General features: G+C 35.3%; 7 protein-coding genes and 4 pseudogenes across 8 annotated transcripts; 5 read left to right on the top strand and 6 right to left on the bottom strand.

The window, feature by feature from the left end:
* Window positions 1-4,198: 4,198 nt before the first annotated feature.
* Window positions 4,199-5,672, bottom strand: LOC120170798 (probable WRKY transcription factor 65). The gene is made up of 4 exons (XM_039178667.1): window positions 5,392-5,672; window positions 5,140-5,292; window positions 4,432-5,013; window positions 4,199-4,372 (listed from the first exon to the last, which is right to left on the bottom strand). Exons 1-3 carry the CDS (start codon window positions 5,505-5,507, stop codon window positions 4,473-4,475), a joined length of 810 nt encoding a protein of 269 aa, XP_039034598.1. The 5' UTR covers window positions 5,508-5,672; the 3' UTR covers window positions 4,199-4,372; window positions 4,432-4,472.
* Window positions 5,673-39,244: 33,572 nt separating this feature from the next.
* LOC120170819 (cellulose synthase A catalytic subunit 8 [UDP-forming]-like) lies at window positions 39,245-46,402 on the top strand. Its single transcript, XM_039178681.1, has 6 exons — window positions 39,245-39,387; window positions 39,491-39,757; window positions 39,901-40,251; window positions 45,375-45,849; window positions 45,944-46,196; window positions 46,272-46,402. The coding sequence occupies exons 1-6, from the start codon at window positions 39,245-39,247 to the stop codon at window positions 46,400-46,402; spliced, it is 1,620 nt and encodes a 539-aa protein (XP_039034612.1).
* A 325-nt stretch (window positions 46,403-46,727) lies between these two features.
* Window positions 46,728-47,704, top strand: LOC120170818 (cellulose synthase A catalytic subunit 8 [UDP-forming]-like). The gene is made up of 2 exons (XM_039178680.1): window positions 46,728-47,093; window positions 47,174-47,704. The coding sequence occupies exons 1-2, from the start codon at window positions 46,728-46,730 to the stop codon at window positions 47,702-47,704; spliced, it is 897 nt and encodes a 298-aa protein (XP_039034611.1).
* Window positions 47,705-48,363: 659 nt separating this feature from the next.
* On the top strand, window positions 48,364-59,333 carry LOC120170803 (annotated as a pseudogene).
* On the bottom strand, window positions 50,088-52,701 carry LOC120170802 (annotated as a pseudogene).
* A 3,240-nt stretch (window positions 59,334-62,573) lies between the features above and the next one.
* LOC120170817 lies at window positions 62,574-69,663 on the bottom strand (annotated as a pseudogene).
* Window positions 69,664-74,969: 5,306 nt separating this feature from the next.
* Window positions 74,970-81,999, top strand: LOC120170816 (annotated as a pseudogene).
* A 161-nt stretch (window positions 82,000-82,160) lies between these two features.
* On the bottom strand, window positions 82,161-85,221 carry LOC120170848 (nucleobase-ascorbate transporter 2-like). Its single transcript, XM_039178698.1, has 13 exons — window positions 84,888-85,221; window positions 84,706-84,803; window positions 84,431-84,607; window positions 84,244-84,344; window positions 84,065-84,140; window positions 83,903-83,962; window positions 83,584-83,768; window positions 83,403-83,499; window positions 83,180-83,325; window positions 83,011-83,102; window positions 82,853-82,930; window positions 82,579-82,739; window positions 82,161-82,480 (listed from the first exon to the last, which is right to left on the bottom strand). Exons 1-13 carry the CDS (start codon window positions 84,976-84,978, stop codon window positions 82,268-82,270), a joined length of 1,575 nt encoding a protein of 524 aa, XP_039034629.1. The 5' UTR covers window positions 84,979-85,221; the 3' UTR covers window positions 82,161-82,267.
* Window positions 85,222-86,288: 1,067 nt separating this feature from the next.
* On the bottom strand, window positions 86,289-89,050 carry LOC120170863. Its single transcript, XM_039178710.1, has 8 exons — window positions 88,535-89,050; window positions 88,362-88,422; window positions 88,094-88,287; window positions 87,376-87,577; window positions 87,094-87,225; window positions 86,908-86,999; window positions 86,701-86,819; window positions 86,289-86,555 (listed from the first exon to the last, which is right to left on the bottom strand). Exons 1-8 carry the CDS (start codon window positions 88,931-88,933, stop codon window positions 86,489-86,491), a joined length of 1,266 nt encoding a protein of 421 aa, XP_039034641.1. The 5' UTR covers window positions 88,934-89,050; the 3' UTR covers window positions 86,289-86,488.
* An 8,789-nt stretch (window positions 89,051-97,839) lies between these two features.
* On the top strand, window positions 97,840-99,976 carry LOC120170815 (two-component response regulator ARR14-like). Its single transcript, XM_039178679.1, has 5 exons — window positions 97,840-97,951; window positions 98,591-98,890; window positions 99,002-99,078; window positions 99,195-99,425; window positions 99,510-99,976. The coding sequence occupies exons 1-5, from the start codon at window positions 97,840-97,842 to the stop codon at window positions 99,654-99,656; spliced, it is 867 nt and encodes a 288-aa protein (XP_039034610.1). The 3' UTR covers window positions 99,657-99,976.
* A 63-nt stretch (window positions 99,977-100,039) lies between these two features.
* Window positions 100,040-102,730, bottom strand: LOC120170862. Of its 2 annotated transcripts, none has more exons than XM_039178709.1 (4): window positions 101,823-102,730; window positions 101,602-101,709; window positions 100,573-101,517; window positions 100,040-100,481 (listed from the first exon to the last, which is right to left on the bottom strand). In XM_039178709.1, exons 1-4 carry the CDS (start codon window positions 102,405-102,407, stop codon window positions 100,443-100,445), a joined length of 1,677 nt encoding a protein of 558 aa, XP_039034640.1. In that variant the 5' UTR covers window positions 102,408-102,730; the 3' UTR covers window positions 100,040-100,442. The 2 variants fall into 2 exon arrangements, with proteins under 2 accessions (XP_039034640.1, XP_039034639.1); XM_039178708.1 differs by having other exon boundaries at window positions 100,573-101,633; window positions 101,676-101,709.
* Window positions 102,731-140,126: the final 37,396 nt, after the last annotated feature.

Raw genomic sequence — 140,126 nt, 5'->3', positions numbered from 1 at the left:
TGCTACAAAGAATTTCAGATATAACAATAAATTATTGTGTTAATATTGCTTCTCCATTCACAAACGAATTGAGATTTGCTTTCGTTATGAAGAAGCAAACGAAATTGACCTAGAAAAACAAACAAGATAAACAAAAAATTAATATTACATAATGTATATCATCAATGATCAATCCCATGTCACTTGAAATTAAGGACAAATATAGGATTTTTAAGTTATGAGGTGAATTTAGAGTTTTGTGGGGGGTTTAAGAGAGCTATGTGTTTTAATCCATTTTTTCAGAGAGTTTAAGTCTTAGGAAGTGTTATTAAATCCTTCTTAACCTTTAAAGCAAGTTAGTAACTCAAGTGGTTGATTCTTTTCTAGTGAGAGAAGTTGGAGAAAGTTCCAAAGCTAGAGGGAAGGAAAAGCTTGTGCTTGGGTGACTTTGAGGTGTCTTCCATCAGCTTAGAATCAAAGGTTACACACTTCTAACTCAACTCTACCACATGTAGATCATTAGGTGTGTTTTGGTAGGTTGCATGAGTTATGACACATGTCCATGTAGGTTTCATCTTTTGATGTTTCAACATGTTAAAAAACCCTTTTCCCTTTAATCATACATAAGACCTAAATAAAAAATGGGAACCTCAGTAGGATGTTTGGGGTATAAAGTTAGTATTTTCATGCCCAGAACAAGGCATTTCTAAGTAGGAGTATCGGTGCTAGAAGAACAATATTGATATTGTTCTTCAGCCAAGGTAAAAATAGGAGAGTTTTAGGAAGGGAGTATCGATACTGTAAGATCGGTTTCGATACCCACAGGGTGGTATCGATACGGGGCACAAATCAGATTCTAGTATCCGTTTTTGGTATCAGTACTTAAGGAAGTATTGATACTCCTAGTAGGCGCATCGATACTGAGGTATTTTTCAAAACATCAAACTTAATTTTAGTATCGATACTTGGGCCAGTATCAATACCCCATAACCAAAGTATCGATACTCAACCAGGAGTATCGATATTGCCTTTTCCCCATCATAATACAATAGTCAGCCGATATCGATACCAGAAGGTGGGCATCGATACTTAGGGGCAAGTATCCATACTGAAAGGGTAATATCGGCACCAACAGATAGTTTTGAATAAATAATTCAATGAGTAAGGAATTAGACTTGAGGGGCCCAATAACATTATAATATCACCAGATAAAACTACAAGCGAGAACAATAATTAATATCATAACAACTAGAAGCAATAACAATCAGGATTACATAAAACTAGCCTTGCTTGACACTCTTCAACTTCAGGTTCTTGACATAGTTTATTCACTCTTTATCTTTAGTTTGTAATGTTTCAATCTCTCATAAACTTCAGGTTCTTGACAAAGATTTTTTTATCTTTACTTTCTTGCAGTACAAAAAGCGCAAGATTTCATAATATAATAAATATTATGCTACGAGAAAATCTATCCAAGACCACACTCTTCAACTTTTGCCGGCAAAATCTTTGTATCGGTTCAATGTTGTCAACAAAAATTGAAGAGACATACTTTGCTCTGCTTCGTTTCCCCGAACTTGATCAACTGATTTTAAATTTGTTTCGGGTTTTTTCTACAAGAGTCAAGATGCCAGTAATTCCTATCGTTGGACCCAATGACGTTTGGTATTCCGGATGCCTCCTATCATTTCTTCAAACATGGATGGAGGGAATGTCTCCTATCATTTATTCTGACATTGGTGCAGGTGCTAATTCTTCAACTGGTCTCATGTGCTGCCGAGGTGTTACTCAACATATATATTATATTTGTAATCCCGTCAACCAATTGTGGATACAGATTCCCGCACCAATGATGATCATGGGTCTGACCCTGAAGTTGTTCTGGTTTCCCAACCAAAGTCAGAGTTATTTAGGTTGATTTGTAAGGTTAAAATGAATGTCGGTTATAGGATCTAGTTGTATTCATAAACAGAAAGGATAAAGATTATGGAGGGTAGCATGGAATATCTATTCTCCGAAAGATCGAATATTACCGAAATCTGATATAATTTTCAATGAGAGGGTGTACTGGCTTAAAGACATAGGCATCATTTTTTTTGACCTTCTATCTGAAACATGGAATATACATTTGCCCTTATCTTGACCAACGCTGGGCAAGGTGGATGGGATGTTATGCTGGAGCAGGGGACATTACGTTTGAAAACAATGGTAGGACACTGTGAGAGGCGTTGAACTTGGAAAAAATAGAAGCAATAATTTTAGATATTTTGATGCGAGAGGAATACTCTTCCTATCATTCCCTTGTTGACAAACGGGCGAAATTAAATTTGTAGGACAAAATTTAAAATGCTTAGGGGAAAGACCTGATCTGGTTTTAGAAACTAGGTATGTAATCTACAGTAATAATCTCATACAACGAGAAGAAATATACCATATGGGTTTATGGTTTTAGGATTAGATATGTTTTGGACTACTTATTGAAAGTGACTCTAAACTTCTTGTTGAACGACTTTCTTATCCTTCTCCAAATTTTTTTCTACGAAATTCGAAATATCTTGGATCTCTTTGTTGGTTTTGTTGAGTTTTATTGGGTTTTAAATCTGGAAGCTGCTTGGTATTATTTTTGTTTGGTTTGTACTGCGTTGCTGATCGCCCAAGGGGCTTATTACTATTTGCATTTTTCTAGAGCTTTCAATGGATATTGGTGGTTTGGTTTTTCATCCTTAGTTTCTTGTAGAACAAGAAGTCTAAGAAATATTCATATGATGATGATAACTATCATGCTATGTTAGAAATTCGACAAGTCTAACTCATTCACTATAGAAGATTTAGATATAAAATTAATATTATACTAACTCTTCCAATTTGGTTAGTCTTTTGTTTTATAAATTTTTAAAGCACAATAATACTTGGGAGGCAAAGTCACCTATATACCATTCAGGCGACATAATTGACCATATATTAAAACTAACCCAAATGGACTAATAACTTTTATTAATAAAAAATACAATTACATATTTACCGTACTATTTTTCTCTTTTCTAACTTTAATCTTTTTTTCTCTAACTCTTAGCTCTCTTTTTTACCTCACACTTTTGCACTCTTTTTTTTCATCTCACCGCTATTTATATATTATAATGATCATCGGATTGCTGTCCCATATCAATATCTTAGTCATTAACCCATACAAATATCTATTTTTTATAAATAATTATAGATAAAATATTAAATATTTAAAAATATCTAGATTATTTTATAGGTATTACTACATATCTACTATTTATATATTATTTTAGAATATTCTCGAGATATATAGTCTTAAATGATATTTATAGTTTTTAGAATCTAGTATAATGAATTCCAAGACACACTAAATTCAAAATCTAAATAATATTTTACATTGAAAGATAATAGGCAATAGAACCATATATGGCTGCTAATAAGCTATAAAGAACATCATCTCTCAGAAAGCTTCATCTTCTGCAAATTCCCACAAATCCCAAATCTATAGATAATGAGATATTACACTATTGTTTTTCACCTCCATTTTGTTTTACTTTGGTTCCATTATGTTGTTTTTGAAGGCTTCATCATTGTTAACACATCATTAATGGTGGCCTTAATTCTCTAAGCTGCCATTTGTCTTAATTAAGCATCCCTACGCAATAATCCATGACAAGCTTAATTAATTAATTATAATTTTAAATTTCACTGATAAAACGTGTGAGCCGTTTTAGTTTAAAATTATCTCAAAACTAACAACCGCTGCTATGTGCTGACTGCTGACAAAACTTTAAATTATTTTATTTGAAAACTTTATTTAATAGCAATTATTAACCAATTATTATAAAAACAACTAAAATATTTTAATCCTTTGATAATATCAACTTGGGTCCTTCAATCCCTCAACTACTCCTTTTATTTTTATTATTTTATATATCATATTATAATATAAAAATTTATATAAAATATATTTTTAGCGAATTTAGTAAGGAGATGAAGTTTTCTATAATATATTATAATAATACTACAAATTTTAAAGTAATATATATATATATATATATATATATATATATGAATTTTGGTTGACTTGTTTATCTATTTATACTATTTTAATTTTTTTGATTAAATATCAACTCGGCTGAAAAAAAAACAAATTATATAAAAGTAATAATATACTAATAAGTTTAAGAAAAGAATCAAGAAATGCTGGTGAGGTGAGTAAAAATTGATGAATTTTCAATTAACTCCCTAAAACAAATGACAAATGTTGGTGAACATGAAAGATAATAGAGTTTGTAATTTCGGATATTTTATTATTCATTTACTACACCGAAATCAAGGCAAATTCATTACTGGGAAAATAAATAAGAAATTCGAAATGTAAGAGATTCTTTAAAAAAAAAATTATTTTTTGTCTCGCCGTCCAAAGGGTACCGGACGGCAGTGGAACCAACTACTCCGCCACTTGTTAGTTTTTAATTATCCACGTGTCAGCAGATCCCAACTTGCGGTCCCACATTCCGTTGGTGCCGAAACACAAACGAGCACTCCGGCAACTCGCCCAGATCGGCGAACAACGACTCGTCCTCTTCTCTCATTGGGAAAATCACCGCCGCTTCATCCGCCTCTCCGTTATCCCTTTCCGCAAATAGGGTGCTCTCTAAAACCGTCGACGACGTCGTTTCCATCTTCCCAAACAAAGCAAATTCATCCCCCGTCGTAAGAATCGAATCGTCCTTCAAACCAGGGAAGCTATCTTCCATCCCGGATTCCGGCTCAGTATCCGGATGCGACGTAGACGGCTCCTGCTTTACAACTGCCGTACATTTAGCTGGCGTCTCTGCTGCTTCCGCAGCCTCTGCCGCCGCCGCAGCAGCTTGTTTAGCGGCGGGCTTATTATTTCTAGAAGCGGGCCAAGGGTGATTATGCTCACAAGAGTATGTGATCACTAACATTGTAGGATCTACGCGGCTCGTCTCGACTTGTTTCCTCGCCGGACATCCCTTTGAGCTACTACACCGGTAATAACCCCTGCCGGCCGGTGCCGCAATGATCAAAAACAAAAGCATCAATCAAAACGATTGATGATTATAATACATAACACTAAACAACGTACTGGCCTGGTTGTATATCCTAAAATGATGTAGTATTAATTACCTGGGATAAGGTGAGCCTTTGATGGGCTTTTGGCCGTACTTCCTCCATGCCCAAGAATCCGACGGTGGAGCACTACTCTCACCTTTAAGACGGGAACTTTCAACATCCTTGATTGGTATCGACACCACCCTTTTCTGCATGGGTCTTTTAGTACTGTAAACAGTTAACAAAACCCCATCAATTCAACACCCAAAAAAACAAACGAACTCTACAGAATTTTGATGCTTTTTCAGAGGGATAGAACAAACTTACCCTTTCCGAGGGGAGGTAAGTTTCATATGGTTGAAACTGGGAGAAGGAGGAGATTCCGGTTCAGATGAAACGCTGTCGTTTTCTTCTGATCGTCGTTGAATCTTGCTGTTAACCATGGTTTCCGATGATTCAGAAGAGTTTTTATGGTGATGCTGATTGATTAAGCAAATGAGACAGAGAGAGAGCTAGGTCGAGGAAGAAGAAGAAGAAGAAACAAAAAAAGAGTGGTCCTTTTAAAAATAAGCTAGGGGCGGCATGTTGTTGACAGATCGATTGGAGTTTTAGACGCCTTTTCTTGTATTTGTTTATGCAGGTCGTGCAAGCAAATGTGATATAAAATCCTAGAACTTATCTTTATTCAAAGCTTTATTTGAAAATGACCCAGTTTTTAACTACGGATTTCTTTCTTCTGCAATCATTCTTTACATATTTTCTTAATACTATCGAATATAAGGTTTATTATCAAGCAATTTTATCGTATTGTTTATATTTTTTAATATAATAAGTAATTTAAACATTAAATATCACTTTAAATATGAAATGAAATATATTTAGAACATTGTTCCAAAATATTATAAAATTTAATATGTTCGAATTTAAATTTAAATAAATTTATATACATGTCGTAAAGTTGTTCAAAGTTCGAATTCAGTTCACATAAAAATGATATTTTATTTATTATTGGACCGCGTTGTGGTTTCTCTTAATTATTATTAGTTATAAATTAATATTTATTAATGAATGAAAGCACACGAGTTTTCCCACCCTACTTCCTCACTATTATAGTCTCCTTTTTTTTTTTCAATTAATAGATCTTTTTAGAAGACTGATTTATTTTAATTAAGATTATTTTTATTTTTATAAAAGAAAAGTACCTAAAATCAAATTCGGGACTTAATATTAATTAAAAGTTAAAACTGAAACGATTATTCATTATTAATATATTATAAATTTAATCGATCAAGCTCTCGACTTTTATAACTATGGAATGAGAATTAAATAAAGGATTTTGATGTTATTATTTTTTCTGATAATTAATTTTAGTCGAACAAAATAGTATTTTATTTGGAATCTCCGTCTCCAATTTTCATATAAATATACATTTCGGAAACTTAAAGATAAATTTTAGTTAATGTATGGACTGTGATTACTCTTTTTTAGAAAAAAAAATGTAAATCCAAGCTTATGTCACACACTCTAACCTTGAAATAATTGTCGACAAACTTCATATTAAAAATGTGAATAATTATTATATTTTTCTTCTTCAAATTAATAAATTTATTTATTTATCTATTGTAAGCATTGAATGAGTAAATAAATAAATAAATGATTTATTAGCCGCCGCATTTTTATATTAAACTGTACCCCGCTTCTCATTCTCTACGGGTTAAATAATTGACCAATTAAAATTTAGACCGGTTATATTATATTATTTAACCGAAAATATTATCAAGCACAATAACATATTAGGTAGCGCTTATATAATGTAATAGGTAGCGCTTATATAATAAAATAGGCATTTAACCGGAAATATTATCAAGTACAATAACAAAGTAGGTAGCGCTTATATAATGTAATATGTAGCGCTTATATTGACATATTTTCTTATAAAACCGGTAAATTTAAACCGGTTACATTATAAATTGACCTATTACATTATGTATATCGGTTTCGATGTTTTCGGGATCGATACAATTTTAAATGTATCGACACTTTATGCGTGCAACTCGTTTGTGCTTTATTTTGGAAAAAAGTATCGACACATATTTAAAGAGTGTCGATACATAATGTAGACCTATTTGCTAATTAACCGGTATATTTTAACCGGTTACATTGTAAATTTACCTGTTACATAATAATTATCGATTTCGATGTTTCGAGGATCGATACTTTTTACAAATGTATCGACACTTTATGCGTACACCTCGTTTGCCATTCATTTTGGAAAAAATGTATCGACACAAATTAAAAAAGTGTCGATACTTTATGTTGACCTATTCTCTCATGAACCCGGTATATTTCTACCAGTTGCATTGGAAATTTACCTATTACATTATAATTATCGGTCTCTTTGATTTTGGGATCGATACTTGTTATAAATGTATCGACACAAAATCTAATAGTGTCGATACTTTATGTTAACCTGTTTTATAATTAAACGGTATATGTATACTGGTTACATTGTCAATTTATCTATTACATTATAATTATTTGTCATTAAAATAGTCTAATTTTACCACCTACATTGTAATTTTACCTATTACTTTAAAGTTATTGAATTCTGTAGTTATTGTACATACCTGAATATGTCCTGCAAATTTAATGTTGTACCCACCCTTCAACTACCACCACTACCAATACCACATCCTATTGAAAGCACCACTGAAACATATTGTTCAATGAACCTTTACTTACATACATCTCCATCAACTCCTATCGGGACCACTGAAATTGCACAATAAAATTTTTGTCATGGATCATACTGATGCAGACAATGTTAAGCCAACCGATGAATGCCATAAAGTACATAATGTTGATGAATCTGACATATTGGTTGGTAAGCTCTTCTCTTAACGTGATCAAGCTTGGTACTTTTACAAGGAATTCGCACGGGAACATGGGTTTAGTGCACGTCGGGGAACAACACGGCTTGACATGGAAGGGAATGTGAAGACACAAGAATTTTGTTATTCCAAAGAAGAGTTTCGAGTATCAAAAGTCAATATTGTTGATCGTCAACGTGCTCATACGCCAATCACAAGAACATGATGCAAGGCATGAATCGTAGTTACAACAATAAATACAAACGATCAGTGGGTTATAAGTAAGTCTTATCAGAAGCATAATCATGCATTGTGCACACCTGCTATGACACCATTTATGCGTTCTAATAGAGCTGAAAGTAAGGCTGATATCGATGAGGCAACAACATTGAAAGAGGTCGGTGTTGGCACGTCACAAGTAATGAACTATTTAATACAACAGGCATGAGGTTATCATAATGTTGGATTTACACATAAAGACCTCTACAATGCACTTCAAAGAGGCAAAGCAAAGGAAATCATCGATGGGGATGTGAATGCGCTTATTGCTTACTTTGATTATAAGAAACATGATGATCCCAAGTTTTTTGTGACATACTCGGTAGACGAATCAGGGGCGTTGCATAATCTTATTTGGTCGGATTCTACATCGAGATCAGATTACATATGCTTCGGTGATGTAATTACGTTCGACACAACGTACAAAGATAATTTGTATGGTCGACCAATTATGCCTATTGTCGGTGTCAATCATCACCATAACACAATTGTGTTTGCTACTGCCATAATCGCTGACGAGACGTAAATTGATACTTACTAGAAGTACATATATCCACCCTTTGGTCGCTTTCCACCCATTGACTTCATTTTTCCTTCATATATCAGTTTACGCAAATCAAATCAAATACTTGTATACAAAAATCGATAACCACTCTTGTGGTAAAACGGTTGGTCTTCAATAGAATTTGAATGACCACTACAACAAGTGTCGTCACATTTATACAACCTAAAAAATTATTTTCTACCTATAATATTATATACATGTATCCATATTTATTTTCTACCTATAATATTATATAATATAATCGGTCCCAAAACCTCCTTAGTTCCTTCAAATGAATGGGAATACTCAATACTCCAAGTATCGACACATTTATACAATCTATAATATCATTTTCTACCTATAATATTAAATAAAAGTATAGGTATTTATCATCTACCTATAAGATCACTTTCTACATGTAATCGGTCCCAAATGCTTCTTTACTTCGAAAACCCTAAACAACAACTCATAAAAACCCTAATTACTGTAATAATAAAAAACTAAGGTTTCAACAACGTACCTTTCGATTTGAAATACAGCAACAAACAAACAAACTTCAACATAAAAACGCCTTCTGAAATGCAGCAACAATTACGCTTCGATTTCAAAAACTCTATCTATTTTCAGAGAAAATTTTGCTATGCCTTTATATTTACACCGGATATGTTATTTATATTTAATCGATACAATTACCTAAGTGTCGATCCTTTTATGTGAAGTGTCGATACTTTCGATAGGATATTTACCTATTTCTTTTAAAGTGTCGATACTTTTTTACGCGTACTTATTAAAGTACCGACACTTTCAACATAACCGGTAGCGCTTTACCGGTTTTGTCATATTTTTACCTATTATATTGTTATGGATCGATACATTTTCATAAAGTATCGACACTTTTTAGTCTCTATAATTTATTCTCTTTGAAATTACGAAAGTGTCGATACTTATATTAATTTATCGACACTTTCAATATATCCGGTAGCTTTTTACCGGTTTTATCATTTCGAGACCTGTTTTTTCATACTATTACCTGTTATATTGATATGGATCGATACATTTGTATAAAGTATCGACACTTTTTAGGCGCTATAACTTCTTCTCTTTTAAATATAAAAAGTGTCGATAATTATATTAATTTATCGACACTTTCAATATATCCGTTAGCTTTTTACCGATTTTATCATTTCGAGACCTATTTTTTCATATTATTACCTGTTATATTGATATGGATCGATACATTTGTATAAAGTATCGACACTTTTTAAGCGCTATAACTTCTTCTCTTTTAAATATCAAAAGTGTCGATACTTATATTAATTTATCGATACTTTCAATATATCCGGTAGCTTTTTACCGGTTTTATCATTTCGAGACCTGTTTGTCATATTATTACTGTTATATTGCTATGGATCGATATATTTGTATAAAGTATCGACACTTTTTAGGCGCTATAACTTCTTCTCTTTTAAATTATAAAATTGTCGATACTTATATTAATTTATTGACACTTTCAATATATCCGGTAGCGGTTTACCGGTTTTATCATAATGACACCGGTTTTGTCATATTATTACATGTTATATTGCTATGGATCGATACATTTGTATAAAGTATCGACACTTTATAGGCGCTATAACTTCTTCTCTTTTAAATTACAAAAGTGTCGATACTTATATTAATTTATTTACACTTTCAATATATCCGGTAGCAGTTTACCGGTTTTATCATAATGACACCGGTTTTATCATATTTTTACCTGTTATATTGCTATGGATTGATACATTTTTCATTTGTATCGACACAAACGAACAAGCTAAGTTTGCCGGTTGCCAAATTTTTTAATATTTTCTTCATGATTTCCACCTACAACATTGTTATTACTCGATATTTCAGGTAGCGCTAAACCGAATTTGTTAAATATATTATAATGTATCCGGTAACGCCATATATTAGCACGCCTTTCCTGAAGTTCTGCTGTGCGGCGCTTAAAAAACGGCGTGACCGATTAAACAAGTGACCGGTTAAAATTTAGACCGGTTATATTATATCATTTAACTGGAAATATTATCAAGCACAATAACATATTAGGCAGCGCTTATATAATGTAATAGGTAGCGCTAATATAATAAAATAGGTATTTAACCGGAAATATTATCAAGTACAATAACAAATTAGGTAACGCTTATATAATGTAATAGGTAGCGCTTATATTGACCTATTTTCTCATAAAACTGGTAAATTTAAACCGGTTACATTATAAATTGACCTATTATATTATGTATATCAGTTTTGATGTTTTCGGGATCGATACAATTTTAAATGTATCGACACTTTATGCATGCAACTCGTTTGTGCTTTATTTTGGAAAAAAGTATCGACATATATTTAAAGAGTGTCAATACATAATGTAGACTATTTGCTAATAACGGTATATTTTAACCGGTTACATTGTAAATTTACTGTTACATAATAATTATCGATTTGATGTTTCGAGGATCGATACTTTTTACAAATGTATCGACACTTTATGCGTACACCTCGTTTGCCATTCATTTTGGAAAAAAATGTATCGACACAAATTAAAAAAGTGTTGATACTTTATGTTGACCTATTCTCATGAACCCGATATATTTATACGGTTACATTGGAAATTTACCTATTATTATAATTATCCGTCTCTTTGATTTGGGATCGATACTTGTTATAAATGTATCGACACAAAATCTAATAGTGTCGATACTTATATTAACCTGTTTATAATTAAACGGTATATGTATACTGGTTACATTGTCAATTTACCTATTACATTATAATTATTTGTCATCAAAATAGTCTAATTTTACCACCTACATTGTAATTTTACCTATTACTTTAAAGTTATTGAATTCTGTAGTTATTGTACATACCTGAATATGTCCTGCAAATTTAATGTTGTACACACCCTTCAACTACCACCACTACTAATACCACATCCTATTGAAAGCACCACTGAAACATGTTGTTCAATGAACCTTTACTTACATACATCTCCATCAACTCCAGTTGGGGCCACTGAAATTGCACAACAAAATTTTTGCCATGGAACATACTGATTCAGACAATGTTAAGCCAACCGAGGAATGCCATAAAGTACATAATGTTGATGAATCTGACATATTGGTTGGTAAGCTCTTCTCTTCACGTGATCAAGCTTGGTACTTTTACAAGGAATTCGCACGGGAACATGGGTTTAGTGCACGTCGGGGAACAACACGGCTTGACATGGAAGGGAATGTGAAGACACAATAATTTTGTTGTTCCAAATAAGGGTTTCGAGTATCAAAAGTCAATACCATTGATCGTCAACGTGCTCATACGCCAATCACAAGAACAGGATGCAAGGCTAGTTACAGCAACAAATACAAACGATCAGTGGGTTATAAGTAAGTCTTATCAGAAACATAATCATGCATTGTGCACACCTGCTATGACACCATTTATGCGTTCTAATTGAGCTGTAAGTAAGGCTAATATCGATGAGGCAACAACATTGAAAGAGGTCAGTGTTGGCACGTCACAAGTAATGAACTATTTAACACAGTAGGCATGGGGCTATCATAATGTTGGATTTACACATAAAGACCTCTACAATGCACTTCAAAGAGGCAAAGCAAAGGAAATCATCGATGGGGATATGAATGCACTTATTGCTTACTTTGATTATAAGAAACATGATGATCCCGAGTTTTTTGTGACATACTCGGTAGACGAATCAGGGGTGTTGCATAATCTTATTTGGTCGGATTCTACATCGAGATCAGATTATATATGCTTCGGTGATGTAATTGCGTTCGACACAACGTACAAAGATAATTTGTATGGTCGACCAATTATGCCTATTGTCGGTGTCAATCATCACCATAACACAATTGTGTTTGCTACTGCCATAATCGCTGACGAGACGTAAATTGATACTTACTAGAAGTACATATATCCACCCTTTGGTTGCTTTCCACCAATTGACTTCATTTTTCCTTCATATATTAGTTTACGCAAATCAAATCAAATACTTGTATACAAAAATCGATAACCACTCTTGTGGTAAAACGGTTGGTCTTCAATAGAATTTAAATGGCCACTACAACAAGTGTCGGCACATTTATACAACCTAAAAATCATTTTCTACCTATAATTATATACATGTATCCATATTATTTTCTACCTACAATATTATATAATATAATCGGTCCCAAAACCTCCCTATTTCCTTCAAACGAATGGGAACACTCAATACTCCAAGTATCGACATTGTTATACAACCTATAATATCATTTTCTACCTATAATATTAAATAAAAGTATCGATATTTATCATCTACTTTGAAGATCACTTTCTACATGTAATCGGTCTCAAATGCTTCTTTACTTCGAAAACCCCAAACAACAACACATAAAAACCCTAATTACTGTAATAATAAAAAACTAGGGTTTCAACAACGTACCTTTCGATTTGAAATGTAGCAACAAACAAACAAACTCAACGTAGAAACGCCTTCGAAAGCAGCAACAATTACGCTTCGATTTCAAAAACTCTATCTATTTTCAGAGGAAATTTAGCTATGTCTTATATTTACACCGGATATGTTATTTATTTAATCGATACAATTACCTAAGTGTCGATACTTTTATGTGAAATGTCGATACTTTCGATAGGATATTTACCTATTTCTTTTAAAGTGTCGATACTTTTTTACGCGTACTTATTAAAGTACCGAACTTTCACATAACCGATAGCGCTTTACCGGTTTGTTATTTCGATACCAGTTTTGTCATATTTTACCTATTATATTGTTATGATCGTACATTCATAAAGTATCGACACTTTTTAGGCGCTATATGTATTCTCTTTTAAATTACGAAAGTGTCGATACTATATTAATTTATCGACACTTTCAATATTCCGTAGCTTTTACCGGTTTATCATTCGAGACCTGTTTTGTCATATTATTACCTGTTATATTGCTATATCGATATATTTGTATAAAATATCGCACTTTTTAGGCGCTATAACTTCTTCTCTTTTAAATAAAAAGTGTCGATAATATATTAATTTATCGACACTTTCAATATATCCGTAGCTTTTTACCGATTTTATCATTTCGAGACCTGTTTTGTCATATTATTACCTGTTATATTGATAGGATCGATACATTTGTATAAAGTATCGGCACTTTTTAGGTGCTATAACTTCTTCTCTTTTAAATATCAAAAGTGTCGATACTTTATTAATTATCGACACTTTCAATATATCCGATAACTTTTTACCGGTTTTATCATTTCAAGACTTGTTTTGTCATATATTACCTATATTTGCTATGGATCGTATATTTGTATAAAGTATCGACACTTTTAGGCGCTATAACTTATTCTCTTTAAATTACAAAGTGTTGATACTTATATTATTTATCGACACTTTCAATATATCCGGTAGCGGTTTATCGGTTTTTATCATAATGACACCGGTTTTGTCATATTATTACCTGTATATTGCTAGAATGCGATACTTTGAAAGTATATACACTTTATAGGCGCTATATCTTCTTCTCTTTTAAATTACAAAAGTGTCGATACTTATATTAATTTATCGACACTTTCAATATATCAGGTAGCGGTTTACCGGTTTTATCATAATGACACCGGTTTTATCATATTTTTACCTGTTATATTGATATGGATCGATACATTTTTCATTTGTATCGACACAAAACGACAAGCTAAGTTTGCCGGTTGCCAAATTTTTTAATATTTCTTCATGATTTCCACCTATAACATTGTTATTACTCGATATTTCAGGTAGCGCTAAACCGAATTTGTTAAATATATTATAATGTATCCGGTAACGCCATATATTAACCGTATATTAACCCGCCTTTCGTGAGACAATTAGATTCTCCCTTGGACGATTTTCAATTTTTCTGTGTTGATGGCAGTGGTGATGGTCCGACTTCTACCCTATCATTTTTAGTTAATTTTATTATATTTACTATAATAATACTTTTAGTCCTTTATCTAATAAAGGGTATTATAACTATCGATGTTTTTGGACTCTCGGTGTAAGTTTTCTTCTTTGTTTTTCTGAATACATGGTTGTTGGTTTCTCGTGGCATGATTCGTTTGTTTGTTTGTACAAGACGTTTGTTGATTATCGTATATATGTGCATGTAAGGGTTACTGTTAAGAGGAGATCAATTTGTCCGTTGGTCTTTTTTGTTCTTCTTCAAGTTTATCTACTCCATGTTTGTTACTCAGAGCCGTTTGTGCGTTCAATTTATGTACATCGTTGCCTCACTTGTTAATGATTTTATTTATATGTTATTTTTAAGCGATCATTGTTATATTTTATTTTTGATAATTTCAACTGCATTTGTTTAATCTATAATTGACAAGATTTTGTTGATACGATTTTCGATAATTAAATATCTGTGTATTTTCAATAAAAAAAAATGTACACATCTCTGACTTCCCACCACGGCATCTCTCATTCCCACCTCCTCCAGCTCTCAATAAAAAGAAAATTAGCTAAAAAAATGGGAAAAATATATTCTGATCAATGATATTTGATTATTCTAATTTAATTACTAAATTTTATGTTTAAATATTTAAAAAACAATAATATGAAATATTTAATGAAGAAGCTGTATAATTTTTTTGTGATTATATCTAAATCGACGTAATTAATCTCTATTCAATCTATCAAATAGATAGGTGAAAGAAACTTATAGTTACAGAAATAAGTAAAATAATTAATAAAATTAATCTCTATTTAAATTATTAAATGAATAGACGAAGAATACTCCTATTTTATAATAAAATAAAAATAAAAGTTGAATAAAACTTACATAAACCCAGCCTTCATATACTTGTTAGGCACGACATGGACGACTTTTGACATGAATATATATTGATAAGGATGTAAATATATTTTAGTAGAACTCGTATGACATATGGTAAATATTATAATGTTTTTCTTTTGAACAAACATGAATTGTCCGTTTAGTTCAGTTAGTAGAATGCAAGACTTTTAACATTGTGATCGTGGGATCGAGTCCCACTGAGAGTAATTTATAAAGGAGGTCTTCCACGGAAGCTGCTCTCAACCTGGTGTTGGGGCAACCTACTACTCTATCTCTCCTTTATCTCGTTACATATGAGAATATGATCAGCTAATTTTTTTTAACAAACAAGATTGTTGTAAGATTAATAGTTTAATTATTTGTTAATAATTAATGATATAGGGATAATTACAACATGGATTGGAATGGAGTGCACGTGATTACACTTTTTCCCCCAGATCCATGTAAAGTGGGAAACAGAATTGCTTGGATCAAGTTGGATAAAGTTTGCTTTTATTAAGTTGCAAATCACACACTTCCCTATTCCTAAACTAAAATAAACTCCTTATGATTAAAATATATCAATACTTATATAATAGTTAAAATGATGACTAAAATTATAAATTAATGTTCGTGCTTATCGCCGAATGTCGGTTCATTATTTTTTCTTTTTATTTTATTATATTGTATATTTATTTTTTCTTATTTTTTCTTTTAATAATTATTATTTGACATATCTTTATTTCATATTTTTCTATTCCTTTATGGTAAGTTTTCGGTTGTTTGGTTGTTATTTTCATTTATATTTTACAGGTTTGATTTGACATCGTCATGATTGATCAAGATGTCGCTCACATATTATTTGTTATCATGTTGATCTCCTACTTTGAACCATCGGATTGGATTGGATACGTGATTTAAATTCGTGGATAATATTTAACGTCTTTTAATTCTCATTTGCGATTTGCAAGTGTCTTTCAATAGCTTCATCCCCTTTTGTGGTTTGTTTACCGATGTGGTAAGATCTGTTCGTATATACCTTTTATCTGAGTTTATTTGGTTATGTTATTTTTAACATTTTCCTTTTATGATCATTGTGATCTTAAAATGGCTAGTTTTCTCATGTTTAGAAAAATATTTTTATTATTGTGTTTAGTTTATGATTTTGTGGTTGTAACCTTCATAGTAATTTGAATATTTTCCATTTTTAATAAATTGATTTACTTGAGTCTATAGAGATTTAATTGATCTGATATTTTAATATGAACTTTAGAGTTAAACCTACACTAAACTTAACCTTACTCCACACAATTTTTGTTTTTATTTGAAAAAAATGAGGACATGTTTGAAATATATACATAGATAGATAGCATTAAAGCAATTGTTAGGTATGGCTCATATATACATAAAGAGAGAGGTTTTGTTTCGAAGGTATATACTGATGAGAATGCTGCTGATATTCACCAAGCCAGTTACGACAGACAAGTTCAAGCATTGCTTGGACTTGTTGAATGTTTCGAGTTGTTAAAGAAGTAAGGTAACCCAACCCACATTGAAGTTTCCAAGAGGCAGGATATTCGCCAATGTGGAGATTTGTTAGGTATGGCTCATAAATATACCGGTAAAGAGGACAGGGTTAATTATGTAATTATGTACCAGGTTTTTTTATTATAAATAGATATGTAACCTAAACCTATGAGACATTGAATAAAACTTCTAGCGTCGTCTAGGCACCGATGACGTAAGCACATTGTCGAACCTCGTTAAAATTCTTGTGTTCTTTCGTTTCTTTACCCGATTCTTCAACAATTGGTATAAGATGTCAGGAGTAAATTCGAAGTGCGAAATTCGATGGTCAGGGTAACTTTGGATGGAAAACGAGGGTGAAGGATCTGTTGGCACAGCAAGGGATCCTGAAGGCTTTGCGACCTACAAAGCCGACATCGATGGAGGAGGAAGATTGGGAAGAATTACAACAGCGAGCGGTATTAACCATACGATTATGCTTGGCAGACGAGGTCATGTATCACGTCATGCATCTGTCGTCTCTAGACGAAAGTTGGAAAGTCAGTTTATGTCTAAATCCTTAACGACAAAACTGTATCTAAAGCAGCGGCTGTATGGGCTAAAGATGCAGGACGATCATGATTTGGCGCAACATGTGAATGTCTTCAATCAAATCATTTCTGATTTGGCTCGGCTTGATGTGAAAATTGAGGATGAAGACAGAGCGATGATTTTGTTGTGTTGTTACCTCCCTCTTACGAACACATGGTGACTCTTACATATGGGAAAGAGACTATGGTTGTTGAGAAGATTACTGCAGCCTTGTTGGCTCACAACCAGCGGAATCAGAATGCAGGGGAAATTTCTCAAGCCGATAACTTATATGTCAAGGGTAATCGAGACCATGGACGGAAGCCAGAGAAGGCAGGGTCTGACAAGCAAAATTACAGATCCAAATCTAGGGATAAGAAGACAGTTCATTGTTACAAGTGCAAGGAGGCGGGACATATGAAGCGAGACTGTCCGAAGTTGAAAAAATAGACTGATGAGAAGCGTGATGATTCATCCAAGTCTGTGAATGTGATCGAGGATGACAACTCTGATTGCAGTGAGGGTGATATGTTCTCTATTTCAACGACTCAATTGACGAATATTTAGATTCTTGATTCTGGATGTTCTTATCACATCACGCCAAATAGGGAATGGTTTTCGACATACAGGTCGATTAATTCTAGTTCTATTTATTTGTGTGATGATCAATGTTGCAATATTGTTGGTATTGGTGATGTCAGAATTAAGATGTATGATGGCTCTGTTCGGACGTTGAGTGGTGTTCGACATATCCCAGATTTGAAGAAGAATTTGATTTCTTTGGGCACTTTGCACAAGAATGGTTTTATCCCTAAGGCTGATGAGGATAGGGAAACCATTCAGATTGTTAAAGGAGCTTTGATTGTGATGAAATGAAGGATGGCTATAGGGAATATTTACAGATTGTTAGGGGGTACCGTTGTAGGTGGAGTTTATTCTGTTGAGTCTTGTGATGATACTACAAAACTGTGGCATATGCGTCTTGCTCATCTTAGTGAACGTGGTATGGCAGAATTACACAAAAGAAATTTGTTGCATGGTGTCAAAAGTTGTAAGCTTGAATTTTGCAAGTATTATGTTTTTGGTAAACAGAATAAAGTCCGTTTCAAGACTGCAAAGCACACAACTCAAGGGATTCTTGATTATGTGCATTCTGATGTATGGGGGCCTTCTATGACATCGTCTTTGGGTGGATCTAGGTATTATGTTACTTTTATTGATGATTTTTCACGGAAAGTTTGGGTGTATTTTTTGAAACAGAAGTCTGATGTTTTTGAGAAGTTCAAGCTGTGGAAAGCTGAGGTAGAAAACCAAACAGGACGAAAAATCAATTATTTACGATCTGACAATGGTATAGAGTACACAAATTCATAATTTATACACTTCTGTAAGGAGCATGGGATTGAGAGACATTTTACAGTGCGCAAGACACCATAACAAATGGTGTTGCGGAAGGAAACATGTCGTTGAATGAAAGAGCCAGATGTTTACGGTTGAATGCGGCTTCCCAAACACTTCTGGGCTGAGGCTGTTAACATGGCGTGTTATCAGATCGCCAAGGGCATCATTGGCTGGGAAAGTTACAGAAGAGGGTGGACTAGTCATGATGTTAGTTTTGATCAATTACGGATTTTTGGTTGTCCTGCTTATGTGCTTGTACCTGCTGATGAGAGATCCAAACTTGATGCAAAATTGAAGTAGTGCATTTTTCTGGGTTACAAGAAAGGTGTCAAAGGATTCAAGTTTTGGGATCCAATTGCGAAGAAAATTATGATCAATAGAGATGTTGTTTTTGATGAACAGTCCATGTTGCAGCATAAGAAAGACACGACAATGGTGGATTTCGAGCAGTTTCCAGTTGAGAAATTAGAAACTTCTCAACCGAATTCTGGTGGTTCCGCTACGGATGATTTGCAGGATTATAGTCTCGCCAGAGACAGGGTGAGACAGACGGATATAAAGCCCCCAAACATATTGGGTTTTAAAAACTTGGTCTCTTTTGCACTTACTACTAGCAGTGATGATCCGTTTTTCATGATGCCGTTACTAGTCAGGAAACGACAAGTTGATGCTGCCATGGTTGAGGAGATGGAGTCTTTGAATCACAATCGTACATGGGAGTTGGTTCGCCTTCATGAGGGTAAGAGGCCGATTGGTTGCAAATGGGTGTATAAGAAGAAACCAATAGTAACAGAAAAAGAGGGGGAGAAGTTCAAGGCTCGTTTGGTAGCAAAGGGTTTTTCACAGCAGAAAGGAGTTGATTATGATGAAGTTTTTTCTTCTGTGGTTAGGCATACTTCAATCCGAGCAGTACGTGCATTGGTGGCTAGTTGGGATTTGCATTTAGAGCAGATGGATGTTAAAACTGCCTTTTTTCATGGTGATTTAGAGGAGCAGATCTACATGCGGCAGCCTGAAGGTTTCACTCAACCTGAAAATGAGCATTTAGTTTACAAATTGAAGAAATCTTTATACAAGTTGAAACAGTCTCCGAGACAGTGGTATAAACGGTTTGACTCCTATATGATCAAGATTGGCTACAACCGATGTGAGTATGATTATTGTGTCTATGTTAAGAGCCTTGATGATGGTTCTTTATGTTTTCTGTTACTTTATGTTGATGATATGTTAATTGCTGTGAAGAACATGGATGATGTTATCGGTTTGAAAACTTTATTGAGTCAGGAATTTGATATGAAAGATTTATGTGCTGCAAAGAAAATTCTTGGAATGGAAATTTGTAGGGACATAGACTCAAGGAAATTGTGGCTATCTCAACGGGATTATGTTGAGAAAATGCTAGAAATGTTTGCGATGAGCAGTGCAAAACTAGTGAGCACTCAATTGGTGAATCACTTTAAACTCTCATCAGAACAGTGCCCTAAGACAGATAAGGAAGCTGAATATATAGCAAAGGTTTCGTATTCTAATGATGTTGGCTGCTTGATGTATGCAATGGTATGTACTCGTCCTGATTTAGCTCATGTTATTAGTCAAATTTGTAAGTACATGTCTAAACCTGGTAAGCAACATTGGGAAGCAATCAAGTGGATCTTTTGGTACTTAAAGGGTAATGTGGGACATGGAATTATTTTTGGTAGTCAGCGGGATAATCCTTTGGTTATAGGATATGTGGATTCAGACTATGCAAGTGACTTGGATAAGAGGAGATCTACGAAAGGTATGTGTTTACTCTTGGTGGAGGGCATATTTGTTGGAAGTCTGTTCAATCTGTTGTTGCACTATCTACAACTGAAGCTGAATACATGGTAGCGACTGAAGCTGCAAAAGAAGCTTTATGGCTTACTGGTTTAGTGAAGGAGTTAGGTGTTCAGCAAGGTGGAGTTCAGTTGCTTTGTGACAATCAAAGTGCTATTCACTTGGCTAAGAATTAGGTGTATCGTGCTAGAACAAAATATTGATGTAAGGTTCCACAAGATCAGAGAGTTGGTGCATCTGGAGAGGTTTGTTCAGAAGGTACATATGATGAGAATGTCGCTGATATGTTCACAAATAGTTATGACAGACAAGTTCAAGCATTGCTTGGACTTGTTGAATGTTCGAGTGTTAAAGAAGTAAGGTAACCCAACCCACATTGAAGTTCCAAGAGGCAGGATATTCACCAAGGTGGAGATTGTTAGGTATGACTCATAAATATACCGGTAAAGAGGACAAGGTTAGTATTATGTACCACGTTTTTTTTATTATAAATAGAGATGTGACTTAAACCTATGAGACATTAAATAAAACTTCTAGCGCTGTCTAGGCACTAAGGACGTAAGCACATTACCGAACCTCGTTAAAATTCTTGTGTTCTTTCGTTTTCTTTACCCGATTCTTCAACAACAATTATTTTAAAAATATAGAAGATAATATATTATTATCTTAAATAAGGTCAACGATTTTTGCTAAATTTTAATCTAATTGACCTCATCATCCACAAAACTTAATTCTACTCACGTTTAGAGAATTTCAACTTGACTTGAACTTAAATTTCAAAATAAAAATTAATCTTATAAAATTAGATCAAATTAAAACTTGTTAAATCCGATATAATTATAATATTTAAACATAAATTATAAAATGTATTTAGGATCTGTTTGTTTCACAGTAATTGGTTTTTCAGAAATGTTTCCTTATTTTTCGGTTGTTGTGACGAAAAACAAATAGTCAATGTAATTCATTTTCTTAGTCAACTGATTTATAGAAAATGACTTATCATCTGATTTTTCGTAAGTCATTTTACGAACTTTTCACTTCAAAGCATAAACACTCAAAATATATTGTTTTATATATTTAATACTATATTATTTTAGTATCATTTTAATAAAAATATTAAGTATTAAATTATATTTATTGATAATTTTAATAATATTATTAATATTATTATAATTATATTATTATAATATATAATATTATACTTTTATTTTAATAATATAATGAATTATTAATAAAATCAATATTATTTATTAATTTCAAAAATAATATTATTGAATTGTTGAACATTTAATATATACTCCTTAAAATATAATATATTCTTATTTTAATATTATAATTTTCAAATTTTAACAATATTATTTTAATAAAAAATTAATATAATTAATAATATATTATCTTATTTTAATAATTTATTACTATAATTTATAATAATTTTATTTTAATCATATTTTTATTTATAAAATTGTAGATATAATATTTTAATAATAATATGACATAATAATATTAAATAATATATTTTAATATTTAAAAATTATTATTATTTGTTAATAAATAATATTATTTACTGTATTTGATGTTTATAATAGATTTTTTAAAAATAATTATCAATTAATAAAAAATGAATTACACAACATCATTTAAACATCATAAAATAATTTTAAAAAAATAATTTTAAAAAATATAATTCATGTTATAAAATTTATTTTACGAAACTTATTTTTCGTCCCCCAAAACAAACCCTTAAACAGACTGAGAAAATATTTTCTAGAAAATGAATTACGTGAAACAAATACGAGAAAATATTTTTCAAAAAACGAATTATATGAAATAAACACATAATTTCGAGAAAAACCAATTCCGTAATTAATTTTACGGCAAACAAACAAACCTTTAAACACAATACCTCTCGCAAGCATCGTACGATAACATTATCCCTAGCCTAAGCGCCTACCTTTTTAGATTTTTTTTAGCTTCAATTGTTGAGTTGTCTAGATGCTTTGACATCAATAACGTCACGAATTTAAAAACATTTATTAAAAATAAATATATATGTATTAATCAAAATTATATAAAATGAATATAAATAAAAGTTAAAAATAGACATATTTAATAAAATAAATAATTAATATAAAAAAATTTAGATTTTAAAAATATATATATAACAATCTTAACTGGACATATATCCGCCACTGATGTGTCTACCATCTATGAAATGCACCCAGCTCTTACCATACTGTGTACTCCCATGTCCTATAGTAATAAACATTAAAGATCATACAATTTTCATCTTCCCTATCACATCAATTTAATATAATATTTGACGGTCAAGATGCACACAACATTATTTTGTTGATATTTGAGCTTCCATCAGCTTTCGTTCTTGTCAAATTATTTTACTTTTTTAAGATATTTGTTGATGTTGTGGGGAATGGTCAGAGGTTGAACTACCTACCGGGTTGAAATTATGTTCCGCAACTCAAATTTTATCTTTAAAATTATATTTTATTATATTTTTGACATTTAGAAAATATTTTGATTCAGTTTTAACTATTGCAATATATATTATTTTATTTTAACTTTTTTTTTGTTATAAAAAGTTTACATATAACAAACATCGTAATTGTCAAATAAATATTTTTTTATTCAAATGAAATAAATTAAAACGTAGTATATAGACGAAATGATCGATCTACATGAACTTAGAAATTTCTATGTTATTTTGTGTTGATCTTGATCTAAGGAAACACAAGTAAAAAAAGGGTTTGGTAGTAAAAACTAATATGTATTAAATATAAAAATGACAAAGAATAAAAAGTAAATATTTGAAAATAATAATGATGAAAAATAGCTTCAAGTTTCGCTTTACCTCATTTCATTTCAATCATCGATAGAGATTTCACTATGAGATTCATGCCAGTTACAGTCTACAAGACCTAACCCTTATAACTTACTTTTCTTTCCGGTAAACCAATATTCCCAAGTCATTCTTCGGAATTCATTACTTGATTAGACTAACCACAACTATTGCCATTAGCACCAATACAACTTTAAGCACTGGAAAAGCCCTCATTCAAGTTATGTTGTCTCAATGAGAATCGAACTCAATCTCAATTTCCCTTGGAGAACCGCCGCTAAGTGTGTCATAAGAAGTCGAATTTGCTACCGGTCGACTCTTCCTCTCAACTATAAATCAGAACAACATTCAAACTAACAAGCTCTTTTTGAAATGAAAGTGTTGAGATTTTTAAAGGAGATATCGATTATCAATTCAAGTTTGCAGAAAATTAAGAAAGATATTCGAAGACATTAAGTGTTTTTCAATTCTCACCAAATGAATTGACAAACAATGACTCAATTAAGAAAGTAAAAATTTAAAATAAAAGTTGAAAGAAAAATATAAAACAAACCCGAAAAAACTTTTATAAAATAAAAGAAAAATGAAAATATAGTACATGTTCAAGCAATACCCGATGTGTATTTATAGTCTTCTAAAACCTTAAAGATGGAATAAATAAGTTCAAAATAAAAAAAATAATCCAAAATAAATCCTAAAGATAATAATATCTAAAATAAATAATTCCTAAAGTATTTTGAATTCTAAATAATTTTAAAGATAATATTGTGTCAGTCCTCTAGAAGCTGCTGACTAGACTACCTTCTAAAAGTTGTCACTGATTGGATCATCCGAATCTGCCGCATCGTAGAAGTTTCATATCCCCACGTCATGCCATGTCTCCGGCCACGATAGAATAATAAGAAAATGCAAAATGCGCCCCTCTTGTGTTGGTTTTGAAAAATAGTTTCCCGCACATAAATAAGTGAAACATAATTAAATCAGCAGTAATAAATTGATAACATGAGAAAATTAACAAGTAAATATCTTCAATTTAAAACAATCATCAACATGAAACAAAGGTGTTTAAGTGCGTTAATTGTCAAATGATTTAGAATCTTTAAAACATATATTACCTTATAATCACCTCAGTTTAATAAAAAAATTACGTGAAACTCAAAGTATATATTACATAGAGAGGATTTGACATACTAAGTTATCAAAATACAATTGAAACAATTCACAGTTAAAATGTTTTTCTAGTAGACCAAAATTTAAAATTTCTTAGACAAGTTTCATGAGATCAAATTGAAATACAATCAATCTCTTCAAATCAAAGGGACCCTAAAACAAATTTTAACATATTGAATAATTTATCTGTATAGTATTGAGAACCAAATACATCATTCAATATAGTCAATTTGTTAGAATTAATATATTCACATAGGTTAATATGACTTTTTTTTTCATAATATAATCATGCGTTCGTGTGTTAAACTGTTTCATTTTATGTTCATGTCATGTCTTATCATTTAAAAATATAATTCATGAAGCATGGTTTCAACACTTATAGCTCATACCTTATGAACTCCAATATCTCACGATCATCTTTAACATAGAGAATTATCATTCCATTGTTGTATTTTTCTAGTTTAAAAAGAAATCAATATTTAAAAATGTACTACAATTTTATCATTCCATTGTTGTCCAGTGGTTAGAATATCTAGCTTGCACCTTCTGGTTCATTTCCCGGCAATGGAAACAGTCTTTTCTTCTGTTTGTTATTGCATTATTTATCTTTTTTTTTTTCCATTTTCAACCTTTCATGGCATTAATCATGTAGGTCTAGATTGCTGCTACCCAGAAAACAATTTCAGGTTCCTTCATGGCATTAAAAATGGAAATATTGGGAAACTAGCAAGATAGTTAAAAACAAAAACATTAACATTTCCAATCACATGACAACATTAGTCAATAACTCCTCTGTTACAAACCTCTCCAGCTTCCCACCTTCCTTTTCATCAATGGCCTTAACAACAGCATGACAAATGTCTCTGATACCTTTTGTTTGTTGTCCTCGAGAAACGGCAATGGCTTCCATGGAAAACAAATGGCCGTGAGAGATGCTAGCTCGAACAACATCAAGACTAACTTCATCAAAACGCCTCTAGAATCGACACCAAACTTGTCCCCTCCTTTGTTTCAGTAACTCACTTTAACATCAAGCTGTTCTCCAACCTTCTCCACTTTCAGCTACTGTTAAGCTCCACCATGAATATAATATATATATATATATATATATAGACATTGTCAACATGAAGAAATATAAAATTAAGTAAAGCTTGGGATTGTATATGTTCCAATACAGTGAAGTTCGTTTCTGATATCCCTAAGGTTTTGGCACTCCTTTGTAGTTGTTCCCACTTGAGTTTGAGCTTGCAAAAATGGAGAACATTTTTGAAGATGGAAACCCTTTTAGCCTTAAAAAATAATGGGACCAAAGCAAAACAAAAGGAGATGAAAAACAATAGTGTAATATCGTAAATCTTACAGATTTGGGGTTTGTGGGAGTTTGCAGAAGGTGAAGCTTTCTGCGAGATGATGATCTTCTTCGTAGCTTATTAGCAGCCATATATGGTTCTTTTGCCTATTATCTTTCAATGTGAAATGCTTTATAGATTTTGAATTTAGTGTGTTCTGGAATTCATTATTTGTTTACTAATTTTGATGTTTTGTTGGAATGATTGTCGGATATTTAATTAGGTTACTGGCCCAATAGGGGAATGAATATGTGACACAAGGCGGCTGGGAAGTAGTTACTGCAAAGCTAAAGACATGGGAAGAGACAAAAAGGGTTTCATTGATTGACAGTAATAATTAAGGGTGTTGCAGACTGAATCCTTTCTGGACAATTGCTTTATATCAACCGACAATGGAGTATGGACAAAGAGCGTAGTGTGTTGATAACGTAAGAGAAAGGGCCACTTAGGGCTAACAAGAAACACCAAAATGAAAAAAAAAATGGATTATTAGGTTGTTATAATTCATTTATTCCCTGTTTCAGTTAGCATTCTTATTTTGCAAAAGAAATGATGTGGGAAATTTATTCTGATGGTTTGAAGAGCTAGAACCAGAGAATAAGGTATTTAGGGGTGTAAAGGAACCGGGTTTTAACGTTATATGAATGGTTCGTCGAACTTTCTATTTAGGAGCTGAAGTGTGGAGCTTGCGAGCACAACTATCCACAATTGTCTAGCCAAAAACAAGGGGCTTAAACCTTAAAGTTTGTGATAGGGATAACCAATTCTATATTCTGTAATCTGAAATCAGATCCATGTGTGAATTCATGATATACATCTGCATAAGTAATACATATTCAGATAATAAATAGTAAAGTGTGTTTATTCGCAAATACTCTAAATTTGTAATAAATTATAATTCAATAACTGAATCCGCAATTGTTGACGAAAACGGGTAAAGAAAACGAAAGAACACGAGAATTTTACGAGGTTCGGCAATGTGCTTACGTCCTCGGTGCCTAGGTGGCGCTAGAAGTTTTATTCAATGATGATATTTTAGGTCTAGGTTACATCTCTATTTATAATAGAAAACCCTGGTACATAATTACAAAATTAACCCTGTACCGTACCGCGAGGGCTGCGCCCCCGCACCCCCAACCCACATAATTCGTAACCCCACAACGAGACTTTCTTTGTAAGGACAGTTGATGTTCGCTTCGCTCACTCCGCTCCATCTCCTGTCCTCTTTACTGGTATATTTATGAGCCATACCTAACAAATCTCCACCTTGGCGAATATCCTGCCTCTTGGAAAATTCAATGTGGGTTGGGTTACCTTGATTCTTTAACAACTCGAAACATTCAACAAGTCCAAGCAATGCTTGAACTTGTCTGTCGTAACTGGCTTAGTGAACATATCAGCGACATTTTCATCAGTATGTACCTTCTGAAACAAAACCTCTCCAGATGCAACCAACTCTCTGATCTTGTGGAACCTTACATCAATATGTTTAGTTCTAGCACGATACACCTGATTAGCCAAGTGAATAGCACTTTGATTATCACAAAGCAACTGAACTCCACCTTGTTGAACACCCAACTCCTTCACTAAACCAGTAAGCCATAAAGCTTCTTTTGCAGCTTCAGCCGCTGCCATGTACTCAGCTTCAGTTGTAGATAGAGCCACAATAGATTGAACATTAGACTTCCAACAAATAGGCCCTCCACCAAGAGTAAAGACATACCCTGTCGTAGATCTTCTATTATCCAAGTCACCTGCATAGTCTGAATCCACATATCCTACAACCAAAGGATTATCCCGCTGACTCCCAAAAACAATTCCATGTCCCACAGTACCCTTTAAGTACCGAAAGATCCACTTGACTGCTTCCCAATGCTTACCAGGTTTAGACATGTACTTACAAACTTGACTAACAGCATGAGCTAAATCAGGACGAGTACATACCATCGCATACATCAAGCAGCCAACAGCATTAGAATATGGAACCTTTGTCATATCTTCAGCTTCCTTATCTGTCTTGGGGCATGATGAGAGCTTAAAGTGATTCGCCAATGGAGTGCTAACTGGTTTTGCGCTCATCGCAAACCTTTCTAGCATTTTCTCAACATAACCCCGTTGAGATAGCCGCAGTTTCCTTGAGTCTCTGTCCCTGCAAATTTCCATTCCAAGAATTTCTTTGCAGCACCTAAATCTTTCATATCAAATTCCTGACTCAATAAAGTTTTCAAACCGATAACATCATCCATGTTCTTCGCAGCAATCAACATATCATCAACATACAGTAATAGAAAAATAAAAGAACCATCATCAAGGCTCTTAACATAGACACAACAATCATACTCACATCGGTTGTAGCCAATCTTGATCATATAGGAGTCAAACGTTATACCACTGTCTCGGAGACTGTTTCAACCGTACAAAGTTTCTTCAATCTGCAAACTAAATGCTCGTTTCCAGGTTGAGTGAAACCTTCAGGTTGCCGCATGTAGATCTGCTCCTCTAAATCACCATGCAAAAAAGCAGTTTTACATCCATCTGCTCTAAATGCAAATCCAACTAGCCACCAATGCAAGTACTGCTCGGATTGAAGTGCCTGACCACAGGAGAAAAGATTTCATCATAATCAACTCCTTTCTGCTGTGAAAAACCCTTCGCTACCAAACGAGCCTGAACTTCTCCCCTCTTTTTCTGTTACTAATGGTTTCTTCTTATACACCCATTTGCAACCAATCGGCTTCTTACCCTCAGGAAGGGGAAACTAACTCCCATGTGCGATTGTGATTCAAAGACTCCATCTCCTCAACCATGGCTGCCATCCACTTGTCGTTTTCCTGACTAGTAACGGCATGAAAAGTAACTGGATCATCACTGCTAACAATAAGTGCAAAAGTACCAAGTCTTCAAAACCCAATCTGTTCGGAGGCTTTATATTCGTCCGTCTCACCCTGTCTCTGGCGAGACTATAATCCTGCAAATCATCCGTAGTGGAACCACCAGAAGTCGGTTGAGAAGTTTCTGGTTTCTCGACTGGAAACTGCTCGAAATCCACCACTGTCGTGTCTTGCTTCTGCTGCAACATGGATTGTTCATAAAAACGACATCTCTACTAATCACAACTTTCTTCGCAACTGGATCCCAGAACTTGAATCCTTTGACACCTTTCTTGTAACCCAGAAAAATGCACTCCTTCGATTTTGCATCAAGTTTGGATCTCTCATCAGCAGGTACATGCACATAAGCAGGACAACCAAAAATCCGTAAGTTATCAAAACTAACATCATGACCAGTCCATACCTCTTCTGCAACTTTCCCAGCCAGCGATGCCCTTGGCGATCTGTTGATAAGGTAACACGCCATGTTAACAGCCTCAGCCCAGAAGTGTTTGGGAAGCCCCGCATTCAACCGCAAACATCTGGCTCTTTCATTCAACGACCTGTTCTTCGTTCCGCAACACCATTTGTTGTGGTGTCTTGCGCACTGTAAAATGCCTCTGAATCCCATGCTCCTTACAGAATTGTAGGAACTGTGAATCTGTGTACTCCGTACCATTATCAGACCGCAAACACTTGATTTTTCGTCCTGTTTGGTTTTCTACCTCAGCTTTCCACAACTTGAACTTCTCAAAAACTTCAGATTTCTGTTTCAAAAAATACACCCAAACTTTCCGTGAAAAATCATCAATAAAAGTAACATAGTACCTAGATCCACCCAAAGACGATGTCGTGGAAGGCCCCCAACATCAGAATGCACATAATCAAGAATCCCTTGAGTGTGCTTCGCAGTCTTGAAACGGACTTTAGTCAGTTTACCAAGAACACAATACTTGCAAAAATCGAGCTTACAGCTTTTGACACCATGCAACAAGTTTCTCTTGTGTAATTCTGCCATACCATGTTCACTAAGATGAGCAAGGCGCATATGCCACAATTTTGTCGTCACAGGACTCAACAGAGTGAACTCCACCTGCAACGGTACTCCCTAACAATCTGTAGATTCCCTGCAGTCATCTTGCCTTTCATCACAGTCAATGCTCCTTTAACAATCCGAATGGTTTCCCTATCCTCGTCAGCCTTAGGGATAAAACCATTCTTGTGCAAAGTGCCCAAGGAAATCAAATTCTTCTTCAAGTCTGGGATATGTCGAACACCACTCAACGTCCGAACGGAGCCATCGTGCATCTTAATTCTGACATCACCAATACCAACAATATTGCAACATCGATCATCACCCAAATAAACCGAACCAGAATTAACCGGCCTGTATGTCGAAAACCATTCCCTATTTGGCGTGATGTGATAAGAACATCCAGAATCAAGAATCCAAGCATCCGTCAATTGTGTCGTTGAAATAGAAAGCATATCACCCTCACTGCAATCAGAAGTATCATCCTCGACCACGTTCACAGACTTGGATGAGCCATCACGCTTCTCATCGGTCTGCTTTTTCAACTTCGGACAGTCTCGCTTCATATATCCCGCCTCCTTGCACTTGTAACAGTGAATCGTCTTCTTATCCCTGGATTTGGATCTGGAATTCCGCTTCCCGGACCCTGCCTTCTCTGGCTTCCGTCCACGATCTCGATTACCCTTGAATATAAGCTATCGGCTTGAGAGCTTTCCCCAGCATTCTGCTTCCGCTGGTTGTGAGCCAACAAGGCTGCAGTAATCTCCTCAACGTTGATAGTCTCCCATATAAGAGTAGTCACCATGTGTTCGTAAGAGGAAGGCAACGAACACAACAGAATCATCGCTCTGTCTTCATCCTCAATTTTCACATCAAGCCGAGCCAGATCAGAAACGATTTGATTGAAGACATTCACGTGTTGCGCCAAATCGTGATCGTCCTGCATCTTCAGCCCATACAGCCGCTGCTTCAGATACAGTTTTGTCGTTAAGGATTTGGACATAAACTGACTTTCCAACTTCCTCCAAATTTCGTCTGGAGACGATAGATGCATGACGTGATACATGACCTCGTCTGCCAAGCATAATCGTATGGTTCCTGCCGCGGCTGCAATTCTTCCCAATCTTCCTCATCCATCGACGCCGGCTTTGTAGGTCGCAAAGCCTTCAAGATCCCTTGCTGCGCCAATAGATCCTTCACCCTCGTTTGCCATAATCCGAAGTTACCCTGACCATCGAATTTCGCGACTTCGAATTTTGCTCCTGACATCTGATACCAATTGTTGACGAAAACGGGTAAAGAAAACGAAAGAACACGAGAATTTTACGAGGTTCGGCAATGTGCTTACGTCCTCGGTGCCTAGGCGGCGCTAGAAGTTTTATTCAATGATGATATTTTAGGTCTAGGTTACATCTCTATTTATAATAGAAAACCCTGGTACATAATTACAAAATTAACCCTGTACCGTACCGCGAGGGCTGCGCCCCCGCACCCCCAACCCACATAATTCGTAACCCCACAACGAGACTTTCTTTGTAAGGACAGTTGATGTTTGCTTCGCTCACTCCGCTCCATCTCCTGTCCTCTTTACTGGTATATTTATGAGCCATACCTAACAGCAATCTAAACTACAATTTCTATACATAATACATTCAGGACATGGCAATGAAAGAAGTAGCATATGCCAAAACAAAGCTGTGAAGATTCCCCCATTTCAATCATTTGGATACATACATTGGTTTAGTGTCATCCTTCATCTTCATAAAACACAAATTCATAGTGATCAAAGATATATGCAATGGAACATGCCACTGGATCTTCCTTCTCAATGCTTTCTGACTTTTCCCCTTTTCCATGCCATACATGTCTGTTCTTTGCATGCATGTTCTTCAACTTATAGGGCTACATTGTCTCCAAGGAATGTTCAAAGCACATTACCAGATGCTGATTTGCCTTCCTTTTCCTCGAAGGCAATTACATACATATTATCAAGACAGATTTTCTGAAATCTGCAGGCATAATTTAGGCAGTAGTTCAGTTCCTTTTTGTAACCATGAAAGAAAATTAGTATGGTTAATTAACAAATAGGGTTGTGCCTCGAATATACTGTTCTTCATCAACAATATATATAGGACTCAAGACCTGGAAGTGTTTCATCAGAGTGATCAAATGCATGCCTGGTTGTTTTGGTTTCGAGCTAAGGATGTTGGAAAATGCATGGATGCATTACTGGGTGAATCTCCTTTGGAAGGCAGCTAAAACTCGTCTGCGTCGTGTGTCGATTGCCAAGGCACGTGGCCGGCGTCGGCAGCATACGAAGCTCACTGCGAAAGGAGATTTGCCCCGCAATTCGCCCATGCTAATGAAGCTATACACTGGTTTACCAATAAGAAAAGATCAACCCATTGTTGGGTGCCTGATGGTACTGTCTGTACAACATTAGAGGTTTACATGGGTTGAATAGGATCATCACTTCACACAATGAGAGTAAATAAGTTCATGGGTAAAGCTTTCCTTTGTTTTTTTTTATCATCTCATATAAGTTTAATCATTACTTATACGTATAATTACATTCATGTGTTGATTTATGCTAAATTTGTCCATAAGTTGAACTAGGGTCAGCAAAACTCGACTCGACTTTTAAAAATCGATTTTTTTGACTCGACTCAACTCGACTCAAATTAATTTCGAGTTGTAATTTCATAAACTCGAATCGACTCGAAAAAATTTCAAGTTCAAATCGAATTGTAAAATACAACTTGAATAGCTCAAATAGTAACTCGAATAACTCAAAATATTTAGTAATTAGTGGATTAATTTTTAAGTTTGAGTTGAGTCCTTGGACTCTTATCACAAATGTATATCACATATAAAAAAAATGAAGAAATACACATATATTGTATATGGTTATAAAAACCCATTTAAATTGGAATAAAATAATATCATAATATTTTAAATATTTATAATTAAATTTAAACAGAAATTCAAAAATTCGACTCGACTCGAAAAAATTTCAAGTCAACTTCGAGTTGTAAAATATGATTCGTCAACTCGAATAACTTAAAATTTTTTGACTTGACTTGACTCGATCAAGTGCTCACCCCAAGTTGAATGACTTGTCTACTTGAGTTGGATATGGACAAAAACAATTGTAGTTCTTATTATATTTTCCCTTCTCTTTATTCCTTTTTCTCTTTGTAGTTATTTATTTTTTATTATTTTATTTTGTTTTATAAATCTTTCTTTTTCTAAAAATGATGAATGTTTATCTTCTGCTATTGTAATGCATTTTTATTATTTTTTAAAGTTTTATTTTATGTTACCTCTTAAATTAATATTTGTTTAATTATTGTATTGATCTATCATTAGTTTAAACCTGAAGATAATTTCATATTAATAAATGTTACATTTATCTTAACCTAAATTATTTTGTCTTGCTTAATTTTTGAACATTTTTGGTTTTGTGTCATACATATTCCATTTCTGACCTATATATGCTCTTAACCTTTTTCATTTTTCAATGGTTAATTTTACTACATGTCCCCAAACTTTAGGTCAAATTCTCAGTTGAACCCTTAAATTTTCAAACATTATAATTGGATCTTTAAACCAAAGTATCATTTCGTCAAGTCATATTGAGTTGAAAGAGTTGTCTTGTAATGGGACTCCAGTGTACCTGATTTGGATTAGTCAGGTAATAGATAAACTATCGATAATTATACACATAAAAAAACCAATTTAAGTAAGCTTTAACATTATAAATGCTTTATGACATTATTAAAAAGAAACAACTCATGCTAGATCGACAAAAGAACATGATTGAAACTAAACTTTAGTTGAAGCATTTGATTAGAAAGTTTAGAAATTTAACCCTTTGCTCATCATAATTATCTTAAACGGTTGATTGTAGATCCAATTGAATCATCCATTTTATGATCTCCTTACTAGATATGACATATTTTGTGAATTTGACCAACTTTTTGGTCATGAAACACACTAGCATCCCATGTGTATTCCCACTGCGTTTTGTTCTCAAATGGTATTTTGACATCATACAAAAGCTTTGAACATTATGCAAGGAGCTTCAATGATTGAGAAATCTGGGCAGAAGCCACAGGAAAGGATGAATGTATTGTCAAATGTTTTACAAACATCTGGGCAGAAGCCACAGGAAAGGATGAATGTGTTGTCAAATGTTTTACGAACCTCTGGACAGAAGCCACAGGAAACGATGAACGAGTTGTCAAATGTTTTACGAACCAGTGATTATAATGCTGAACCAATGTTGAGATCATATGGTATTTCCATTTATGGACCCAAGATGAAGTTTGTCTTCTTCAACCCCAAGGTTAGAAGTGAGATATGATGAAGATTTCTTTCCACAGAAGTGGAGCTGAAATTTTAACAACAAGAAACTAGTGGAGCCAACTAAGATTGAACAAATAGGTTGTTTTTAAACATCTCGACATGATATGGTCTGAATGGCTTTATTCGAGATCCAATTAGATGTTGAGACATGAAAGGAATTAGGATAAATCCTCCTTGTGATGTGTTTCAAGAGTCAAATCAGAACAGACTCTACTCTCCTAATTAATCCTTGCTGAGTTTGGCATATCTACATCTACATTCTTCAAAGATGATAGATTCTCTTTTCAAAGATGAAAGCTTTATTGGATTTTTACACAAGTCCAAGCGAAGAAAGACGATGTTATCAAAGAAAAAAATGGGGCATCAAGGTCATAATTCTGACTACGGCAAGAGTTCCATAAATGAAACATTTCTTCTGAGACTTTAATGAAACAAAGAAGACACAAAGATACAAGTTGATCAAATGGTTCTTCAGAAATGAAAGCTTGATTGCATAAGTGGCTACACTAATATCCGAAAGTAACCCTATCAATAAATGATCAAGTGAAGGAAGACCAAGTTCACCACTTTGAAATCAAATGAAGATTGCATCAACATTCATGCATTCATAAAAACATCATTTTCACAATAGACAATGCACTACATTGATACATTTGATTGCATTCAAACATAAGGTTTTTTTTCTTCAGATTTTCGTATGGAAAAGAAGATTAATGATGAAAAATACCTTACAATAAGTAGGTAGAATTCAAGACCTCGAATATAGGAATCACACAAACATATGAAGAATAGATGGACATAATCCAAAAATGAAACATTATTTTAAAATAGGGCATGTTACCCAATCAACAAGTTATTTCGAAAAAAATGAGAAAATGATTTCCAAAATTTCTCATTTAATCTTTTCTAAAAATGAAATTGTTGAATAGTAAGAAAACGATTTCCAATGTTTCTTACTTAGTAAACTATTTCCCACATCTGTAAGCCCTTCAGTGCATGATGTTCTCAAAAAGCCTTCGGGAGCTTTTCGATGTTTTCAAGGCCTTCGAGTCATCTGTAAGCCCTTCAGTGCATGATGTTTTCAAAAAGCCTTCGGGAGCTTTTTGATGCTTTCAAAACCTTCGGGTCATCTGTAAGACCTACAGTGCAGGATGTTTTCAAAAAGCCTTTGGGAGCTTTTTGATATTTTCAAAACCTTCGGGTCATCTGTAAGCCCTTCAGTGCATGATGTTTTCAAAGCCTTCGGGTCATCTGTAAGCCCTTCAGTGCATGATGTTTTCAAAGCCTTAGGGTCATCCATAAGACCTACAGTGCAGGATGTTTTCAAAAAGCCTTCGGGAGCTTTTTGATGTTTTTAAAACCTTCGGGTCATCCATAAGACCTACAGTGCAGGATGTTTTCAAAAAGCCTTCGGGAGCTTTTTGATGTTTTCAAAGCCTTCGAGTCATCTGTAAGCTATTCATTGCATGATGTTTTCAAAAAGCCTTTGGGAGCATTTTGATGTTTTCAAAACCTTCGGGTCATCTGTAAGACCTACAGTGCATGATGTTTTCAAAAAGCCTTCGAGAGCTTTTTGATATTTTTAAAACCTTCAGGTCATCTGTAAGCCCTTCAATGCATGATGTTTTCAAAGCCTTCGGGTCATCCATAAGATCTACAGTGCAAGATGTTTTCAAAAAGCCTTTGGGAGATTTTTGATGTTTTCAAAGCCTTCGGGTCATCTGTAAGCCCTTCAGTGCATGATGTTCTCAAAACCTTCGGGTCATCCATAAGACCTACAGTGTAGGATGTTTTCAAAAAGCCTTCGAGAGCTTTTTGATGTTTTCAAAACCTTCGGGTCATCCATAAGACCTACAATGCAGGATGTTTTCAAAAAGCCTTCGGGAGCTTTTTGATGTTTTCAAAGCCTTTGGGTCATCTGTAAGCCCTTCAGTACATGATGTTTTCAAAACCTTCGGGTCATCTGTAAGACCTACAGTGCATGATGTTTTCAAAAACCTCCAGTGTAAGATGATAAGACCTCAGGGCCATTCATAAGACCTCTGGGCAGAATGTTTTCAACATTTCCATCATACTCAAAAGAAGCCAAATGAAAAAATTATTGTCTTTTTTTGTTTTTTTCTCTATTCTTGTTAACACAAGAATGAGCAAAGAGGGGCAACTGTAGACATTAATTTTTAATCTTATTAATATTATTATTATTATTATATATTATTATTATTATTATTATTATTATTAATTACAAATAATTACAAAACCCAACAGTAAACCGAGGTCCAATTACAACCAAATAGTGACCCAAACACGATGACCCAGATCCAGAAGCCCAAAGAAAACCTTAAACTCAATTAGGGTTTATATTACATACACCCAGCCACCGCATCTCTCAACCATTAGATCTGAGAGATCCAACGGTCCATAGAAAGAACAACAAGAAGCCCTAGGATTTCCTAACCCTAGGTTATCATCTCGTGCCGTCGCTTGGATTGGAGACAAGCCAGCCGTCGCTTTATTACCAGGTGGTCCAACGCCCCGCTGCCGACGCCGCTGCTTCAACCAACTGCTGCCATGTGCCTCGGCCACCTTCTGTCTCCTTCATCAAAGCCTCCAGGAGGCCAGCTGCCCCTCCACACGTCAAGCTCTATGGTGAGTCACCATCATAGCTATGGTGACTCACTGTAAACCCCCTCTGTGACTGGTCCAAAGCAAGTGTCGTGGTGGCCTATAAAGCCACCACCGAACCTGAAAAATAAAAGAACAGAGAAGAAAGAGGAACCACCGAGAACAACAAACAACATACAGAGGAAACAAAATAAGCAAGATACAAAAAAAAAACTACCAACGATCCCAGTTAACAAATCGAAAGAGGAAAATATAAGGAAACTTACCCCGCTCGTCTGAAACGCTGTATAACCGAAGGTAATACCTATGGTTTCTTTTAGATCTAGGAAAATCCAAAGGGTTTTAGGATGAAACAAGGTCGTATTCGGCCTTAGGGTAAAAAATGAGAAATTCAGGGTTACTTTTCCAAATTTCGGCCACCGTGAACGGTGGACAGCGGCGGCCGGTGGTCCCCAAAATTCCCTCCGATGAGGGAAGCTAGAGAGAGGGGAGAGCATTTTCATCTCTCTCTTTTAGAGAGAAAGTGAAAAAAAGAAAAATGAAAGAAGATGGCCCTTAGGGCCGACCATGAGGGGTTTATATACCCCTCCCAAACATCGTCGTTTTAGGGGAGGGGTATAAACGTAATTTATGCGCAGGGACAAACCCTTTCCGTAATACCTGTAGTTTTATAATTTTGCATTTTAGTCACTTAAATCAAATTATGATCATTTTAATTCGGTTTTTTTAATTTTAATTACTTTATAATTTAATCACTACCATGCTTTTATATATTTTAAGTAAAATAACTTATTTAGTCCCTTATAATTTAATTAATTTTTATTTTAATTACTGATTAATAATCAAAGGTTAATTACACTATTAGTAATTATGTTTTTATAATAATTCAAATTAGGCCATTAATTTATATATTTTACATTTTAATCCCTAATAGTTTGATATTTTTCATTTAATATATTTTGCATTTTAATTTTATAATTTTAATTTCTTTTATTTTGATCATTAATTATTTGCAATATTATTTTATTATTACTTTTTGATATATTTTTAAATTATTACTTTCATTATTATTTTATTATTATCTTAGTCATATAAATATATATTTAAATAATAATATTTATTTATTTTTTTAAGAAAAGCCAGTCTTAATATAACTAGATGTCTTATTCTGGTATTTTAAATAAATAAATATTATAAAAATTATATATTTAATTTTATTATTTTTTAAGAAAAATTATCACATTTTCAATATTATTTAGTTTTTAATATTAAAGAAAGGGCGGTCTTAAAATAACTAGACGTCATATTCTGATATTTTAAAAATAAATAAATATCATGCTTATAAATATATATATATATATATATATATATATTTTTACTTCATTTTTATTATTTTTAGGAAAATTATTATATTCTTATTAATATTTATTTATTTATTAATATTAAAGAAAAGACAGTCTTAAAGCAACTAGATATTCTTTTCTGATATTTTTAAATAAATAAATTTCTTATTTACAAAACCCTAAATATATATATATATATAAATTTAATATTTTTTCCTTAGAAATATCAGATTAAATTTGAAATAAAAAGATCATAAATTAAATTTATATTCAAATTCTTAAATTCTATTATTAGAGATAATTTATAATCAACAGAGACCAATTTTGGGCGTTGTTGGGGTGTTAATCCTTCCCCAAACGTTAACCGACCACGAATCCATTTTTATTATTAAAAAGAACGAATTTTTGGTTAAATGCAGACCAACTTATCTTTTAACTGATGTTTTTTTAAAAACTCTTTTAAAATATGATTTTTAGGTATTCGACCTACCTGACCCAAAAGACCGATGGCGACTCCCAAAACATTTCAATAAAAATCATTTATCCACATTATTTTTCCCTTCAAGTAAAATTTCGTACCCGGGCGAAAACCGGTTACGACATGTATGTAACATCAATATGTTCTATAGTATTAGATTTCTCTTAAAGATTCGATCTTAAATCTCATCTTGTCCGATGTTTTCGTGAAGAAATGACCGAAGATAACGGGAACCCGATTTGGAAGAACCGGGTGGAAAGTTGGAAAGAAAAGAAGAGCAAGAAGAAAAAGCCTGCAAAAACTAAGGCTGGCACAGAAGCTCAAGTCCCACCTGAGCAGCAAATGGAAGATAACCCGTAAGTATTTAACTAAAGAGCAGATTAATGATAAGATTCTACTTAGTGCAATGTTTGTGTTTATGGCAAGTCTTATTGATATATGTAACATTGGAGTTTGCAGGGTACCGGATGCTTCCCAGCCCCTCTCGACTATAATTCCGATTCCAAAAAGCAGACTGGCACCATACCGAACTGTGATCGTTATGCGATTGATCATCCTCGGTCTTTTCTTCCATTACCGTGAAACGAACCCTGCCGACAGTGCTTTTGCCCTGTGGCTCACTTCAGTCATATGTGAAATCTGGTTTGCCTTTTCCTGGGTGTTGGATCAGTTTCCTAAGTGGTATCCTATTAACAGGGAAACATACATTGATAGACTATCTGCAAGGTACAAATCTAATGATCCATTAATGAGCTAATAACAAAAGTTATCTTATTTCAGTTGATTCAGTATCATAACTATTAATATATGGTTTGTGGCTAAGTTTGTTGTATCGATAACTACCGATTTTTTTCCGGATACCATGACAGATATGAAAAAGAAGGTGAACCTTCTGAACTTGCTGCAGTGGACTTCTTTGTGAGTACAGTGGATCCTTTGAAAGAACCGCCGTTGATCACTGCCAATACCGTGCTTTCCATCCTTGCCCTGGACTACCCTGTGGATAATGTCTCTTGTTATGTATTCGATGATGGTGCCGCGATGCTGACATTCGAATCTCTAGTTGAAACAGCTGATTTTGCAAGAAAGTGGGTTCCGTTCTGCAAAAAGTTTGCCATTGAACCACGGGCACCGGAGTTTTACTGCTCGCAGAAGATCGATTACTTGAAGGACAAACTGCAGCCATCTTTCGTGAAAGAACGTAGAGCAATGAAAGTAATGTTGGTTTTTGGCAAAAGTCCCACATTGGTTGTGTATAAGGAGGAGGGGAAATTCTTTTGTTATAAATAAAGCCCTCCTCCTCCTTAGTTAATCATCCCACAAATATAAGCCTTCTTCTATTTTAAAGGCTATTTGTATTCTTTCTCTCTTTGTAATATTTCCTCTATTAGTGAAATATTTTGGTGTTCTCTTTTATGTCTATTTAATAGCTATTGTCGGGTATAGTTGTTGTCAATTATTGTCCTATTAAAATTACTTGTCTTGGTAGTTCTGTCTAAGGAAAGTGGTTTTAAGAGGGACCATTGTGACCTCCTCTTTCCTGGGAATCTACCTTGGGGTGATTTTTAGTACAATCGTTTTCACACTAGTCACCTAGATAATAGTTTTCACGGTGAATCTGTTATTGGTGGAAATTAACCCGAATTTCACAACAATTGGTATCAGAGCTCTTGGTTTATTTTAGTATGCTCTGTGGTTGCGGCTTAGGCTGATCTTCCACATCAGAAAAATTTCCTTGGGATAATTGACATTCTGCATTGGCAGCTATTAAATAGAATTTGTAGCAGAAATGGCAGACGCTTCTTCATCTTCAATTTTGGCAAGAAATGCTGTGACAAATGTTAGATTTGCAGTGGAGATTTTTGATGGCACCGGTCATTTCGGCATGTGGCAAAGCGAGGTTCTAGATGCCCTATTTCAGCAGGGTCTAGACATTGCTATTGAAGGAGAGAAACCAGATGATGTTGAGGAGAAAGAATGGAAGAGGATCAATAGAATGGCATGTGGTACTATTCGATCGTGTCTTTCTAGAGAGCAGAAGTATGCATTTTCTAAGGAAACTTCTGCAAGTAAATTGTGGAAGGCACTGGAGGAGAAATTTTTGAAGAAAAGCGGTCAGAACAAACTCTACATGAAAAAGAGACTGTTCCGCTTCAACTATGTACCAGGTACCACTATGAATGATCACATTACTAGCTTTAATCAGCTGGTGACTGATCTGATGAATATGGACGTGACTTTTGAAGACGAAGATCTGGCTCTGATGTTGATGGGATCACTTCCTGATGAGTTTGAGTATCTTGAAACTACTCTACTTCATGGGAAGGTTGATGTGTCTCAGTGAAGTAACTGCTGCCTTGTATAGTTATGAATTGAGAAAGAAAGACAAACAAGAAACACAAGTGTCGAAGCAGAAGCTCTTGTTGTTAGAGGCCGTTCCAAGAGTCAGAATAAAGGAAGCAGAGGGAGATCGAAGTCAAAGTCCGATTGAGCAAAGATGAATGTGCTTTTTGTCGAGAAAAAGGGCACTGGAAGAAAGAATGTCCCAAGCTAAAGAATAAAGGCAAACCTGAAAGGGGGAAGGCTGTCTCAGAATCAAATGTGGTCGAGTATGATGATGGAGATTCAGATTTCGCATTCGCTGCTACGCCATCAACCAGCTGTTCCAGTTCATGGCTGTTAGATTCACTTGTAGCCACCATATGACCCCCAATAGAGAATGGTTCTTTGATTTAAAGAACTAAAAGGTGGAATTGTCTACACAGCAAATAATTCCCCTCTTGACACACTTGGGATTGGTTCAATTCGCTTGAGGAATCAGGATGGATCAATCAGAACCTTAACAGGTGTCCATTATGTACCAGATTAATGAGAAATCTCATCTCTGTGGGAACCTTAGAGTCAAAGGTTTAGAAGTGAGGGCAAAAGATGGGATTATGAGGATTATCTCTGGTGCACTGGTGATAATGAAGGGAATCCGAAAAAGAAACAATGTGTATTACTTCTGGTAGTACAATTGTTGGGACAGCAGCAGTGGCAGCTTCTACTGATGAACAGGAGTCAGAAGCAACCAGGTTATGGCATATGCGCTTGGGGCATGTTGGTGAAAAATCCTTGAAATTACTGATAGATCAAGGATTATTGAAGGGTGCTCGGGCTTGCAAATTAGCTTTTTGTGAGCATTGCATCAAAGGGAAGAAGACGAGGGTGAAATTTGGAACAGCAATCCATGATACTAAAGGTATTTTGGATTATGTTCATTCAGATGTATGGGGGCCTTCCAAGACAACTTCATTGGGAGGAACACACTATTATGTCACCTTTGTTGATGATTTTTCCCGGAGAGTTTGGGTGTATCCAATGAAGACAAAGGATGAGGTGCTAGGATTTTTCCTTAAATGGAAAAGATGATGGAGACTCAAACAGGCAGAAAAATCAAACGTCTCCGTACAGACAATGGTGGAGAGTACAAAATGATCCATTTCTGAAGTCTGTGAAGAGGAAGGTATTGTTAGGCACTTCACTGTCAGAGGTACACCACAACAGAATGGAGTGGCAGAGCGTATGAACCGGACATTAGTGGAGAAGGTTCGGTGTATGTTGTCTAATGCTGGGTTAGGCAAAGAATTTTGGGCTGAGGCTTTGGTCTATGCTTGTCACCTTGTCAACCGCTTACCATCGACTGCTATTGGTGGTAAAACACCATTAGAGAAATGGTTTGGAGTACCTGCTACAGATTATGATTCCTTACATGTGTTTGGTTCCACTGCATACTACCATGTTAAGGAGTCAAAGCTGGATCCAAGAGCAAAGAAGGCGATTTTTATGGGGATCACCTCTGGTGTGAAAGGCTATCGTCTTTGGTGTCCAGAAACAAAGAAAATAATCTTCAGCAGGGATGTTACCTTTGATGAATCTACCATGTTGAGAAAGGTGACTTCAGAAAAATTGGAGCAGACAGATGGAACTCCCAAAAGGTGGAGTTTGAAGGAAGCAAATTTGTCCCAACCAGTAAAGAAAATGATGTTGACTCTCCTATGGTAGAAGAAGAGTCAGATGAAGAAGAGGTTCAGACCCAAGAACCTCCACAGCAACATGAATCAATTGCACTCAGAAAGGGAAAGAGGACCATTAGACAACCTGCTCGTTATGCTGATATGGTCTCTTTTGCATCACCAATTGCAATTGATGACGTTCCTGCCACTTTTAATGAAGCAGTTCAAAGTTCAGAACATAAAAAGTGGAGGATTGCCATGAATGAAGAAATGCAATCCCTTCAAAAGAATCAGACGTGGAAACTAGCTAGTCTTCCGAAGGGAAAGAAGGCAATTGGGTGCAAGTGGGTATATGCAAAGAAAGATGGATTTCCTGACAAGAATAACATCCGCTACAAAGCAAGATTGGTGGCTAAAGGCTACGCTCAACGGAGGGAGTTGATTATAATGAAGTATTTTCTCCAGTTGTAAAACATTCCTCCATCAGAATTTTGTTGGCTTTGGTAGCGCAGTTGGATTTGGAACTAGTTCAGATGGATGTAAAACTGCATTTTTACATGGAGACTTGGATGAGGAAATCTACATGACTCAGCCAGATGGATTCAAAGTTGCTGAAAAGAAGAGATGGTGTGCAAATTAGAAAAATCGTTGTACGGATTGAAGCAATCTCCAAGGCAGTGGTACAAGCGATTTGACAAGTTTATGATAGGGAAGTACACAAGAAGCAAATATGATCATTGTGTGTATTTACGTGAGCTAGAAGACGGATCCTATATATATCTTCTTCTTTATGTGATGATATGCTGATAGCTTCCAGGAGTCAGACAGAAATTGCGAAACTAAAGACTCAATTGAACAGGGAGTTTGAGATGAAGGATCTTGGTGAAGCGATGAAGATTCTAGGCATGGAGATATCAAGGGATAAGAAATTGGGGAGGCTTTGTTTGTCTCAGAAAGAATATCTGAGGAAGGTACTAAAACGTTTTGGCATAAATGAGATGTCAAAACCAGTTAGTACACCTCTTGCTCCTCATTTCAAGCTCGGTGCATCCATGTCACCTAAGGATGATGCAGAACGGGAATACATGTCAAAGGTTCCGTATGCAAGTGCTGTTGGTAGCTTGATGTATGCAATGGTGTGTACGAGACCCGATATTTCACAGGCAATTGGGGTTGTGAGCAGGTATATGCATGATCCTGGAAAGGAGCATTGGCAAGCTGTGAAATGGATTCTGCGGTATATTCTAAACACCGTAGATGTTGGTTTGGTCTTTCAGCAGGACAAACAAGATGGTCAGTGTGTAGTTGGGTATTGTGATTCAGACTATGCAGGTGATTTGGACAAGCGTCGATCAACTACTGGTTATGTGTTTACATTTGCAAAGGCACCAGTCAGTTGGAAGTCCACCTTACAGTCAACAGTGGCTTTGTCTACTACAGAGGCAGAGTATATGGCAGTTACAGAGGCTGTGAAGGAGGCAATTTGGCTTCAAGGGTTGCTTGGTGAATTGGGAATAGAACAAAAGCACATCAAAGTGCACTGTGACAGTCAGAGTGCTATTCATTTAGCAAAGAACCAGGTTTACCATGCAAGGACGAAGCATATTGATGTTCGATATCACTTTGTACGAGAGATTCTAGAAGAAGGTGGAGTCATAATCCAGAAGATTCGGACCACTGAGAATCCTGCTGATATGTTGACAAAAGTGGTAACTGCGGTCAAGTTTAAACATTGTTTAGATTTGGTCAATATTGTTACAAATTAAAAGATTGTTTTTTAGAGATGTGTGTGGAATTTGCCAAGGTGGAGATTTGTTGGTTTTTGGCAAAAGTCCCACATTGGTTGTGTATAAGGAGGAGGGGAAATTCTTTTGTTATAAATAAAGCCCTCCTCCTCCTTAGTTAATCATCCCACAAATATAAGCCTTCTTCTATTTTAAAGGCTATTTGTATCTTTCTCTCTTTGTAATATTTCCTCTATTAGTGAATATTTGGTGTTCTCTTTTATGTCTATTTAATAGCTATTGTCGGGTATAGTTGTTGTCAATTATTGTCCTATTAAAATTACTTGTCTTGGTAGTTCTGTCTAAGGAAAGTGGGTTTTAAGAGGGACCATTGTGACCCCTCCTCTTTCCTGGGAATCTACCTTGGGGTGATTTTTAGTACAATCGTTTTCACACTAGTCACCTAGATAATAGTTTTCACGGTGAATCTGTTATTGGTGGAAATTAACCCGAATTTCACAACAAGTAAGTTCCCCAAGCTTTCTTTGGCTACATTTCTTGGAACATTATAGAGCGTAATACTACCATGTATGATTTAATAACATCCTTTCGATTTGATTACAGAGAGACTGAAGAATTCAAAATCAGAATCAATGCTTTAGTTGCAAAGGCTCAGAAAACACCTGAAGAAGGATGGACAATGCAAGACGGAACTCCGTGGCCGGGAAATAACATGCGTGATCACCCTGGCATGATTCAGGTTTTCCATGGATATAGCGGTCTCCATGACATCGAAGGAAATGTACTTCCCCGGCTGGTTTATGTCTCTAGAGAGAAGAGACCTGGCTACCAACACCACAAAAAAGCTGGTGCAGAAAATGCTTTGGTTCGGGTGTCTGCGGTTCGTACAAATGCTCCATACATTCTCAATCTCGATTGTGACCACTATGTTAACAATAGCAAGGCGGCTAGGGAGGCAATGTGCTTCCTGATGGATCCACAAGTCGGTCGAGATGTATGCTATGTGCAGTTTCCTCAAAGATTTGATGGTATAGATAGGAGTGATAGATATGCGAATCGTAACACAGTTTTCTTTGACGTAAGCTTAAAGCTAAACCCAGTTTTCTGCTTGGTTTTAAGTATAAAAGAAGCCTCTTGAGTTCTGAAAATTCTTCCAATATTTTCAACTTCAGGTTAACATGAAAGGTCTTGATGGAATTCAAGGGCCAGTTTATGTGGGAACAGGTTGCGTTTTCAATAGGCAAGCACTTTATGGGTATGGGCCACCTTCAACGCCTAGCTTGCTGCCCAAGTCATCTTCTTCATCTTGCTCATGGTGTGGCTGCTGCCCGGGCAAGAAGGAACCAAAAGATCCATCAGAGCTTTATAGGGATGCAAAACGTGAAGAACTCGATGCTGCCATCTTCAACCTTAGGGAAATCGAAAGTAAGTCGAAATCTTGACTAGTACTACACCGAGCCATTGAATTGTTGACATATCTCCCCTCTTTCGTTTTTGCAGACTATGATGACTATGAAAGATCAATGCTGATCTCTCAAACGAGCTTCGAGAAAACGTTCGGCTTATCTTCTGTCTTCATTGAATCTACACTAATGGAGAATGGAGGAGTGGCAGAATCTGCCGATCCTTAATAATTAGCTGACCCTATTCCCATATATAATGAGGTAAGGGAAGGTAAGGTAATAGGCTACCCCAACGCTAAGTTAAGAGCAGGAAGACCTCCAGCAGTCAGAATTATAAATTGCCTACCGTGGACTCGATCCCACGACCACAAGGTTAAGAGCCTTGCACTCTACCAACTGAGTTTGACGGACAATTCTGCCAATCCTTAATCAAGGAAGCAATTCACGTCATTAGCTGTGGCTATGAAGAGAAGACTGCATGGGGGAAAGAGGTTCAAATTTCGATTCTTAATTATCATATGAAACTTAAAAAGAAGCAGTTGAAACATTCTATATGATTGCTCAGATTGAATGGATATACGGCTCGGTCACGGAGGATATCTTAACCGGTTTCAAGATGCACTGCCGAGGATGGAGATCGATTTACTGCATGCCCTTAAGGCCTGCATTCAAAGGGTCTGCACCAATCAATCTGTCCGATCGGTTGCACCAGGTTCTCCGATGGGCTCTTGGATCAGTCGAAATTTTCCTAAGCAGGCATTGTCCCCTATGGTATGGCTTTGGAGGCGGTCGTCTTAAATGGCTTCAAAGGCTAGCATATATCAACACCATTGTTTATCCTTTCACATCTCTTCCTCTCATTGCTTCTTGTTCTCTGCCGGCAATCTGTCTTCTTACCGGAAAATTTATCATCCCCACGGTAATGATTGCTAGTACTTCGTCGTGTTTTCTTGTTTAGTTTTCGAGATCATAATTCATACGTGCTTGTATGATGATCAGCTGTCAAACCTGGCAAGTATTCTCTTTCTTGGACTTTTTCTTTCCATTATCGTAACCGCCGTGCTCGAGCTCCGATGGAGTGGAGTCAGCATCGAGGAATTATGGCGTAACGAGCAGTTTTGGGTCATCGGAGGCGTTTCTGCCCATCTCTTTGCCGTCTTCCAAGGTATACTGAAGATGCTGGCGGGTATCGACACCAACTTTACTGTCACTGACAAAGCAGCCGACGATGCCGAGTTCGGTGAGCTCTACATTGTGAAATGGACGACGCTTTTGATACCCCCAACGACGCTTCTCATCGTCAACCTGGTCGGAGTCGTGGCCGGATTCTCCGACGCGCTCAACAAAGGGTACGAAGCTTGGGGACCACTCTTTGGCAAAGTGTTCTTTTCATTTTGGGTCATCCTCCATCTTTATCCATTCCTCAAAGGTCTCATGGGTAGACAAAACAGGACACCGACCATTGTTGTTCTCTGGTCTGGGTCCGGTAGCACCACCATGACCTCGAGCTGCACTTCCATTGCTTGCTGATGGTATTTTATTGTCTTCTTCAAGAGTGAACCATTTGCATGTAAACTGGGCTTTGAAAAATGTGTATGGTCTAAATTTTGAAAATTGCATGTACCCATTTTGTGATTCTAAGCAATGCTAGGGGCTGTTTTCCATTGAAATGACTTGAAACCAACAGTATTAGTCTTACCTATGGACATATGATTTTAGATTAAAAGATGAATTTATAAAACCATTTTGATCCTATCAAGGAAGTCTCCTTCATTTTTAGATAATACATTTCAAGTCCTTAGGGTTCATCAATCTTTTTCTAGTGTTTTCCTTCTAAATTACAAAAGGTTGGACTAAATAGAAATTTTGGCACTTCGGTACTGGTACCGATGAGGAGGGGAAGTTGGAATCCATGTCAATCCAACTTCCAAAAGTATATTTGGATAAATTAATTTAATAATTTTTAATTTTCTTTTTCATATTAAGCTTAAACTTCATAACTTTTTTTCATTGTTAGTTCATTTGATGGTGTGATGTTTGGGATTGTATTATATGTCGCTTACATCATTAAAATTTAATTGATGTGACAAAAAATTGAAAATTGGCACTTTGGCGCTTGTCATGCATGGGTAACATAAAATCTAATAGGAGTATTTAGTTATAAAATAATACAACTCCCAAGCTCCAACCTCACTAAAAACTCACCATTTTCAACCATGAAACGACCACCGCCATCACTTAACTTAGCACCATTCTTCTTCCTCCTCCTCCGCCTCGCCGTCGCTGCCACCACTGAACCACCCTCTACACTAGACCCCAAACAAATTGAAGCCTCGAATCCCTCAACATCCCCACCGCAAGAGACCCTTGCATTCACCTTCCCTTAACAACGCCACCGTTTGCGACAACTCCAAGCCCTTCCGCCGCCTCGTTTCCCTCCACCTCTCCAACTGCTCTGCCGACCTTTCCCTCTCTTTCACAGCTCTCAAGTCCCTATCTTACCTACATTCCCTTTGCTTCACCAACTGTCATACTTCCCCTATCCGTTTCCCTTCTGATCCATCACATTCCCTCAGTTCCTTCTCTTGCGTTCGCTCCCTCTGCCGCCTCACCAGCGTCTGGGTCTCATCTTTCGTTAACCTGACCGATCTCACCGTTTCATTCACTCCGGTTAACACCACAGGCCTCTATGTGATCCTTGAGAATATGCATAAGTTAAAGACAGTAACCATTTCTCATGCTAATCTCATCGGTTCTCTTCCAAGGCACCTGCATCAGAATCTGACCCATGTTGATTTATCCGATAACAAGCTCAGAAGAAACATACCAACTTCTCTTAACCTTCTTGAAGACCTGAATACTTGAACCTTTCTTCAAATGGACTAAATGGGGTGATTCCACTAAGTTTGGTGACTTGATATCATTAAAAAATCTTTGGATTCCAATTCATTTTCTAGGTCAATCCCAGATTCTATATCAGTATTCAAGGTTTGGTTCATGTTGATGAGTAATAACCAGTTGAATGGTACTGTCCCAGGTTTTTCTCAGAGTTGAAAGGCTTGAAAGTGTTGAAACTTGAGAACAATGATCTTCATTGGGTTTTGCCTTTCAATGCTAGTTATAAAGAGACTGGATGCTTTCAAGGTTGGTGGGAATAGCAATTTGTGTTACAATCATTATGTTTTGTTATCAAAAATGAAGCTTTGGATTTCTCCTTGTGATAAACACGGAATGCCAATGTCACCTGCTCCTAAGGATTCTTCTGGAGATAGTGACAGTGATTCTGATGATGATAGTGCAGATGATACAAGTGAAAAGAAGCAACATCATGGCCAAATAAGGTTGTTATTGGTGTTGCAATTGCCCTTTCTTCAATAGTTTTCCCTGTTATCTTAGTTCTGCTCTCAAAATGGTGTGGCTGAACAAAACAGTACTAGATTTTGGATTAGGGGAAATTTGTGATTAGAGTTTTCGTTTATTTATTATTGATATTTTGTACACTTTATTTATGATAAATGAGAAGAAGGAAAGTAGCTATACGTGGAATTTTGAGGGGGGAAATGACAAAGAAAGAAGCAAAGGAATCATATACTGTGTGCTGTTCTTTTCTGCTGATGTATTGGTCATTTAATGGTTAAAATACAATGACTTGTGTTAATGTTTTGGCCTGAAAGTTGTGTATTCTTCTTGATCTTCAAATATTTGCTTTGTGACACGATTCGACGATTTTATCTTTTCTGGTGTCTTTCATGTGCTTTACTTAGATTCAGTTTCTTACCACATATGTTTATCGTTATCTTCTAACATTTCGAATATGTTTCATGTCATATTTGAATAGAATAATCTGATTGATACATTGAAAACATATTTAGAAGTGAAATTTACCAAAAATTACATAAAAGGGTTGGCCTACTCACCAGAAACCTCTGCAAGAACAATATCCATCCTTGAAATGGTGAAATCGATCTGAATCTCTGAGCACAATTTCTCTACCAGTTTCCTTGGACATGAACTTGTCCATTTTGTGACAGTCGCCGCATACTCGGAGATTCTTGGTTACTCGTATTGCTTTTCTCGGTGGTAATGTTAATAAACCGAAACCCATGGCTAATTTCTCACTGTGCCCACAGAGCCATTTCTTTTTTCATCTCATCTGCATTATCAAGCATAATTGGTTTTAGGCAAATATCCATCTTCCTCCTTAGCTTCTTAAGCAAAGATTCTATCTTTTTGGATTGTGGGTGTGAATTGTTTCCACTTACGAAGATATTAACTTTGCCCTTTATCTCTATCCAGATGCAGCCTGGGCTCTTTCTTAAGCCTTTCCTTCCAATTGTCTCTCTCATTCTCTTCACTTCCTCCCACTTTTCAGCCTCGGCATAGATATTAGCCAAGAGCAGGTAATATCCGGTATTTTCCTGATCTAGCTTGAAGACGAGTTCTGCAACTTTCTCGGCTAATTCAACTTCATGGTAATCCTGCAGCCACAAAGCAAAGATCCCCAGATTGTGGCATCTGGTGCAATAGTCATGGTTTCGATGAATTCATATGCCTTCAAAAGATTACCGTTCCGAGAAAGAAGATCTACCATGCAGGCATAGTGTTCCAATTTGGGTTCAATGTTGAAATCATTTTCATTATGTAAAGAATCTCCACCTTCCTCAAGTAATCCAGAATGGCTGCGGGCATACACTATAGAAATGAAGGATACTTCATGTGGCTCAATTCCTGCATCTCTCATCTCATTAAAAAAAAGTAATAGCTTCATTTCCAAACCCATGCATACCGTATCCGGCAATCATTATTGTCCATGAGACAATCTTTTGAAGAAATCATATCGAAATGTAATCGTGCAATACCTAGAACTCCACACTTTACATATAAGTCGACGAGTGCATTTGCAACATGTTGATCTGAAGAATACCCGTTTCTCAATATATGACCATGAATCTCTTTGCCTCTTTCTAGAGCAGATAGGCTGGTACATGCAGGGAGAATACATGCCATAGTTCTGCTTTCGGGTTTCAGTTCTTCGAACATTGCAGCAAACGTTTAAGAGCTTCGTTGGAAGACAATTCTTCGAGTAACCTCCAATCATGGTATTCCAAGAAATAATGTCCTTCACAGCCATAGACGAGAAGACAGAATTTGCATCGTCCATGCTTCCACATTTAGCATACATATCCATTAGTGCATTACACACAAACAAATTTGATTCCATGCCATTTGCCTTTATGTAATCATGTACATCCTTGCCATTATTCGACGAACAACTTCTAGCACAAGCATGAAGAATGCTTGTGATAGCAACTACATCTAGTTTAACACCTTCCTTCTCCATTCTTTGAGCAATCTGATGGCTCCATCGACCGGCCATCCCGGGTGTAGCCTGCTATCATAGAAGTCCATGACACAACATTTCTTTCGCCCATCTTCTCGAAAACTCGTAAGGCACCATCGAGATCACCACATTTCGAATACATATCCAGTAAAGTGTTACTAAAGTTGATTCTCCTCTCACAACAAGATTTTATTGTCAAACCATGAACAGCCTTCCCCAATGAAAGAGTACCGGAATTTGCACAACCGACTAGAACACTTACGATAGTAGCCGAATCCACTTCAACACCCAAATGCAACATCTCTTTAAAGACCTCCAGCCCTCTGTTAAAGAGCATTTGATACATAGCCACTTATCATAGAGTTCCATGATACAACATCTCGGTCAAACAATTTATCAACATTTCACGCACTTTCAGGTCTTCTGCTCTTGAAATAAAACGCAATGAGAGAGTTCACAACACTGTTACAACCACCAAAACCCAGTTTTAAAAAATACCCAGGAACACATTCACCTTCTTTAAGACCTCCTAGAGCTGCTAAACACTTGAGAACACAGGAAAATGTGTAAGAGTTCACTTCAATTCCCTTTTCCACCATCATCATGAACAAACGAATGCTCTCCTTGAAATCCCCAACTTTTGCGTACTCACTCACCATAAAATTCCACAAATAAACTCACCATAAAATTCCACAAATAAACATTCTTTTTCTCCAGGCTACTGAAAACCCTCCTTGCTTCCTTTAAATCCCCACAAGTTGCATAAAAGGATACAAGCTTCGAGCTCAAGAGTTCATCGAGTACAACATTATTAGAATCAACGATTGAATGAACTTTTTCCCCATCCGTTAATTATTTTAAATCAGCACAAAGCTGTAAAACAGAGCTGCACGTTCTGGGTTCAAGTTTAGCGTTTTTAGACATGAAAAACAATTCCATTTCATTGTGAAGATCACCCAACTCGCAGAGTTGAAGAATTTTGGCATTATAATCTGTAAGTCGGTTATCAATGGACCTTATCGGCGAAGCTGAGATTCGGATAGGGGTGCAAGAGCTGATAATTGGAGACGAGAGTGGCTTTTGAAGAAGGTTTATGGATAAAGCAACCATTTTTAGATAAGAATAAGTTTTTTCTACGGTTTTGATTTAGGGGAGAGAAACACAAGTTTGGTGCAGTTTTAGCCATGGAAAAACAGGGAACTTTATTTCTGAAATGCGAAACTTTCAAGCTTCAACTAAAAAAGCTAACGGTTTGTAAATGGTCTAATTACGATCTCAGCCCTTCCTATATTTGAATTTTAGTTTCATATTTTCCCTTTTAATCTTAGAAATTTAATTACTTTATTCTTTTGATTTAAGTAAGTGTAAACTATTCAGATACTCTTAAGTCTTCAATGCAATTGAAAATAATGAAAGCTAAAATCCCACAGTTTTCTTTTTCTTATGTTTGATGGAATATATATATATATATATATTCTACTGCGCTCGATAAGTAGCGACTCAACGTATAATTATAAATTAATTAAAAATATTTCATTGAAATCAATACCTTCTTTTTGAGCATATCATTTGACCACCAGTCTTGCACGATACCTCTCAACTTGATCGTCACCATTTCGCTTGATTTTAAAGACCCATTTGTTACCAATTGGCTTCCTTCTTTGTGGTAGTGGCACAAGGTCTCATGTATTATTTTTATGAAGGGCTTCAATTTCTTCTTGCATTGCCATCATCTACAGTGAAGCATCTGAGCTGTTTATTGCCTCCTGGTATGTTGATGGCTCACCGTTCTCTGTTAAAAGGCAGTATGCAATATTACATTCTATAACATAATCTGAGTGCCAATTGGGACGTCTTCTCACACGATCTGATTGACGAGTTGTTGGAACTTTAGAACTCTCTGGTTCTTGTTCATCATGTGCTTGTTCTGCTTCAGAAGAATCTCCTTGTTCAAACTCCTTTTTCACATGTATCTGTGTAGTCTCTGACTTTTCAGCGATATCATCATCTTCTTTTCTTTGTAGCTTATCTTCTACAAGGATAACATCCCTGCTAATGATCACTTTGCGGGCAGTGGGATCCCACAAGGGATACCCCTTTAATCCATTAGCAAACCCCAAGAATTTGCATTTCTTGGATTTTGGATCCAACTTTGAAATTTCTTGGGCGTTGTACATCATGTATACAATACTTCCAAATACATGTAGGTTTGAATAATCAGCTGGTTTACCAGTCCACATCTCCATTGGTGTCTTCAGCTCTATTGCAATTGATGGAGCTCGATTCACTAAATAACAGGCGGTATTGACTGCTTTTGCCCAGAATGATTTTTCTAGGCCTGCATCCCTCAACATTGCTCTTGTTCTTTCTAACAAGGTTCTGTTCATCCACTCTGCCTCTCCATTTTGTTGAGGAGTGTTTGCCACTGTGAACTGTCTTTTGATGCCTTCTTTCCTGTAAAAGTCATCAAATTCTTCACTTGTGTATTCTCCTCCATTATCTGTTCTGAAACACTTGATCTTATTTCCAGAATCAAGTTCCACCCGCGCTTTGAAGTTTTTGAAAGTGGAAAACACATCTGAATTCTTATTAATAGGTTACACCCAACATCTCCTGGAGTAGTCATCAATAAATGAGACAAAGTATTTTGCTCCGCCTAGGGATGTAACTGGTGCTTACCATACATTAGGGTGAACCAATTCTAGAACACTTTTGGCTCTAGAATTTGACGAGTTGAATTTCAATCGGTGCTACTTACTTGTTATGCAATGCTCACACAAAGGAAGTGACACCTTTGTTAAGCCTAGAAGTAGCTTTTGCTTCACAAGGACTTTCATTCCTTGTTCTGACATCTGTACAAGTTTCTGATGCCATAGCATTTCAGAATCTGAACTACATGAGGCAACAGAGGCTTCTGCTTCTAGCAAAGTTTCTTCCTTCAACATGTACAAGTTTACAGCTATCTTTTCGCCTTTCAGTACCACAAACGCTCCACAGAACACCTTCATGATTCCTTTCCGTGTTTCAATCTTACTTGCATTATTATCCAATAATCCGTAGGATAATAAATTTTTCTTCAGGCCTTTCATGTGCTACACATCTCGAACAACTTTAATTGTTCTATCATAAATCTTCAATTTGATGGTTCCCACGCCCAATGATCTCTAAGGCATGATCATTGCGCTACACAGATCCTCTTGAGACAGGTTCATAATGATGGAACCATTCTATTCTTGAGGTCATGTGATATGTTGCTCCCGAATCAATGAGCCATATGTTTGCATATCCCTTTCTACCTTCTACGGTAGTTGACGCTTCACAGCATAGAGCATCTCCATCATCTGAAGTGTTTACAGTATTGCCTTGTGGATTGGAGTTTTTATTTAGACTCCAACAATCCTTCTTCAAGTGACCCTTCTTTCCACAGTTGTAGCACTTTAAATTCTTCTTGCTTCTCGACTTCGATCTACCATGTTTGTGACTGCTGCTTTCGCCACGTTCTCTTGATCTCCCTCTCATCGTTGTCAACGCTTCTGCTTGTTGTAGATTTACTTGTTTGTCTTCCTTGTTCTTGCGCTGATTTTCTTCTTGTAGAACAACAGCTACAACGTCATCGAAGACTAGATTGATGACATTATTGTTTATCAATTTGATGATGAGTTGATCATACGAATCCGGTAGACTTTGAAGTAGAAGTTCAGCACGTTCTTGTTCTACTATTTTACAGCTTAAGGATGTAAGCTGAGAAAATAAAGTGTTCAGTGTGTTTATGTGCTCCGTCACTGAAGTAGATTCTGACATCCGGAGAGTGTACAATTTCCTCTTAAGGAAAATTTTATTGTGCAACGATGTGGCCTCGTACAATTTGGTGAGATGATCCTATATCTCCTTAGCTATCTTCTTCTCCTCGATGCTTGACAATAATTCATCTGCTAATGCTAGATGAAAGTTTGTCATAGCATTCCCGTCCATTTTGATCCATTTGTTGTCGTCTGTGAAATCTACCGGCCTTTCACTGATAGCTGCTAGGAACCCGTCTTTCCTCAGGACGACCTTCATCTTCAATTTTCACAATGAGAAATTTCTCCCATTAAATTTTTCAATATCAAATTTCGTTGCCATAGCTTCTATTACGGATAACTCCCACTATTTCACTATCGTGAATAGTTCTTTGGAACCTTCAAAGAATGGGTAATACCTTCATACTTTCTTATGTTGGAGGATCCACCTTTTGGTGGCAACCACAAAGACAAGAAGCAGATATTACACACTCAAATCTGGCTCTGATACCAATTGTTTCGGAAGACGGCTATCGGTTAGAGCAAAATCGCAACTAATAATTTGAGAAAATAAAAAATGAAGATAAAAGAGACACAAAATTTACGTGGAAAACCCCTAAATAATATAGGGCAAAAACCACGGACAACGGTAGAAGAATTTCACTATGAGAAAATAGGAATTACAACTTTTCTCGATATACCAAGGAGAAAAAATGATAATTCTCTCTTGATAAAAAGGAGAAAACAACTCTCAAGAAACTCTCTAAATTCTCTCTAGTATTGGAAGAAAGCTAGAATGCTTTGGGATGGTTTTGAAGCTAAATGAGCTAGGGTATTTATAATAGAAGCTTTAAGGACTAATCTTGAAAATACCCTAAATTACAATGACTAAATGTGAGATTTTTCCATGTCACTTTTCAACCATTATTAGTGCCAACTATGAACCATTATTGTTGCCAACTTACAATGCATTATGAACCATTATTATGCATTATACAACTATTATTAGTTGTATGACAACTAATAATTTGGCATGACAACTAATAAGTCGGTTATCAATGGATAAAGCAACCATTTTTAGATAAGAATAAGTTTTCTCTACGGTTTTGATTTAGGGTAGAGAAACACAAGTTTGGTGCAGTTTTAGCCATGGAAAAACAGGGAACTTTATTTTTGAAATGCGAAAGTTTTAAGCTTCAACTAAAAAAGCTAACGGTTTGTAAAGGGTCTAATTACGATCTCAGCCCTTCCTATATTTGAATTTTAGTTTCATATTTCCTTTTAATCTTAGAAATTTAATTACTTTATTCTTTTGATTTAAGTAAGTGAAAACTATTCAGATGCTCTTAAGTCTTCAATGCAATTGAAAATAATGAAAGGTAAAATCCCACAATTTTCTTTTTCTTATGTTTGATGGAATATATATATATATATATATATTCTACCGCGCTCGATAAGTAGCAACTCAACGTATAATTAAAAATTAATTAAAAATTTAATGATAAATTATTTAAAATAAAGGGTAAACTATATTAGTGACCACCTAACTATTTTCACTTTCCATTTTGACTAATATTTTTGAAATTTTGTCACTGACATAACTAAACTATTTAAATGCAATATATTAAGCCACTTGCCATTAATATTTAATGGAGAAACTGATATGACAATTAAAATATTTGGTATAATTACACTTTTGGTCATTATTACTTATATATTCTATCAATTTGTCCTAATTTTAATAAATTAAAATAAACTTAACCCTCAAATAAGATAACAAAATAAATTTTTTACTAGAAATTCTATTTATGATTCTCAGAAGCATCTCGTCAATGATACCATAACCTCTTTTTGTTTTAAAGAAAATATAGTTAATTAACCCATACATCTAAAGTTCGCTGAATTTTTTTATCCTACTACTATTAGTAAATGACATTCTACTAAAAAAGGTGATATAGTCTAACTTGTAAAACTAATAAATTTTTATCCATTTATTTTTATAGAAAAGTGACATATATTTCTTTCGTGTTTGATACAGTCATCCTTTAACATTTTAAAATTTGTCTCCTAACATAAAATTTTATGTCTATATTTAATAAAAAGTTTATACTGATAAGATTCTCGGTGGGCTTAGCATGAAAATATTGCACTAAGAGATTGACCTATATCAAAAGGGCGATAAATTTAGTTTGGTTTAAATAATATCATAAATTATTGCTTGAGTTATTCAATTTTTTAGTAAAGGTTTTTGTTATAAATTTTGTTTTTTTATAAATATAGAATATGTCGTAACTTTTAAAATTAAAATAAAAAAGTTGACTTTTGGGTTATTATACATGACACCATTTGATTTAAGAGTTAAGTTTATTTTAAATTATTAAAATTAGGACCAAATTGATAAATATATAAGTAACAATGATCCAATATGTAATTATATCAATATTTCAACTATCACATCAGCTTCTCTATTAAATATTAACGAAAAGTGAATTAATTGAATACATTTATATAGTTGAGTATTCTGATTGGCAAAATTTTAAAAATATTGGTCAAAATGTAAAGGGGCAATAGTTAGATAGTATTGGTATAATTTACCCTTTATTTTAAATATTTGTCTTTAAATTTTTAACTAATTTAAAATTATACGTTGAATCATTTAAAATTTAAATTTTTATAAATTAAATTAATGACGCTCGTCGTTAGTGGTGCTCATCACTACTCGTCAGCGTATAGAAGAACATTCTATATATATTCAAAACTGCGGTTGAGAGCTCCAAGTTGTTTGCCTTTCATTCCACTCCTACTCCTCCAACTCACTGTATCACCAACACCTACTTCTTAGCGTCCCTTTTAATTCTTGCACCTTCATTGACATTCTTATTTTATCAAATTCTACACCATCGATCCATCCCCCCCCCCCGGTCAATTTTTAATGTTACTTCTTCACCAACAACTGGAACTGTATTAATTTTGACATATGTTCATATTTGTTGACATGTCTTTGTTAGACGTAAGACAATGAAAAATAGAGTAAAACAGTTCAGGGTTTCATATTTTCCATAATCATATCAAGACTATGAATGAATGATTGAGGTTTGATCAAGAGCTAGTGTAGCATTAGCAAGGATAGCCGAGGAGTTCATTCGGGTGTCGAAGAATCAGAATAACAAGTAATTTCTCAGGTCTTTTGGGGCCAATGATCTTTTTATTGGGAACCATTTTAACAAGGGTGTTCATGTTGGGAAAAGGCACACGTGGTTTCGCCGGAACGTGATGTCCGTTACTTTGATGGTTGTGTTAATGGCTTTCGTGTTCTTTCTCGATTATCTGATGGTGTCGGTTCTTCACGGAAGTTGGACTGTGAGAAACTCCAATGATGGTCAGGTATGGTTAATTTCCATTAGAACCTGTCAGTTATCATTATGAAACATTGTATAAAATAATGAAGTGAAACAAACTAGTTTCTGATATGCCTAATTCACATGTATGCTAAGGAGGATAGTTACATATGTTCATGAGGAAAGGTCTACAGTTGAGATGTGTAGTAGGCTTCTAAATTGGCTTCAACTGCACTCGCCGAGGTAGTTTTTCGACAACAACTAATTTGAAGTATCCGAGATTAAGTTGATTTTTTGCTCAAATCAGAGTATTCATGCTTTTCAGACGGAGTTGAAAGGCTTGAAAGTGTTGAAACTTGAGAACAATGATCTTCATTGGGTTTTGCCATTCAATGCTAGTTATAAAGAGACTGGATGCTTTCAAGGTTGGTGGGAATATCAATTTGTGTTACAATCATTATGTTTTGTCATAAAAATGAAGCTTGGGATTTCTCCTTGTGATAAACACGGAATGCCAATGTCACCTACTCTAAGGATTCTTCTGGAGATAGTGACAGTGATTCTGTGATGATAGTGCAGATGATACAAGTGAAAAGAAACATCATCATGGGCCAAATAAGGTTGTTATTGGTGTTGTAATTGCCCTTTCTTCAATAGTTTTCCTTGTTATCTTAGTTCTCCTCTCAAAATGGTATGGCTGAACAAAACAGTACTAGATTTTGGATTAGGGGAAATTTGTGATTAGAGTTTTCGTTTATTTATTATTGATTTTTGTACAATTTATTTATGATAAATGAGAAGAAGAAAAGTAGTATACGTTGAATTTTGAGGGGGAAATGACAAAAGAAAGAAGCAAAAGAATCATATATTGGTGTGCTGTTCTTTTCTGCTGATGTATTAGTCATTTAATGGTTAAAATACAATGACTTATGTGTTATTGTTTTAGCCTGAAAAGTTGTGTATTCTTTTTTATTGAATATTAACAAGTGGGGCGACTGGTTTTTCCCCACATGGGTGGCTGAAGAATTCAACAATTTGAACAACACCAAATTGTTGAAATTGTCAAGTGATAATTATAAAATTGAGTCCTTGAATGTTAGGGTATTTACAAGTTAGTCCTTAAACTTTAACTGTAAATACCCTAGCTCATTTAGCTTCATAATCATCCCAAAATCCCAAATAATTTATTTCTCTCAATACTAGAGAGCTTTCTTGTGAGTAGTGAGTGTTTTGTAAACACTTGTAAATTTTCTCTCTTAGTAAAAGATTTGTAGCAGTCCAGACATGTAGGCATAATTGGTTGAACTCCGTTATCAATTTTGGGTATTATTTTTCTACTTTTATTTCGCATTCTCACTAATCTGGTTATAGGAAAATTACTCGTACTCTGTTTATTTCCCAACAACTGGTATCAGAGCTTTTGGTTGTGAATTTTTTCAATTTTTTCGTGGTTACTATTTACGAATAAATAGTGAAATTTGGTTGGCATAATTTGTCGACGGAGGTATTCTAATACACGGTGGTTCACAAGAATTGTCAGAAACGATCCAAAAGAAGCCAGATTCGAGTGGGAGTGATGACTTTGAGAAACAAAGTTGATGAGCTCAAGAGAGAGCTGCTCAGATGCAAGGGAGAAATGAGTGAATGGGATGCGCTCAAGACTTTCTTGGAATGACTTAGACCAGGGGCAATGCTCGGGGGAGAGCAAGGTAATGCCCAGAGACTTTCGGGGACCATAGTTGTAGCCGGAAAGCTGATTGAGCTTGCAGGTGACAGCCAAGTAGCGATGTGTCGTCCAGGCCCATGCCTAGAGATAGTGGCAACATGGTGGAGACGGGAAAAGGTGCAGCAGGGAGATGGTAGAGAAAGCTCTTCGAATGGCCATAGTGAGCCAACAACTGTTCGTAGCCAAGAAAAGCCATCGGGAAAGAATGACAAGGCGAAGTCCGGTGCGAAGAAGAAGGTGAACAAAGAAAAGTTAAAGTGCTACTTCTGTGATGGTCCTCATTTGATTAGAGGATTTCCTGAGAAGCGTCTCCTTACAACCATCATGAAGATGAAAGAAGGAGAAGTAGCAAGAATTGGCGCGGTCGCAAATGTTAAAGCTACCAAGCCAAGAAAAAGACTTGGCCCGATTGAGGGATAATACGGCCAAGAAGGAACAAGACATGGTATGACTACAAGTTCTCAAGTCAATCCAGGATCGAGACGTGACGAGACTGTAGGTGTCAAAGCAGTCGAACATAAGAAGGTACCCGGTACGATAGCAAGAGATAAAGTTGTCAACGAGGGTGCAATGTGAGCAAGTCCGCTCACAGTATGCTAGGATGAAGGCATGGTCCAAGTTAAGACGTCTCAGCATAAAGGGACTTAAGGAGTATGTGAGTCGATTCAGAAAACTCATGGTCAAAGTCCCAAGTTTGACTGAAGAATTGGATTCTTCACTTTCATGTTCGATTGAAAGCCATGGCAAGAAGTATTAAGAGCGAAGAAAAGTCAAGGGGCTGTTTGAAGCCTTGACAACCGCAGAGTCCATCAAAGAATTTGAGTCAAGAAGAAAGACTTCCCAAAGAAACCCAAAATCCGAGGGTAGCGGTAAGAGATTCCACGATGAAGGCCAGTCAGGATGAGAAGGTTGTTCCTCGAGTGACAAAGAAAGTCCACTCAAAGATGAACCAGGTGGATCTGGTGAAAATGTGTGCAGTCTTGGCACAAGTTTGAGTGCCAAAGATGTTAAACCGAGGGTAAAAGTCGAGAAAATGAGGGGGCACAGACTTAAGATGCCAGAAGTTGCAAAATTACCCGAGGGAGCTGAGTTATCCAAGGTGATGGATGAGCCCAAGATCGAGTTGTCCAGAGAAGAGGACGAACCCAGGATCGAAGAGGCTTGAGAGTTAGCTCAATAAGGTTCATTTCTGCCAAGAATTAGAAGCCAAGTGCAGGAGGAGTTGCCCATGTCTAAGGAATTTGTCGATCATGTTTTGTGTAGAGAATATGGCTTCAGAGACTATCTTAAGAGAAGGGTCGAAGAAAGGGCTTGCCGAGGATGTTCAAGTGGAACAATCCTTCAAAGACTAGTGGACAAGATTCGAAGGGCGAAGACATTGAGGGACAAGGAAACCACAGAAACCGCCCATAACAAGTGGTTTACAGGCGGTGACTGTGGACAAACTGAAATTGTATTCAGCTTCAGTTGGCATGCTACAGTACAAGAGCAGAAATATTGCTGCATTGATCGAGGTGAAGACAAATTAAAATCAGTCTTCAAGTGGAGATTGTTGAATATTAACAAGTGGGGCGTTGGTTTTTTCCCCCACATGGGTGGCTGAAGAATTCAACAATTTGGGCAGCACCAAATTGTTGAAATTGTCAAGTGATATTATAAAATTGAGTCCTTGAATTTTAGGGTATTTAGAAGTTAGTCCTTAAACTTCAACTATAAATACCCTAGCTCATTTAGCTTCATAATCATCCCAAATCCCAAATCATTTCTTTCTCTCAATACTAGAGAGCTTTCTTGTAAGTAGTGAGTGTTTTGTAAGTACATGTAAATTTCTCTCTTAGTAAAAGATTTGCAACAGTCCAGGGACGTAGCATAATTGGCTGAACTCCGTTATCAATTTCAGGTTTATTTTTCCACTTTTATTTTGCATTATCACTAATCTTGGTTATAGAGAAATTACTCGTACTCTGTTTATTTCCCAACATTCTTGATCTTCAAATATTTTCTTTGTGACACGATTTCGAACGATTTTATCTTTTCTGGTGTCTTCATTGTGCTTTACTTAGATTCATTTCTTACCACATATGTTTATCGTTATCTTCTAACATTTTGAATATGTTTCATGTCATATTTGAATAGAATAATCTGATTGATACATTGAAAACATATTTAGAAGTGAAATTTACCCAAAATTACATAAGAAGAGTTGGCCTACTCACTAGAAACCTCTGCAAGAACAATATCTATCCTGAAATGGTGAAATCGATCTGAATCTCTGAGCACAATTTCTCTACCAGTTTCCTTAGACAGAACTTGGCCATTTTTGTGACAGTCGCCGCATACTCACAGATTCTTGGTTACTGGTATTGCTTTTCTCGGTGTAACGTTAATAACCCGAAACCCATGGCTAATTTCTCACTGCCCACAGAGAGCCATTTCTTTTTTCATCTCATCTCCATTAATCAAAGCATAATTGGTTTTTGGCAAATATCCATCTTCCTCCTTAGCTTCTTTAGCAAAGATTCTATCTTTTTTGGATTGTGGTGTGAATTGTTTCCACTTACGAAGAGATTAACTTTGCCCTTTATCTCTATCCCTGCAGCCTGGGCTCTTTCTTAAGCCTTTCATTCCAATTCTCTCTCTCATTCTCTTCACTTCCTCCCACTTTTTAGCATTGGCATAGATATTAGCCAAGAGCACGTAATATCCGGTATTTTAGACTCGGACTAAGACATCTATCGTTAGCAGGACTAACGCGGATTTCTGTCGTCGCTCTGGTGGGTTCGTCTCTTCGATCTTTCTCAATATCTCTCCATCGTTCTTGTCCCATGGATTAGAGGAAATTATTCGTCCACTCGTTAGGGCAAGGCCTGGAAATTCCCCCCCCCCCAATCGCGCGATGGTTCTCCGTGGGTACAACCTCCACCGGAGGTCTTTGAAGAGGGGATTGCAAATTAGAAGCTTTCGTTAGTTGGACAGTTTCTTGGGCCTCCTCCCAACTTTACCACTCTGCAGAAAACTATTGATTTCATGTGGAAGAAAGCTCTCAAAGGGAGCAGTGCTCAAATTAGCTTGGCAGGTAACAACATCTACATTTTCTCGTTTAATTCTGAAGCTGAAAGGAATTGGGTGTTAGAAAATGGCCCCTGGCATATCTTTAATAAGCCTTTGATCATTAGGAAATGGGAGCCAAGTCTGAAAAAATTAGACTTTGATCTTGCTAAAATCCCAGTGTGGATTCATCTTTACAATGTGCCATTAGAACTTTACTCTAGAGCAGGGCTAAGCTATATTGCAAGTGGCATCGGAGTCCCACTTTCTATGGACTCTGTTACCGCTTCTAGGCAAAGATTAGAGTATGCTAAGTTATGCATTAAGATTGGTATTGATGATAATATTCCTGAGTATGTGGATGTTCTTCTGAATGATGAAACTGTTACCTAAATTCTTGTCGAGGTACCTTGGCTTCTACCACACTGTAAAAACTGTAGAATGTTCGAGCATAGTGATAAAAATGTAACAAACAAAAACATGCAGCTCATTCAACTACTCAAGTATGGAAAAAGAAAGTTGTTACTCAAAATAATCCTGTAGTAACTACAGTAGAAGAAGGATTGAACTTCTTCAGGAGAGTTTCCAAACAGGAGATAATGGAGCAAAGGAAAAAATATTAAAGATGGTTGTTTGATTCTGGTATTAACCATATTGATGTTACGGATACTACTGCTACTATTGATTCTATTTTTAATGATAACATTGATACTACTGTCACAAATGAATCTGCTACTTCTGACCTCATTTAGACAACGTTCCTGAACCTTCTGTTGTTAAGAAGAGTAGAGGTAGGCCCCTAAAAGATAACCTGAAAACGATTATTGCTGGTTCAATGAACAGGTTTACAGTTTTATCTGCATCTGAAGCAAATGTTTCTTTACCTACAGGGCTCCTTTAAAGAAAAGAGCCGCATCGTCTGGAGTGGATGCTCTAGTAAATGAACTGAAATCAAAGAAAAAGGACATAATTGATAAGGTTAAGCATACTGAAGTGAGTAGTAATGTGGCTGCCACTTCTAATTCATCCCAATGATGATTGGATTTTGGAATATTAGAGGTCTTAATAGTCCTCTAAAGCAAGTAGTGTTCTGAATAGAGCTACCATTAATAAGATTGATGTTTTGTGCCTCTTAGAAACTAGAGTGAAAGCTAGTAATTCTCTTATTATTCTTAACACTAAATTTGAGCATTGGCATTCTATTACCAACTATGATTTTGCTGACAACGGAAGGATTTGGATCCTATGGAAAAAAAGTCTAAACTTTTCTATTACTCATGTTTCTAGTCAATGTATCTCCATCAAAGGTCAATACCTCAGTACCCCTCTTATGATTACAACGGTCTATGGTAGCAATGATGGAATTCTCAGAAGAAATCTCTGGCAGTCTCTTTCCGATTTCGGCATATTGTATGGTAACCTTCCTTGGGTTCTGGGTGGTGATTTTAATGTCATCCTTAACTCCAATGAAAGCTCTAACTCCTCCTTTTTAGGGTCGTTTCTCTCTTCTGACATGAAGGAATTCCAAGATGCTCACTTTGACTTTGATCTTTGTGACCACCCTTTCTTTGGCCCCACCTTCACGTGGAGCAACAAACATCAAGATTCTTACCTTGATAGAAAACTCGACAGAGTCATTGTCAACCATAAGTGGTTTAGCTCATTTTCTAAATCCCATGTCGAATTTCAAGCTCCGAGAATTTATGACCACTGTTTGGCTATTACTTGGTTAACTAAAGATACTCATGTTGATCGCCCAAAGCCTTTTAAATTCTTTAACTTCTGGGCTCAACATCTAGAGTTCATGAATGTGGTTAGAGAATCATGGCAAACTTCTCCTCAAGGCAGCCCCATGCAGAATCTGTTTTTCAAGTTAAAGCTCCTTAAAACCAGATTGAAATCTCTTAATCAACACTACTATAGTGACATTTCAGCCCGGGTAACCAGAAGAAATTGGAGTTGGAAACTTAACAACTTTTATCACTAAGAGCTGAAGATTCCTTCCATAAAGAGCTTCTTTTGCAAAATGAATTGAAAAACTTGAAAGAGGCTGAAAATATTTTCTTAAGGCAAAAGGCTAAAGTTCAATGGCTTAAAGATGGTGACAAGTGTACAAAGTTCTTTCATTCGACAGTTTCTACTAAATCCAAGAGGGAAACAATCAGAGTTCTTATCGATGACAATGGAAACAGACTCGAAACCTATGATACAATGGCTTCCGAATTGATTGAGTATTTCACAAACATGATCGGAACTAAAAATCCAGAAATTAAAGTTTGTGACCAGAATTTACTTCAGGAACTCCTTCATTATTCTATCCCTTCTGATTCTTCCAATGCTCTTACGAAAGATGTAACTAGAGATGAGATTAAGGAAGCGTTTTTTTCTCAAGGTAATGAAAAAGCTCTAGGACCAGATGGCTACACTCCTTATTTCTTTAAATGTACATGGCCTATATTGAAGAAGATGTGGTTGCTGCGATTACTCATTTTTTCAAAGATTATTATATGTTGTCAGCTTTCAATTCGACCTCTATCACTTTGGTTCCTAAAGTCTAAAATCCTTGTAAAGTTAAAGATTTCAGGACTATCCTGTTGTTCAGTAGTTTACAAAGCTGTTACTAAAATCTTGGTTAAAAGACTCACTCCTTTACTCCCTGGTATCATCTCTCTCAATCAAACTACTTTTGTAAAAGGAATGAACATTGTTGATAACACTCTTCTGGCTCAGAGCTTGTTAAAGGATATGGTAGGAAATCTATCTCTCCTAGGTGTTCATTGAAAATTGACATCCACAAGGCTTTCGACTCTCTGTATTGGGGATTTGTATTGGTTGTTCTTAAAGCTATTGGTCTTCCTACTACTTTCATCAAGTGGGTAGAAGCTTGTTTCACTGGAGCTCATTATTCTATCTCGTTCAATGGAAGTCTCATAGGATATTTCAAAGGAGCCAAAGGCTTACGACAAGGTGATCTAATCTCACATTTACTGTTCATTCTGTCAATGAACGTCTTATCACAAATCCTCAACAAGGCTGTTCTTCGAGGTATTTTTGGCTTTCATCCTAGATGCAAAAAAATTGGTTTAACACACCTCACTTTTGCTGATGACCTGCTTATTTTTTGTAAGGTGAATGTTGAATCAGCTGTGGGAATTATTAGTGTTTGGAACACTTTTATGTCATTTATGGCCTTAAAATCAATGCGCAGAAATGTGAATTCTACACTGCTGGAATATCACCTAGGCAAATTGATGAAATTAAGCGAATTGCAAGGTTCAATCAAGGTTATATCTGTTAGATACCTGGGAGTTCCTCTAGTTACTAGGAAACTCTCGGACAAGGACTGTATTGCTCTTATTGATAATATCAGGGAACGTCTTCATCAATGGTCACGAAGACACTTGAGCTACGCTGGTAGATTAGAGCTTATAAAAACTGTTCTGTTAAGCATCACAAATTTCTGGTGTAGGCAGTTAATCCTACCCCAATCTGTTCTAAACAGAATTGAGCAACTATGTTCACATTTCTTTTGGAAAGTTTGGACAAGGCAGCTTTGGGAGCTAGATTGAGCTGGAAAAAACTATGTCTTCTTAAATCAGAAGGGGGTTTAGGACTTAAAGATATAAAATCATGGAACAAAGCTTGTATGATGCATTTAATTCGGAAGGTGCTTGGGGGTGAAGGTTCTTTATGGATAGCCTGGATTAATAGTTATATCATTAAAAATTCTGATTTCTGGGACATGGAAATTGATCTTAATATGAGCTGGAGCTTCCGAAGCTTGCTTAAAATGAGGCATCAAGCTTCGACTATTCTGTCCATGGGAGCTGCTACTATAAAAGATATTGGCTTCAAATCAGAAACAGGGAGGAGAAAATAAAATGGCACAAGCTAATATGGTTCCCACTCCATATCCCAAAATTTAGCATTATTACTTGGATGGCTTTGTTAAATAGACTTCCAACTAAAGATAGATTGCTTGGAATGGGATTTGAAATTGATAATACATGTTCTTTGCAATGTCTCTTTGGAATCTAGGGATCACTTATTTCTCCATTGTCCTTTGTCTAGCTCACTAAGGGATGCGATTTTGCACCTAAATGGCATTAGAAGAAGACCATGCTCTTGGGAAGAACACATATCTTGGGCATGTGCTACATGGAAAGGTAAATCTCTACTATTTACTATCTTGAAGCTTGCTTGGACGTCTTTACCTATACTATATGGGAAAAGAGGAACAAAAGGTTATTTACAGGTTGCTCAAGATCTTTTGAAGCTATGTTCAACTACATTAAAGATACCATTTCAATCAAATTACGGGGTAGAAACATTAATAGGATTGATAGTATCAATATCACACTTTGTAATAAATGGGGTATTGCTTATTGAAGTTGTTTTGCTGTAACTTTGATTGTAATTTCTGGATACTCATGTAAGTACTCTGTTCTTTTGAGCAAATTTCTGCTCTTGGATAATAAAAATGAATTATCCAAAAAAAAATATATGGTATTTTTTGAAGACGAGTTCTGCAACTTTCTCGGCTAATTCAACTTCATGGTAAATCCTACAGCCACAAAGCAAAGATCCACATATTGTGGCATCTGGTGCAATAGGCATGGTTTCGATGAATTCATATACCTTCAAAAGATTACCGTTCCGAGAAAGAAGATCTACCATGCAGGCATAATGTTCCAATTTGGGTTCAATGTTGAAATTATTTTTCATTATGTAGAAGAATCTCCAACCTTCCTCAAGTAATCCAGAATGGCTGCGGGCATACACTATAGAAATGAAGGAGACTTCATATGGCTCAATTCCTGCATCTCTCATCTCATTGAAGGTAGTAATAGCTTCATTTCCAAACCCATACATACCGTATCCGGCAATCATTATTGTCCATGAGACAATCTTTTGAATAAATCATATCGAAAAGTAATCATGCAATACCTAGAACTCCATACTTTACATATAAGTCGACGAGTGTATTTGCAACATGTTGATATGAAGAATACCCGTTTCTCATATATGACCATGAATCTCTTTGCCTCTTTCTAGAGCAGATAGGCTGGTACATGCAGGGAGAATACATGCTATAGTTCTGCTGTCGGGTTTCAGTTCTTCGAACATTGCAGCAAATGTTTTAAGAGCTTCGTTGGGAAGACAATTCTTTAAGTAACCTCCAATCATGATATTCCAAGAAATAATGTCCTTCACAGCCATAGACGAAGACAAAATTTGCATCATCCATGCTTCCACATTTAACATACATATCCATTAGTGCATTACACACAAACAAATTTGATTCCATGCCATTTGCCTTTATGTGTGATAGCAACTACATCTAGTTTAACACCTTCCTTCTCCATTTGTTTGAGCAATCTGATGGCTCCATCGAACCGGCCATCCCGGGTGTAGCCTGCTATCATAGAAGTCCATCACACAACATTTCTTTCACCCATCTTCTCGAAAACTCCTAAGGCACCATCGAGATCACCACATTTCAAATACATATCCAGTAAAGTGTTACTAAAGTTGATTATCCTCTCACAACAAGATTTTATTGCCAAACCATGAACAACCTTCCCCAATGAAAAAAGTACTAAAATTTGCACAACCGACTAGAACACTTACGATAGTAGCCGAATCCACTTCAACACCCAAATACAACATCTCTTTAAAGACCTCCAGCCCTCTGTGAAAGAGCATTTGATACATAGCCACTTATCATAGAGTTCCATGATACAACATCTCGGTCAAACAATTTATCAAACATTTCACGCACTTTCAGGTCTTCTGCTCTTGAAATAAAACGCAATGAGAGAGTTCACAACACTGTTACAACCACAAAAACCCAGTTTTAAAAATTACCCATGAACACATTCACCTTCTTTAAGAACTCCTAGAGCTGCTAAACACTTGAACACAGGAAAATGTGTAAGAGTTCACTTCAATTCCCTTTTCCACCATCATCATGAACAAACGAATGCTCTCCTTGAAATCCCCAACTTTTGCGTACTCACTCACCATAAAATTCCACAAATAAACATTCTTTTTCTCCAGGCTACTGAAAACCCTCCTTGTTTCCTTTAAATCCCCATAAGTAGCATAACAGGATACAAGCTTCGAGATCAAGAGTTCATCGAGTACAACATTATTAGAATCAATGATTGAATGAACTTTTTCCCCATTCGTTAATTATTTTAAATCAGCACAAAGCTGTAAAACAGATCTGCACGTTCTGGGTTCAAGTTTAGCATTTTTAGACATGATAAGCAATTCCATTGCATTGTGAAGATCACCCAACTCGCAGAGTTGAAGAATTTTGGCATTATAATTTGTATGTCATTGTTGCGGAAGACGGCTATCTGATATAGCAAAATCGTAACTAATAATTTGAGAAAATAAAAATGAAGATAAAAGAGACACAAAATTTACGTGGAAAACCCCTAAATAATATAAGGTAAAAACCACGGGCAACGGTAGAAGAATTTCACTATGAGAAAATAGGAATTATAACTTCTCTCGATCTACCGAGAAGGAAACAATGATAATTCTCTCTTGATAAAAAGGATAAAACAACTCTCAAGAAACTCTCTAAATTCTCTCTAGTATTGGAAGAAAGCTAAAATGCTTTGGGATGGTTTTGAAGCTAAATGAGCTAGGGTATTTATAATAGAAGCTTTAAGGACTAATCTTGAAAATACCCTAAATTACAATGACTAAATATGAGATTTTGCCATGTCACTTTTCAACCATTATTAGTGCCAACTATAAACCATTATTGTTGCCAACTTACAATGCATTATGAACCATTATTATGCATTATACAACTATTATTAGTTGTATGACAACTAATAATTTTGCATGACAACTAATAATCTCCCACTTGAAGATTTGATTAGAATAATCATATCTTCACACCATTTTTTCTACCTTGTACCTTCATGTTGCTTAAGTTTCTGACAGGCCACAAGAGGATCGATACCAGGTAAATTTATCAGCGTTGATCGCCTTCATCATGAAATCTGCTATGTTGTCTTTGGTATGGATCTTCTGCATATCTATCGTCCTTTCTTTCACCTTTTCACGAATGAAATGGTATTGAATTCGTATGTGCTTTGTCATTGAATGAAATGTTGGATTTCTTGCTAAATGTAAGGCGCTTTGACTGTCACAAAACAAAGAGACATACTCTTAATTGTGCCCAAGCTCCTCCAATAGTATTTTTAACCAGATTACTTCTTTACTGGCTTGTGTAGTTGCTACATATTCTGCCTCTGTTGTGGATGTAGCCACAACTGACTGCAATTTTGAAACCCAGCTTACAGCTCCACCAGCAACTTTGAACACATATCCTGTAGTATATTTTCTTTTATCCAAATCCCCTGCATAGTCAAAATCTACATACCCATTGATTAGTAAGTTTGATCCTCCGTAACATAATGCAACATTTTGGTCCCTTTGATATATCTCAGGATCCTCTTTACTGTATTCCAATGCTCTTTGTCTGGATTCACCATGTACCGACTAACCACTCCCACTGCTTGTGCAATGTCTGGTCTTGTGCATATCATAGCGAACATTAAACTTCCCATTGCCGATGCATACGGTACTCGAGACATCTCCATCATCTCTTCTTCATTGCTAGGACTCATACTGGAGGATAATTTGAAGTTAATAGGAAGAGGGGTAGAAATTGGCTTACAATCTTGCATGTTGAATCGTGACAAGATCTTCTTTAAGTAATTCTTTTGTGAAAGCCAAATCTTCCTATTACTTATGTCTCGGTGAATTTGCATCCCTAGAATCTTGTTTGTTGATCCCAAGTCCATCATTTCAAATTCCCTAGCCAGTTGTGCCTTCAATTCTTTAATATGATCTTTGTTGGGTCCTGCAACCAATATGTCATCCACATACAACAGTAATATAACAAAATCGTTACCACCAGACCTCTTGAAATAAGCACAAGGGTCTGCATTAAGTCTGTTGTATCCAAGGCACATAATGAAGGAATCAAATCTCTTATACCAACACCTCAGTGCCTGCTTTAGACCGTACAGAGATTTGTTTAACCTGCAAACCAAGTTCTTCTTTTCTTTTTCTTCAAAACCTTCAGGCTGGAACATGTAAATCTCTTCTTCAAGATTTCCATGAAGAAAAGTTGTTTTAACATCTAGTTGCTCTAGATGTAAGTTCAATGTAGCAGACATTGCCAAAACTACTCGAACTATTGTTAGTCGAACCACAGGAGAAAATATTTCATTAAAATCAATACCTTCTTTTTGAGCATATCCTTTGACCACCAGTCTTGCACGATACCGCTCAACTTGATTGTCACCATTTCGCTTGATTTTGAAGACCCATTTGTTACCAATTGGCTTCATTCCTTGTGGTAGTGGCACAAGGTCCCATGTATTATTTTTATGAAAGGCTTCAATTTCTTCTTGCATCGCCATCATCCACAGTGAAGCATCTGAGTTGTTTATTGCCTCCTGGTATGTTGATGGCTCACCGTCCTCTGTTAAAAGGCAGTATGTAATATTACCTTCTATAACATAATCTGAGTGCCAATTGGGACGGCTTTTCACACGATTTGATTGACGAGTTATTGGAACTTCAGAACTCTCTGGTTCTTGTTCATCATGTGTTGGTTCTGTTTCAGAAGAATCTCCTTGTTCAAACACCTTTTCCACATGTATCTGTGTAGTCTCTGACTTTTTTTAGCGATATAATCATCTTCTTTTCTTTGTAGCTTATCTTCTACAAAGATAACATCCCTGCTAATGATCACTTTGCGGGCAGTGGGATCCCACAAGCGATACCCCTTTACTCCATTAGCATACCCCAAGAATTTGCATTTCCTGGATTTTGGATCTAACTTTGAAATTTCTTGGGCATTGTACAACACATACACAATACTTCCAAATACATGGAGGTTTGAATAATCAGCTGGTTTACCAGTCCACATCTCCATTGGTGTCTTCAGCTCTATTGCAGTTGATGGAGCTCGATTCACCAAATAACAGGCGGTATTGACTGCTTCTGCCCATAATGATTTTTTTAGGCATGCATCCCTCAACATTGCTCTTGTTCTTTCTAACAAGGTTCTGTTTATCCGCTCTGCCACTCCATTTTGTTGAGGAGTGTTTGCCACTGTGAACTGTCTTTTGATGCATTCTTTCCTACAAAAGTCATCAAATTCTTCATTTGTGTATTCTCCTCCATTATCTGTTCTGAAACACTTGATCTTATTTCCAGAATCAAGTTCCACCCGTGCTTTGAAGTTTTTGAAAGTGGAAAACACATCTGACTTCTTCTTAATAGGGTACACCCAACATCTCCTGGAGTAGTCATCAATAAATGAGACAAAGTAATTTGCTCCACCTAGGGATGTAACTGGTGTTTGCCATACATCAGAGTGAACCAATTCTAAAACACTTTTGGCTCTAGAATTTGACGTGTTGAATTTCAACTGGTGCTGCTTACTTGTTATGCAATTCTCACACAAAGAAAGTGATACCTTTGTTAAGCCTGGAAGTAACTTTTGCTCCACAAGGACTTTCATTCCTTGTTCTGACATGTGTCCAAGTTTCTAATGCCATAATATTTCAGAATCTGAACTACATGAGGCAACAGAGACTTCTGCTTCTAGCAAAGTTTCTCCCTTCAGCATGTACAAGTTTGCAGCTATCTTTTCGCCTTTCAGCACCACAAGTGTTCCACAGAACACCTTCATGATTCCTTTCTGTGTTTCAATCTTACTTGCATTATTATCCAACAATCCATAGGACAATAAATTTTTCTTCAGGCCTTTCACGTGCCGCACATCTCGAACAACTTTAATTGTTCCATCATACATCTTCAATTTGATGGTTCCTACGCCAATGATCTCTAAGGCATGATCATTGCAACTATACATAAATCCTCCTGAGACATGTTCATAATGATGGAACCATTCTATTCTTAAGGTCATGTGATATGTTGTTCCCGAATCAATGAGTCATATGTCTGCATATCTCTTTCTACCTTCTACGGTGGTTGACGCTTCACAGCATAGAGCATCTCCATCATCTGAAGTGTTTGCAGTATTGCCTTGTGGATTGGAGTTTTTATTTAAACTCCAACAATCCTTCTTCAAGTAACCCTTCTTTCCACAGTTGTAGCACTTTAAATTCTTCTTGCTTCTCGACTTCGATCTACCATGTTTGTGACTGTTGCTTTGGCCACGTTCTATTGATCTCCCTCTCATCGTTGTCAACGCTTCTGCTTGTTGTAGATTTACTTATCTGTCTTCCTTGTTCTTGCACCAATTTTCTTCTTGTAGAACAACAGCTGCAACGTTATCGAAGACTAGACTGGTGACATTATTGTTTCTCAAGTTGATGATGAGTTGATCATAAGAATCCAGTAGACTTTGAAGTAGAAGTTCATCACGTTCTTGTTCTACTATTTTACAACTTAAGGATGTAAGCTGAGAAAATAAAGTGTTCAGTGTGTTTATATGCTCCGTCACTGAAGTAGATTCTGACATCCGAAGAGTGTACAATTTCCTCTTAAGGAAAATTTTATTGTGCAACGATGTGGCCTCGTACAATTTGGTGAGATGATCTCATATCTCCTTAGCTGTCTTCTTAAACTCGATGCTTGACAATACTTCATCTGCTAATGCTAGATGAAAGTTTGCCATAGCATTCCCGTCCATTTCGATCCATTTGTTGTCATATGTGAAATCTACCGGCCTTTCATTGATAGCTTCTAGACAACCGTCTTTCCTCAGGATGGATTTCATCTTCAATTTCCACAATGAGAAATTTCTCCCATTAAATTTTTCAATATCAATTTGTTGCCATAGCTTCTATTACGGATAACTCCCACTATTTCACTATCGTGAATAGTTCTCTAGAACCTTCAAAGAATGGGTAATACCTTCTTACTTTCTTATGTTGGAGGATCCACCTTTTGGTGACAACCACAAAGACAATAAGCAGATATTACACACTCAAATCTGGCTCTGATACCAATTGTTGATGAAGACGACTATCGGATAGAGCAAAATCGCAACTAATAATTTGAGAAAATAAAAATGAAGATAAAATAAACACAAAATTTATGTGAAAAACCCCTAAATAATATAGGGTAAAAACCACGGGCAACGGTAGAAGAATTTCACTATGAGAAAATAGGAATTACAACTTCTCTCGATCTACGAAGGAGAAAACAATGATAATTCTCTCTTGATAAAAAGAAGAAAACAACTCTCAAGAAACTCTCTAAATTCTCTCTAGTATTGGAAGAAATCTAGAATGCTTTGGGATGGTTTTGAAGCTAATGAGCTAGGGTATTTATAGTAGAAGCTTTAAGGACTAATCTTGAAAATACCCTAAATTACAATGACTAAATGTGAGATTTTGACATGTTTCTTTTCAACCATTATTAGTGCCAACTATGAACCATTATTGTTGCCAACTTACAATGCATTATGAACCATTATTATGCATTATACAACTATTATTAGTTGTATGACAACTAATAATTTGCATGACAACTAATAAGTCAATTATCAATGGACCTTGTCGGCGAAGCTGAGATTCAGATAGGGGTGCAAGAGCTGATAATTGGAGACGAGAGTGGTTTTTGAAGAAGGTTTATGGATAAAGCAACCATTTTTAGATAAGAATAAGTTTTCTCTATGGTTTTGATTTAGGGGAGAGAAACACAAGTTTGGTGTTGTTTTAGCCATGGAAAAACAGGGAACTTTATTTCTGAAATGCAAAAGTTTCAAGCTTCAACTAAAAAAGCTAACGGTTTGTAAATGGTCTAATTACGATCTCAGCCCTTCCTATATTTGAATTTTAGTTTCATATTTTCCCTTTTAATCTTAGAAATTTAATTACTTTATTCTTTTGATTTAAGTAAGTGTAAATTATTCAGATGCTCTTAAGTCTTCAATGCAATTGAAAATAATGAAAGCTAAAATCCCACAGTTTTCTTTTTCTTATGTTTGATGGAATATATATATATATTCTACAGCGCTCGATAAGTAGCGACTCGACGTATAATTATAAATTAATTAAAAATTTAAAGATAAATTATTTAAAATAAAGGGTAAACTATATTAGTGACCACCTAACTATTGTCACTTTCCATTTTGACTAATATTTTTGAAATTTTGTCACTGACGTCACTAAACTATTTAAATGCAATATATTAAGCCACTTGCCATTAATATTTAACGGAGAAACTGATATGACAATTAAAATATTTGATATAATTACACTTTTGGTCATTGTTACTTATATATTCTATCAATTTGTCCTAATTTTAATAAATTAAAATAAACATAACCCTCAAATAAGATAACAAAATAAAATTTTTACTAGAAATTCTATTTATGATTCTCAAAAGCATCTCGTCAATGGTACCATAACCTCTTTTTGTTTTAAAGAAAATATAGTTAATTAACCCATGCATCTAAAGTTCGCTGAATTTTTTTTTATCCTACTACTATTAGTAAATGACATTCTACTAAAAAAAGGTAATGTAGTCTAACTTGTAAAACTAAGAAATTTTTATCCATTAAATTTTTAATAGAAAAGTGTGACATATATTTCTTTCGTGTTTGATACAGTCATCCTTTAAAATTTTAAAAATTTGTCTCCTACCATAAAATTTTATGTCTATATTTAATAAAAAGTTTATACTGATAAGATTTTCGGTGGACTTAGCATGAAAAATATTGCACTAAGAGATTGACCTATATCAAAAGGGCGATAAATTTAGTTTGGTTTAAATATAATATCATAAATTATTGCTTGAGTTATTCAATTTTTTAGTAAAGGGTTTTGTTATAATTTTTTTTATAAATATAGAATATGTCATAACTTTTAAAATTAAAATAAAAAAGTTGAATTTTGGGTTATTATACATGACACCATTTGATTTAAGAGTTAAGTTTATTTTAAATTATTAAAATTAGGACCAAATTGATAAATATATAAGTAACAATGATCAAATATGTAATTATATCAAATATTTCAACTATCACATCATCTTCTCCATTAAATATTAACGAAAAGTGAATTAATTGAATACATTTATATAGTTGAGTGACCTGATTGATAAAATTTTAAAAATATTGGTCAAAATGTAAAGGGGCAATAGTTAGGTAGTACTGGTATAATTTACCCTTTATTTTAAATATTTATCTTTAAATTTTTAACTAATTTATAATTATACGTTGAATCATTTAAAATTTAAATTTTTATAAATTAAATTAATGACGCTCGTCATTAGTGGTACTCATCACTACTCGTCGAGCGTAGAAGAACCATTCTATATATATTCAAAACTGCGGTTGAGAGCTCCAAGTTGAGTCGAGCTGAGCTGAGTTGGTCCACCTATTTGCCTTTCATTCCACTCCTTCTACGTCTCCAACTCACTATATCGCCAACACCTACTTCTTAGCGTCTCTTTGATTTCTTCCACCTTCTTTGACATTCTTATTTTATCAAACTCTACACCATCGATCCATCCCCCCCCCCCCAATTTTTAATGTTACTTCTTCTTCACCAACAACTGGAACTGTATTAGCTTTTGACATATGTTCATATTTGTTGACATGCCTTTGTTAGACGCAAAACAATGGAAAATAGAGTAAAACAAGCTCAGGGTTTCATATTTTCCATAATCATATCAAGACTATGAATGAATGCTTGAGGTTTGATCGAGAGCTAGTGTAGCATTAGCAAGGATAGCCGAGAAGTTCATTCGTGTGTCGAAGAATCAGAATAACAAGTCATTTCTCAGGTCTTTGGGGGCCAATGATTCTTTTATTGGGAGGAAAACATTAGGGGTTGAGAACCATTTTAACAAGGGTGTTCATGTTGGGAAAAGGCACACGTGGTTTCGCCGGAACGTGATGTCCGTTGCTTTGATGGTTGTGTTAATGGCTTTCGTGTTCTTTCTCGATTCTCTGATGGTGTCTGTTTTAGATTCGATCAATCTTCACGGAAGTTCGACTGTGAGCAACTCCAATGATGTTCAGGTATGGTTAATTTCCATTAGAACCTGCCAGTTATCATTATGAAACATTGTATAAAATAATGAAGTGAAACAAACTAGTTTCTGATATGCCTAATTCACATGTATGCTAAGGAGGATAGTGTTACATATGTTCATGAGGAAAGGTCCACAGTTGAGATGTGTAGTAGGATTCTAAATTTGGCTTCAACTGCACTCGCCGAGGTAGGTTTTTCGACAACAACTAATTTGACGTATCCGAGATTAAGTTGATTTTTTGCTCAAATCCGAGTATCTTCATTGATTTTCAGACGGAGTTTAAGCAAGATAGTCTGAGGTTTTGGGAGGAACCATATCAGGAAGCATCCAAATGGAAACCTCGCGCAGATAAAAGATATCCAACTAGCCTAGGTAAAATACTGTGTCCTTGGTGTATGATAATGTCAAGATCTCATGATTAAGTCCTTTCAATTTCATCGTCGAGACAGGGAAGCCTGAAGAGAGTAATGGCTATATAATGGTTAGCACGAACGGTGGTTGTCATAACGTCCCTCAGGGATCCGTTAGACTTAAAAAAATTAATTCGGGAAAGACGATGAAATATAAATTTGAAAACAATTTGATTTTGGAGTCGCCATCAACCTTTAAGTTATGTAGGTTGGAAACCTTAAACATCATTTTAATGAGTTCAGAAAAATCATTAAAAGACGACAAAATGGTCTGCGTTTTACCAAAAATTTATTTTTAAAAGTTTTAGAGTCGATTACGTGTGAGGAAGGGTGAACACCCACAACGCCTAAATTTGGTACCTAATTGATTATATGATGTTTAAATGTTGAGAAATTTACAAACTCGAAAACATATTTAAATTACGATCATTCTATTTATTTAAATTTATTTAAAAGATGTCAATTAAAAAAAACAATGATGCTTTTGCGAATAAGGAAATAAAAATTAAAGAGCCTAAAAATATTTTATAGAATAAGACTATTTATTTAATCAAAAAATTATAATTTTTATAAGAGAAAATACATAATTTTGTATGAATAATCCTTAAAAATGCACTTCCTTTATAATTAGGAGACTTTTTCATGAATTCCTCTCGTAAAACGGTGTTTCTTTAATTTTATGAATAATATAGTTTAAAAGAGTATAGTATTATATTAAATTTTAAAATTTTAGAAATGTTCAGATAAAAGAATGCCCTTTTGGTGTGAATAATCATCGGGAATACACTTCATTTGTAGTTAGGAGACTTTCTCATAGATTCCTCTCACAAAAAGACATTACCTCATATTTTTCTCATATCAAAGATAAAAATAAAATAAAACAAAATAAAAAATAAAACGATGTGAAAAAATAAAACACATTACCTCATATTTTTCTCATATCAAAGATAACCAAGTTCGGATGTAAATCTAAAATTCGAGTCAAACATCGGTAACCTACTAGCATAAACAAGGGATCAACATGCAAACTTTCTAAACCAACTATCAAGATTATAAATACCATGCAAATAAAAGGGTAAATAAAAAGGTTGAAACGTAAGTGGTAAAAAATATAGGCACTAGATGCAAATATACCACAAGCAAGATCAATGACTAAAACAAAATAAAGTTTAAGTTAAGATGCTAAATGGTAAATGCAAAAAATTAAATGCTAGAAATTAAAAGGACTGAAATAAAATGTAGGAAAATTAAAGGGACAGAAAAATAAAGAATTAGAATTTAAAGTGCTGGAAAAATAAATAAAATAAAAATAAATAAATAAATTGCATAAATTTAAAAGTCAAGGAGTTAGTTTGTGCAATAGAATAAAGTGTTAGTAAGAACAATAAAAATAAAAAGTTAGAATGTTAGTATGAACAATAAAATAAAAGTTAGAATGTTAGTAAGTTAGAAAAGTTAGCAGTTAGTGGTTAGTAGAGTCCGAACCATAATAATGTGAATCTTACCCCGAATTGGGTCACCACAAGGTCAAATCGAATAATGCAAACGAATATATAAAAATAAAATAAAATAAATAAAATGAAAAAGTTAGTAGTTAGCAGAGTCTGAACCATAATAATGTAGATTTTACCCCGGATTGAGTCACCACAAGGTCGAATAGAATAATGCAAATGGAAATATAAAAATAAATAAATAAATAAAATAAAAAAGTTAGTGTTTAGCAGAGTCCAAACCATAATAATGTGGATCTTATCCCGGATCAGATCACCACAAGATCGAGTAATAAGAGAAATAATAAATAAATAAATAAATAATGGTTAGAGTTGAAAAAAATAAAAGTTAGTGGTTAACGTGCGATAAAATAAAAGTTAGCAGTTAATTCAAAATAATAAAAAATGCATAGATCAGTGACCAAATTGAAATATAGCAAATTAGGGGGTCAGAAACACAATAAATAAAACAACAGATGCATAGTGACCCAGATGTAAAAACGAGGCTAAAGGTGGAGGACTCGAGTGTAATTTTACTCTAAAACAGACGACCAGAACACAAAAGTGGTATTAAATGAGGGGGCTTAGCCGTGATTTACCTTTTTTATAAAACCAGAATATTTCCCCCCATTTCACGTAAAACCATCAGCCTCAATCCTACTTCTTCATCGCGGCACTTCCAAACTACCCACAGCCGCGCCTCACGGACCATCAAGCCTTGGTAGCCTTTTCTATTTGCTGTTTCTAAAAAAAACTGGGGGGTGTACACTGCTTTGTTTTTAGCTTTGTATTACAGTTGTCTTAACCAACAACGAGTAGCAGTAAGTGAACAACTGATCTTTTTCATTGTACATTACTCATTAGGAACGTTGAATGTTGGTTTCAATGAATAACTTCACTGGTGAGTTCTTGAAATAATTGAATTATCAGTCATTAAGGCACCTTGCAATGCAGTTGCCGTGGCATCGTTGCTAAATGCGACTCTGGTTCTTCCCAAATTTCTTTACAGCAATGTATGGAAGGATTCTAGGTAACTATGTAACCTTGATCTGAAACTAATATCTGCTTCTTCCTTTGATGAATAGGCCTCTGTTTATTCACATTTCACCAACGTTTTTTCATGTTCGTATCTGAATCTGCAACCGCTACTGATTCGAATTGAAATGCAGCCAGTTCGGTGACATCTACCAAGAAGACTATTTTATGAGCATGTTGAAGGATGGTATACATATTGTGCAGGAACTTCCCCCATATTTGAAGTCGTTGGATGTTGGAGCCATTGGTAGTCTTGTAAGTTGTCTTTCTTTCTACATTGCATTGAAAGTCTAAAACCTCTAATCTTGCCTTTTGGTTTTTTTTAAACTCGATACAGATTACTGATGCAGATATCCCGAAAGAAGCGAGGCCAAACGACTATGTCAGCACTGTACTTCCCCTCCTTATGAAGAACAAAGTTGTTCACTTCCTTGGATTCGGCAACTGACTCGGCTTTGATCCATTACCTCCTGATATCCAGGTATGTGACCTCAGTTGCATGTTTAACTATTGCAGGATGAAACCTTCTATATCAGCACTGTCACTGATATAATCTTTGCTCCATTGCAGAGATTGAGATGTAAATGTAATATCCATGCAATAAAGTTCGTGCTGAAAATCCAAGTTGGTTCACTATTAATCAGAAGGATAAGGAAGTTCAAATATGATGCTACCGAACGTCAGCTGGATAAACAGCTGCTCGGAGATTTCGCTCCCGGTGTTTCCTCCAAAGAGGATTATGTTGCAAGAGGCTCATCCAAATACCTTGCATTACACTTGAGATTCGAAGAGGATATGGTGGCATACTCCCTATGCGATTTCGGAGGCGGAGAATACAAGAAAAAGGAACTCGAAACCTACAGAGAGGTCCATTTCCCTCTGCTCATCGAGCGCTTGAAGAACTTAAAGTATTGTCCTAACAGCCATCTGTCATTATTGTTTTGCCTGATGTTGTTTCCATGCACATGCCTGATCGATCCATTCCTTCCACCATTGATGCTTGTAGGCCTGTTTCTCCTGCGGAGTTGCGGAAGTTGGGAAGATGTCCATTGACACCCGAAGAAGCCGCACTAGTTCTTGCTGCTCTCGGTTTCAAGCGCGGAACTTACATTTATCTCGCAGGGTCTCGTATATACAGCGGAAGTTCCCGGATGCGTTCCTTTTACCAGTTTGTACCCCAATTTGGTCACTAAGTAAACAGTGCTCACCCCCATTGAGCTTGCTTCTTTTCAAAATTTCTCTTCTCAGGTATTTTCGGATTCAGACAATCTTTTTAAGAACTTTTTTTGGGTACATTTTTATATACTTAGAAATGCTTCGGATGCAGCTGGCAGCATTAGGTTTCATTGGTTGTGCAACTTCAGATGTCTTTGCCATGACAGACTCCGGAAGCCAACTATCATCGCTGGTATCCGGATTCCTAACTTACTGCTGTGATGGACATGCTCCAACCTTGCGACCTAACAAGAAGAGATTAGCAGCAATTTTTTCAGAGAATAGCTCCATAGGATGGAATACATTTGAAGATATGATACGGAAGATGATCGATGAAGGCCAAAGAGTGCGAGTGAGGGGCTCGGAATGCATGTGTAGATCATAAGATTTGTTAATAAAATTGCATATATACAAACAAGAGAAGAATTATGATTAATATTAGATACTGAATTCCTCCCAAGTCAAAAAGTGCATTGCTACATACGATTGACAGAGTTCTTTGCAAAGTCACTTTTGCAAACACTGTTGGAGCTAGCATCAACCCAACATTACATAAAAAAAATTTCATTTAATTTAATAACCGAATCAATATCGGATTAAACCCAAATCAAATATACATATGGCTGACACATCTCGTTGTTGTCGATGATGATCTATGATGGGGGGAAGAAACGATTTAGATTGAAAGGGAGTGTATAAAACTCTTCACTCCGAGCATCGCCTTTGAATGATCGGAAATTAACCCACCATGGCATTCCTCTATCTCTGGCACTGTCTTTATAGTCAAGTGTGTTATCTAAGAGTACGGCGACAATCAATGCAACAGTCGGAGATGAAAAGAAGATGGTATTAAGGAAATCATTGAACTGCGTATGCCAAACATAGTACAATACAAGTCAATGATATGTTGATTAGCAGAATAGTTGAATGATAAAAGTGCTATGGGGACACATTTAAAACTCACCCATTCAGCTCGGGTACTAGCAGGACCATGTAGAGCCTTGGCAGTGTATTCTCGAAAGTATTCGGGAACTGATAAACCTAAGAACAATGCCACGCCGACGATAAAGAGGTTTCTCGTGGAGTTCATGTTCGTAAATTGCAAGAAAGACAGCCCCACGGAAGCTGAAAGCAATTAATTAGTAGAGCCCATAGTCAGAAGCAAAGCAACATAGCAAATAATATTCCTATGGGGTTATAAGAGAACGTTATTGTTAAAGGTATCAATCAATACCCACCAACGTAACCGAACAAAACACAATACACAGCAGCAAAAATGGTGAAAGGTATCGATGCAAACAAAGCTCCGAATTTTCCTGCAGAAAGAAAGAAATCGACTTTAAAAGTCAGTAGAGGAAACAATGAGACATTGATACTAAAAGACTTCAACACTCACCTAACATCGAAAAGCATATCATAAAGCCAGCTGAGATTTGAATGACCCTGCGGCTTCCAACACGAGTGCTTCCGAGAAGCCCCACGTTTTCTCTGTTGTTTTACCAAGAATTAGTATATATAGTGGCATAGATCGTTAATTTTCCGAGCAAGAAAGCAATGATACTTACACAGAGACGGTTGAACCGGTCAGTGTTCCAAATAACCCGTCCAGAAGGATCCCAATGCCTTGCCAACCGATACCTCGGCTAAGAATATGAGCCGGAGGAGGCGTGGCACTGGCTAGACGTGCGGCAGCCTTGTAAGCTCCCGTTGACTGCCAAAGGAAACATTCATTAGCTTTGAATCACTAAATAAAATACGTCTATTTGATTTATGAATTTTAGTAAGTACCTCGATCAACGAGACTAAAACAGCAGCCATCATTCCAAAAGAATGACCAGCATCAAAAGTAGGAGCACCCCATTGAAGAGGATAAGGAATCTTTATCCTGAATGAATAAATTTCAGTCAGAAAGGCAATATTAAGAAGTATTCCATGGATTCGACGATAGCAAACATAAATATCGACAGACCATGGAGCAGAAGAAATGAGGTTGGCCTTGTCGGTTCTGCAATTTAATTGGGTTAACTCCGGACGATGTTTATATGCACCACTTGCAGTCAAGAGATGTGCATATGCCCAAATTACCGTGATTGATATAACGAGAGCAAACCGCTCCAGTATCGGCACTTGTTTTATCAGAAAATTCTTCAAGTACTGTTTTTGACAGAAGATAAACACAACATATTACACTTCATCTTAATATTCGATACAGTATGCAAGAACTTGATGTAGCAACATTTAATGCAAACAATATTAGTCCATTACATTGCTAGAAGGAATAGTAGTACCTGGGAGAAGGCTATAAATAGAATAAGCATCGGGAGGCCGATTTCGATACAGCGACCAACCTGATAGTGAGTCGATAACAAGTTAAAACAACACAAGTGATATTATAGGGAAAAAAATCTCATTCAAGGGTTCAAAAAAGCCTCAGGGTTTCTATATTGTACCACAGGAAAGCCTCTGTCAAACAAGCCAAAGCCAACTAGTGCGATAACTGGAACCATTCCAAGGGGGCTAAAGAACCTATAAAAAGGAAAACACGAAAACACCATTCAGATAATAGTTTCTCAAATTATGTCTCTCCATAATTTTGATACAGAAAGTACATTTAAGATCAAAGTTGCACCTGGTGCAAATAGCCCACATTTGACTGTATCCCAAGATAATTTGTATGCTTGATGCTACAATTAGTGCACCTTGGACAGCTCTCATAGTATATAGAAATCTCTGCATACACATAAAAGATTGAACTTTATGAGAAAAGCAACAAAGTAAAAGATTTGGGGGAAATGGTCATAGAAGATTGTACTAACCATATGGTTATCCTCGATACTCAACAAAGAAGTATCATGAATTATAGATATGATGGGAATCATGAAGGTGTAAGAACCGCCTACAACGGTAGGTAGTCGAGTTCCAAACAGTGTTTGTAAAAGTGTATTAATCCCTTCAACAAATAGCAATGTCTGAACCACTCTTACTTTATCACCCTAAACCAGTATATTGCGGAAATGATAAAAAATCAGTAACAAATAATATAAGAATAAAGAAGAATATTGTAATTCATTACATGTGCAAAGTGACTTACATCAGTTCCTCCCATCAAAGGGACAAGAAAAGAAGGGATCATCACAGCAGTTCCTAAGGCCAAAATATAATGCTGAAACCCCAAAGCTATAGCTTCTCCTGCTTCCAAAAGCAAGAGAGGGTTACAAAAACAGAACAAACGAAAACAACTGCTGAAAAATTTAGAAAAAGAAAAATGCTCACCCCAATAAGGATTTGAGTCAATGCAGAACTCCAGGCCTTGAAGTTGGTCCATTGGTGGGTGGCTTATTTCTTCAGGTTTTGGTTCTGCCATAACTTAAAATTTTGTATTTTTTGGCCTTTTTTTTTTTTGCCTCTGAAACTCTAGTTGGGCGCTCACAAAATTATCAGAAAACCATTTTTCAAGCTCAAACCAGACTAAAAACAGCTGAAAATCCACTCAAAACCAGAACTTTAGATTAAATGTTCAAATGGGCATTCACAAACTGAATCAAAGAATCAATCTTTAAGCTCAAACCAGAGTTCAAACAGCAGTAAATCCACTCAAGATCAAAACTTCAGATTGAATGTCAACAAAGAAAGACTTGGGAAATAGGAACTTTGCTGGCCACCAATGGCTTTTCCACCCTCTCTACTTTACTTACTGCAGAGAGTTTGAGTTTTGTTTTAACCCCTTTTTCTCACAGCTTTTGATTTATATATAGAAAAAGTTTCCGTTAACTTTTTCTTGTATTCCGAAATTACCCCTTAAGCAACATGCCAAAAACACCCAAAGCCCAAATGTGACCGTTGGTCTCATTATTAAATTTTTGTAACTCTTCTTCGATACAATACTTTCACTGTATTTATTATTCACCCAACCAAAATCAGTGCATATATAAAACTGAAATTGTATTTGGTTTTGTGTATCAATAAATGAAGAATGTCTTTCTGCTTTGTTACGTCTTTATTTTACTATGATTGGTCGATCTCAAATATTGACTCCATTAATCGGTGGTGGCAATGGCATTACGGTTGGTCAGTATCAACTATCATCACAAATAATTGGTGGTGGTCCATTAATCGGAGAAATGTATTCTTCATCCGGTGGTGAGAGTATTTCCTTTTTTTTTAAATTGAGGTAGTGACAGTATTAGGTTGCACTACTTTGTTGTACCTTCGAGGTTCTTTTCTCACACTAGTGTATAATTGAGTAATAATAGTAATTCTTTTAAAGGAAAAAAAAATACTTTTTTCAATTGGATTGTTGTCCTTGGGTGTTTCAAACATAGAAGGATCTGAATTCAAGACAGAGATGTATGCAGGGAACACTGTACGATTCTCCAACGTCTCTAATTTGATGCCATAGGCACAAGACAAGCACCCCATAGATCTTTTGAGCCCTTTATTGGCAGCCAATTTCATGCATAGTACTAGATACTGTAGACTTAAATAAACTAGTATGGAATTGTTCTAGCTTAAGCAAAGTCCCGAATTCGAGCTATTGGAAAATATACAACAGTGTTAAATACTTGACGGGAGAGTTTTACCACCTTTGTGATTCGACACAGCTCGATAGGATTAGTCTGTTTAAACCATTAAATAGATAAGTGGGGACATACGTATGTTAACAAAAGAAAAACATTGGGTGGGCCATGTATTTGGCACAAAACTAAGAAGGCTTTCAAGTATTCTTGTATCAGTACATCATTATGTGGCTAAATTTAGGTAATAAGTGATCTACAAGGTACAATTTAAGTGTATAAATTTACCATAAGCATTACTGGTTCTCAGCCTCAAAACAGTTTTTGGGAACATTTGTACCAAAACTAAAAGAAATGACCTCAAGATCTTCTATCCAACCTCTTTTCACTGGATTTCTTCTCTTCTGTTTCTCGCCGTTTCTGTTGTCTGCCATTTTACAACAAGATGAAATCAGTGCTGAAAACTAAGCAGAAAGCACCGGCTGTAAGTTGTTTATTGAAATAAGTCAATCATGCAGCCATGAAAAAGGAGGGAAGACGTGAACAATTTTCCATCAAGTTATAGGACTTACGCAAAAGCTGTGTACCCACTTCCAGCATTAGCAGCTGATAAAATAACAGTATGTGCTCCAGCAGCAGATAGAGAATGCTGCCCCCCAGCAGGTAGAGGATTTCTTCTATTACTATCCACCTGGAAGTTAAATAAAACAATGAGAAAGTTAGGTCCATGATATCATAGATGACTTATTTGGAACAGAGATGCACTGACAAGTGAGAACCTTATCCCATTTTGATTTCTTGTTTTGTCTACCATCACGAACAATGTTGTCCACTGCAGTTGGAGCTGAAGGCAATCCACCAGCACCCACAACTAAAAAAATCGATATCATTCAATATAAGAACACCATTGCACAATCTCATGATAAACACTCGTATAAGAAGATTTATTCCGAAAAACAAAACACCTGCAGTAGGTAAGTTAACTTTTGGGGCAGTAAGAACTGATCCAGGTTGACTTCCACCAGATACAAAATCAACATTTTGATTCTTCTTGCTTTCTTGTTCCTTACTCTCTCTTTCACGTTTCATATCAGCCTCTGCATTTAAACAAACAAGGGTAATGTATTAAAGCATAAACTTGAGAAAGCAACCGTCAACAGGTAATGCATTGATGTATCCAGGGTCAACAAATATCGTAAGTGCTTTCAATATATAAAGGGGAGAATCATAGAAGCTAATGTTACAACCTATTTCATCATAATACTCGCTTTTGTCATATCCATGTGGATCAAATACATCTTTACTGAAGCAAGACCCTATCTGATCAATGTCTTGATACCTCACAGCATGCAGCAAAAAGTCCGGGTTCCTATAATCCTTCCTATTACGAACTTCTGCATTGAAGCTTTTCCCAACTAGCTTCAAGTTGAGAAATTTATCTATTTTCCTCTGTAGCAGCAAGCAGAAAGAAATGAAGGTCATGAAAACATAAAACAAAAGGAAAAAGAGATAAAGCGAGTATTATTTTTAATTATCAACAATGGATATGTCCATTGATATAAAAAGGAGCAAACAACCACAACATTTATAAGAATTTGGTACCATGAGCTACCCATCTTTCTTTCAGCAGCAGAGGGTACGAATGACCCGATATTGCAATTAACTAAAATCCCATATGAAACTCAAAATCAGCTAAGCTAAAATTACACAAATATAAATCAGCCCTGTAGATATCAGAATCGACATCTACAACTTAGTAAGCACCACGGATCAGCAGGTCACCTTAAATACACCTACCTTAATTCGTCTCTCTCTCATAAAAACACAAGTTCTAGCACAACATATCAGCAGTATGACATGCGGGTGGTCTACATTCGGATAACTTCAGGTTGTTTCTGTTAGATCCAAACAATTATAAATTTATAATTAATGACTCTATACTAATAGCATACAGAAGAAACTTACTTGTAACTCCTCTGAGCACTTGGCTTTTGGTGGAGGTGGAAGAAACTTATCCAAAGGATAAACATTGTCTACAGAAACAGTTTCTTCAACTTCTACACCTTCTGATTCGGTAACAGCATTGGTCAAGGCCTCAGGCACTAATGGTTCTAAATCTGATGATTGTGGAGTCAAAGGCGTTATTCTTTGAAAATCACCTGCAAAACAAATGACAAATTAGTAAGCAACTTAAATTGATCAAAAGAAAATAATAATAATAATAATAAAGTACCATTGGCATTTGGTTGCTCTATGCCAATCATAAGGTCATCATTGCTTCTTAATTCCCCTTCCTGCACTTGGACAAGAAAACAAAAAACCTAATCACATATCATTAAACAATAAAAGGAACCTTTTCTATTTTATTTTTTTTGAAATAACTTTGGCGAGGCGGAGTGGGGTTACCTCCGGCTCCGGTGACATGACAGCTTCATCGTGGCCATAATCAACAATAGCAAGCCTTCCTCCTCTACTTCTATTCGAAGAAACCACAGGTCGATGTTGTCGTGGCGAAGAAACGGAAGGGTTCTGCTGTTTTTGCGAAAGAGATGAACTTTGGTGAAGAAACGGCGGCGTGTTATCGTTAGTTCTCGAATCTTCTTCCATGTTGTTAGATTCTCTGTGCTCGTTTTCTTCCTCAAACGGTTGCTGCTCTTCTTCTTCCCCCTCTTCTTGTTCTTGTTCTCCAGCTTGTCGGCTTCGTTGGTTGTCACCTTCTTCAATGTCCCCCATCTCTTCGTCGTCTTCGTCGTTATACATGGATAGCAAGGCAATCCCTTCGGATTCTTTTTTCCTCGACGCCATGGAGTCTAGCGTTCCTGATTTGGGGAAATCTTGAAGTGAACTGAAAATTCGATTGAATTGGGGATTTGGGTTCGAAAAATTAGGGCTTGGTTTTTCGAAAACTTTAGGGGCGGAGACAACTATGGTGTGGTCTGAGGAAGGGGGAAAGGCCGGTACTTGGAAGGTGAAGTTGGGACGACGCGCTGGATCTGAAAGTGGGTTTAAGACTCAAGCCCAAACAAATATTTTAAGTCTTCCAAATCAAGACCAAGCCCATTAAACCCATCCCCATTTATAGTCCTCTTTTCCACGGCTTCAAAATAAAATTATATATCTTGAAATCACAATATGTTTAATGGATTTTTTAGACATAATAGCCAAGTGTAGTGGTGAGAAAATGATCGGTTAAATCCAATTAATCGAACAAATCTAATTGAAATTTACAATTTATTTTGGTCCATTGGTTAATGGTACAATTATAGTTTCAATCCCTTCCAATTATAAATTGTTCAATTTAAGTCTTTTAAAGTGAAATTCTTTAGTTGTGGTTCAAAATCTTACACCGTTATACTGGTCCAACAACAATTTTCTAACTTCGTCACTGCCTATAAGTTTTATGCTCAGCGGGTTGATTTGCTACTGTAGGGTTTTTGAAAAAAATATTGGTTGAATTAGGGTATCGTCGAAATTATTTCTCGAGATGGTGTGAATGCTACAGTAACCGAAGAGTCGTCGGGAACACATTGCGACTTTGACGTGTGACGCGAGGACCATCATGCGACTTTGAATGAATTGGGGGAGAGACACACTGAAATTGAAATGTAGAGGGAGTTGCAAATGTAGACTTTGAATAAATTGGGGGGTCACATTGTGTTCCCGACGACTTTCGACGAGTACTGTAGCATTCACACTAGACTAAAAAATAATTTCGATGAAATCCTATTTCAACCAATAATTTTTTTCACAACACCATAGAAACAATTCAACCTGTTCAGCGTCAACAATGATATTTAAACGATGGTAAGTTAAATTTTTAAAATAAAACTTTAATGTCATGAATAAAATAAATTTCGATGAATTCATCCTCTAATAAATCTTTATAATATTTAATTTAAATTAATAGATAGATTAGACATTGTTGAGTAATTAAATATGTATCTTCATATGCACCTTACCTACTTTTTAAAATGGTGAGTAATCTCAACGTTTTTATATTTGTAAAGATGCAAATATGTCCTTTTCAAATATCTAACGTTTGTGAATATATATATATATATATATATGATTGTAAGTATATAATTTATTAGTTAATTAGTTTATATTAAATATGATAAAAACATTATTAGTTTAATTTATTTTTTATATATAATACTAGAATTTAAAATTTAAACTTTATTTGGTTTTTTTTCTATAGTTTTGGTGATTACAATGATAATATTTATTCATAATATTTTTTAACTATTGACAATGTACACACCCTGTAGACATAACTATTTGAATCTAATACTTCGAAAGAAAAATAATACCTTTTTAGTCATTAAGACCGTTTGATTAATTCTTAACTTTATTTAATCTTATTCAATAAAATGATGAAATAAAAATTTCAAATCTTTAATAGATTTGGTACGATGAAGTCACAAGTGTTAACCATGTAATACCCCAAAGATTGACTAGTGACTAAAATGAAATTTTTGAAAGTTTAGTAGCTAAAGTATAAAGTTTGAAAAGTTTAAGGACTAGAAATGTAATTTTGAAAAGTTATATATTTTAGCTTGTAAATGAATGGTTTGGATTAAAACAGAGATTTTAGTGAGAATCGGATTTTTCGGTACGAGATTTATGTTAAAAACTATAAAGCGGTAAAGTTGATTCATCTTTGACCTATGAATATTTTAATGGAAGATATTATAATGGCAATTGGTAAATATCAAGTTTTATTAATGGTATTTTGGGGACTTTTCATCAATTCAATTTTAAATTCACATTTTATTTTTTGCATTTGGTCTCAATATATATGAAGAAGTTTCTTTATGTTATAATGCTAAAGAGCTTTGGGATAAAATCTCCCAATCCAAAGGTGGTGCACTTTATGGCTCTTGAAGAGCAAGAGGTATATTCAAACTCAAATGAATTAAATTTATATTCTTTTAATGAGTTACAAGATGCATACAATGAATTATTTTTGGAATTTGAGACTATGAACTTCAAATACAAGAAATTGATTTTAAAATTTAAAGTTGAAAATGATTTTAGTTTGAAAGCAAAATTGCATTTTGAAAAAATAAAATTTTTAAAAATGATTTGGATCTTTGAAAAGTAAAATTGAAAATTTTGAAAAAGAAAATTTTGATTTAAAAGTTAAGTTTGAAAGCTTAGCAAAAGAAAAAGAAATCATTTCAAATAATTCATCTAGCCTAATAATAGAAAAATGCTCACATTGCCGTTATCATGATAATATTATACATACTTGTCCTATTAAAAATAGAAAACATTTCAAAATTAGATAAGTATGGGTTCCTAAGGGAATTAGAGGCATTGAAATTAATATTCAATGACCCAAAGCAATTTGGGTACAAAAAACAAAGTAAATGTCTATTGTAGATGTGTTGGAGTCATGGTGATAAAGGTAAAGATTTTGGATGCTCTAATCACACAAAGGAATGATGGGTAACCTCTAAACTTAAAGTTTATTAATTTTGTATGTTGGTTGCCTATTGATTTTTATGCATGCATGAGTATTGAGCATGAATGATTACATGTTGTTTGTTATCTCATGTATGTTGAAAATGTGTTATGATGGACATGTTTCAAAATTAAAAGCTTTTATAATTATTTAGTTCATCATAATATTTTTTTTGGGTCAAGTAATACTTTCATGATTTCTTTAAATTATCTTGACCGAGCTTTTGTTGAAAATTATTTTTCTTTCAACATGTGATATCCATGATTTATTGAATATTTTTTTTAAAATTGGATTCACTTTAAATTTATGATATCAAATATGATAATAATTTTAAAATCTCTTTCAATTGTTATCATTTAAATGATGCATATGTAAGAAAATTTTAAATATTTTTCTTAACTTGCATATGCCTTCTTTGACATCCTCCATATCTAAAATTGATATTATATTTTTTTCAAATATCAATTGATATCAATTTTTGTTTACATAATTAATATTCCATGAGTTTTATCTTTAAAGTTTTATTGTGATGTCTAAGTAAGGGGAGTCATAGAAGACGATTTTAATAGATTTGCATGAATGCAAATCTAAATCATACAAAATATGATTTATGAAATATATTTTTCTATTGCATGATTATATAGTAATTAGCTTGAATACTCATCGGTTGATTTTAAATGTTTGAATCTTGATATTTTGATGAAATTCATTCTTTTACTTTTTGTATATTTGCATATATATGTTTTTACATCTTTAATATGCAAATGCAAATTGTTAAATGTTCATGCATATGCTTTCAATAACAACTGTTATACATATTAAATGCATGACATTATGTAGTGCTTTATGCATATAAGATTCAATATGTCATTTTTAATTATTGTATAAAGTATAACAAGTCTTGAATTTATTGAATTTCATGTGTTACTAACATGTTTTATGATCTTATTGAAATTCAATATTCTTCTTAAGTGCATAAGTGTTTTTTTTGTGCCAAACTTTTCATGGAATGCTTTTATTTAAGGGGGAGCTTTGTTTTTAAATAATTTATATGCTTGAACCTTTTATTTTTTACTTATTCTCCATTGTTGAATTATCATTGCAGAATTATTTTTGATATAATGAAAAGGGGAGAAGTAAGTGAAAATTAAATTTCTCAAAGAAAAAGGGAGAGCTTAAATATTTTTATTAAATTCTTTTTTATCAAAATATATATTTTCTAAAGGGTAGCTTTTGTAAAAAAAATCAAAGAACTATTGTTATATCAAAAGGGGATATTATTGAACTTATATTTTGATATAACAAATATTTTTAAAATTGATTTTGGACTTAATCATATATTTCAAAAATAATTCAAAGTCCAAAATATCCTTTAAAATATGTTTAAAGCTTTTTAAAATATGAAAAACATTATTCAATTACTATTTGGCAATGTTCATGACACATTTCATACACGAATATTGTTCATAGTTTGGAAACTTTGTAAGAGATTGAAAACTTTTATTAAGAGTTTTGAAACTTTACAAAAGTTTTGAAATTTTGCACTCAAAAACTGTTTTAACGATCCGATTTTTTTTTTCAAATGTCATATTTTTAAGTAAGCGTTTCGATACTTTCACAAAGTTTCGCAAACTACATGTGTAGGTGGCCTTTATTGCATGTTTTTAATGCTTCCCAATGACTATAAGTCATCCTCAACGTTAACCTAGGATCGGTTTAGATATTTTCGTAGTCTTAAATTAAATTTAGAAAATAAGTTCATATAATAAAAAGTTGAAAATCTCTATAACATATGTTATCATTTCTAATATTGGAGGAGACAGGAAGATGATTATAACTAATTTGAATTCCATTAACAATGAAGATGGAACCAAGTTCTCAAAATTAAACATCGTGGACATTAAGGTGAAGAGACGATGAACATTTGTAGTTCATGAGGTGGGTTTGGCTTATATTTACTCAAATACGCAAAGACACGTGGAAAATCTCACCCTCGTCTCATGAACAACTCACACTTACCCCACGTGCCCGACCCCATGCGAACATGGTTAAAACCAACATTGTCTCCCACATCGACACGTCAACATCAGCACCAGCTGGTGAGACGCATGCATGCATCGCTCCTAAACCTAGTCGAAGGCTGAACCTTCCTTCAAAATGAAATATGCGTATTCATTGGCATGCTGAAGACCCTGAAAGGTGTTCTTGATGTGTTGAATCCGTCAGTGTCTCTGGATTTTTTTGCCGGGACTTGCATATTGCAGATTCAGGTGAGGAAATGGGGACAGAGAAGGGATAAGCAGAAGGTTTGATTATATCAGAGATGCATGTACAATGATCTCTTTTTTTTTTCTTTTTTTTAAATAGGAAAAACAAAGATGACTCACTAAGTTGACATGTTTAAGAATCCTATCCTTATTGTGTTTCTCCATGTACCTTGCCTGCTTCTCTTACCTGTTAAAAATTTGCATGAAACTAGAACAATTACAGTTTTTTTACTCAGTTAAAAGTAGGTTTTAGATATTTTTATGGTAGCATTACATTTTCTTAGGAGATATGGACCTTCTTCTTCGATTAATGTTCCCCATGTGATTAGTTGTATATAATGGATTTGGCTATTTGAAATTACCTTTAGGAAACTACAATTAGATATCATATGCAAAAACAAGTTTTCTTCCAAATTGTTTCATAATGTTCATTTTATTAGTTATATTCAGAATTCATAATTAATTCTCTTAATAATATTATTTTTAAAATATGATTCATATACTACTTTATAATCATCTTAGCTTAATATAAAAATATATGTTATATCTATTTTTAGAAAATAATGATGAACGTATTATGTCACTCATAAGTAAATGACTATCCAGCTCAGTTAGTAGAGCACAAGGTTTCTTAATCTTGAGGTCGTGGGATCGAGTCCCATGGAGGGCATTTCATAATTTAGAGGTCTCCTATGGAAGCTGCTCTCAACCTAGTGTTGGGGGCAGCCTACTATCTTACCTCCCCCTTACCCCATTACATATGGGAACAAGGGACAACCATTTTTTTTGTATTACCCCATTACATATGGGAACAAGGGACAACCATTTTTTTTTTTGTATTATGTCACTCATAACAAGCTGTTTATGGATGTCATTTAGGCATAACCTTTTAAGTTATTTTTTTCCCCATAATATGTGTAGATTTATGTATGGAATAAGAGAAGACAAATCAATTCAAATTTCTATTTTCTCATCATTAGAAAGTAAACCCTTTTGATGTTAGCAAAAAATAATAAACAAATCCGATTATTATATTTACCATTATTGTCCTCTCCCATTGAAATTTGTTTGTCTTTTTGCTTACTAATAATATTTCACTAATTTTCTTTTTTAGCATATAGATGTTGATAATCTATTCCACAAGAGATATTTAAACGAAAAAAAAGTATAAATACAACAATCACTTAGTTTGGTAAGTAATTAATTAGTGTGTAAATTTTAAATTTTTTAATAATTTTAAATGAGTTTTCTGCTGGTTTGGCAAGTTTAAATCAATTTTATAAATAATTTTCACTTTGAAGTAAGGTTTTTTTTATTAGTTTAGAATGAATATAATATGTTAATAATCTTTCTTAGTTATTAGTAATGTGCATACACCTTACCTATGTAACTGGGAGAATAACATTTTATTTTATCAATGATATCACTAAATGAGTATGAAGTAATGATAACTTAAAAATTGAATAAGAAAATGCAATGAAAACTATGGAGGACAACTAGTTTGAAAATAGGAGACCCACCAAAATTGACCAAAATTTATAAGGACGACCTTTTTTCCCTATTTGAAAAACCAAATAACATCAAACTCACAGCAACGTATATGTTGGCACCTATAATTAAAGATTGTGGACTTTAAAAACAATATGAGCATGGGGACAAGACAAGAGTGATGTACTGATTAAATAATAAAAAATATAAAACTTGGAGCAAATAAAGTCTTTGTTTAGGTGGGAAGAAATTGATTGATTATTCAAGAAATGGCCCCATTTAATAATAATAAGACTAAGAAGAAATGGTCCATATATTTTTCTTACAAAACTCATGTTTAGATTTGTGACACGTAATTTTCGTGCCAAAATAATTCCTTAATCCAAAAAGAAATATAAAAAATATAACAAGTGGAAAGTAAGGGTTGATCCTGCATAGACTTTGTAGTTTCTGATTTAGTTATCTTTTTGTTTCTGAATAGATTGGATAATGATAAAATTTAAAATAAAAATATAAAAATAAAAGATGAGATAAGAAATAGATAATAGGGGGTTTTGATTTAATTGAAACTATTTGAAGATAAAATAAAGACAAAGCAGAAAGTGATAAATAGAATAAAATAATAATTGGAGTTTGAAAAGAAGAATTATTGTAAAAAGTAGCAGACTTTCAACGCATCATCGAAATAGATTTATACTTCATGATTCACGCCGATCACTTGTCTACAAGGACATATCCTCGTGACTATGCTTTGTGTACCGAATACCCAAGTTCAATCTTTAATATCGATTTGTGGATTGATCTAAGCAACAAAATGTTATAGATCTTAAAAATGTTGAGGTTCAAAAGCTGCCGACTCGGATTATGTTATTTCAACAATGACTGGTTCTGATCTCAGTTTTTTCTTTGCAAACAATTTTGCTAAGTGTGTTTACAGGAAGTCGAATGTGCTTTAATAAGCCGATCATTTCTCCCACATTAACCATAACAACATCCAGAACAACATCGAATTTTTGGTTTTGAAAATTGTTTGATTTAAAAATAAGCCCAGAAAACTGAGAGAGATATCTGAAACGATTTAAGTGTCTTATAATTCTCATGTTTGGAATTGAGTCATCGCTTTAACCTTCGGCTTAAAAGAGAATTAGCTAAGCATGACTAAAATCATACTTTACATATTTAAAAACAAAAACTTAAAAAAAATGAAAACCTTGAAAATAAAGAAGAACTTTATAAAACTAGAAGCCAGAAGAAGAATGAAATCTGAGCCGTAGAGAGTGTTTTTAGGCTTACCCTGAGAGAGTATTTATAGCATTCAAAATGAAAAGATAATTCCTAAAATAAAGAGATAAATCCTAAAGATAAATCCTAAACTACTTAAACTAAAACTCTTAAAAATAAACATGGAATAATAATAAAAATAATCTTAAAGATAAATTTTGAATTAATTAAACTAAAATCCTAAAAATTTGGGATAATCTTCAATTCGAACTTCTAGAAGCGTTAATTGGACCTTTTGGAAGGTGCTGACATCATGCCACGTCAGATGCGTTATGCCCACTAATCCAACTTTAATTTCGAAAATAAAAAAAAACTACAAAATTATGCCCTTTAAGTGCATTTTCCAGAATCCAATATCCTATGCAGAAAATGAATCAAAACAAACAGATCAACCACAAAAACCTACAACCAAGGGAAAATTTAGACTTAAAATATTAACTAAATAAATCACCTATCAGTTTGATCTTTCACTATGTAGACTTTGTTTATATATATATATTCTATCAAGAATTGTTCTAGTTTAGATTATATTTGATTTGCATTTTATAATAATTAATTTGTATGATTATACTTCTACATTCTATCAAGAAGAGTTTACAACGGGACTCACCTAGTAAAGAGAAATACAAGGGAAAAAATTGAGATTTCTGGTGGATGCGGAGGCTTCATGATGCAAGCATTGTCGGACATCTAATTCGTATATGATTATATTTTTCACATTAATTTTTTATTAAAAGTAAGAATTTATATTAAAAACGACCCTTTATTATATAAGATTTTTTTATCAAGTAATTATTAACCTTATATAAATGGATGAGTGTAAGGATTATGATTATTGATTAAGCATAAAAAGTTTGAGAAAATTCTTGTAGCCCTAATTCTCACGTAATTTCGACCTTATAATGAATTTGTCGTTTTTTGTTCGTATTTTTTTTATGTTTTTACGTAAATTTATGCTTGTTTACTGTTATTCTGACGTAGCTTGTAACCATCATTTTAATTAAAAAGTTCATTAATATTTATTAATTTTGAGGACAAATGATCAGATTAAAAAATGAATTTATTCGGAGTAAGAATAAGGTCACATGATGTATGCAACAGTTGCAACTGTATCCATAATGTGAATCTATAAAGAGAACAAGTGGATTTTGTCAAAACATGGTTGATTTCTTCTCTTTGTTTGCTTCGGTTTAAAACCACAAACATCCATGAAGATCTTTTATTATATATATATATATATATCAAGTACGAGAAGAAAGGGTTTTCAGATTATCATCAACACAAGAAGGGAATATAGGCTCAAGGATCTTCGTCTTGATGGTAATTTATATCTTTGAGGAAGATTGAAAAGAAAAGAAAAGACATGTGGCATCTTTGGGTTGAGGGATCAATTTCTTAGTTTTGTTTTAGCTTTTATTTTTCTATCTTTTACTGAAAAAACCTTTTACTTTTAGGCTACTCAACTGTTCTTCTTTTCTGTGTCTGAGGAATGATCTTTTTTCCCTTAAAAGTTTTAACACTAGGGTTATAGATAATTTATCTATAGGAGAATTTATAATGAAAGAGCTGCTTCCCAGTTCTTCACAAGAAAATCTTTTCTGAAATAAAACTTTGTTTAATCTGCAGTTCGGATTCTTTTTATTTACTTGGTATCACTTTTGCAGAAACTGAATTTTTAGCAATGATGATGATTTATCCCCTAATAAATCATACATTATACATACGTGTGTGTTGAATTCAAGAAAATAACCAGTGCAATAAGTTTGTGCAGTTAAACCTACCATCTAAACAATCCTCACACACTAATTGATGCATTTACGATATCACAGCTTCATCTAAAATATTTAAAACCCTACAAGTGATGGGGGTTTCATTTGTTGATTCATTTCATATATATATAATTCAAGGGTCCCAACTCCCAAGTTTTATTTTTACGCTATTGTTGCATTAAATAAACAGATTTGACAGGCAAGATTTGCATCAGCAGGAGGCAAGATATGTGTGCCATGTTGTTCGGACATAAGTGTTCCTCCTTCGACTTGAATGAGGATTGTTGTAATGATGAAATATTAAGTATTGAAGAAGGTGATGAGATTGAGAACAGAAATGAAGGGAGCACTTCAAGCAACGATAACAACGAGGGGAATGATAGAAGAAGAGTGAGGAAATACGTTAAGTCGAAATTGCCTAGGCTTCGGTGGACTCATGATCTGCATCTCTCTTTCGTGCGAGCCGTCGAAAGGCTTGGTGGTCAAGAGAGTAAGTTCGTTGACTATCGCACTGACCGAGATTTAGTTTCGGTGGAAGTCGTTTCGATTCATTCGACCGTTTCCTTTACTTTTAGTAACTGTGTTTGATAAGTTGTTGCAGGAGCGACTCCAAAGTTGGTTCTTCAATTGATGAATGTGAGGGGACTTAGCATTGCACATGTAAAAAGTCATTTACAGGTTCAAAGGAAACAAAAAGAACCCATTTTGATCTTCAATACTTACCTCTCCTTGCAGTAATTTTCAAGTTTTTTAATCCATTATTTTACTTTGTTTTACTGATGTTCTTGCTTCAGATGTATAGATGTAAGAAGCTTGATGAGGCTGGACAAAGTGAAGTTCAGCAATTATCACAAGCAAATGACTTGTGTTGCCATCCGAACCAAAACCATGGAAAATTTGGACCGATTAGAGCATTTGGAGGCAGATTTATTGAACACGAAAGATGCTACTCCACAAGGCCATATGAAGACAACCTTGGAAACAAGCATGATTCCATGAGCAAATTCAGCAGCTGTAGAACAGAGGTGATAATCTCCTGCTGAACTTTGATTACAAATATAATTAATAGAAACTAATGTTTATTTCTATTTGTTTTATTCTAAACACAGTTGAACCGAAATAAACTGGTCAAGGACAGAGAATGGTTGCCTGATTTGCAGTTAAGTCTAAGCCGGAGAATCAAATTGTTCGATGACGGAAAGAGTATCCATTATAAAGACACGCAGGAAATAAATACGCAGCTTTCGCTTTCTTAGCATGTTGCAGACAAGGCCGAACGAGTTCGAGTACTTAACTAAGGATCTTACATAGTAAAGCCAAACCCACAGGAAGAATTGGAAGTGAGATCTTTCTAAGTACTTGTCCTAGAGCCCATAGGAAATAGGAAGGTGTGTGAATTGTGATTCACAACTTGTTAATATTTTCGCCCATATCATTCATGCAATAAAACTAGTGATTTTAGCTCGAAGATCGGTAGTCAAGTTCATTCCTGTGTCACTGTTCGCATGTGAGTGCCGATGGTAGCGCATTTTGGTGTGACCATGGTGGCAGCTGTATGCTCGAGAGCTTGGGATGTTTCGTCCCAAACCTCAGATCACAGTAACAGAGACACATGCATGATGTTACTATATTTGAACAATTTCAGTCCAAGTTTATTTGTATATCAAAGAAGCGTTTTATATCCAATATATTTTTACAACAATCTGTTGGATTCCTGTGCAAGAGAAGCACCACAACCAATTACAAAAGTTGGAAAAAAATATATTTGTACTCATTACAAGATTCCAATCGGACTTCGATGTAAACAGCGGTTGCCGCCTGCAGTTATGGTTGATGCATAGGGAAAACGAAATGAGCAACTTACAAGCTTGTACAATAACGAGAGTTAAGAAATCCAGTCGCATATCGAAGGCAAGTGGAAGGAGAAAAATGGTAGGCTGCAGCAAAATCTTTAAAAAGCTCTGACCATGTCGAAACTGAAACTGCCGAACCAAAGGCAGTGAGCACGAGGAATTCGAAGATGCCCTCCGTGTTTTTCCTTTTTAAGTTCTGGATTGATGAGAAAAGGGAGTTAATAGTTCCTGTAATGGATACAAATGTTAGAACTTTACAAAGATAAAAGTTCTCATCAGAGAAGACAGTCTCATTGTTTAAAAAGAAGGATAAGATTACCTCGGAATAGCGAACATGATCATGATGCAAGTAAGAAGTTTTGACAATTGTTTCCCATTTGGCACCAGTAGCAGGTGTCTTTGGTTCCTGTTTTTTCAGTTTAAAACGAGTGCTGTTGTAAGACTGCGAAGATGATTTTTTCGAAGGCAGGGCACGCCAAAGCCAAGACTCGGATGGTGTTTTTGGCAAAGGAGGTAGAAGAGGAGAGTAATCAGAACCGGCACTAGCTTCATCAGCTGCTTTCGAATCATCATCATCGGTATGGCTCAGATTTCCATCAGCTCTAAATTTTAAACGATCCAAGGACTTAAATACCTGATCCAGTCCACCATTCTGTCCTGGGTCAGGTTTGTCGGAGAAAGAAGATCGACTTGATTTCACCGACCCCGCGATTTCATATTCTGAAACGCCTTTTCCATCCAAAACATCAAGGCCTTTTATGTCTTCAAGGGAAGGTTTCACAGCAACAGGTTCTTCCAACACTTTGGTATCTAAGGAATTTACAGTATCTACATACAATGTTTTCTCAACTGCAGGGCTAGGATAACCCCAGCCTTGAATGGTTCTCCGGTACGGCATTAATTCCTGCGAGTTGTTATTGCTTCGGGTGTACTTAACCATCATATTCGCTTTGTATTTCTCAGCTTCTTTAGGCAAGCCAAGGAACCCTCCTCCGCGGAAGGGTGATTGAGGCCTCTCTCTACGATACAGAGAAATGCGACCACTACCTGGAAGCCTCTTGGGAGGCGACCTATTCGCCATCTGCTCGTCATTTGAGCTGCTAAACTGATTCAATACACATATCAGTTCTTTCCTGATTTCCGGAAGCCTAGGAGGTTGAAATTCAGTATCCGGTTTGTCCTTCGAGAGCCTCAGTGAATGAAATGCACTATCTGATTTGCTCACTAGGAGCCTTGGGGATTGAACTCCCCTATCTTGTTTGTCCTTCAAGAGCCTTGGTGATTGAAATGCACTTTCTGACATGTTCACCAGGGCCCCGGAGAATATAACTCCCCTATATGATTTTGCCTTCGAGAGCCTCGGTGGTTGAACTGCACTATCTGATTTGTTCCCTGGCAGCTCGGAGGATTGAACTCCTCGATCTGATTTGTTCTTACGAACAGCATCCGAAGCATTCTGCAAAGATACAAAATACTAGTAAATGTTCAAGCAATGTATTAGAGTATCTAACAGTTATGGATAGATCGCCGAACAGTGATTTGAAGGAAACAGAAAAGATCCATACTAACCTTCTCAACAATTTGTGTTCGAGACTTTGAGTAAGTAGCTTTTCGTGGTTTCACAGTTTCATGAGTAGAAGGCATTGAAGAGTGGGTTCTAAGTTTTAGCCCTGGAACGGGATTTAAGAGGCCCAGAGAACTCTTGAAGCATAACCGATGCAACAAGCCGCAAGCTTTTCTTGATAAATTGCCAGAATCCTGATAGTCATCATCGTATTCGTCTTCTGATTCTTCCTCATCTACATCCCGGTTATAATATGGAACAATAGCCGACTCATATTGATTGACAGGAGATCTCCTATCCCCAACAAGCACTTTCTTAGCCTCTCTAGGTTGTTCTGGTGCAACGGATTGTTTCCTTGAAGCATACTTCGGTGTCTCAAGTGTCATTGCCATGGCTGCAGGTAAAAAGCGCTGCAGCATGAAATCCTGAGTTTGTGGATCTGTAGAGAACGTTCCTGATGGTTTTGCTGCTGGTCCATCCGATCCACTCAGACCACTTATACTACAATTCATGGAGAAGGAATCAGTTGGGGACAAGGTATCGAGGGCATCCGAATAAACATCATCATCGTTATCAGATTCGAGACGCATTTCTCATTCATTTCCTCATTCAAACAGTCTAATCTACTCAATTTATCATTCACAGGATACGTATCAGTTTGGGGCCTGATCACAACCTGAATTACACACTCTTTCTCCACATGACACTTCACGACCTTCGAAATCCGACCTGGCGGAAGCCTTGGAGTACACAAAGCTTCCTTATCTGGCTCAAACTCATGCTGCACACCACCTTTTGCTTTCCCGGGGATCTGCTCCCATACGAAAGGAACCGCAACAGGCTCCGTTACCTGATCTAAACATGCATCCGAGCAATACCAGGGGAGAGCAAATCGTGCCGTCGAAGGAGGATTCTCAACCTTCTTCTGCTTATTTCGATCTCGAGCAGAATATGTCCCCGAAAACCGCCTCACAGATAAAAGCGGAGCATCAAAATTCAATTTCCTCTCCTCCATTACGTTTCACAATCAAGAAATTCAACAGCTTTGTTCCCAAGTATAACTCAGAAACTCAAAACATGGCATAGCAAATACCTGAGAATATGCTAAAACTGGTCATTTGAAGAACCTAGACTCACTGCAATATATCTCCATATATACATATAAACTTAAACCACCCAGCAGAAACTGAATCAAAGCTAGAAATAAAGACAGAATTAAATGGTTTGAATCTCCCAACAACCAGGCAAAGATTTGTGTTTTGGTCCATTGTAATAAAGAACTGTAAATATATAAGATAGAAGTGAAATGAAAAGAAACACCGCATGATTATATGATCTGATTCTTATCTACTCTGCCATACTTGCATCCACCAAGAAAGAAGTAAATCCTAGTAAAAGAAAACACAACAAACCTGATCAAGAACCTGGTAAAAACCTTAAAAGACTGTCATAAATATTACCAACGAGGAGAAAGAAACTTCATCCATAAACTAACACCACAAAAGGAAACAAGAATCGGTATGGACAAAAACCCAGTATTGCTTTCAACCCACTGAACAACATAAGCATCATCTGAAACAAATGAAAGGAAAGATTTACCTGCAGCCTTCATTTGTTTGATGCTTGCGAGGTTTCGGGGGTCCTAAAATGGTGGTAACAAGGGCTCCGGGAATGAGTAAGGGTAAAGAAAAGTAGTACTACTGGGGATTTTCTCTTTTTTCTGAGTCTTGAGACTGTAGAATCCAAATATTCAGGTTCCAAGGCTGTGTTTACAGGGATGAAGCCACGGTTGTTTCAATTCCAAAACTCATTGATATGTCTGAAATTTGTGTGTGTGTGTGTTTTTTTTTTTTTTAGATTTTCGAGGGAAGAAGACGACATTTTGGTCATAATTTGAGGGGTGTGTGGTCACGAGTCACACAGTTGGGGGAGGGTCGAAATGTGATGCTTGTCGAGCCATCGGTCATTTTTAATACTCTATTGGACTATTTCAATACTAAAAGAGAAAAAAATATTATATTTCTTTATTTGGATATCTAAAATGGAATTAAATTAAAGAAATCAATTACTCCTACAATATTCTTTTTGTTTAGTAACGCACAGAAAATGAAATTATATTATATTTTTAATAAATTAAGCGTTTTATTTACCATATGAATAATTTTCAAATTGATTTAAATGAGAGATGCCAGATATTTAAATTTCCAAATCTTTCAATTAAATTGTATAGGACCGAACAACAAGATCGAAAAAATTAAGAATTTAAATTGAACTTTATTATGTGATTCAATTTAAATAGTTTGATTTTGGTTCAATTTCAATTTAAACATATAATTTTATAATTCAATTCGATTTTGATTTTTCATATGAAAAATATTTATTTTAAATTGAATTGAATTTTAAAAAACCAAAATCATTATTATTATTTTAAATATAAATAGAATCACAATTACATCATAGAGGAGCTATCATAATCAGGGTTGTAAATGAGAAGAGACAAATTATGAGCTACTCAAAATCGACTCAGTCAAAATTCGATAAATACTCGATTCGAATGGACTCAACTTGAGCCTAAGTTCTTAACAAGCCAAAACAAGCTACTTGATACTCGACTCGAAAAACTCGTGAGCGGCTCAAAAATATAAGATTTTAAGATATTATTTTTTAAAAATAAATTATTAATAACATTAACATTTATGTGTTGATGTTTTTAAAAAATGTAATATAAGGCTTTCATGTATTTAAGATTCATATTTGAGTTCTAGTTTGAGGCTTCAATTGAGTTAAGTTTAAGATTTTTTTTCCATTTCGAGCTTTTACGAGCTTCAATTCATGATTTTGAGTTTGAGTCGAGCTTAAAAAATTTAGGCTCACGAGTTTTCGAGTCGAGCTTCATTTTAGAGTTTTCGAGATGAGTCAAGCTTAGCAATATTCGAGTTCGACTTGAGTCGTTTACAACCCTAATCACAATCACTTATAATAAGGTTATAAGGTTATTAACATGTAAAGGCCGAGTATCCAAAACGTGAACAACAATATTGTACGAGGGAGCCAATTTGATAATCGCGTCAGCAATCTTATTAGCTCCTCTTGGGACCCAGAGAGCTTTCATTTCCCAATTTCGCTGATGTAAATTCCTAATAGCTCGAACCAGAGAGCAACCATTGGCTATTTTGGTAGCCACCTTTGGGATGGGTCTGTATCAACACTGATGGATCCTTTCCGGTGCTAATCTTGCAGAAGGAAAGGTGGGTTCTGACTCCAACAAGAATCGAGAAAAACATCAATATCGATCTAATCGTCAATATTACTCTGGTGGTAGATCCCGTGGCAGAGGTAGAGGTCGGTCCTATATTCAATGTCAGTTATGTGGTAAAAATGGTCACCTGGTCAGTCAGTGTTAGCATCGGTTCGATAAAGACTTCTCGGGTATAACTCTTGATGATCATACCTCCAACACTGAAACTTCAACAGTTTATTATGATGCAAATTATGGAAATAGTGATAATGGATGTAGTTGTTGTAGTCACAATAGTAAGTATCGTGATGATAATAGGTATGTTGGGCAAACTCAGGCTCATGTTGTTACTCCTGGCCAAGACCAATGTTTGGTTGACTCTGGTGCAACCCACCATGTTACTTACAATGCTGCTTCGATCACTCATCACACCAATTGTAGTAATCCTGATAAGTTAATGGTAGGGAATACTGACTCTTTGTCTATCAATATGATTGGACAGACTTAGTTATTCGCTTCATCACACACTTTGTCTCTTAATGACATTCTACATGTTCCTTCTATAACTAAGAATCTGCTTTCTGTATCTAAGCTTCCTAGGGATAACCATGTGTTTCTTTAGTTCCATGCAAAAACTTGTTGTGTTCGAGATGAAGTCACCAAAGTTATTTTGCTTCGAGGAGGAGATTGTGATGGTTTATATATTTTTAAGTCTAGCAGTTCTCAAGGTGCAGTTGGCACGGCTGAAGTGCATTCTGCCGTGGCATCCTCCAAGGCTTCTGAAATTTGGCATAGACGACTTGGTCATCATGCCTATGATACTTTTATGAAAATTTGTAAACAAATTGATGTAAAACCACTTCATGATGTGAATAAAATTGTGTTGCTTGTCATTTGGGTAAAAGCCATAAGTTGCCATTTCCTTGATCCGATATTGTATATACTGAATCATTTCAACTTGTATATTCTGATCTATGGGGACCTGTAACACCCATAACCCGTATACGCGAACCATTACGAGTTATAGATGTCACATTAAAGATTCAAAACATTTCATTATTTAACTTGAGTAAATTTTGTTTCATTCAAACATAACTAGTTTCAAGCAGTGACAGACAATTCTATTCTGTTTCATAAAGAGATACGACTGTCCACCAAGTTTTGATTTAATCCCAAATTAATTTAATTTTTTAAAAGCATTGTTTAATATCATAATATTTATTCATAATATTAATTATATTTAATACTGACTATATTAAGAAATTTCAAACATTTAATTCTCGTATACATGCTAGCTAAGACTTTTAGAACACAGTAGGATGTCATCATTGTTACCTGTAAATATTTCCTTGGTGATTTATGCCAAGCTTAGCTCCTTACTCCTTTTCTTCTCTTTTTCCTACACGTGAAAATCATCACACGCTAAGTATACACTTAGTGAGGCAACCATATAAATATTTAAAACAATGCAACACATAATTTAAAGGAATAACGACATTCAATGCAATATGATCACTTTACATGTATACCATCCATGTCACCATAAAATAACATGATATAACCGGATATAAAGTTTCTTACCAATATACTTGTCATTTATCCCATAAGCTCGTAAGCTTATTTGTTAGTTTATCATTTATTAACCAATAAACCATAACCCAAAGTATAATTGTATGAGGAACCCGGTATAGGAGTCAAATATTCAACCGTAGTGCTGAGGTCGAGCTTTGCTCACCTAATAATGCACCATAGTGTTGAGGTCGGGTTTTACCCACCTTGTACACCGTAGTGTTTTGTACCGTGTCTTCGCTAGACACTTTGAGGCCTGTACTATGTGCCTTCTCTAGACACTCTAGTGCTACCTAATATGCATCTGCTAGACTCTATGGCATGCCATTAATACCACTGATCCTCAATAACATACTTGGGCATATAGTATACTTTTATTTGATCCATCCATGGCAAAGTATATCAAAACCATTTAACATTGGGTAGTTCATACCCGAAATATCATTCATGAAAAATCATAGATGTTCATGATAGCATCATATGAAACAATCAGTGATCAATGCATTTTATATTCAACCTTTGACATATTTAGAATATGTCAAATATATGATAAATGACATAAATATCATGTCAACATAAACAAGATAGACTTATCGTAAGTCCTACCCAATGATGTATAAAACATTCATGTATGATGTTATGCATGCATTGAAATCATTTTGACATTATTTTCCAGTCAAAATATAAGCCTCACTAAGCTTTAACTTATCCTTTACTTCTAATTTGGTTAACTCCCAAAATTGGTCATAATTTCATATTCTGGCAGTTTGCACTATATCTACGGAAATATTATTCTGTATTAATATACACCTTTAAAAATTATTCCATTTATACCACTGGAAACTAGACTCAAATACAAATCTATCCATATAAATGAATCCTTCTAGTTCATATTTTACAATTTATGGTAAATTTTCAAAGTTGACCGACATAATCTATTTTGTGCAGAATCTGCTGCCGTTTTTCTGACCTTTCTTCGGTTAAAAATTCATATCTTTTTATATATACATTGAAATCAGTTTTCGTTTGTTCTATACAAAACTAGACGATATGATAATCAAACGTTATAAAATCATTTTTAATCATTTTTTATAATTTATGGTAATTTTCTAAACTTACTGTCCATAACATAAATTCTAACCAGATTTCACCAATTTGCATTTTCAACGTGTTCACTAATTCTATTAGTTCACCAAATGCACATATATGCATACATCACAAATTAAATAACATTTTAGGAGTCACTTCTTACCATAGTAACTATATCACTAGCTTATCACAAGCCAATGTTTGTTCGATAACATAAGTACAAATTAAATTTACACTCAACTGGTGTCCTTAGCTCGCAACCTTCCTTGGAATTTTCCATTTTATCCTTAAGCTTCTCCTTAGCTTTAATAATATTTGATCTTGATTTCATGCACTCAATCTCTAAATGGACACCATTACCAAATATAAACAATTTCAAACCAAATGTTAGAATTTTACTAACATAGATATACTTTGGAAAATAAATTCTTAACAAATTTCCCGATGCTTATTCAATACAATTCCCTTGTCACAACATAAATGTTGACCTTAACACTTCCAATTGACCATTCAAATTCCATTTAATCCATATTTATACTTGAAACTTATTCACCACCAAATATTTTAACACTTATTAATCCTTTTTTAATTTTGGCACCAACTTTTACAACTTATATAAAATGGTCCTTTACAATTTTACCACTCAAAGTTTCAGTACCAAAATTCCAGCATTGAAATAATTACCACCCAAGTACATATACAAAGGTATAATTACAAATAAGAACTCCAAACTATTTGAATATTTCGTTTAAAACACCAAACTTTCCAAACTTCCAAAATTATCATATTAAACATCTAAACACTCATTTCAATTCCAAAATAGTAATTTCTAGCATAGTACATCAACTATTAGGTAATTACACAATCATTCACAACTTTTTCAAAATTTTTAAATTAGTCCCTCAACTTTTCAAAAATTATAGAATGGTCCCCAAATTTTTCTAAAGCTTGTAGAATACTTCCTACATCATTTCCAGCCCTTTCATAATTTTTGCAGAATTTTCCTCACCTTTAAGACTAAGGCAGAATTTTAAAGAATAATTCTAAGAAGATTGAATATGTTTTAACCATAAATCAAGCTTGAAAATGAATCTACAACCTCAAAAACATCAAGATTCATCATCAATTTTATGAACCCAAATCTAAAAACAAACCCTAGGATTTGAGATCTTTGAAATCAAGCAAGATTAGCAAGCAATATAGTACCAAATGATAGTGTTTTTCGCGTAAAACACGTTTCTATTTCACGGCATAACCCAAAATCCAAAGGAAATTGCTCAAAAATTGAAAACAAAATGTTTTCTTACCTTTGGGAGGAACTTACAGCAGTGTTGCTGAAATGAAGAAATATCCTTGATAATTCTTCATCTTTCTTTATCAAATAATGAATTAAAAATTCATTAAATGCTAAATTACCAATTTACCTTTAAAATTAAAATATCCATACTAATTTACCCTTAATGAACTTGGTATTTACCTTAATATCAAGCCAAATAAACCTTATCATCTTTCAAAGTCAAAGATGAACAAAATATTTTCCCACTTTACCATTTTGCCATGCAATTTCCAAAAATTACAATCTAATCACTTTAATCAAACGTTCCAAATTTAACATGGAATTAAATCCTCAAATCCAATGCTCCATATTATTTTCCATCATTTTAAAATATGAAAATAATATTTTTAAGCTTAATTTATCATCCTTCAATTTTTTCTCAAAATTTCTATTCGATTCGATTTATCGATTTCTTACCGGACTTTATCACTTTATAGTTTTTAATGCCAAATCAGTAAAAAAATCTAATTCCCACATAAACTTCATTCTTGGGGCAAACTACTCATTTAAAGGGACATATTACATAATTGTTTTAAATTACACCTTAGTCCCTAAATTTTTCCAAAGTTTATACTTTGGGCACTTAACTTTCAAAATTTACATTTTGGTCACTTAACCAAATCCATTTATGGAATAAAAATTCTTTTTGGAAAAATTTCCACTTAGGTCATTAAACTTTTCCCAATTTTATACTTTGGCTATCAAACTTTTAAAATTTATATTTTGGTCACTAACTAAAATTTTTGGGCTATTACAGAACCTCCCCACATCTCCTCGAATGGTTCTCACTTTTATGTCTCGTTTTTTTATGCTTCCATTTGGTTTACATGGTTATATATGTTAAAAACGAAGGCTGAAGTAGTTACAACGTTTCATCTATTTTAGAAATTGGTTAATACTCAGTTTCGTGGTATTGTTAAAGCTCTTCAGACCGATTGGGGAAGAAAATTTTGACCATTGACAGATGAATTAAGCAAGGTTGGTGTTCTTCATCACCTTACTTGTCCTCATACATCTAAACAAAACGAGGTGGTTTAACGAAAGCATAGACATCTTGTTGAAATGGCTCTCGTGCTGCTCGCTCAAGCCTCCATGCCCATTCAGTTCTGGTCCTATGTTGTTCAGACTATTGTGCATCTTGTTAATAGATTGGCATCAAGAGTGTTAGAAGATAAGTCTCCATTTGAACTATTGTATGGTAAAGTTCCGGATTACAATGGGCTGCGAGTATTTGGCTGCAGATGTTTCCCATACTTGAGATTATTTTTGCGCCAAAAGCTTGAGTTTCGATTTTATCTTTATACCTTTCTAGGATACGGTACACAAAACAATGGATTCCAGTGTTTAGCAAGTTATGGACGTGTCTATATTTCTAGACATGTAGTGTTAAATAAAGACGTGTTTCATTTTGCAGATAATCATGACAGGAATTCTGGTGGAGCCACAGGTAAACACTAGTCTCGATCGCTTGATCTTGTCACCGATGTCACCAGGTTTCTGGCTAAACAACCTGAAAATTGCAATATGTTAACAAATGCTGCCAGCAGTTCATCAGAGAGCATGAATGTACCTGATAATTCTCATGTTGTGGGTGGAACCCAGGCTACTTCTGTCACTAATGAAGAGTTATATGTACATGATGCGTGTGGTAATGATGAAAGTGTAAAGCACAATGTGGAACTAGAACAACATACTGATGGCAAAACTATAAGTCAAGGTGCTGGAAATAAAGTGAGTCATGTCAACACTCACCCTATGATGACTCGTAGCAAATGTGGGGTGTTTAAACCCAAAGCTTATATTGGTTCTGTTGTTGATGATGTTCCTAGTAACGTTAATGAAGCATTTAAATCTTCAGAATATAAAGAAGTAATTCATGAGGAGTACAATGCACTTCATCGTAATGGAACTTAGGAGTTCACCCGTTTACCAGATGGAAGAAAGGTCGTAGGCTGTAAATGGTTGTTTAGACTCAAGAAAAATCCTGATGGATCAGTTCATCGTTACAAGGCTCGCTTGGTCATGAAATGATACTCACAAATTCCTGGCTATGATTTTAGAGGCACGTTTAGCCATGTGGTTAAATTCACCACTTTGAATGCCATTCTCTCATTGGCCATAACAAACAACTAGGTTCTACGACAAGTAGATGTAAACAACTCCTTTTTGAATGGTGACCTTCATGAGGTAGTCTTCATGCAACAGCCTCAAGCTTTTGAACAAACTGCCCTCGATGGAAGTAGACTTGTGACAACTGTCATTTCAATGTCAAAATAAATTCTTTCTTCTCAATTGATAAATGAAGAAAACGCGTAGTAAAGAGAAGTAAGGGTCGATTCCACAAGGACTTGGAAAATTATAAATTTATGTTCGATTTGTTTAAGCCAGGCGTGAAAGTATTAACAGGGGGTTTTGGTAAAAAGTGATTAAGTAATAAAGAGTTTAAATAAAATGTAATTAAAGTAAAAAAATTAAGATTGTAAATGTATATGGTAAAAACAGCCTCAAGCTTCGCTTTGACTCAATTTCCTTTAGATCATCGAATTAGATTTTCCCTTCGGGATTCACGTCGGTTACTTTGTCTACAAGGGCTATCTTCGTAACTCTATTTTGTATACCGAATACCCAAGGCAATCTTTGATTCCAGCTTCGGAAATTGATCTAATCAACATCAATTGTCGTAGATCAATTACCGTTTAAGTTCATGATGACCGACTCGAATTGTTACTTCTATAACCGTCAATTCTGATCTCAATTCCCTCTTGGCGAAGCTATCTCGCCAAGTGTATTCCAGGAAGTCGAATGTGCTTTCTATAAGCCGAATCTTCCTCCCACACATTTAATCGAAACAACAATCTAGACCAAAATCTATCTTTGATTTTGAAAACTGTTTTGATTTTGAAAAATAAGCGCAGAGATTGAGAGAGATGTTCCGAATATATTAAGGGTTTGTTTCAATTCTCCCGTTAGAATTGAGTCATCGCTTCAGCTCTCGCCTTATGAAAAATTTAGCTAAGCATGACAAAATTCATACTTAGCATATTTAAAAATAAAGCTTGAAAATAAAATGAAAAATGAAAAGCTTGAATAGTAAAATAAAAGAGAAAGCTTTAATAAAACTAGAAAGAAGAAGAGAATTGTATTATGAGATGTTTGTTTAGCCTTACCCCAAGAGGGTATTTATAGCCTCTCAAGGCCTAAGGATAAACAAAGAAATTAAAATAATCCTAAAGATAATTGTTTTTTTCTAAATTCAAACTCTAAACAAGTCTTATAATGCAACTCTGCTTGTCTATCTTCCAGAAGGCTCTCTGAGTAGATCTTCTAGAAACTACCGCTGACTGGACCTTCTAGAAACTGCCACGTCAGACCGTGTCGTGCCAGAGTCGTGCCCATATCTCCAGCCATGACCAAATAATAAAAAAAATACAGAATGCACCCGTTTTATCACTAATTCTATAAATTAAGGAACTACACGAAAATAAACATAACACAACCAAATCAATAGCAATAAATCCACAAGATCGAAGAAATAATGAGCAAATATTAACGTTTCTGAACACTCATCAAATTCCCCCTCACTTAGCTCATGCTTGTCCTCAAGTATGATATAATCAAATTTGTTAAGAAATTTCATTTATTGTTCTTTGTCAAGTTTCACATCCGAGGAAGCAAGGTAGAGACCACAATAATTATTCAAGTAAAAAAATCAATCAATTGAACATCACCAATTAGAACAGGTCAAGTGCAATTGTAATATCCATTCATTCATTAATCTCAATGCTTATAACCCAACACCTTGTCGGGATTCACTCAAATCACTCAATGTGTTTGGGGTAAAGAAACACTCAATGTCAGAATTGACACGATATTACCATAGTTGCAAGTAAATCAAATCTCCACTACTAATAAGAATAAGATCATAAATCAAAGGGTCTTTTATTTGTTGTAACGGGGCTTAGGTAAAGGTGGAGAAAAGGCTAAATATATGGCTAAATATTCAAGGCAATGAACTAACAAATAATAATTTCAACTCTATCAAAACAAAACATTAAGCGCAACAAGATAAAAAGACAACCTAGCAAACAACAAATTTCTTTTCGAAATGCATTGAATTTTTTCCTTGTTGTTGTTTCGTTTTCCATTTTTTTCATGTCTTTTTTTTTCTTTTTCCAAACAATTTTTTTTCTTTTCTTCGAAATGTTGTTGTTCTTCTATTTTTCCTTTTTTTCTTCGATGGAGCATACAATGGATTAACTGTTCACTTGCCCTAAAATAGGTAGAAAAGAGGGATACAATAAAAAAGCTCGGGTTTATAAGTATGGTGAAAACAAAGAAATGGGAATAGGCTTAAAAGTGGTTAACTAGGGGAAAGTGCATGGGTAGGCAATTTAGTGGGAAAATGAAATGGTTTATCCTAAAGTGCCCAAATCATTTCTAAGCATCATGTTTATGTGTAATATCAACAGTATTTAACATGCAGGTTCTAGAATACCAATGTCAAATTCGACACAATCATCAAACAAAATGAGAGCAAAGTGATATGCTCGTAAAGGCTCAAATCTCACCAAATTGTTTTCATGCATTGCCCTAATCACATTTCAACCAACAAAATCATGGAATATCACAAAAATACCAACTTGTTCACAATTCATGCTATTCGCTATCAAGAACATCCTAACCTAAATAATCATGTGTTCCCAAACAAGTATAGCATTCCAAAAGTTTCCAACAAGACAATGAAATTCAATGAAATTTCCAAAAAACCAAAAACACATACTAGAATCAAAACATAAAGATAAGCAAAAAAGAAATTTAACCTACACTCTACTCCCTTTCAGTTAAAGTGTTTTACCTCAAAATGTAAAATTAAAGTGCAAGAGAAGAAATAGAGTACTCCCCTGATTTAATGTCGACCACGGCCTCGGCCACGGTGGGAGGCGCTGGGATGGAGATAGAAAAGAATCTCAGTAATGTTTGTCTCAATAGAATGGAGGTGGATGTGGACTTCATCTATTTGAGATTGTATATCTGGGTGAGGTACTGCAGGTGGCAGTTGTGGCGCATTACGGTGAATGAAGACTTGCTCGTGGCGAGGAGTGATGACACCCGATGGAATGAAGTATGGTGTACACGGGGTTCCAGCAAGTAGGCCCATTGAATCCAAGCATCGCTCATCCAAAGCATCTATAGAAAAATCATAAGTAAACCGTGCAATGTCAAAATTAGTGATGCGAGAGGCTAAATAAGTAATGTAAGAGTCAAGGATTAGTGTGCGATTGCATAGAATAGCAATCTCAAAGGCCCGAGCAAACAAAAATCCCAAGTTCACCCGCTGGCCGGCTGACATGCACCATAAAAAGAATAGTTCAACTTGGCTCAAGGAGGAGGACGAGTCATTCCGGCCGGAATAATTGTAGGCGAGGAAGCGATGGATGTAACACAAAGTCAGGTCGTGGATAAGATGAGCTTGAGTCGAGCGAGCGTTGAACGTATGGCCAGCTAAGTCGATGAGAGTCTCATAGGCCATATCGACATCAAAATCCTGCAGAATCTCAAGTAAAGCAGTTAAATGCACATGATTCATGACATCTGTCACGAACCTTATAAAAATATTAAACTCTGATATAGACATTGAAAACTAACTTCCACATAGTCGGAATATAACGACATAGGGCGAATTAACATTAAGAAGACGATTCAGTGAAAAATTAAAAGTGGCATAGAATTCAAACACAAGTATCTAAAACGTTCCACAGTTAATCATTCCAGCCAATGACAGCAAAATATGCATGAACAGACTCACATAAATACAAAGTTTCTAAAGTTCGAGTCGGAATATATTTACTTACAAGGAAATGATGATGTCTTACCGACTCAAAACGTACCAATTCGTCATCTAAAAATTCCAAATAGCCATGCAGTGTCTCTTCCGCAGGGACATCGTATGACCGACCCTTTCAGTTGCTCTCTGGATTTTCATGGGCAAGCAGTGGGCTGTCAGGAGCAGAGGCATCACCTGGGCTAGGGGAACGATTCAACGAATCGTGACGTCCGAGTTGCTACCGAGAAATCGATGTCACAGGTGAGGGATTAGGGGGTGGAAAACCAACAGTAAAGTAACATCTTAAAATCGGGGCTAGTGACTAAAATGAGAGTTTTTGGAATTTGGTGATCAATTTAGGAAAAATTGAAAAGTTTAGGAATTGAAAGTGAAATATTCTGGTATTGGATTAAATGATAATTATGGAAGAATTTAAAGGATATTATGGTAAATTTAGCTTAAAGGATATTTTATCTCCTTGTTTAGGGAGATAACACGTGGGGGTGGAGAGAAATATCCATAAACTCTTTTTCTTCTTGCTTTCTTCTTCCCCTGTGCCAAGCTTAAGTCTCAAAGGTGAGTTTCCTTGTGTGTTAGTTATTTGTTGAATTCAAGTTTGGTTTATGATCTTAGGTGACACTTAAGCTTAAGGAAAGCTTAAGTAGTCTTAAAATCATAAGATGAGGGAGTTGGGAGAGACTAAAGATAATGAGTTTTTAAAGGAAATTCTAGGAAATAGTTGATAAATGGATTCTGAATTAAATTTGACTTGTCCATAGTTGAATTAAAGATATGAAGTAAAAGAATTGAATCTAGAACAATTAGAGAATTTTGTATAATTCTTGAATTTCAAATGGAAGATAGGATTTTGGGGTTAGAGATATGATTAATGAGTATAAATGGGTTTAAGCATGTGTATATGAGTTATGAATATGTAAAAGGTTGAAACATGAAGTATTTGTGAGGAATTGAGTGAATTTTCGGGTTCAAAACATCATTTATGGGTAAGATGTATCGGTACATATTGAACAGGTATCGATACATCAAGGGTAAAATTCAGGAAAATATTCAAAGGGTACCGATACATAGGCAGTGTATCGATACCCCCTTGAACCAAAAATTTACGAATGTAATTTGTGTATCGATATATAAGCAGTGTACCGATACACTGGTGAAGGGATGTATTGATACCCTATAGTGTGTATCGATATACTTCAAAAGGAAATTGAAAATAGACTTTTCGTTTAGTATAAGGAATTAAGTGTATAAGTATAGTAATTGGAATGTGTGATTGTGTAGATATCGATCGAGAGCAACGTCCGGACAATTTTACAATTGATAGTAATCGAGAAGAGATAAGAGATTGGTATTGATTAGTAAGGCCAGGTGAGTCCATATTAGTAGTATATGATGTTTAATGGAAATAGACTTGCGACAAGTCTATTTCGATAGTAAAATGCATGAATTCATAAATAGAATAATGTGTTTGTGATGATTTATATGTGTGCATGAGTATATGTGTTGACATGTTGTTATGTATGTTATATGATTTATGTATACATATATGTTAGTGTGATAAGTCATGTGAAATAATACAAATGATCAATGTGATTATATAAGAATATGAAATAAGTTATATGATAGGGACATAAGGAATTGTATGAACATATGATAGGTGATCATACATGCTACAGGATATATGTGATCAATTATAGATATTAGTATAAAAGAATTATATGAATAAATGAGAAGTGAGATGAGTTAAATAAGATTAAACTATATGGTAATATGAGATTACTTATTTATGTTATATAATCTATAGAGGGATAAGTTAGGGAACTACATGTGAAATGAGATTTAGTCAGATGAGTTACACGATATATATTAGGTATGTAAAGGAAGTTATGTAAATGTATATTGGTATGATATACTTGAATTATATGTTTATGAATGAAATAATATGAGCTATATGAAAATAAGTAATGTGCTTACATGATCACAACACATGAGATATATGAAAGAGAAAATATATATGATACGTGAAAGTGAATCATATGTTTATATGAATATGGGAAATGATATAAAAGAAAATGCCCATGTTATGTGAAATGAGAGCTAGAGGTATAATTGGCATGCCAAGAGTGATATATGAACATTTACCTATGTTCTTCAGAACATATGGATTGTGGTCTTTCGAGACATATACATAGGTCCTTCGGGACATATTTCACATGCCACTCAGTTGGCCTTATACGAGCTGTGGTGACAGCATATATGCAAAACCTCAATGTACTCGTATATCTTTAGTTCTCACATGTATACATGGGCTATCTAAAATATATTACATTAGTAAATTCTATGTGATGTTATGTGTTTGATTATTGATATGATATGATATGATGTATATAAATGATAAGTATAGGGTTATATGATAAAATGGAATTAATGATAATAATATGATAATGATAGGAATGAAGATAATTATATGCATGTGTGGATTTAATGGATGAATGATATATACTTGTGTATGATATGATAACAGTAATTGTTCATGCATGATTACAAGTTAGAGTTTACATTATATGTTTATTCGCCTCACTAAGTCATAGACTTAGCGTGTGAATGTTTCACACGTAGGTTTCAAAAAATGAGAAGAGAAGCTAAGAGGAGCAAGACAGGTCAGCATCTCTTTACGAAGTTCAGATTAGAAAAGAAATAGATATGAATATATATTTTGTTATATTGAATATAGTTGACATATACTATATAATTGAGTTGAATACTCTCTGATATGTTTTGTAAAACCAATTGATTTTAAATAAATGAAAAGTACTCATTTTCTTGAATTATGAATTTGAATATTTTTGTCATTTGTAAAGAAAAACGTTTGAAAAGTCAATGTGACACCTCAGACTTGTATTCGGGTCGGATACGGGTTGGGGGTGTTATATTTAATAGTATCAGAGCTAAGGTTTAGTCAATTCTAGGCTTAAACCAAAGGTAAAAGAGTTTTAAAATATGTACATGCCAACACATAGTGAAAATTTTCTGATATGATAATGTAAGGAGTATGTTGTCTTGCTAATAGAACAAGATTAGATTAATATAGTAGAAATTGATTGTGAGAATTTTGAAGAAAAGTGAGAGGTAAACTTGAAGTGATAGCAATTCATTTGCCCTGGCTAGGCATGTTGAAGAGCAGACACCTCAGGGAGAGCCTTTGTAAAAGTTAAGGATTGTGTCCAGAAGATTGAAAGTGCAATCGAATAAAGTTAGAGGATCTCCACTATTCTAAAGTAGAGAATTAAGATGAAGTAATTTAGTTGCTATGCGGTTGAACTAAAGTATGGTAAACAGATGTTATCATGGGAATAATAGAAGATTCATTGATGTAGATATTGTTTCGGAAGAGTTTAAGAAATACGTACATCGGTGATTAGTTTATAAGACAGAGGAAGTTAAAATGTTGAGTTTGAACAACTGAAACTACATTGTGTATGAGAATAAATGTGGATTTGATAAGTTAAGTAAATTATTGATAGGTTAATTTTGAATAGAAATAATGTATATGAATGGTTCGATGAAGGTTTATTTCTTAGATTGGAAGAAATAGTGCTGACTAACAGAGTTATATGATAGTAAGTGTATTGAAGTTAAAGGATTAGAAGATGATGTCATGGTAAGCTAACTAAGTATGGTGTTGATTGAGATAGGATTATGTATTTTGATCATGGAAATATAAGGTAGTAAAGGAGACAAGGGAATAGTATTGTATATGAATTAGAGTGTGGGCTTGATAAGTGAGTGTATTATACTGGTTTGATTTCAACTGAAATAATGTATATGGTTAGTTTGATTAGAGCTTATGCCCTAGATTTAAAAGTTGTTACTGATTAGCTGTAATGGTATGGATAATATAGCTATAAGATTTGAAGGAAATATAAAGTTAAGTTAATCAAGTATGATATGGATCTAGATATGGTTGTGTATTTTGATCACATAGATATGATGTAGGCAAGGAGATAAGTATTTATATGTTTTATAGGGAACTTTAAGGAAGGAATTACAAGTGCAAGAGATGGTAAAGAATTAGGTTCTGTATAAGTGAAGTTGATTATCAAAGTTACGAAGATGCGATGATTGGTAATCCAAGATGAGTATAATTGATAGGAAAATAATATGTGAACATGAAAGAAAATATATGATCTGTGTATAAGGAGATTTTGATTTTTGAATGAAAAAAGGGATAGAGAAAATAAAATATGGAGTTTAAAGGATCAAGTATGGCAAGAATTATATTGAGGTATAAGTTACAAGTTTGATATTAAAATGGTACAATTTTCAATTATTAGAAGAACGAGAATGAGTGTCATTAATTATGTATCAGAATATCGTTAGAAATTAGTTGGGATTTATATAAGGAAATGAAGTAATTTAGAACCTTTTGGTTTTAAAAGGGATGATTATTAATTCCTTGAACAAGTACGTAAGATTATATGAAAAGATTATGTGTATAGTAATACAGATAGAAAGTAAGGAATGATTAAAGAATTGGTTTATAGTGTAAAGCTATTAGAAAATGATTGATTCATGATATTGAATAGTAAGGATTGAAGTATTATATATGATGGGTGATACTATATGGACTGATAAGTACGAACGCAGGTGAAGAAGGAAGTGAGTAAAAAGGCAAGTTACTAGTGGTAAACAGGAAAGATTAAGTGAAAGAAGTAACATGAGAATATTAGAAAATGTGTGTAAGCATTGTACTTATTGATTTGTGCAGTGAAAATTCGAGGATGAATTTTCTTAAAGGAGGGGAGATTTGTAACATCTCAAAATCGGGGCTAGTGACTAAAATGAGAGTTTTTAGAATTTGGTGATTAATTTAGGAAAAATAAAAAGTTCAGGGATTAAAAGTGAAACATTCTGGTATTGGATTAAATGGTAATTATGGAAGGATTAAAGGGTATTATGGTAAATTTAGCTTAAAGGATATTTTATCTCTTATTTAGGGAGATAACACGTGGGGATGGAGAGAAATATCCAGAAACACTTTTTCTTCTTGCTTTCTTTTTCCCGTGTGCCAAGCTTAAGTCTCAAAGGTGAGTTTCCTTGTTTGTTGGTTATTTATTGAATTCAAGTTTGGTTTATGATCCTTAGGTGACACTTAAGCTTAAGGAAAGCTTAAGTAGTCTTAAAATGATGAGGGAGTTGGGAGAGATTAAAGATAATGAGTTTTTAAAGGAAATTCTAGGAAAGAGTTTATAATTGGATTCTGAAGTAAAATTTGACTTGTCAATAGTTGAATTAAGAGATATGAAGTAATAGAATTGAATCTAGAACAATTAGAAAATTTAGTATGATTCTTGAATTCTATATGGAAGATAGGATTTTGGGGTTAGAGATGTGATTAATGAGTAGAAATAGGTTTAAGCATGTATATATGAGTTATGAATATGTAAAGGGTTGAAACATGAAGTATTTGTGAGGAATTAAGTGAATTTTTGGGTTCAAAACATGATTTTTGGGGAAGGTGTATCGATACATATTCAACAGGTACTGATACATCAAGGGTAAAATTCAAGAAAATATTCAAAGGGTATTGATACATAGGCAGTGTATCGATACCCTTTTGAACTGAAAATTTACGAATGTAATTTATGTACCGATACATAGGCAGTATATCGATACACTGGTGAATGGATGTATCGATACCCTATAGTGTATATCGATACACTTCAAAAGGAAATTGAAAATAGATTTTTCGTTTAGTCTAAGGAATTAAGGGTATAATTATAGTAATTAGAATGTGTGATTGTGTAGATATCGATCGAGAGTAACGTCCGGACAAGTTTACAATTAATAGTCATCGAGAAGAGATAAGAGATTGGTATTGACTAGTGAGGCCAGATGAGTGGATATTAGTAGTATATGATGTTTAATGGAAATAAGACTTGCGACAAGTCTATTTCTGATAGTAAAATGCATGAATTCATAAATAGAAGAATGAGTTTGTGATGATTTATTTGTGTGCATGAGGATATGTGTTGACATGTTGTTGTGTATGTTACATGATTTATGTATACATATATGTTAGTGTGATAAGTCATGTGAAATAGTACAAATGATCAATTTGATTATATAAGAATATGAAATAAGTTATATGATTGGGTCATAAGGAATTATATGAACATATGATAGGTGACCATACATGGTACAAAATATATGTGATTAATTATAGAAATTAGTATAATAGAATTATATGAATAAATGAGAAGTGGGATGAGTTAAATAAGATTAAACTATAGATAATATGAGATTACTTATTTATGTTATATAATATATACAGGGATAAGTTAGGGAACTGCATGTGAAATGAGATTTAGTCAGATGAGTAACATGATATATATTAGGTATGTAAAGGAAGTTATGTAAATGTATGTTGGTATTATATACTTGAATTATGTGCTTATGAATGAAATGGTATGAGCTATATGAAAATAAGTAATGTGCTTACATGATCACAAGACATGAGATATATAAAAGAGAAAGTATATGTGTTACGTGAAAGTGAATCATATGTTTATATGAATATGGGAAATGATATGAAAGAAATTTCCCATGTTATGTGAAATGAGAGCTAGAGGTATAGTTGGCATGCCAATAATCGAGGGTTACCTATGTCTTTTGAGACATATGGACAGTTTCCCTATATCCTTCGGGACATATGGACAGTTACCTATGTTCTTCGGAACATATAGATAGTGGTCATTCGGGACATATGCATAGGTCATTCGGGACATATTTCACATGCCACTTAGTGGGACTTATACGAGCTGTGGTGATAACATATGTGCACAACCTCAATGTACTCGTATATCTTTAGTTCTCATATGTGTACATGGGCTTTCTAAAAGATATTACATGAGTAAATTATATGTGATGTTATGTGTTTGATTGGTAATATGATATGATATGATGTGTATAAATGATAAGTATAAGGTTATACGATAAAAAGGAATTAATGATAATAATATGATAATGATAGGAATGAAGATAATTATATGCATGAGTGGATTTGATGTATGAACGAATATATGCTTGTGTATGATATGATAGCAGTAATTGTTCATGCATGATTACAAGTTAGAGTTTACATTATATTTTTATTCGCCTCACTAAGTCATAGACTTAGCGTGTGAATGTTTAACACGTAGGTTTCGAAAAATAAGAAGAGAAGCTAAGAGTAGTAAGACAAGTCATCATCTCCTTTACGAAGTTTAGATCATAAAAGAAATGGATATGATTATATATTTTGTTATATTGAATATAGTTGGCATGTAATATAGAATTGAGTTGAATACTCTCTGATATGTTTTGTAAAACCAATTGATTTTAAATAAATGAAAAGTAATCATTTTCTTGAATTATGAATTTAAATATTTTTGTCATTTGTAAAGAAAAACATTTAAAAAACCAATGTGACACCTCAGACTCGTATTCGTTCTAATAAGGGTTGGGGTGTTATAAGTAAAGTCCTCTGTAAAACCATAAATAGTTTGGTACATTAGTAAAAGTTGAACCGAAATAGGACTAGAGTTTACCTCGAGAGCGTTGTCTGATGTCGCTGAATGCATCGAATATGACGGGTAACCTGTCAGTCGTGGATGAGATAATGATGTTGTTGTTGTCGGCATTGAGTTGGAACGATGGAGATGGAGAGAGCCGTGGTGACAGATGGCGAGAGGTGCTTGGTCCGGGGTGAAACGAAGCAGTCGGCACAAATGTCGAATGATACGGTGACGTTTAAGTTTGGCCACGGCCTTGCATCGGGCGAACAGGGGGTAGAGGTGGAACTGAATCGAAGTCACTGAGCAACTCATTGAACGCCGGCGTATTGGAGCGGCGACGTCCTCAAAGGACGGTGGGCGGATGAGTGTTAGCGTTGACGGGTCAGTTTTACGTGCGCACCATCGTGGAGTAGGGAGGAACGAATGGCATGAAAACATGTTAGCGGGTTCGGTAAGGTCGGCGATGGTAAGAAGAAGAAGAAACAATGGTAATTTTGGGAAGGAATGAAGTGTTGTGAAGAAGAAGAAGAGGTTGGGTTTTTTTTATTCTCTGTCGTACGTGTGGGGGTATTTAAGTTTGAATGAGATTTGTTTTTGATGGGGATGATAGAAAGGAAATTTAAAGTGAAAAAGTGATAGAGATAGGGATGGGGTGGGGTCTACGGTTAAAGGGAGAAGAAATGATTGGGGAGTGGGGGCGGTAGAAAGATAACAAAAAGGGGGAATTTTTTTTGGGTTTTGCTAACATGCGCCGGGCTCCATTGTAGCGTGCTAACGTGCGCCGTAGGGAGTGAATGGTATCGATACTGTTAGAGGGGTATCAATATTCTATATAGCAGTACCAATACCAGTTAATGGTATCGGTACCATATTTTGATTTTGTTTCCACAATACTAATACCGTCATAGGGTATCGACACTACACTGCTTTGCACGCCATTACATCGTCCTAGGATCTGAATTTGGCATTGTTCGGATGTTAATCTCTCAATTCTTCATTGTTTAAGTTTGAAAAACATTCGGTTCTGCAAAATAATAATAAAAATTAAATTAAACATGCTTAATCAAAATTAAAATTAAAATTGAAAATGTAACGGAATTAAAAACAATGTGTTATCTCCCATGAAGCACTTTGTTTAACGTCGTTAGCTTGACGACCTGATTCAGAATACAGGTTCTTCTAAGTCGAGATCTTCAATTAAGCAAGCTTGACTATTCACGTAATACGGTTTAATCATGTGTCCATTTACTTTAAATCGACTACCCGATCCATCTTCAAGTTCGACTGCGTCATGAGAAAAAATTTCAGTTATCGCATAAGATCTGCTCCACTTTGATCAAAGTTTACATGTAGAAAGTTTTAACTTTGAATGAAAAAAGAAGAACTTTTTTTCCGACAGAAAAAGATTTAGAAACAATTTTTCAATCGTGGAATTCTTTTGTTTTGTCCTTATATATTATGACGTTGTCGTAAGCATCTCTTCGGATTTCCTCAAGCTCTTGTATATGTAATTTTCGTGTTTCGCCAACCGTTTCTAACTCCATATTGCATTGCTTTATAGCCCAATATGTCTTGTGTTCCAGCTCGACATGTAAATGACATGGCTTTCCGAATACAAGGTGATATGGCGACATATCGATAGGTCCTTTATATGCATTTCGATAAGCCCACAAAGCGTCAATCAATTTCAAGCTCCAATCCTTGCGATTTGGCTTGACTATTTTCTCAAGAATTGTCTTTACTTCACGGTTTGAAATTTCTGCTTGTCCATTCATTTGTGGATGTTATGTCGTGGCAAACCGGTGATTTACTCCATACTTCTTCATAAGTGCATCAATTACTAGATTGATGAAGTGTGTGCCGCGGTCGCTTATTATCGCTCTTGGTGTACCAAACCTGAAAAAAATACAATTCTTTAGAAATTGAACAGTAGTTTTGGAATCGTTGTTTCAAGTGGCTTTAGCTTCTACCCACTTCGAATCATAGTCAACCGCAAGAATTATATAATAATTGCCAAAAGAAGAAACAAAAGGACTCATATAGTCAAGTCCCTAAACATCAAATATTTTGTATATATATATATATAGGGTTAAGATGCATTTCGTTTCTACAATTCAAATTACCCGCACGTTGATAATTATCACAGGGATTGCAAAATAAGTAAGCATCATGGAAAATATGAGGCCAAAAGAATCCACATTTCAAAAAATTATGAGTAATCTGCTTCAGTCCGAAGTCAATCACACGAATAAGAATTACAAAAATTTTAAATTGAGCTTACCTCTCTTTCAGGAACACATCGTCGAATTACCTGGTCTAAACAATGCTTCCAAAGATACGGATCTTTCCAAATGAAGAAACAAGATTCTCTTCTAATACGATTTACTTCGATTCTCGTCAAATCAGATGGTAACTTACCTGTAGCTAAGTAATTAACTATGTCCGTGAACCAAGGCATTGACTTATGTGCCATCATCAAGCTTTCCTCTTGGAATTCCTCACAAATGGGAGGATCAATTAAGAGATTGGAAGCTGGCTTAAGTGATCGGACACCAAGTTCTCATATTCTTTCGTATCCTTGATTTCCAAATCAAATTCTTGGAGAAGTAAGATCCAACGAATTAGTCATGGTTTTGCCTCTTTTTTGCTGAGCAAGTACTTCAAGGCTGCATGATCAGAGAAAATAACAACTTTAGTGCCAAGAAGATATGATCTAAACTTATCTAATGCAAAAATAATAGCGAATAATTCTTTTTCGATTGTTGAATAATTCTGTTGTGTGGAATCTAAGGTACGAGATGCATGGGCAATAATGTGAGGCTCTCTCCCAATCTTTTGTTTCTAGAACGGCTCTAACACTTCCATTCGAAGCATCACACATAACTTCGAAGGGAAAGTCCCAATTTGGCGGTTGGACAATGGGTGCCGAAACTAACTTTTCCTTTAATAAATCAAATGATTCTCGGCATTGTTGGTCAAAATTGAAGGTTTTATCCTTCTGTAATAGCTCGCATAATGGTTGCACAACCTTGGAGAAATCCTTAATGAATCTACGGTAAAAACCTGCATGACCAAGGAAAGAACAAATTTCCCTCACCGTGGAGGGGAAAAGGAGTGAACGTATTATATCGATTTTTTCTTGTCTACCGTAATTCCTTTAGAAGAAACAATATGGTCTAGAATTAAACTTTTTTCAACCATAAAATAACATTTTTCATAATTCAAAACAAGGTTAAATTCTAGGCACCGACGCAACACATTTTTCAAGTTTAATAGACACTCATTGAATGAATTACCGTAAACAGTGAAGTCATCCATTAAGACTTCAATACATTTCTCAATAAAATCAGAAAAATACTAATCACACATCTTTGGAATATGGAAGGTACATTGCAAAGTTTGAAAGGCATACGTCGATAAACGAATGTGCCGAAGGGGCAAGTGAATGTCGTATTTTCTTGATCTTCAGGTGCTACTGGAATTTGGAAGAAACTTGAAAAGACATCAAGACAACAATAGTGAGATTTACCAGCTAATCATTCTGTCATTTGATCTATGAATGGAAGAGGAAAATGCTCTTTTCGAGTTAACGAATTCAACTTCTTGTAATCGATGTAGACTCTCCATCCATTCTGAACTCGTGTTGATACAAATTCTCCTTCTGAATTTTTGATCACACTAACTCTTGTTTTTTTAGGAACTACATGTATCAGGCTTACCAATTTACAATCTGAAATTGGATATATGATATCTGCAGCAAGAAGTTTTTGTATCTCCTTTTTTACCACTTCCATCATTGGCGGATTTAGCCGGCGTTGACCTTCACGACTTGGTTTTGCACCTTCTTCAGCTTTAATTTTGTGCATACAAGTAGATGGACTCAACCCTTTTATGTCGACGATGGTCCATCCTATAGCCTCCTTGTGTTGGAGAAAAACCGTGATTAATTCATTTTCTTCCTCTTCAGATAATCTTTTCGATATGATTACTGACAGAGTGTTATTTGCTCCGAAGAAGGTGTATTTCAAGTGATCCGGAAAAGGTCTCAGTTCAACTTCGGGCGCTTGCAAAACAGAGGATCAATTATATCAACAGAATTTAGGCTTTCCACTTTATCAAGATATCTCATTGCCTTATACACGTCAAATTTAACGATCTCACCATCAAATTCCATAGTTAAAATTCTGCTTCTTACGTCAATTTTCGTGTGTGCAGTGCTTAGGAAAGGGCGCCGCAGCAGGATATCATAGGACATTCTTGTGCGATCATTCTCCATATCTATTATATAAAAATTAGCAGGAAACATCAAGTCATTTACCTCCACCAGTACATTCTCTAAGAGTCTTTCCAGATAGATTACCGATATGTCGATAAGCTGTATTAAGATCTTTGTGTCCTTCAAAGGCTCATTAGTGATCATTTTTGTAAACAGATAGAGGCATTACATTAATTGATGTGCCAAGATTGCACATGGCTCGTTTTATCTCAACTTTATCGATTTTATAGGGTATTGCAAACATACCTTGGTCTTTTAGTTTAGGTGGTAACTTTCGTTGGAAAACGGCTAAGACGTGCTCTCCCAAATTCACTTTCTCGACCCCAGTAAGCTTTTTTTTGTCGTACAAAGATCCTTCAAGAACCGGGCATACCTTAAAACCTTCTGGTAACCTCAAGGAGAGGTATGTTAACTTTCACCTTCCGAAGTACGTCTAGTATTTCCTTTTCCTCAGCTTGTTTATCCTTTTTAACTAACCTCGATGGAAAAAGTGGTGGCACGTCATAGGGAGATGGTGTTGGATCGTCCATTTGTTCTTCGTCATTCTTTTTCCCAAGATCTTGAATCATCAGTTTTCTTCTCTTTTTAGCTTGCTTCGTCTGATGTAACAGGTGGCGCCACTACTGTACCACTCCGAAGAGTTATGGCGCTGACATTCTCCCTTGGGTTTACCTCGGTTTGAGATAGAATGTTTCCTTGTGACTCCAAGAGGCCTACGGTTTGAGCTAGTTGGCTCATCTTCTTTTCTATCTCTTGTAAGTGGTCTTCAACATGATTATGGTATTTTTCCTAGGAAAGTGCTAACCTCTCGACAATCAACTTTAATGATGTCTATCTCGCTTGATAACCTTGATTCAGTCTTGAGTTCTGAGCATAACTGAAGTTCGGATGATCCCTCCATCATGGGTTGTACGTATTGTCATAGGGATTGTATGCTCTTCGGGGAGGTCCTGGGAAGTTTTAACTGTGTTTACTTGAGTTGATGTGTCATCTTGGATCAGTGGACAACCTTCTATTGGATGATCAGGTAATGCACATATTCCACACGATCTATTTTATCTTGTCTTTCCTGCAATAAGAGAGTTGACGACTTCAGTTAACTTATCTATCTTATTTTCTAAGGAATATGAACTTATTTCATGCACCCTTCGAGGAGGTTCATTATTTGCATGGAACTTTTGGGAATTTCCATCCATTGTGGAAATTAAGTCCCTAACCTCAGTAGGAGTCATATTCACCAAGGCTCCACTACTGGCAGCATCGATCATCTTCATCTCCAGGGGAGTTAATCCTTCATAAAAGTATTGAATGAGTGTTTGTTCAGTTAACCCATGTTGTGGGTAACTAGAACATAACTTTTTAAATCGCTCCCAATAGTCATTGAGTGACTCTCCATAAAGTTGATTGATTCCAAGTATTCTCCTTCGTAGTTCACTTACTTTCACCGTAGAGAAAACCTATCAAGAAAAAGATTAGTCATTTGAGTACATTTAGTAATAGAATTAGGGGGTAGATAAAATAACCATTCCTTAGCCAAATCGGCTAAGGAAAAAGGAAAAGATCTAAGTTTAATTTGGTCCTCGGTTACTCCATGTGGTCTTATGCTGTAACAGACCATGTGAAATTCCGTGAGATGTTTATGTGGATTCTCATTTGGCAATCCAAGGAATGTAGGGAGGAGATGAATAAGGTCAGTTTTTAACTGGTATGGAGTTTCACCCTGGGGAAAATCAATGCACAAAGGCTCTTGTTCAGTAGATGTCACGGCTAACTCTCTGATAGTAGGATCGACCATCGGATCTGGTTTTGTATTAACGAATTAACTTGAATTTGATTCTTCTGGATTTGATTGTTGTCTCCTTCTTTCCCGAAGCATCTGGGCGTGAAGTCTCTTAGCTCTGGCTTCCATCTCCGGGTCGTACTCCACTAATGCGCTCGAATTAGTCCTGGTCATAAATCTAAAGCAAACAAAAATTAGTAACTTTGATGAAATCCCCAACAAAGGTGCCAATTTGACAATTGTCGTTTCGATGTCAAAATAAATTCCTTCTTCACAATTGATAAATGAAGAAATTGCATACTAAAGAGAAGTAAGGCTCGATTCCACAGGGACTTGGAAAATTATAAATTTATATTCGATTTGTTTAAGCCAGGCGTGAAAGTAGTAACATGGGGTTTGGTAAAAAGTGATTAAGTAATAAAGAGTTTAAATAAAAGGTAATTAAAGTAAAAAAAATAAAGAAAATAAAGATTGTAAATGGATATGGTAAGAACAGCCTCAAGCTTCGCTTTGACATAATTTCCTTTAGATCATCGAATTAGATTTTCCCTTCAGGATTCACGTCTGTTACTTTGTCTACAAGGGCTATCCCCGTGACTCTATTTTGTATACCGAATACCCAAGGCAATCTTTGATTTCGGCTTCAAAAATTGATCAAATCAACATCAATTGTCGTAGATCAATTACCATTTAAGTTCATGGCGATCGACTCGGATTGTTGCTTCTATAACAATCAATTTCGATCTCAATTCCTTCTTGGCAAAGCTATCTCACCAAGTGTGTTCCCAGGAAGTGGAATGTGCTTTCTATAAGCTGAATCTTCCTCTCACACATTTAATCGCAACAACAATATAGACCAAAGTCTATCTTTTGATTTTGAAAAATAAGCACAGAGATTGAGAGAGATATTCCGAAGATATTAAGGGCATGTTTCAATTCTCCCGTTGGAATTGAGTCATCGCTTCGGCTCTCGGCTTATGAAAAAATTAGCTAAGCATGACAAAATTCATACTTAGCATATTTAAAAACAAAACTTGAAAATAAATGAAAAATGAAAAACTTGAAAAGTAAAATAAAAGAGAAAGCTTTAATAAAACTAGAAAGAAGAAGAGAATTATAATCTGAGATGTGTGTTTAGGCTTACCCCAAGAGGGTATTTATAGCCTCTCAAGGCCTAAGGATAAACAAAGAAATTAAAATAAAATAATCCTAAAGATAATTGTTTTTTTCTAAATTCAAACTATAAACAAGTCTCCTAATGCAACTCTGCTCGTCTATCTTCTAGAAGGCGCACTGAGTAGATCTTCTAGAAACCGCCACTGACTAAACCTTTTAAAAAATGCCACGTCAGACCGTGTCGTGCCAAGAGTCGTGCCCATATCTCCAGCCGTGACCAAATAATAAAAAATGCAAAAATGCACCCGTTTTATCACTAATTCTGGAAATTAAGGACCTACACGAAAATAAGGTACTCTATGGTCTACGTCAGACACCCAAAAGTTGGCATACTAAGCTTCGAGATAGTTTGTTGGATATTGGTTTTAAAGAATCACGAGCTGATGTGTCGTTGTTCATAAGGAAAATGGGTGTGCACTAAACATATCTCCTTGTGTATGTTGATGACATAATTATCATGGGTCATTCGCGATTTGAGGTAGATGAAGTAGTACAGCTGTTGAATGCTAAATTTTCACTAAAGGATCTCGACCAACTTTATTATTTTATGAGGATTGAAGTTAAACAAACCGGTGGCAATCTTGCCTTATCACAGAAGAAGTTTGTTCTTGAGCTTTTGGAGAAAGCCAATATGTTGAAAGCTTCTCCTACACTTACTCCCACAATAGCAGCCACCAAGTTGTGTCTTGATGATGGGGAACTTTTTGTTGATGCACACAATTCTCGCAACATTATTGGAGGATTACTTTATGTTTGCCACACATGTCCAGACATTGTTTTTTGCGTAAATAAAGTTGCACTATATATGCATGCTCCACGTCAATCGCATATGGTTGCAGTCAAACGAATTTTATAATACTTGTATGTTAAACTTTGGTCTTGTGTTTTCTGCTGCTGGAGCTGGAGTGAAGGTTGATTCCTTTGCAGATGCAGAGTGGGGTGGCAGTCTTGATGATAGAAGATATGTGTCTGGGCATTGTGTTTTTATTGGTAACAATTTGGTTGCTTGGAGCACAAAAAAAAAAGAAGTTTGTGTCTCGCTCTACAATGGAGGTTGAGTACAAGAGTGTTGCTGACACTGCAGCAGATTGGCCTAGATTAGAGCCTTGCTTGCGGAGCTTGGTATTTGTCAGTGGGAAGAGCCAATCATATGGTGCGATAACACCAGTGTTGTGGCTATGAGCGTGAACCCTGTCTATCATGCTCACACCAAGCACGTTGATCTTGACATACATTTTGTTAGAGAGAAATTTGCAGTAAAACAACTACGTGTCAACTATGTGCTGCTGCTCATCAGATTGCGGATGGATTGACTAAACCTATGGGTCGAAGAGCGTTTGAAGAATTTTGGGAGAAGCTTTGTGTGAAGCTGTGTTGAAGTTCGGGAAGGAGAGAAAGTAGGAAGAATATTGAAGTAACCTGCAGTTGTAGCTCTCGTGGTGTTGAAGTAAGCTACAGTTATAGCTCATGTGGTGTTGTGCAGTTAGGTTGTTAGTTGGTTAGGGTTGTTAGCTAAGATAGTCATATATGAACATTGTCTATATAACCTTGTGTAAAGGGAAGCATTGTGATATGAAAAAAAGTATTCCTTCTGTATACTAGCTGAGCTTACTCTCTTTTCATTCTTTCAAGAAACGCCAACGGGAGATGCAGTGAGGAAACGTCTCGCCCAAGCTAGCACAATGTTAAAAGTTTCATCCCTTGATTTGCAAGTCTCATTAAAAACAAAATCATTACGGTTTCTATAACTGCCAGAGCAAACACACAAAGAGCTTATTATATGAGAAAACCCAATGAGGGTAGATAGAGCAGGAGTTAATATTGCCAAGCAGTCAAGCATTCAAGTCGAGCTCAAAGAAATGTGTTACGTTCTTGTGTGAGGAGTCGCATCCACAGCCACTTAGTCCCTTCGCAATCTCTCAAGACATGCAAAATGGATTCATGTTCTCCGCACAAAGGATAACAGACATCCGTTGTAAGGTGCCGCTTAACACGCTCCAAGTTTGTCAGGATATGACCATGAAACATAGTCAAGAGAAAAATGCGAATTTGTTAGGGTTTGACCAAGTAGTGGACATTATAGAGTTATAGGCAGATGAGGCATTAAATAGAGGTTTCGACCCCCATCTCCAAATGCACTTGTCATGGGCTTCGCTTTTTGTTGGGGGCATGATGCCAAGAACATGGCTGACAACATTATCATTTAATAAATATGACAAAATTTCCATATTCCACTCACTATCATTATTAGCGAAATCCGCGAGATTGCATTGTGGAACAATCTGAACCGAGTTGAGGAGATGGTCACGGAGGGGACCCAGGCTTGGGATCAAAATGTCATCCCAAACTTGAATAGCGACACCATTGCCAGCGGACCAAGCAATGTTCGCTCTGAACGAGCTCCAAATGCTTTAAAGAGAGTGCCAAAAAGATGACGCTGAAGGTCAATGAATAGAGAGTGGAAGGGCATCAGTTACTTAATACTTTTGGCGGAGTAGCTGAATCCAAAAAGAACTTGTTATATTGACAAGCATAAAGCAGATTTTCATCAGTAGAGTTTAGTTCTGGTTGTGAATCCGACGAAAGCCTAAGCCCCTTGGTCAATGGGTTGGCAGATCGTTTCCCAATTAACAAGGGAAAAAATAAAATTTGCAGTAGAACACCAGATAAACCGACAGATAAGGCGTTAAATTTCATTACTGACCCAATAGGAAACATGGTTGTTTGCATGAAATAGATCGGAATAGAAGTCAGAATCGATTTAGCTAAAGTGATTCGACTGGTAGTGGAAATTACTGACCCAATAGGAAACATGGTTGTTTGCATGAAATAGATCGGAATAGAAGGCAGAATCGATTTAGCTAAAGTGATTCGACTGGTAGTGGAAAGAGAGCGTGATGCCCAACCATCTAATAAGCTCTGCATTTTCTCAAGGATAAAATCATAATTAGAACGTGTTACTCTACCATGTTGCAATGAAACACTAAGTATTTTCTGAGCTCTTGTGTAACACCCAACACCAGTACGACACACAGTCGACCGATGAGAGTGACACACGGAACCACCTGAGTGGTTAACCAAAATTTTTCTTTAATATACTCAATGGAAAACATACATTCGACAATGCTCATAACAAAATAAACATTAACCATTGTACAAATATGTTTTTAATCGGGAGCTCCCCAAAATAAATACTTCAAAATAGATAGACCATTCATTTAAAACAATTAACGACTCGATTTTATAAAATAGGGTTACAAATACTCATGCCCTCTAAGAAGAAATCGAGACATACTCTGCTCTGAATGTTGATATGGATCTACTCTGCAAAAAAACTCTTCAACTGCTCCACCTATGAATCCTCTTAAAGAAACAAATTTTAAACGCTGAGTTAACTAGTCCAATGTCACGCTAACAACTAAAACATACTAAAAATGAGTTAATATATATATGCTCAACAATTTATAAATAATAAAGTGAGTATACTCGCAGACTCATTCTTTATTCTATGGCAAACATCATGGTGCGACTGAGGGATTTTTGCATCTCGAAGCTCACACACCCCTCTAGTCTATCAAGGATGAGGCCCGAAATCTTCATCAGACACAACACCCCCGACTAGCCCACCCCTTACGAGTTTGGACTTTGCGCCCTAATTAGTCATTTTAAAGTGCCTTACACACTCCCTAAGGATATCCAGACTGATTCTATACATTCAACACCCTTAACTTTACTAAAAGAACTTGGGTATCTGAATCAATTTCAGAGCATCAAGAAAGAATAGTTTTATGTCATCCTAATTGATCTTATTCTTACGTGAAATTAAGCATTATTGTTGTTTCCACTTATATTCTTAATTCAAGTAATTAGAGCTTTTTAGGAAACATCACTCGCCTCTAAAATTTACTCTGGATTTAAAGATCAAACTTTCACTTGGTATCGATACTTTCACTTAAGTATCGATACCCTACCTGAGGTATTGATATCCCAACACAAAACTCTCTTGAATAAAAAGAGAAAGTATCGATACTCATATGGGAGTATCGATACTTGGCCCTGGGTATCGTTACTTCCTAAAGTACTGATACCAAAATGACATTCTGGAATATGGGTCTTGATACCAAGTACCCTAGTCTCGATACCGGACCCACAGTATCATTACTCCGTCAAGGGGTATTAATATTGCACTCATAAACTTCATAATTTTTATGCCTGAAACATGAACAGTATCGATACTGATCTCTCTAGTACCGATACCTTACCACAAAAATGACATGTTTGGGCACTTAAGCTCACTCATAATCTATCTTAAGGTTTCCAATCGTTCTTCGAGTTTTATGTGATCAAGTAGGATCATAAATAAGGCTTCAAACATGTTTTTAACAAGAAGCTTAGATTTACCATGAATAAGCTCATCAAGTTCTAATTATTAACTTTCATGCTATGATACACTTATAATGACTCACTTAAAAGTATGGAGGAGTTGTCAATTTGGTTACTTTTAATTTCTTGGATAATGACAAAGCTCCCAATTCACTTAAGTGATGTTTTCTCATTTCTCTTAGCTTTTGAACTTTCTTCCACTTCTTTCACTAAACAAAATTAAAAAAAAAGATTACTAACTTAGCTAAATTTTTGGGTTGTGGTTTAAAACACTTATACAACTTGAATTTTATTAAAAAAAGGATTAGAACCTAAAGATTCTCATAAACCCCTCAAAAACTCATTTTGGCAACTATGGTTAAAATCTTACAATGTGACGCTTAAATTGAAGTTTGAAGAATAAGGATTAATAATCTTACCTTGGATTAACCAAACTTATTTGTAATGCATGGAAATCTTGCTTTTAGAAGGGAAAATGAATAGAAAATGATGAAAGGAAGAAGAAGGAGGTTTGGTGGGATATTTGAGGAGTAGTTCACGTAAACGTCATAAAATAAGGGGAGTTTCCAGCTTTCAAATAAAAATGGGTAAATTCCACTTTTAGCCCATTTGACTCTAAAATCAAAGAAAGTCACCCTTGAACCCAACACAAGCCCACTCCCAAATTAGATAAGTCCAAATATTTTATTAGGTACTTTGGTTCAGTTTATGGGTCTCGAGTTGACCCAAACTACTAACCTGGATATCGGATCATTACATCTTGGACCTGTTGAAAACCCAAACGACCGCAGAAAGTCTCATAAAACTGCTCGTATTTGGAGAAAAATATACAGTGGTTTTTCGCTTATTGACTCAATGACCATAGTAAAACCCAAAATTAACAAACGCCGAGTTGATCACATCAACATTGGGAATATCGTATGAGCATACAAAATCATATCGTCAGTAAAAAAACAAATGTGATATTGGCGTACCACGTTTAACGAAGTGAAAACCATCCAAATTCATTTGGTTAACATTTTTTGAGATATAGTGGCCCAATCGTCTCATAGCCAAGACAAAGAAATATGGTGAAGGAGGGTCTCCCTGTCGAATACCACATTCTGGTGTAAAAGATTATGTTAGATCGTCATTCCACTGAACTTGAAAAGAAGCAGAAGTAATACAATGCATAATGATAAGAGTCACATTTGGAGGAAAACCAGTATCATGCAGAGTATCACTAATAAAGTCCCAACGTAGTCTGTCAAAAGCTTTTTCAAGGTTGATCTTTATAGTCATCGAAGCCTGTTGGCCCTTGGTGTGCCTCATCGAGTGAATGGCCTCATGGTTCAATAAAATGTTTTCTGTGATAACACATCCCGAAATAAAAGTAATTTGGTTAGGAGTGACATGATAGGCTTCAATCAACGCACAATTAATTTGGTAAAGAGCTTATAGATGATAGTGCAATGACTGATAGGCTGAAAATCCATAAAGGATTCAGGATTGATCAATCTTCGGAATAAGCACGATGATGGTTCTATTAAGTGCAGGATCCAGAGCTTCACCATTGAAAACGGCTTGGATACATGCATAAACAGAAGTCCCAACAACTGACCATTGCTTTTGAGAAAACTCAATATGAAGATAATCATAGCCTGGAGCTTTCAGGGGTGTCATTTCCATCAAAGCAGCGTGGATTTCATTAGCTAAGGGAGTAGCATCTAAAATAGACAAAAACAATCGATATAGATGAGAAATAACAAATAACCGGATAAGTGCTTCGCTTCATCAATAGCAAATAAGGACTTGAAATGACGGACAACGTCGGTTCGAAGGGCTTCTTGATCGTCAGACCAAACACTATTAATTTTTAGTGTCGAAATATGTTTATGTTGCTTCCTAGCTTTGGCCTTGTGATGTAAGTAACTCATGTTGCGATCACCAAAAGACAACAACAACAACAACAAAACCATATTCCCATATATAATGGGTAAGGGGAGGTAGGGTAGTAGGCTGCCCCCAACGCTAGGTTGAGAGCAGCTTCCGTGGAAGACCTCCGGCAGTCAGAAAATTAAAAAATAAAGATAAAATACAATGCATGTATAAATAAATAAATACATAGTTGAACAGTCTTCATATGCAGTCTACATATGCGCGCCTGTAATGGAATTAATCCCTGCAAATAAATCCCTGCGTAAAAATATCAGCATATAGACATAAATGTAAGTCCGGGATAAATTTAAAAAGAGGAAACATGAAGAGAATGATACACAGTAGTCAGAGATACCAAGTTACGAGAAGGAATAAAGTCAAATTGGGTTAAAACCAAAACTAAGGCAACATTACTCCGCTACCCTAGTTCTAAGCCTTCATAAATTCCAATGACAGAAACGTATAAAAAGTTGAAGTCATGGAAATTAGTACAAATGCATTAAAAATTAAGATAGAGATGTTACACCCTATTGCTGTGACCCACACTACTCGACTACCCTGGTCTTAAGTCTCCATACTTTCCTGTCAGAGGTCATGTCCTCGATAATGGCTAAATCCTTCAAATCAGATCTCAAACAGTCTACCCACTTCCTCCTTGGTCGACCTCTCATTCTGGCACCGTCAATTGTAATCGACTCTACCCTCCCGACCACCTCCGACGGTTATCGCCTAAGGACATGTCCAAACCACCGTAGTCTTCCATCCCTCAACTTTTCGGATGCAGGCACCACCCCAAGGACATCCTATTTGCAGAGTTTGGTGTCATATCCCACAAAGTCCTACCACATGCCCATCGAAGCATTTTCATTTCTGCGGCATCTGTCCTCCTTACGTGATCCTTCTTGATTGCCCAATATTTTGATCCATACAACAGCGTTGGTCTAATTGTCAATCTATAAAATTTTCCCTTACGTTTTAGAGGCACCTTCTTGTCACACAAAACTCCTGTAGCAGCCCTCCACTTTAGCCATCCGACTTTATATGGTGTGTAACGTCATCATCTACACCCCTATCTTTATGTATCATAGACCCTAGGTACTTGAAACAATCCTTTGGGGGGAGAACGTGTCCTTCGATGCATACTTCTACATCTTCATCATTTTGGTTGCAACTGAAGTTTGAAAATAAATAATCTATCTTTTCGATATTGATCCTTAGACCTTTTTCTTCCAAAGCAATCTTCCAGGTAGTCAGTCTTCTATTCAGCTCATTTTTTGTTTCAGCAACTAGGACAATGTCGTCAGCGAAAAGCATACACCATGGAATACCGTCTGGTGCCGCACAATAGATGTCGTCCATAATCAAGGAGAAGATGTAAGGGCTAAAAGCCGACCCCTGGTGGAGTCCGATTTCCACTGGGAATGCCTCGGTGTCGCCAACTGTAGTCCTGACGTAAGTAGTAGATCTACAGTACATATCACGAATCGCCCGTATATAAGCAGTTGGGATCCGTCTCGTTTCCAAGGTCTTCCAGATCGTATCGCAGGGTACGCTATTATACGCCTTCTCAAGGTCAATGAACGCCATGTGAAGATCTTTATTTTTCCCCTATATTTCTCCATAAGCCGTCGAAGTAGATGAATCGTCTCCGTAGTAGACCTGCCTGGCATAAAGCCAAATTGGTTTTCTGAAACCTTAGTAACCTGTCTCAACCTTGCCTCTATCACCCTTTCCCATAGCTTCATGGTATGCTGAGTAGTTTAATACCTATGTAGTTATCACAACGTTGGGGATCTCCTTTATTCTTATAGATTAGTATCACCGTAGACTCTCTCCACTCCTCTGGCATCTTGGCAGTCTCTAAAATAATATTAAAGATGTTGGTCAACCACTTAATTCCTTCTTCTCCTAGTGTTAACCACACAGTGATAGGAATTTGATCTGAACCGACAGCTTTGTCCCTCTCCATCTTTCTAAGGGACATTTTGACTTCCTCAATTCCAAACCTACTTGTAGGGCAGTCATTGGCCGAAGTAAGATGGTCGGCTGACCCATCAACGATACTATCTCTACAGGGAGAGGCACCTATATTAAATAAGCCAAAAAAGTAACTACCCCAAACCCTCTTAATATCATGATCTTTCACTAAAAGAACACCATTGTTGTCTTAATAAACCTAATGCTACCTAGATCCTTTTTCCTATTCTCCCTGGATTTTGCAAGCCTAAAGATGTCGTTTTGTCCTTCCTTGGTATCTAATCTCTTGTACATTTCCTCGTATGCGTTATCCTTTGCTTTAGCCACTGTTTTCTTGGCTTCCCGTTTTGCCTCCTTGTATCTTTATTTAGCTCTCGATCTTTCTTCGTCGTCATTGCATTGTAGCAACTCCTTGAAGCAAGTTTGTTTTGTCTTCACCTTAGTTTGGACTTCATCGTTCCACCACCACGATTCTTTATGTTCCTTGACCTTCCCTGTCGACAACCCAATGGTGTTTTTTCCCACCTCTCTGATGGAATTTTTCATATTTTTCATAACATATCTGCATTATTTGAGTTTGTAGTACCAAAACTTGTATGAGACAAAACATTACTCCTAAAGTCATCAGATGTCGCTCCATGTAAGTTTTTCCAAAGGATCCTAGGTTTACTTAGTTTAGCCCTCCTATGAGTGCTTCGCATGTGGCGTACGCGGAATACCAAAACCAACAATCTGTGTTGTGATGCACATGCCTCTTCAGGAAACACCTTACAGTCAATGCAAGCTCATCGATCCCGATTTTGAACCAAGATGTAGTCGATTTGGGTACAATGACCCCCGCTATGGAACGTAATCAAGTTCACATCTCTCTTGTTAAAGAAGGAGTTAGTGACCACCATATCGTGTGCAGTAGCAAATTCAAGCAACGAACGTCCCACTTCGTTCCTACTACCAAAACCGAAACCCCCATGAACACCGTCATACCCATCGATTTCACTACCTATATGGCCATTGAAGTCTTCCGCTATGAAAACTCTTTTGTCCTCCGGAATGCTCCTAAGTACATCATCTAACAAATCCCAGAAGCAACATTTTTCCCCTTCCCCTAGGCCAACGTGTGGGGCGTACATTGAAAGGACATTCACCACTTCCGCTTCTATAATAACCTTAATCATCATGATCCTATCACGGTATCTACAAACTTCAACTACATTTTCCTTGAGCCTAGAGGATACCAAGATACCCACCCCATTTCTAGCGTTATCTACGCCTGAATACCACAACTTGTACCCGTTACACTCTCTGGCGTGAGCCCCTTTCTACCTAGTCTCTTGAATACATGCAAAATATATTTTCCTATTACTTAGTATGTCGGTCAGCTCTAGTAACCTAGCATTTAATGTGCTTACATTCAACGTACAAACTCTAAGTCTAGTCTCCTTGACACCACTCTGTCGAGCCCGCCCCCTATAAACCCTATGGGGTCTAAAAGAAGGACATGACCTCAAGTAATCATCTATATCCAAAGCTATGAGGATCTATGAAAAAGGAATTCGAAGAAGACAGAAGATGCACACAAAAAAACGCTAAAGAATTGAGGGGTACTAAGAAGCCTAGTTGGTTACAAGTCCAAGTAAATGCTAGCCCTTGAATGTTCATATCATGACGATTAAAATTAATGATTAAGTCTTGAAAATCTTTACAGGGTTGTATAGTACCAGTTCCCCCCATACGATCAGAAGAGTTAATAGTGGCATTAAAGTCACCAAAGATGACCAAAGGTTGTTGGATATTGTGAGACAAAAGCCGAATATAAAACCAAAGGGTCTTTTGTTTGGAGGAATTAGGACTCGTATAAATGACAGTATCAAGAAAAACTTGATTGTCTGCTTTATGAGTAATACGACAGTGAATAAATTAGAAATGATTATAAAGAATATTCACAAAAACTGAATCATCCCAACGCAACCAGATGCCTCTAGAAAACCCAGTCGCTTCAACACGGTGAGAGTTAGGAAAACCTCAAACAACTATAACAAAGTCATCCTTAGCACCATTGATCCGAGATTCCACAAAGCCTATAATGTCAGGCTTATGATCACGAATATATTTTCTAACAACATTCACGAAACGAGAATGGCCACAGCCTTGAACATTCTAACAAAAGATT

This window comes from Hibiscus syriacus, unplaced genomic scaffold (assembly GCF_006381635.1).
Source record: "Hibiscus syriacus cultivar Baekdansim isolate YM2019G1 unplaced genomic scaffold, ASM638163v2 tig00111794_pilon, whole genome shotgun sequence".
NCBI lineage: Eukaryota > Viridiplantae > Streptophyta > Magnoliopsida > Malvales > Malvaceae > Hibiscus > Hibiscus syriacus.
This window is presented reverse-complemented; position numbering and strand designations above follow the sequence as displayed.

Excerpts from the sequence above, each read along its gene's own strand:
- LOC120170798 (XM_039178667.1), bottom strand. The coding sequence starts at position 5,507 with ATGGTTAACAGCAAGATTCAACGACGATCAGAAGAAAACGACAGCGTT. Across the intron at positions 5,293-5,391 it reads CTTACCTCCCCTCGGAAAGG|TACTAAAAGACCCATGCAGA; the intron begins GTAAGTTTGTTC and ends AACTGTTTACAG. Across the intron at positions 5,014-5,139 it reads AAAGGCTCACCTTATCCCAG|GGGTTATTACCGGTGTAGTA; the intron begins GTAATTAATACT and ends ACCGGCCGGCAG.
- LOC120170819 (XM_039178681.1), top strand. The coding sequence starts at position 39,245 with ATGACCGAAGATAACGGGAACCCGATTTGGAAGAACCGGGTGGAAAGT. Across the intron at positions 39,758-39,900 it reads ATTGATAGACTATCTGCAAG|ATATGAAAAAGAAGGTGAAC; the intron begins GTACAAATCTAA and ends ATACCATGACAG. Across the intron at positions 40,252-45,374 it reads CGTAGAGCAATGAAAGTAAT|AGAGACTGAAGAATTCAAAA; the intron begins GTTGGTTTTTGG and ends ATTTGATTACAG.
- LOC120170818 (XM_039178680.1), top strand. The coding sequence starts at position 46,728 with ATGATTGCTCAGATTGAATGGATATACGGCTCGGTCACGGAGGATATC. Across the intron at positions 47,094-47,173 it reads GAAAATTTATCATCCCCACG|CTGTCAAACCTGGCAAGTAT; the intron begins GTAATGATTGCT and ends TATGATGATCAG.
- LOC120170848 (XM_039178698.1), bottom strand. The coding sequence starts at position 84,978 with ATGGCAGAACCAAAACCTGAAGAAATAAGCCACCCACCAATGGACCAA. Across the intron at positions 82,931-83,010 it reads GATATGCTTTTCGATGTTAG|GAAAATTCGGAGCTTTGTTT; the intron begins GTGAGTGTTGAA and ends TTCTTTCTGCAG. Across the intron at positions 82,740-82,852 it reads TGTTTTGTTCGGTTACGTTG|CTTCCGTGGGGCTGTCTTTC; the intron begins GTGGGTATTGAT and ends AATTGCTTTCAG.
- LOC120170863 (XM_039178710.1), bottom strand. The coding sequence starts at position 88,933 with ATGGCGTCGAGGAAAAAAGAATCCGAAGGGATTGCCTTGCTATCCATG. Across the intron at positions 88,288-88,361 it reads AGAGCAACCAAATGCCAATG|GTGATTTTCAAAGAATAACG; the intron begins GTACTTTATTAT and ends TTTGTTTTGCAG. Across the intron at positions 86,820-86,907 it reads AGAAATCAAAATGGGATAAG|GTGGATAGTAATAGAAGAAA; the intron begins GTTCTCACTTGT and ends TTTAACTTCCAG.
- LOC120170815 (XM_039178679.1), top strand. The coding sequence starts at position 97,840 with ATGAAGATCTTTTATTATATATATATATATATATCAAGTACGAGAAGA. Across the intron at positions 98,891-99,001 it reads AAGGCTTGGTGGTCAAGAGA|GAGCGACTCCAAAGTTGGTT; the intron begins GTAAGTTCGTTG and ends AAGTTGTTGCAG. Across the intron at positions 99,426-99,509 it reads TCAGCAGCTGTAGAACAGAG|TTGAACCGAAATAAACTGGT; the intron begins GTGATAATCTCC and ends TTCTAAACACAG.
- LOC120170862 (XM_039178708.1), bottom strand. The coding sequence starts at position 102,407 with ATGCGTCTCGAATCTGATAACGATGATGATGTTTATTCGGATGCCCTC. Across the intron at positions 101,710-101,822 it reads GAACACAAATTGTTGAGAAG|AATGCTTCGGATGCTGTTCG; the intron begins GTTAGTATGGAT and ends GTATCTTTGCAG. Across the intron at positions 101,634-101,675 it reads TGTTCGTAAGAACAAATCAG|ATAGTGCAGTTCAACCACCG; the intron begins ATCGAGGAGTTC and ends GGAACAAATCAG.